Source organism: Astatotilapia calliptera, chromosome 7, assembly GCF_900246225.1.
Source record: "Astatotilapia calliptera chromosome 7, fAstCal1.2, whole genome shotgun sequence".
In the NCBI taxonomy this organism is placed as follows: domain Eukaryota; kingdom Metazoa; phylum Chordata; class Actinopteri; order Cichliformes; family Cichlidae; genus Astatotilapia; species Astatotilapia calliptera.
In genome coordinates this window covers 53484607-53619339 of record NC_039308.1, presented here as the reverse complement: position 1 = coordinate 53619339, position 134733 = coordinate 53484607, and the positions used below count along the sequence as shown (strand labels likewise).

At 39.5% G+C, this 134733-nt stretch overlaps 7 protein-coding genes across 10 annotated transcripts; 4 read left to right on the top strand and 3 right to left on the bottom strand.

Annotated features, from left to right (window-relative positions):
- Positions 1 to 1941: 1941 nt before the first annotated feature.
- On the bottom strand, positions 1942 to 30392 carry LOC113026597 (mucin-2-like). The gene is made up of 45 exons (XM_026175557.1): positions 30317 to 30392; positions 29771 to 30023; positions 29547 to 29661; positions 28711 to 28792; positions 28496 to 28629; positions 28166 to 28379; positions 27736 to 27861; positions 27527 to 27641; positions 27299 to 27449; positions 27087 to 27200; positions 26941 to 27013; positions 26726 to 26863; positions 26280 to 26444; positions 26047 to 26141; positions 25837 to 25963; positions 25466 to 25721; positions 25284 to 25336; positions 25095 to 25195; positions 24759 to 24910; positions 24487 to 24625; positions 24094 to 24204; positions 23769 to 23951; positions 21493 to 21726; positions 21248 to 21404; positions 16195 to 16326; positions 15902 to 15987; positions 10504 to 10624; positions 7741 to 8205; positions 7378 to 7542; positions 7046 to 7293; positions 6685 to 6868; positions 6401 to 6599; positions 6136 to 6320; positions 5906 to 5975; positions 5032 to 5132; positions 4863 to 4894; positions 4565 to 4742; positions 4351 to 4455; positions 3330 to 3370; positions 3120 to 3236; positions 2926 to 3024; positions 2685 to 2813; positions 2562 to 2601; positions 2365 to 2482; positions 1942 to 2272 (listed from the first exon to the last, which is right to left on the bottom strand). The coding sequence occupies exons 1-45, from the start codon at positions 30390 to 30392 to the stop codon at positions 2062 to 2064; spliced, it is 6390 nt and encodes a 2129-aa protein (XP_026031342.1). The 3' UTR covers positions 1942 to 2061.
- A 19829-nt stretch (positions 30393 to 50221) lies between these two features.
- On the bottom strand, positions 50222 to 70393 carry muc2.1 (mucin 2.1). Its single transcript, XM_026172259.1, has 43 exons — positions 70297 to 70393; positions 68981 to 69082; positions 68584 to 68839; positions 67972 to 68086; positions 67509 to 67599; positions 67288 to 67421; positions 66972 to 67188; positions 66616 to 66741; positions 66406 to 66520; positions 66165 to 66315; positions 65929 to 66042; positions 65779 to 65848; positions 65522 to 65659; positions 64737 to 64901; positions 64228 to 64322; positions 64018 to 64144; positions 63686 to 63910; positions 63467 to 63519; positions 62988 to 63139; positions 62709 to 62847; positions 62146 to 62256; positions 61850 to 62029; positions 61358 to 61597; positions 61113 to 61269; positions 60105 to 60233; positions 54795 to 60004; positions 54444 to 54618; positions 54116 to 54363; positions 53820 to 54003; positions 53522 to 53732; positions 53246 to 53421; positions 53055 to 53124; positions 52793 to 52893; positions 52675 to 52706; positions 52402 to 52582; positions 52210 to 52314; positions 51937 to 51977; positions 51726 to 51848; positions 51500 to 51598; positions 51242 to 51370; positions 51099 to 51138; positions 50538 to 50661; positions 50222 to 50437 (listed from the first exon to the last, which is right to left on the bottom strand). The coding sequence occupies exons 1-43, from the start codon at positions 70391 to 70393 to the stop codon at positions 50230 to 50232; spliced, it is 10956 nt and encodes a 3651-aa protein (XP_026028044.1). The 3' UTR covers positions 50222 to 50229.
- Positions 70394 to 77376: 6983 nt separating this feature from the next.
- saal1 (serum amyloid A-like 1) lies at positions 77377 to 85560 on the top strand. The gene is made up of 13 exons (XM_026175667.1): positions 77377 to 77514; positions 79476 to 79675; positions 79822 to 79923; positions 80546 to 80629; positions 80745 to 80824; positions 81112 to 81171; positions 81252 to 81367; positions 81534 to 81699; positions 81864 to 81946; positions 82061 to 82246; positions 84212 to 84369; positions 84478 to 84570; positions 85235 to 85560. The coding sequence occupies exons 1-13, from the start codon at positions 77511 to 77513 to the stop codon at positions 85310 to 85312; spliced, it is 1410 nt and encodes a 469-aa protein (XP_026031452.1). The 5' UTR covers positions 77377 to 77510; the 3' UTR covers positions 85313 to 85560.
- A 7147-nt stretch (positions 85561 to 92707) lies between these two features.
- tph1a (tryptophan hydroxylase 1 (tryptophan 5-monooxygenase) a) lies at positions 92708 to 97474 on the top strand. Of its 2 annotated transcripts, none has more exons than XM_026175663.1 (11): positions 92708 to 92906; positions 94678 to 94812; positions 94913 to 95096; positions 95183 to 95283; positions 95376 to 95443; positions 95525 to 95721; positions 95825 to 95960; positions 96045 to 96171; positions 96282 to 96377; positions 96599 to 96732; positions 96882 to 97474. In XM_026175663.1, the coding sequence occupies exons 1-11, from the start codon at positions 92817 to 92819 to the stop codon at positions 97054 to 97056; spliced, it is 1443 nt and encodes a 480-aa protein (XP_026031448.1). In that variant the 5' UTR covers positions 92708 to 92816; the 3' UTR covers positions 97057 to 97474. The 2 variants fall into 2 exon arrangements, with proteins under 2 accessions (XP_026031448.1, XP_026031449.1); XM_026175664.1 differs by lacking the exon at positions 92708 to 92906 and adding an exon at positions 93753 to 93935.
- A 2028-nt stretch (positions 97475 to 99502) lies between these two features.
- Positions 99503 to 110353, top strand: sergef (secretion regulating guanine nucleotide exchange factor). The gene is made up of 11 exons (XM_026175671.1): positions 99503 to 99576; positions 99853 to 99991; positions 100313 to 100465; positions 102986 to 103080; positions 103252 to 103312; positions 103712 to 103825; positions 103918 to 103980; positions 104212 to 104370; positions 104459 to 104625; positions 106799 to 106835; positions 109230 to 110353. Exons 1-11 carry the CDS (start codon positions 99535 to 99537, stop codon positions 109415 to 109417), a joined length of 1218 nt encoding a protein of 405 aa, XP_026031456.1. The 5' UTR covers positions 99503 to 99534; the 3' UTR covers positions 109418 to 110353.
- Positions 110354 to 122696, bottom strand: kcnc1b (potassium voltage-gated channel, Shaw-related subfamily, member 1b). Of its 3 annotated transcripts, XM_026175644.1 has the most exons (5): positions 122236 to 122693; positions 120830 to 122139; positions 116744 to 117659; positions 115924 to 116100; positions 112011 to 114807 (listed from the first exon to the last, which is right to left on the bottom strand). In XM_026175644.1, the coding sequence occupies exons 2-5, from the start codon at positions 121391 to 121393 to the stop codon at positions 114668 to 114670; spliced, it is 1797 nt and encodes a 598-aa protein (XP_026031429.1). In that variant the 5' UTR covers positions 121394 to 122139; positions 122236 to 122693; the 3' UTR covers positions 112011 to 114667. The 3 variants fall into 3 exon arrangements, with proteins under 3 accessions (XP_026031430.1, XP_026031429.1, XP_026031431.1); XM_026175645.1 differs by lacking the exon at positions 112011 to 114807 and adding an exon at positions 110354 to 112004 and having other exon boundaries at positions 120830 to 122693; XM_026175646.1 differs by lacking the exon at positions 115924 to 116100 and having other exon boundaries at positions 112011 to 114832; positions 116766 to 117659; positions 120830 to 122696.
- A 454-nt stretch (positions 122697 to 123150) lies between these two features.
- On the top strand, positions 123151 to 133892 carry LOC113026668 (CD81 antigen-like). The gene is made up of 8 exons (XM_026175701.1): positions 123151 to 123352; positions 124996 to 125110; positions 130000 to 130097; positions 130199 to 130273; positions 130414 to 130527; positions 130654 to 130755; positions 132684 to 132767; positions 132884 to 133892. The coding sequence occupies exons 1-8, from the start codon at positions 123287 to 123289 to the stop codon at positions 132947 to 132949; spliced, it is 720 nt and encodes a 239-aa protein (XP_026031486.1). The 5' UTR covers positions 123151 to 123286; the 3' UTR covers positions 132950 to 133892.
- Positions 133893 to 134733: the final 841 nt, after the last annotated feature.

Genomic DNA, 134733 nt, shown 5'->3' with positions numbered 1-134733 from the left:
CTGCCACTGCTTTCTGAGACAAACACCACTTCAGATGTCTCGCTGGCATCTTCTTCAGGAAGTTGATTCTGTTCATCTGGATATAGCGCTTTCAGTGTGAGAAATGTTTTGTCAAAAATCAATCCTTACCTGGCTGATTGAGCATGCATCAAGACATATTAAAATGGAAATAAAATTCAGATTTAATTTAAAGAAAAAAAAATGTTCTAACCATATTTATATTTTCTATTTATGCAGCTAAGACATTACATAGCATGAGCACATGCTTTTACCTGAATAAGATTGAGAAAGCAGAATTGGATAAGACTTTTGTCCAAAAAATCCCCTGTGAAGTGGCCATCATCCTGAAAAGTTTGAAATAAGTTCATCCAAAATTGTGCACTCTGTTTGCGTAGGGTAGCCCACCATCCCTCTATACGTTGGTTGGCCGTACCTCTTCCGTAAAGGAAGCGTTTCTCACCTGCAAAACTGTCTGTGTGGTTTCTCCGTAAAAACATCTGCATTTGTTCAACCCAACCATTTTCTGTACCTCGGTCAGCACGTAACCTCACTGGAGATCCATTGACGCATGAAACTGTTTTCAGAAAATAACTTGCAATCAATTTAGGGTCATTGTTTGTGGTATAAGCCTCCATCCATAAAACATAGCGGCTAAAACCATCTATGCAGCCACTGATAGCAATACCATATGGTTTCAACTTGACCTCCCTGAATGTTAGGGTCAAGATCAGACTATTGAACTCTATCGCCACTCCAACTGCACTATACACTGGTGAAACCTGGCGCTCAACAAATGCAATTACTCGATACCTGAATGTGCGTCAACAACACGGCCTTCGGTAAATCCTGAGAATTTCTTACTGAATAACCTACGAAGAGGTCTTACAAAGAGCAAGCAACCGCCCTTTAGCCGATGTTGTTGCAGAAAGGTGCTTTTGCTTCGTGGGCCATAATTTACGTCTACCTCCTTATCAACCGGCCAAGATTACATGGCTCCCAAGGCATGCGAAAGCAAGGCCGACCAAAAATCACATGGACCAAAGATCACATGGAATGTTTATGGATGATCTGAGAACAGTCGACATTGCCTGGGACGAAGCTGAAGCAGTCGCCGCTGTCAGCGTCCTACGCTCGGTGTAGGAGGAACTAAGTGCTAAGTGTGTAAATGTGATTATTGTCGAAAATATGGGCGGAAATGAGCCGAGAAAAAAAAGATTGTTTTGTGAAGGAAATGAAGAATGGATGAATAATATGCCTAGTGGGAGGAGAAATGGAGTATTAAAGGAGTCTGGGAGTCTGTGAGATAACATGTAGGCTGGCTCAGCCACTTGAGGTCTGTAAATAGATTTTTGTTTTGTTTTGAATTAAGTTATTTGTTTATTCTTTTTGTACATCATCCTTTATGCACCTGGGAGACTGGCAGAGTCTCAGAGTCTTGACCTCAACCTGACAGAACACCTTTGGGATGATTTAGATCAGAGACTGTGAGGCAGGCCTTCTTGTTCAACATCAATGTCTAACCTCACAAATACACTTCTGAAAGTATGATCAGAAATTTCCATAAACACATTCCTAAACCTTAAAGAAAGCCTTCTCAGAACAGTTGAAGCCGTTATAGATGCAAAAGATGGGCCAACATCTTATTAAATTCTATAGATTAAGAATGGGATGTTACTCAAGTTCATCTGTGTGAATGATCCAAATACTTTTAGCAATATAGTGTGGCTCTTCTTTGTTCTTCCTGACAGTTCATTTTTGTCCTTGGAGGGGCTCTCATCTACCTGCTTGATAAAATTTAAATTAACTTTGTAATTCCATTTGTGTGCATGTATTAGGTTTAAACATCACCAATGGCAAATAGTGTTTAAATACAGTCATACATGTTTAAGTAGCTCAAAGCAGACATTGAAAACAATGAGACTTGAACTGAGTTGCATGCTTTTTATTGAATCAATTTTCATAAATGCTCTCCTTATATTGGCATTTATTTTGTAGATATTTAATGATTGCTTTAATAATATTGGAGGACATATCTACATCCCTCACACACAGACTGGTTTATCACAGCAGTGTGAAGCTTCGCTTCCTGCGAATATGATGTCCAGCAGCTGTGGTGCACTCTGTGTTGGTACAACCACACTGCTGCACATACATGTATGTGAAGGAGGCACTGTGTCCATTTGGGCAGACCAGGTCTACAGTGCGATTGCTGTAGCTTGTCTCCTTACAGCAGGAGCAAGAATGCTGCATAGCTGCTGCTGCTTTAGAGTACCTAAATAAAGAAGAACATGAGTTAAATTAATACTTAAACTATATAACAGTATTTTTAAAAACTTTCCAGGGTAAATGTAATATTATCCTTACATGGTGTAAGTGTTGCAGGATCCTTGACAATACGGCATATCTACCTCCTGGGCAGACCAACAATTGTTGTGTGTAATATTGATTTTCATGAACATTAACTTGCATGGCTTCTCCAAACCTTTTCATAAAAAAAGCGCAGTTAGCCTATTTTAATTTAAGTATCTTAAACCCAAAACAAACTAACATGATATACTCACAAATTTTACAACAGCCATTTGCTGCAGTTTGAATTGTGCCCTAGGAAGGAAAATATACAACATTAACAAAAGTTGTTCAACTTCTGTTCACTCCGATAAAATATTAAAAACAGGGATACTTACAGGTTGGCAGTTGCTCTCATTGAATACTGAGCAGACTGTGTGTGAAGTGCTTATTGTTAAGATCTCACCATTCTTAACACATTTATATTCATCACACCTATTCTCAGATGGTGACCAGGTTTCTCCTTGCTGAAGATAAATGAGACAGATATATATACACACACATACACTTGTAAAACAAAGCAGGGAATCACTGGTTTAGACTAATAAACATAAGCATGTGGCCTTGCAGCCAACTTACAGACAAGAGTTGCTTGGCTCCGTTAATATTGACAACACAGTGTGTTTGCTCACACTTCCCGCAGCATTCATCTGAATCAGTTTTCACATATTCATATCCCTGATAGATAAAGAGAGGGGGCACATTTTGGTTGCCAAGTGCAATACAATAAGGCTTCATCTACAGTGCTTTTGTTTAAACTGGGGTTTCCTTACCATATCACAAGTTTTGTTACATTCCTGATCCTTACAAATTACTTTGAATACATTAGAATTTTGTTCAGCCACGCAGGTGCAATCCTGACATACAGACCCAGGAACTGAAGAACCAGGCTAGCAGATAAACAGAAAATAGTCGTACAGAATTATGTGAAGCAGAAATCCTTAAAGACTAAAAAGATAACAAATCACATGCTTCTTCTTTACCTGATATTCAGTCTCATTGTGAACACAAACCTTTTTAGGTACTGGGAAAAAGTAAAAAAGAATATTACGATAAGTGACAATGCTAATGTTACCATTAAAAATTTGACTAGCTGACTAGTCTAAAACTAAGAAACACTAAGATATCAACCCAAATTTGAGAACAATTGTGTCAAATGTCAAAACCTCATTAAACAAAGCATTTGAAACCACTAATCACATTCTTCATTAATGAATCATGTGCTTAACTGTGCAACACCTTACATCATGTGTTAACAACATTGCAGGTTATACTCTGGACAACGAAGAAGAAAAACAACTAAAATAAGCTGATGTTAAATAAGATGTAAAAACACTTTAAAACAAAATGTTCATCTATTATTAACATAAGACAAATTAACATCCAAAAAAACCTAATAAACTGCAACTTACAGTGTTGTGTATTGTGCTGTGCAATATGAACGATGTACGCTCTTCAAAAATTCATGACAATAAATGTCATTCATTTAAATAAAAGTTAAAATCTAAAATAACAAAATGATAACTCATCCATACATTTTCTTCTTATTATCTGAAATTGGGTCATGTAGGTGGTAGTTAAGCAGGGGAATGTCCAGAGCTGTCACCTCCTCCAGCTTATCTGAGATTAGTTGATCAGGCCAGCCAAGAGACAGCATTGTCCTGTGTTTATGCCAGGGCCTCCTTACAGTAGAAAATTCCTGGTTGCAACAACTCACCCAAGAGACACCCACCTCAACTGGCTTCTTTTACTATTTTGTGGAGGAGTGGGGGCTTTACTCTGAACCCCTCACAAATAATTGAACTCCCCACCCTATTGCTAAGGGAATGTCCATCAATCTTTGGAGAAAGCCTAGTTCCCTCCATTGTTGTAAACAAAAATTTAAAGGAATTGGGTTTCAATTAAAATGTAAAACAATTCCATTAAATGATTAGTATGTCTTGTACTGACTAGTGACAATAGCAATAGCAATTAGTCAGCTGGTCACACAGACTCCCTACTTACCACACGTCAGTTTTGAACAGCATTTTCCCTCAGGAACAGTAACAACTGGGGTTTCTCCAATTGAACAGGTCCTGTGTATGTTTTGGCAACTGCTAGGTTTACACTCTGTGAAGATGATTAAACAATTATTAAGAGCCACGTTCAAGAATTAACATCAACCAAAAATAACTAACAAATTAAACATAAATGTATGCCTTGATGCTACAAGTCTTACGGCAAACAGGGATAGAGCAGCATGGGTCTGATGGATCAGTTTGGTTGATGAGGAAAAATCCATCATCAGAGCATTCTGTAATTTTTGGTTTTGGGCACTGCTTAGGCTTGCAAGACACACTCTTTGTAGATTCTTCACACGTGCAGTACTGACATTTTAGCTCAAATCTTTCATTGAACTGAAAAAAAAAAACATATTACTGTGGTTTACTTTCTAAGGACATTTAATTTACTATTTGATGACTGTCTCTTGCGGTTAAAAAATACAGGTTAGGATTTTAACAGAAGACTTTGCTCACCTCACGTGAATTACCGTTAGTATCAAGACATCCTGTTAAAGCACAAGTATTTAAGTATAGCAATTTCTTATGTTTCAAGTTTTCCTCCACACCCCCACACAGATCAAAAGCATCAGAATATTGCACATTCACAAAAATGGTAAAACTTGGGCAATTATGCCACACTTACCACATGTTTTCACACATATGTTGGAGTGTTTGCTGAAAAGTATCATTCCTTCAGGACAAAAGCATCCCTCAGTAGTGAAGTTCATGGTGGGTTCATAAGGACTAAAATATTCAACCATCGAAAAAGAGCATTATGCCTTTTAAGTTGCTAAAATATTGCAGTTGTCGTGTTATTAATATTTCTTTTTACATATTTTTTGTGGTCCAGTAAAAAAAAACAGGGTCAGTAAACGTCTGATCTACTGGCCCTTGTTACCCAGTCAGTGCAAAATGTTACGTTAATGACTGTACCACAAGACAAATAATTCAGTAATAGTGGTAATATGAAATGCAAACAAGTAAGTGTGTCAAATAGAACAAAAGATACACTATTGGAAGACTAAACCTGGATGTCTGTTCGAAAACTGATGGACACTTTGAATTTAAACTACTTTAACAATGGATAAATGGGTAAATTAAAAAAAAAAACATGTGGTGGTAGAGTGCAGTTTTTGCTCAGTTGTGTGAGGAGAAGTGAGTTATTAAGAAAACATCACTAACTCCTTTAGTAATAACAATACTTGTAATAAGTGTATCCTGTTTGTAGTTTTGTAGTGGAGACCTGGAGACCTGGCTCTGCCCTGTGCACCTATGATCTACAAGCACTATGACAACAGTAATAAAGATATATTCATTAACCTTATCCAAATTGTTTTAAAGCTGTATAGGTTACAAAGTCGTGTTTGTTTTATTTACTGTTTAAATCTTTTCCCCTAAGAAACACATCTATAGGACACTCTATAATTGCTTCTTAAATAAATTTGTACTGCCTGCTATGACCATAGTCTAAGGAAATGCTTGGGTACTCAATTAAAGCCTTTTCCATTATAACTTACTTGTTTTCACAGGTTGGCTGATTTGCAGGACCACAATGTTTATAAACCTTTTCTGATGGGCAGGCACTGTCTGTCCATGAAATATAAAAAAAACCCCAATAAAAACATACATACATTTTATTGTATAACATGTATGGTAGTCTGTTTGTGTGCTAATTGCCATAAGATTAAAAAAAATATTACCTCCAACAATCCCAACATTTACAATGAAATAATGCAAACTTGCTTACCACACCACTTTTTTGTTTTGGTGTGGTTCCTCCAGTAAATGCAAATGCCAGCCTGAGCACAGGCTGATGCATAAGTCTGCAAACTCGTACATAGAACTTCTGTTTTGTTAAGATTGAGGCAATCAAAAATGCAACCTCTGTAAAAATTTTCTGGAGAGATAATAGGATGGCACTCTGCAAAGAGACTGTAAAAAAAAAGACAAAAATGAAGCTATTGTGTCTTAAATACAAACAGTATGGAAATAAACTGCTAAATAATGTCTACCTGCTCTTAAGCAGCTCACACATGGAGTCTTTCTTGCATGGAGTTGGAGTTGGAGGTGGAGGTGGAGGTGGAGGTGGTACAGTACAGTTGCGTCGGCCAATTTCTTTTGCAGTCCAGTGGTCAGCCATCACTGAACAATCTTTCACCAGCTGACCTCCAGGCAACATGCAGTCATCAGTCTTGTTATTGTTGCATGTTCCTGACAGTAATCATAAAAATGTAATATTTTTGTTTGCCTGAAACCACGGATTAAGCAATGTGGCTACTTAAGAAGGAGCTCTTACCACAATGACCTTGGGTGTTTTTGCCAAAATATTTATATGGAAGATTAATACTGAAACCAGTCCTTCCAAATGTAATGACCACTTCTAGTAAAGTGATCTCCAAAACTAAGTCCAAGCCTGAATTCATGATCCTAATGTCATCCTGAAAATAAGGTAGTTTCAGACGTACTTGATGCTCCAGTGCCTACAAAACAAAAAAGTGAAATGGTAATAAATTACAATATATACTCTAAAACAACATCTAGCTTTTCTATTTGGTTCCCTTATATCTTTGAATCCTTTAGAGAAATACAAATAAATGCTGTGTAAGAAAAGAAATATCAACGCAATAACTGTGAATCATTGGAGTGCCTTGTTTTACCTCCAAATCTGCTCTTCCACTTAGGTTATGGTTTGTCAAATTGAAAACATGGGATCCATAGGAAATAATTATAGATCGAGGACAGGAAACGTGTAAAGCAGGATCACACAACACGTTATCAATGTAAACCTTTAAGTGATGCTTTGCTACAATTTCTTCCATTAAAACATAAGTACAGCTTCCTTGATAACTGTAGTAAAAGCCATCAAAGGTAATGTAATGTGGATCTCCCCATCCTTGACATTCACCTGAAAAGATAGAAAAGGTTTAAAATCTAAAATGTACTTTTAATAAAGTGAATGGAAAAATATTTTAACCACAGTAAAACTTACAGTCACAAACGTAGTGTTGACAGCACTGGAACTCATCATAGATAAGAACTGGTTTTTTTTCATTGGTACAAGTTATATCCTTAATAGGTGGACATTTATTTGGGACTATTTCAAATTTATTGTAGCCTATGCATTTTGCCATATTGCAGTTCCCAAGATGATAAAGCCCTTTATCCTGGCATAGAGGGAGAAAAAGTCAAGTATCTTAGCTAGGTCTGGTTCAGAAGGGTATGCTATGTACATATTAGAAAACAATACAACAGAGATTCAAAAATTAAAGTACATGTTTGTATCACTTTAAGTTGGTATATACTCATACCGTTGGTGTACCGGGACAATATGGACGTTTGGTAGTTGGTGTTGATGTTGGGGTTGTAGTAGTTGGTGTTCCAGTTGTAGTTGTAGATTGAGTTGTTGTTGCAGATATTGGTGTTGTAGTAGTTGGTGTTTCAGTTGTAGTTGTAGACTGAGTTGGCGTGGTTGTAGATGTTGGTGTTGTAGTAGTTGGTGTTCCTGTTGTGGTTGTTGTAGATGTTGGGGTTGTAGTAGTTGCTGTTCCAGTTGTAGTTGTAGACTGAGTAGGCGTGGTTGTAGATGTTGGGGTTGTAGTAGTTGGTGTTCCTGTTGTGGTTGTTGTAGATGTTGGGGTTGTAGTAGTTGGTGTTTCAGTTGTAGTTGTAGACTGAGTAGGCGTGGTTGTAGATGTTGGGGTTGTAGTAGTTGGTGTTCCAGTTGTAGTTGTAGACTGAGTAGGCGTGGTTGTAGATGTTGGGGTTTTAGTAGTTGGTGTTCCTGTTGTGGTTGTTGTAGATGTTGGGGTTGTAGTAGTTGCTGTTCCAGTTGTAGTTGTAGACTGAGTAGGCGTGGTTGTAGATGTTGGGGTTGTAGTAGTTGGTGTTCCTGTTGTGGTTGTTGTAGATGTTGGGGTTGTAGTAGTTGCTGTTCCAGTTGTAGTTGTAGACTGAGTAGGCGTGGTTGTAGATGTTGGGGTTGTAGTAGTTGGTGTTCCTGTTGTGGCTGTTGTAGATGTTGGGGTTGTAGTAGTTGGTGTTTCAGTTGTAGTTGTAGACTGAGTAGGCGTGGTTGTAGATGTTGGGGTTGTAGTAGTTGGTGTTCCTGTTGTGGTTGTTGTAGATGTTGGGGTTGTAGTAGTTGCTGTTCCAGTTGTAGTTGTAGACTGAGTAGGCGTGGTTGTAGATGTTGGGGTTGTAGTAGTTGGTGTTCCTGTTGAGGTTGTTGTAGATGTTGGGGTTGTAGTAGTTGGGGTTGTAGTTGTAGACCGAGTTGTTGTTGTAGATGTTGGGGTTGTAGTAGTTGGTGTTCCAGTTGAAGTTGTAGATTGAGTAGGCATTGTTGTAGATGTTGGTGTTGTAGTAGTTGGTGTTTCAGTTGTAGTTGTAGACCAAGTTGTAGTTGTTATACATATCCTCTTGGGTCTACAACATTTTACCCTGATCTTGTAGTTAAAGCATTTTCCAGGATTCGTAGGCTGATCCTCTTTTTTACACATTAACCCATTTTTTAAATCACAGGTAACAACTGGCCTGTTTTTCTTCTTAATTGAGTTCAGATAGTCAGTTAAGTTCATTTCAGGATATTCAGTTGACCTACACTCTATCTCCGTGGGATTTTCACAAATTTCTTTACCACTGTCTTTGATGTTCTTGTATGATTCAATGTCATTTTCGTTGTTCTTTTCAGGGTTATCTTCATCATACCATGGTGACCAATAACAATATTCTGTCACGGTTGACTGGCACATTGTAGTAGTTGGTGTTCCAGTTGTAGTTGTAGACTGAGTTGTTGTTGTAGATGTTGTGGTTGTAGTAGTTGGTGTTCCTGTTGTGGTTGTAGACTGAGTTGGCGTGGTTGTAGATGTTGGTGTTGTAGAAGTTGGTGTTTCAGTTGTAGTTGTAGACTGAGTTGGCGTGATTGTAGATGTTGGGGTTGTAGTAGTTGGTGTTCCTGTTGTGGTTGTAGACTGAGTTGGCGTGGTTGTAGATGTTGGTGTTGTAGAAGTTGGTGTTTCGGTTGTAGTTGTAGACTGAGTTGGCGTGGTTGTAGATGTTGGTGTTGTAGTAGTTGGTGTTGCAGTTGTAGTTGTAGACTGAGTTGTTGTTGTAGATGTTGTGGTTGTAGTAGTTGGTGTTCCTGTTGTGGTTGTAGACTGAGTTGGCGTGGTTGTAGATGTTGGTGTTGTAGAAGTTGGTGTTTCGGTTGTAGTTGTAGACTGAGTTGGCGTGATTGTAGATGTTGGGGTTGTAGTAGTTGGTGTTCCTGTTGTGGTTGTAGACTGAGTTGGCGTGGTTGTAGATGTTGGTGTTGTAGAAGTTGGTGTTTCGGTTGTAGTTGTAGACTGAGTAGGCATTGTTGTAGATGTTGGGGTTGTAGTAGTTGGTGTTTCAGTTGTAGTTGTAGACCAAGTTGTAGTTGTTATACATATCCTCTTGGGTCTACAACATTTTACCCTGATCTTGTAGTTAAAGCATTTTCCAGGATTCGTAGGCTGATCCTCTTTTTTACACATTAACCCATTTTTTAAATCACAGGTAACAACTGGCCTGTTTTTCTTCTTAATTGAGTTCAGATAGTCAGTTAAGTTCATTTCAGGATATTCAGTTGACCTACACTCTATCTCCGTGGGATTTTCACAAATTTCTTTACCACTGTCTTTGATGTTCTTGTATGATTCAATGTCATTTTCGTTGTTCTTTTCAGGGTTATCTTCATCATACCATGGTGACCAATAACAATATTCTGTCACGGTTGACTGGCACATTGTAGTAGTTGGTGTTCCAGTTGTAGTTGTAGACTGAGTTGTTGTTGTAGATGTTGTGGTTGTAGTAGTTGGTGTTCCTGTTGTGGTTGTAGACTGAGTTGGCGTGGTTGTAGATGTTGGTGTTGTAGAAGTTGGTGTTTCGGTTGTAGTTGTAGACTGAGTTGGCGTGATTGTAGATGTTGGGGTTGTAGTAGTTGGTGTTCCTGTTGTGGTTGTAGACTGAGTTGGCGTGGTTGTAGATGTTGGTGTTGTAGAAGTTGGTGTTTCGGTTGTAGTTGTAGACTGAGTTGGCGTGATTGTAGATGTTGGGGTTGTAGTAGTTGGTGTTGCAGTTGTAGTTGTAGACTGAGTTGTTGTTGTAGATGTTGGGGTTGTAGTAGTTGCTGTTCCAGTTGTAGTTGTAGATTGTGTAGGCGTGGTTGTAGATGTTGGTGTTGTAGTAGTTGGTGTTGCAGTTGTAGTTGTAGACTGAGTTGTTGTTGTAGATGTTGGGGTTGTAGTAGTTGGTGTTTCAGTTGTAGTTGTAGACTGAGTAGGCGTTGTTGTAGATGTTGGGGTTGTAGTAGTTGGTGTTTCAGTTGTAGTTGTAGACCAAGTTGTAGTTGTTATACATATCCTCTTGGGTCTACAACATTTTACCCTGATCTTGTAGTTAAAGCATTTTCCAGGATTCGTAGGCTGATCCTCTTTTTTACACATTAACCCATTTTTTAAATCACAGGTAACAACTGGCCTGTTTTTCTTCTTAATTGAGTTCAGATAGTCAGTTAAGTTCATTTCAGGATATTCAGTTGACCTACACTCTATCTCCGTGGGATTTTCACAAATTTCTTTACCACTGTCTTTGATGTTCTTGTATGATTCAATGTCATTTTCGTTGTTCTTTTCAGGGTTATCTTCATCATACCATGGTGACCAATAACAATATTCTGTTACGGTTGACTGGCACATTGTAGTAGTTGGTGTTCCAGTTGTAGTTGTAGACTGAGTTGTTGTTGTAGATGTTGTGGTTGTAGTAGTTGGTGTTCCTGTTGTGGTTGTAGTAGTTGGTGTTGCAGTTGTAGTTGTAGACTGAGTTGTAGTTGTTATACATATCCTCTTGGGTCTACAACATTTTACCCTGATCTTGTAGTTAAAGCATTTTCCAGGATTCGTAGGCTGATCCTCTTTTTTACACATTAACCCATTGTTTAAATCACAAGTAACAACTGGCCTGTTTTTCTTCTTAATTGAGTTCAGATAGTCAGTTAAGTTCATTTCAGGATATTCAGTTGACCTACACTCTATCTCCGTGGGATTTTCACAAATTTCTTTACCACTGTCTTTGATGTTCTTGTATGATTCAATGTCATTTTCGTTGTTCTTTTCAGGGTTATCTTCATCATACCATGGTGACCAATAACAATATTCTGTCACGGTTGACTGGCACATTGTAGTAGTTGGTGTTCCAGTTGTAGTTGTAGACTGAGTTGTTGTTGTAGATGTTGGGGTTGTAGTAGTTGGTGTTCCTGTTGTGGTTGTAGATGTTGGGGTTGTAGTAGTTGGTGTTGCAGTTGTAGTTGTAGACTGAGTTGTTGTTGTAGATGTTGGGGTTGTAGTAGTTGGTGTTGCAGTTGTAGTTGTAGACTGAGTAGGCGTGGTTGTAGAGGTTGGGGTTGTAGTAGTTGGTGTTCCTGTTGTGGTTGTTGTAGATGTTGGGGTTGTAGTAGTTGCTGTTCCAGTTGTAGTTGTAGACTGAGTAGGCGTAGTTGTAGATGTTGGGGTTGTAGAAGTTGGTGTTTCGGTTGTAGTTGTAGACTGAGTTGGCGTGGTTGTAGATGTTGGGGTTGTAGAAGTTGGTGTTTCGGTTGTAGTTGTAGACTGAGTTGGCGTGATTGTAGATGTTGGGGTTGTAGTAGTTGGTGTTGCAGTTGTAGTTGTAGACTGAGTTGTTGTTGTAGATGTTGGGGTTGTAGTAGTTGCTGTTCCAGTTGTAGTTGTAGATTGTGTAGGCGTGGTTGTAGATGTTGGTGTTGTAGAAGTTGGTGTTTCGGTTGTAGTTGTAGACTGAGTCGTTGTTGTAGATGTTGGGGTTGTAGTAGTTGGTGTTTCAGTTGTAGTTGTAGACTGAGTAGGCGTTGTTGTAGATGTTGGGGTTGTAGTAGTTGGTGTTTCAGTTGTAGTTGTAGACCAAGTTGTAGTTGTTATACATATCCTCTTGGGTCTACAACATTTTACCCTGATCTTGTAGTTAAAGCATTTTCCAGGATTCGTAGGCTGATCCTCTTTTTTACACATTAACCCATTTTTTAAATCACAGGTAACAACTGGCCTGTTTTTCTTCTTAATTGAGTTCAGATAGTCAGTTAAGTTCATTTCAGGATATTCAGTTGACCTACACTCTATCTCCGTGGGATTTTCACAAATTTCTTTACCACTGTCTTTGATGTTCTTGTATGATTCAATGTCATTTTCGTTGTTCTTTTCAGGGTTATCTTCATCATACCATGGTGACCAATAACAATATTCTGTTACGGTTGACTGGCACATTGTAGTAGTTGGTGTTCCAGTTGTAGTTGTAGACTGAGTTGTTGTTGTAGATGTTGTGGTTGTAGTAGTTGGTGTTCCTGTTGTGGTTGTAGTAGTTGGTGTTGCAGTTGTAGTTGTAGACTGAGTTGTAGTTGTTATACATATCCTCTTGGGTCTACAACATTTTACCCTGATCTTGTAGTTAAAGCATTTTCCAGGATTCGTAGGCTGATCCTCTTTTTTACACATTAACCCATTGTTTAAATCACAAGTAACAACTGGCCTGTTTTTCTTCTTAATTGAGTTCAGATAGTCAGTTAAGTTCATTTCAGGATATTCAGTTGACCTACACTCTATCTCCGTGGGATTTTCACAAATTTCTTTACCACTGTCTTTGATGTTCTTGTATGATTCAATGTCATTTTCGTTGTTCTTTTCAGGGTTATCTTCATCATACCATGGTGACCAATAACAATATTCTGTCACGGTTGACTGGCACATTGTAGTAGTTGGTGTTCCAGTTGTAGTTGTAGACTGAGTTGTTGTTGTAGATGTTGGGGTTGTAGTAGTTGGTGTTCCTGTTGTGGTTGTAGATGTTGGGGTTGTAGTAGTTGGTGTTGCAGTTGTAGTTGTAGACTGAGTTGTTGTTGTAGATGTTGGGGTTGTAGTAGTTGGTGTTGCAGTTGTAGTTGTAGACTGAGTAGGCGTGGTTGTAGAGGTTGGGGTTGTAGTAGTTGGTGTTCCTGTTGTGGTTGTTGTAGATGTTGGGGTTGTAGTAGTTGCTGTTCCAGTTGTAGTTGTAGACTGAGTAGGCGTAGTTGTAGATGTTGGGGTTGTAGAAGTTGGTGTTTCGGTTGTAGTTGTAGACTGAGTTGGCGTGGTTGTAGATGTTGGGGTTGTAGAAGTTGGTGTTTCGGTTGTAGTTGTAGACTGAGTTGGCGTGATTGTAGATGTTGGGGTTGTAGTAGTTGGTGTTGCAGTTGTAGTTGTAGACTGAGTTGTTGTTGTAGATGTTGGGGTTGTAGTAGTTGCTGTTCCAGTTGTAGTTGTAGATTGTGTAGGCGTGGTTGTAGATGTTGGGGTTGTAGAAGTTGGTGTTTCGGTTGTAGTTGTAGACTGAGTCGTTGTTGTAGATGTTGGGGTTGTAGTAGTTGGTGTTTCAGTTGTAGTTGTAGACTGAGTAGGCGTTGTTGTAGATGTTGGGGTTGTAGTAGTTGGTGTTTCAGTTGTAGTTGTAGACCAAGTTGTAGTTGTTATACATATCCTCTTGGGTCTACAACATTTTACCCTGATCTTGTAGTTAAAGCATTTTCCAGGATTCGTAGGCTGATCCTCTTTTTTACACATTAACCCATTTTTTAAATCACAGGTAACAACTGGCCTGTTTTTCTTCTTAATTGAGTTCAGATAGTCAGTTAAGTTCATTTCAGGATATTCAGTTGACCTACACTCTATCTCCGTGGGATTTTCACAAATTTCTTTACCACTGTCTTTGATGTTCTTGTATGATTCAATGTCATTTTCGTTGTTCTTTTCAGGGTTATCTTCATCATACCATGGTGACCAATAACAATATTCTGTTACGGTTGACTGGCACATTGTAGTAGTTGGTGTTCCAGTTGTAGTTGTAGACTGAGTTGTTGTTGTAGATGTTGTGGTTGTAGTAGTTGGTGTTCCTGTTGTGGTTGTAGTAGTTGGTGTTGCAGTTGTAGTTGTAGACTGAGTTGTAGTTGTTATACATATCCTCTTGGGTCTACAACATTTTACCCTGATCTTGTAGTTAAAGCATTTTCCAGGATTCGTAGGCTGATCCTCTTTTTTACACATTAACCCATTGTTTAAATCACAGGTAACAACTGGCCTGTTTTTCTTCTTAATTGAGTTCAGATAGTCAGTTAAGTTCATTTCAGGATATTCAGTTGACCTACACTCTATCTCCGTGGGATTTTCACAAATTTCTTTACCACTGTCTTTGATGTTCTTGTATGATTCAATGTCATTTTCGTTGTTCTTTTCAGGGTTATCTTCATCATACCATGGTGACCAATAACAATATTCTGTCACGGTTGACTGGCACATTGTAGTAGTTGGTGTTCCAGTTGTAGTTGTAGACTGAGTTGTTGTTGTAGATGTTGGGGTTGTAGTAGTTGGTGTTCCTGTTGTGGTTGTAGATGTTGGGGTTGTAGTAGTTGGTGTTGCAGTTGTAGTTGTAGACTGAGTTGTTGTTGTAGATGTTGGGGTTGTAGTAGTTGGTGTTGCAGTTGTAGACTGAGTTGTTGTTGTAGATGTTGGGGTTGTAGTAGTTGGTGTTGCAGTTGTAGTTGTAGACTGAGTAGGCGTGGTTGTAGAGGTTGGGGTTGTAGTAGTTGGTGTTCCTGTTGTGGTTGTTGTAGATGTTGGGGTTGTAGTAGTTGCTGTTCCAGTTGTAGTTGTAGACTGAGTAGGCGTAGTTGTAGATGTTGGGGTTGTAGAAGTTGGTGTTTCGGTTGTAGTTGTAGACTGAGTTGGCGTGGTTGTAGATGTTGGGGTTGTAGAAGTTGGTGTTTCGGTTGTAGTTGTAGACTGAGTTGGCGTGATTGTAGATGTTGGGGTTGTAGTAGTTGGTGTTGCAGTTGTAGTTGTAGACTGAGTTGTTGTTGTAGATGTTGGGGTTGTAGTAGTTGCTGTTCCAGTTGTAGTTGTAGATTGTGTAGGCGTGGTTGTAGATGTTGGTGTTGTAGAAGTTGGTGTTTCGGTTGTAGTTGTAGACTGAGTCGTTGTTGTAGATGTTGGGGTTGTAGTAGTTGGTGTTGCAGTTGTAGTTGTAGACTGAGTTGTTGTTGTAGATGTTGGTGTTGTAGTAGTTGGTGTTGCAGTTGTAGACTGAGTTGTTGTTGTAGATGTTGGGGTTGTAGTAGTTGGTGTTGCAGTTGTAGTTGTAGACTGAGTAGGCGTGGTTGTAGAGGTTGGGGTTGTAGTAGTTGGTGTTCCTGTTGTGGTTGTTGTAGATGTTGGGGTTGTAGTAGTTGGTGTTGCAGTTGTAGTTGTAGACTGAGTTGTTGTTGTAGATGTTGGGGTTGTAGTAGTTGCTGTTCCAGTTGTAGTTGTAGACTGAGTAGGCGTGGTTGTAGATGTTGGGGTTGTAGTAGTTGGTGTTCCTGTTGTGATTGTTGTAGATGTTGGGGTTGTAGTAGTTGGTGTTTCAGTTGTAGTTGTAGACTGAGTTGTTGTTGTTGTAGTAGGTATGGTTGTAGTTACATTCCTAATCTGTTCACATCTGTTCACGCAGCTGTTTGTATTCTCATCAAATATGGGCTTTTCGTCTGGGCATTTAGGGTAACAACCTGAATAATTGACCATTTAAAACTGAGTTACAATAGGTTACAAAGTTAATTACATTTCTGCACTAATCTCAATTTGTTGTGAATTAAAAAAACAAAAACAAAATCAACTTTTATAGCACAGTTGATAATAAGTTTAATATAAGTTATTTTCTGGTAATAGTTTCTTACAGAAATGAATGACAGTAGAAATGTATCAGTTCTGCTTACCTTCTAGCTTGGATATAAATTTAATACAATTTCCTTCTGCATAATCACAGGACCTGCACAATATGGGCGGAGGGCAATATTCATAGTGCCATGTACATTCACCTGGTTTATTGTAGTAATCGCAAAACACAGCTAGGAAAAAAAACAAAGAAAAAGGTGTATGAATTTTATAATGACTGGCTTTTCTGAATAAAATTTAGCCTTTAAATAAAATTTCTCTTGCAACCTTTCAGGAAATGTTAATATACTATTTTTCTTACGTTTCAGTTAGGTCATTTCCTTTAATTCTTTTTATTAATATAATAATACATTTAATTTAAAAAGCAACTTTTAAGACACCAAGGACATTTAACAATAGAATAAAGCACATTATAGACAAAATGAAGAACAATAAAAACAAAAAGCACAAGATAAAATAAACAAACAAGAGGTTCACAGTGATTTGAACAGTTGGGTTTTGAGTTGAGATTTAAACTGGGGGAGAGAACCAATGTTTCTTATGTCTGGGGGCAGAGAATTCCCCAGCCTGGTAGTAGAATAGCTGAAAGCTATGCTTCCCGTGGTGCTGAGGAAAAAAGAAGGCACATTAAGTTGGATAAAAGAAGAAGAAGACCAAAGTGAGAGGGCAGAAGAGGTAGTGCTTAAAAGTTCAATCGGGAACAAGGTTATTAAGGTCCTTGAAGGTGAGCAGAAGAAGTTTGTATATTATTTGGAATTTTACAGGAAGCCAGTGAAGTTCATGCAGAACAGGGGTGATGTGCTGGTAGGAGGGGGTTCTGGTAATAATGTGAGCAGCAGAGTTTTGAACCAGTTGAAGCTTCTGGAGGGATTTTTGAGGGAGACCATGCAAGAGAGAATTACAATAGTCAATGCGGGAGGTAACAAGACTATAGACAATGGACGTAGACTGGGTGGTAAGAGAAGGACATAATCGGTTAATGTTGCATAGATGGAAATAGGCAGAATGGGTGAGATTATTGATTTGAAATTTATAGGGTAGTGAACTGTCTAGGATGACACCAAGGCTCTTAACCTGAGGTGAAGGGAAAACTCTGGAGTTATCAGTAGTGAGTGAGAAATGATTTGCCTTCAAAAGGTTGGATTTAGTTTTGTAATCAGCTTAAGAGAAACTTAAGAAAAGCTAAACCAGGATTTTAATTCAGATAGGCATTCTGTAAGGGAAGAAGGTGGGAGGACGGAATCAGGCGTACAGGATAGATATAAGTGGGTGACATCAGAAAAACAGTGAAAGTGAAGAAAATATTTGTGGAAAATGGTGCCAAGAGGGAGGATGTATATTATCAGGGGAAGAGGTCCTAAGACTGAACCTTGGGGTACACCAGAAGTGACTGGGAATAGATGAGAGCGGAATGATTTGAGTTGAATAAACTGAGAGTGGCCAAGTAGATATGATTGGAACCAGGCTAGGGGTGTGTCAGAGATGCCAAGAGAGCAAAGTCTGTTTAGAAGGATGGAGTGAGAGATAGTGTTGAAGGCTGAACTCAGATCCAAAAGGACGAGAATGTTAAGAAGACCAGGGTCAGCTCTGAGTAAAAAATCATTAGTAACTTTAAGTAAAGGGATTTTCCCCACGGGGACCAATAAAGTACACTTTCTTTCTTTCTTTCTTTCTAAAGCAGTTTCTGTACTGTGACATGAGCGAAAAACATATTGAAATCTCTAGTAAATATTCTGATTATTAACCAGGTGTGAATGAAGTTGAACTGCATCTGTTTTTTCGAGTATTTTCAAAATGAAGGGTAGATTAGAAATCAGATGGAGGTTGTTAAAGTTTTTAGGATCCAAGGAAGGTTTTTTCAGAATAGGAGTGACTGAAGCAGTCTTGAATAAGGACGGAACGATACCATTCGTGAGTGAAGAGTGACTGATAGCAGAGATGAGTGGGAATAAGGAAGAGAGGCAGGATTTCACAAGCTCTGTAGGCAGAAGATCAAGATGACATGTGGCAGGCTTTGATTTGTATATGAACTCAGAAATATCAGATATATCAGGAAGATGAAAGGTGAAAAGGTTTCAAATTGGAGAAAAGGTTCTGAAGAGGGGGTAGACACAAGATTCAAACTGAGTTTCTGGTGAATGCAAAGCAAGTACATTCTAACAAATAGGGTTAAACCTGTCTCTGTGGAAGGGTGAAGAAGACACAAATATATGGATCAAGTAGAAAAAGTAACTGAAGTATGCCTTTTAGCTTAGTTAAAATTAAAGTTTAACCAAAGGTGAGCACATCAAAAGAGACAGCCTGTAGTTAAATCATTTTCTACTATTTGTAGGTTGATTCTCCTTTTTTACACATACAGCATTATCAAGCATTATCATAGGTAAAAGCTGCCTTTTGTTTCTCTTTATAGTAAGGTTCACTATACAGTTATTTTCAGAATAGTCAGTTGAGCTACACCCAAGGGAAGGGCAGGAGTAGTTAGTGTGGATTTACAGTGTTGAGATACAATGGAACCCTGTGAAGGCCAGAGGACAATCACACAGCAACATGAGTGATCGCATGAAACTTTTCAGAGGAAAACACAGGACTTATGGGTAACGGATATCAAAAGAATGAGACACAAGAGGGAAGCACAGCTGGGACTACGCTAACAAAACAAGACAGGGAGGAAGCAAAACTGAATACATTAAACAAAGGACGTGGGACTATCAAAGTAAAAAAAGGAAGCAAGAGATGCACACAAAGACACAGAATGACACTTGCACCAGAAACAGACATGAAAACATACCAGCAGGGCTCTAGAGTACGACCAAATTTTTCAGTGGTGCGACTAAACAAAAATATTTGGTTGCACCTGTGTGACCAACTGTTCGGGTAGCAAAAAAAAAAAAAAAAAATCTGCAACCTTCCCTGTGGTCAACAACAGACACACATTATGCCCCTATCGTGGACTAAACCAATCAGAGATCGTATGGGGCGGGACCTTTCTGATTGGCCGTGGTCCAGTTGAAAGTGCAGGTGGAAGTGGGAGGTGAGTATCTTGAATAAAGCGATATCGATTCATTAAATCCTGAATCGACTTTTAAATATAACTGTGTTTTGCCAGAAATGCCAGATTCTCAGATTAAAGCTCACAAAACCATTTCAACAACAACCAAACAGCAAATGAGAGCAGGTACACGGATTCCACACAAAGACGTAAACACAGAACGGACCGACGCATCAGAATCAACTTTGTCTTTCTCGGCTTTCTCACCCGACGGCCCGTAGACGGACACGCCGTCGGAGCTTAGCCATTCTGATGCGTCCGGTCCGTGCTGTGATTACGTCTTTTTGCGCTGATTCTGAGCTGCAGGTTTTGTCTCTCTTTCAACCAAAATTTACCGAGCCAGCAGCAAAAGAAGCAGCAAACTGCGCTTCACATTTGATCAATGTCGTCATGAATTTTGCTGTTTTGAATCCACGACTATTAAAATCACACTTCATGCACAGCTAGCTCTCTCTCTATCTCTCTCTGTACTTCAAGAACAGTTTCCCGTCTCCAATCTCTGTTTTCTGTATTATTCATTCGCTTATTACCCACCAGTCTACCGTTGTTTACAGTGCTGTCGGCTGCTGTCTTTTTCTTTTCTTTTTTTCACTTAAATGACCTCGGACAAGAAAGTCTATTTTTTCTGTTGTTCAATACTGAAGTAATTTAAACTTTATATGCAGAACATTGTAGAATATTTTTAAGGTTATATGCTATAAAAAGCCAGACCAGGAAAATCTCCTTCATGTTTTTCTGTGTTTTATTCTCAGTTACTTTCACACAAAGGCATCTGCTGTGATGTTCACAATTCTGATGAAGTCAGTACTGATAAATGATCAGAATTATAATATTTCTGACTGTCTGAGGCTAAGTTGAATCGAATCGGGACTTTGAAAACCGGAATCGAATGGATTATAGAAATCAGTGATGATACCCAGCCCTAGTGAGCAGCCTAGGCACGACAGAAGTGGATGTAGGTGTAATAGGAAAAGAACTATTGCTAACTTTTCTGTTAAGTTAAGGCCTGATCCTTAGTATTAAATTAAAGTAGTAAATTCATAGCCAGTGCTCTGACACGGTGTCATCAATCTTTGAATGCTGGAAAAGCACAGTGTATCCAGAAAAACACATTATATTATATAAATTATTATAAAATTTGTGTGCACCTAACTTTTGTGCCGGTACGCCTAACTTTAAAAAGTTAGGCGTACCGGTACGCCCATGGCAAAAAGTTAGTCTAGAGCCCTGACCAGACTAAGGAGACACATGGAACACAGGGGAAGTTCAGAAAACAGAACCATGAATCACAATAAATCAACAACAATAAATTGGAACATTAGAACAACAACACAGTCTAACGAGCGTGGAAAGAAAACAGGAGGGATACTCCCACAAGGCTTAAATCTGGGATTCTCCACCATTTGACCCTAGAACTGAAGAAGCTTATCGGATGAGAGGTGAAACATCTTCAAGCAACTTAAAAAAGTCCAGACGCATTTCTTTCCAAGCTCCTTAGACTACGATGACCTGGATGACTGAGAACCTTCACAGATACAAACATACTTTGTGTAATTCATACGAGTAGCATGAAATAACAACATAATGTTGAAATGTTGCAGATGTACCTATTACTTGCATAGTTCCCATTTCTGTATAACTGTATATCTCAGATTTCTGTAAAGTTATTTATTTCATATTCTGTATAGTTTTTCATATTTATATCCTGTTCATATCCTGTACATAGCTTGTACTCACTACAGCCTGTACATACTTATAGTTATAGAATATTCACAATATACTTCATACCGTGTACATTATAACATACCATAATAGACCCATTTCTGTAATATACTTACATATCTATATTATTGCTAATATATATTGTAATATATCTATATCACTAAAGCACTTCTGGATGGATGCAAACTGCATTTCGTTGCCCTGTACCTGTGCAATGACAACAAAGTTGAATTCTATTCTATTCTATTCTAAAATGTAACCATGTCCAGAAAGGGATAAAAGCTTATTATAATCTAAGATTAAAGCGAAAACATTTTACTTACGACAGATCTCTGGAGTTCTCCATGCAACACAAACACCGGCCTCAGCACACGCCTGAGCATAATTTTTAACTGCTGTGCAAAAACATTCACAGTCTCCACCGATGTCGCAGCCACATGACTCTCTCACACAGTTTTCATAATATTTAAGGGGATCTATCTGTTCAATGATTAAAATGTGATAAACATTTATTAACAATATGTATTTTAGCACTTGAATTAACTTGGACAAATTACAAACAAATTACCTTTTTGTGGCACTCTTTGAATATTTCCTTTTTTATAATATCACACTTTTTTTCTGCCCAGGTTTGTCTGGTCGGTGTACAGGTGTCAAGATTATGTCTCACATCTGGGTATTTGCTGGATGTTTTCCAGCTGTTTGCAAATTCAAAAGGATTGCTCACTATCAGCTGACCCTGGGTGGTGAAGTCATTCTGTGCATTGCCATCAAAATCTCCACACTGGCCGCACACTTTACCCTGTACAAACAAAATGAATTAAAAATTCATTTTTTCACACATGAATTCTATGCTTTGGTAATTTGGTTTAGCTTTTAAAACAACATGTACTGCCTAATCTATTATGCTGCTTTTAATTTAAAGGCCAAGAATTAAGATGGCAAGACATATCTGATTTTCAGGAAAGCAACAGCATATTTTTAAGTTTCTGCCCAAAGAGTAGTAACTTTTTCCTTTAAAGAAAAGCCTTCAATTTGAAAAGAAAAACAAAAAATTCAAAAATGTCACAAGAGATTAGTTTTGCATGAAGTAACTAAACTACATGCAAGTAGGTAATCAATTTGAGTTCACGCGTGCCAAATCTCTGGATGGACCTCAGATTTCTAATGATTTTAATGAAATTGAATGTATCAAGTAAAATATACTAATCTATAACTTGTAATATTTAAACAGTAGACACAAACACAAATCTGCACGTGTAAAATTTCTCATATAATAAATTTAATTCAACATATAAACAGGTCCTGCTGCATGACATTTTCATATAAATAGTTTAGTCTTTTGTTAAACTTTGGCTTTCTGTCAGGGGCTGGGTCTGTGACCCAACATTTTGAGTTCATTTTGTTTTTTTCTTTTATTTCTTATATTACATTGAAATTATGCTTTGTTCTTGTGTTGCAGTCATTAGTTGGGATTAATTGGAGTTTGTTCTAATTCATTCTTCCATCATTCTTGTCTTCTGTGTCAATGTAACATGTGTTCTTTGTCTACGTGTTTTATGTTATCCAGCTTATGTGTCATGTTTAAGCCTCTCAGTGTTTTCTGTTTTTTTTTGGGAAGAGTCCTGTTTTTCTATTTTCAGTGTGTTTTAGTTTCACTTTCCCACTGTCGGCATTATTCTGATTTGTGTCAGCTGTTTCCCCCATGTGTTTCCACCTAACTCATTATCCTCCTGTGTGTATTTAGTCAGCATGTCTTCATTCAGTCTTTGTCACGTCGTCTATTTTTATTGTCCAGTCATAGTTTTTTTACAGTTTATGTTTAGTTCAATCTTGCCCTAAGTGATCACGCTTTGTATTTTTGCTTTTCATGTTTATCAGCCACAATAAACACCACCGTTATCGGAATCATCTCGGGCGGGGATGAGTCTGTCTACAGAAGGAAGGTTGAACGTCTGGTGTCCTGGTGCAGCTGCAACAACCTGGTGCTAAATGCACAGAAGACAGTGGAGATTATTGTGGACTTCAGGAAGCACACAGCCCCAATCCCCCCCATCATCCTAACTGACATCACCACTGTGACGTCATTCCACTTCCTGGGTACCATCATCACCCAGCACCCAAGTGGGAGCCCACAATCACCTCAGTCATATAGAAGGCCCAGCAGAGGATGTACTTCCTGAGGCAGCTGAAGAAATTCAACCTGCCAACACGGACGATGATGCAATTCTATACTGCAATCATTGAGTCCATCCTCACCTCCTCTGTCACCGTGTGGTATACTTGAGACACCATCAGGGACAGAAACCGCAGCGTGTTGTGTGCTCTGCTGAGAAGGTGATTGGTTGCAGACTCCCATCTTTACAGGACCTCTACACCTCCAGGACACTGGGGCGTGCAGCTTGGATCACAGCTGACCCTTCTCACCCTGAACACAGTCTGTTTGACCTGCTCCCCTCAGGCAGGAGGCTCCGGTCCATTCGGACCAGAACCTCTCGCCATAAGAACAGTTTCTTCCCTTCTGCTGTTGGACTCATGAACAATAATCATATGACTGCTCCCACCACTAACACATGACCCTACACTGTGTTCTCTATCTGTTCCTTTTTTGAACTAATCCCTTTGCACTGCGCACATGTATATAGTAATCTGCTTAGCATTTTTAATTTTAATTTTTATGTTTATTTAAACGTTGTCTTTCAGTATGTTTTGCACTAAGTACCGCAGCAATTTCCTAATGTTTTAAACCTGCTCAACATTTGGCAATAAAACCATTTCCGATTCTAAAAGGCTCGCTGTTTGTTTGCCACTCAGATCACCTTCAATGCCTGTTGTAAAACTTACACTGTGCTCCGGTTCCAGGTGGATTTCAAGATTAGTTTTTTGATCCCATATAACTGTCAGACCAATGCCCGATTCGATGAGCAGATAGAAACCAAGCCTTCTTTTGTTGTACTGGATCTCAGTACCATTTTGAAAAATGGTATCCTCTTCATATTTATCCTTTGATAGTGTGATTTCATTTCTCTATAATGGAAAGGGGGTTTGCATTTGCATCCTTTAAAAACACCTTTACAAAATGTTACCAATATGACAAAAAACTACTAATGTATTTTTTGTGTGCATGTTTATTTAATATATTATTAAAATTCTTGACTTCTGGCCTTACCCCCAACTGGATCTTGATCTTTCGGGAACATATGGTGTTTGAAGATTCACACATCTCATTTTCTGTGATAATTCTAAAGTTCTCTTCAGTTGTTTTATTGTCACAGTTATTCTTCAAAGGGAAAAAGAGAGATTTCATTAAATAAATATTCAGCTTGGCCTTTACTATTCTGAATTGAGAGTGCTGAGACTCCCTGAATTTTATGAATAAATATTGCTAAATAGATTGCTTATTTACAATTTTGAGAAAATATATATTGAAAAATATTGTGACAGGTTTTGAATTTTAATGTTAATTATGATTCTTATGATAAGAATGTTTTTCCCCAGAAAACCTAGGTAAGCACAACAAAATGAGCATCTAAATATTTGTGATAAAGTAGGGATACATTACCATGACAGCAACATAGGGACCCAGTCCTTTAAACTCATATGCTTTCTGATCAAATGTAATGTAGTGACCACTTCCAGTAATAAGGCAAGTTCCTGGACACTTATTGGCTGTGCACTCCCATATCCCACTTTTGCAGGTACTAAATGTTTCAGAAAAGATTGAAACTAAATATATTGTAAAATCAGAGTAAAACTAAAAAATAATATATTATCAGTTTCAATGATGCTACATCAATCAATCAATCAATCAATCAATCAATCAATCAATCATACCAGGTGTTGCATTTAACAGGAATTTTTTCTCCACTGGGATAAAGTTTCTCGCCATGCTGACATGGACATTCATTTTCTTTTACACAGGAACCTTTACCATTATCGACGAGGCCTCTGGGACAGAGGCAGCCAGATTTACAATCAGTGGCATCCTGGGAATAGAAAGGGTTAGAGGGGATAGAAATATCACAGTGATAGAAACAACACAAAAATAGAAAACAGATTATTGGTAAAACCAACATGACATTGATGCACACAAATGCACACTGTGTATCTACATTTTTAAAGTAGCTATTAGACCTAAAATTTGGGACTTGATCTACAAAAACAGCTTACACATTGATTTCCCAGATTTAAACAAGTTGGAGCACACTGCAGTCCAAAAGCTGTTGCGTTTGCAGTGGAGCAGTTGAAGTATTCTTTTGGAGAAGGGCATTCTGTAACAGAAGCAGGAACTACTTTAGTATTCTGTAAATTAACTACAATTAATTTCATAGCAGAAAAAGGATATCATTAAAAACTGACCTGAAGAGCCAGCTACCAGAGGATCACAATGAAGAACTCCGTCAGTGCACACACTAGAAAAAGACACCAAAAATATAGAATGTAACACAAACAGAATTTAAAATAGTTTGTGGAAATCTGACATACTGCTTACATTACAGTCATGCTTAATCCTTAGTTTCATTTGGAGTCCTTAAACTTACCAGTTGTTGTCTTTGATGCTGATGGTCTTCCCTGGTTCAATGGTTTCTTCATTATGGTAACAGGGACACTTTGCCATGGGGACACACATGTCTTTATCAACTAGGTAGTGATCCTCAGGGCAGGAACAGCCGTCCACGGGCAAGAAATCAGAGGTGCAGCTCTGCATCTTTGAGCTCAGTGATCTGCAAGTCAGCTGACATCTCTGATGTTTGTAAGAGAATATCTCAGATTCTGGGCAGTTCTTGGTGTATTTGTCTGTTTTACAGAAAATATGACAATGATTACCTCATAGTTTTGGACTAACTAATAAAAGCAAACATGCAATTTAAACTTCATTATCTTTTCACAACATAGTGAAAGATGAACTTACCACACAAATTTTTTCTCCAGCCTGTCAAGAACACTCCCTTTGATGCACAAGCTCTTGCGTAGGAGGAGAAAACAGCACACAGGCAGTCCTCGCTCTTCTCACAGTTACAGCTAGCATAAATACATCGCTGCAGAAGACAGTGAACACATTATTATTGTATTACAGTCCTAATGAATTCAATTAAAGACAAACGGAGAGGTTTAGTTGTACCTTGTAGTAAATCTCAGGATCCACCACAGTATGGCACTGTGCAAAGGTACTATTTGGCTGTCGTAGTAAGGGGCACCAGTGATTGGCATACTTTTCTATGAGTAGATGAACAGTTTTGAAGATTTTTACAATTTTTATATTTCTTCTGTGATCATTTATGTATATCACAGAAAATCTGATTTGAGCAAATAAAAAATGAAAAGAAATAGGCTTGTTGATAGTTAACAATTTACCATTTTCCATGCTAAGAGAACAAGGATCATCAAGTCGTCCTTCTGCATTTTTGCACGTATAGTCAGTCTTCCAAGAATTACCAAAAGTTACTTCTTTTCCCTCCACCATCCCCTGAGGAGTCTTCATGTCATCATACAGCATCATGTTGTAATTCCCACATAAACCTATAGTTTTAAAAAAGTTCAATAAGTACAAAGGCAGTAAAAACTATTGACTCCATTACACTTTTGGGCATTTATTTTTTAGTTGAAAGTGTCTTTTTCTTTTATTTTTCTTTGTTTGATTGGATTTGAATTACTGGCTGATCTTTTTGTTGGACAAACAAACACAGAAATGATAATAATTACAGTTACAGTCAACATCCATGATATATTGACATTTAATATATACTAGTTACTTGATAGTTGTACTTCTGATGATGGTTAATGGCTAATATAAAACATACCGCGTGTCTTTTCTTTGTAGCTCTGCTCCAGACTGACATAGACTTGCATCAGAGGCACATGCTGGATCTGAACTTGTAAACCAAAGCTTGTCTGGAGCATGATGTGAAAGGATGAAGCATGGAATATACTGATGTCTCCTGTGAGTCAACAGAAAAATAATAATCAGATCATATTTACGATAAAACACTAAACTACATCTTAGTTTCTGACATACCTGAGTCATAAGGCAAAGTGACCTCCTGTCCATTCTTCATCTTCACTCTGCCTTCAGAGGTGAAAATTATGGCCTGAATGAAAAAATAAATTGCGATCAGAGTGTGGCTCATTGTAAATTATTATAATTACTAGTTTTACACTCACATTGTTTTTGTTACTGTTCAGCTGAATTTTCAAGGTCTTGAGACAAGTGTCGTACTGGTGATCTGAACATTGTGTCAAATGGACCAGAATGGTAAACTTTGGGCTCAGATAATCCTGAAATATAGATACACTGTAAGCACACCTATATAAAATGCCACCTTAATATCAGAAGATTGCATATCTTTAACAGTTGGAGGTGTTGACTCATTCACCTTGCTTTCCACTTTAGCCAGAGTGTAGAAACAGTCTCCATGGAAGGTGAAGTCTTTCCCATCAAAGGTGGTTATGTGTGAACCCTCTTCAACTGAACATGTAGCATGCATTTGAAGACTCTCACAAGACCATTTACCTGCAAAGCATGTGCTGAACAAACAAAGATTTAAGGTAAAAAGCACACACTAATAATACTTTCTGAGTAACATGAGTAATGTGAAACATACCAGTTTTTTCCCTCCTCCTGGTAAACCTCATTGGACTCATAGATTTTGTCATGTTTGCACGGACATTCAGAAAGAGGAATACATCCCCTCATGGAAACATCATCAAGCACAGTTCCTGATGAAGACATGACATGAAAATGTTTTTACACTGCATATATTAGTGGCACTTAAACATTCAGGCATGATGAGTACAAAGAAACAGCACCAACCAGGAGGACAGAAGCAGCCGTCTATGTTGTGATCTTCACAAACTAAACTCGTGTCTGGGAATCTGCAGGTATCGATGCAAGGAGACCCATACTCATCATATACCATGGTGGGTGGACAATGTTTAGCTGTGAAGATTTGGTACAATTAGAATATGTGGAAGAGCAGTGGGATATGCTCTCAACTGTCCCCAGGGCGCCTCTGTCAGTGCGCCCCAGGGCGGCTGTGGCTACAATGTAGCTTGCCATCACCAGTGTGTGAATGTGTGTGTGAATGGGTGGATGACTGAACATGTAAAGCGCTTTGGGGTCCTTAGGGACTAAGTAAAGCGCTATACACATACAGGCCATTTACCATAATATTACTGATGTATTTTGCTGTTTTTAACAATATTTTCATCTGAGGAATTAATTTTAAGAAAAAAAAAATTACCACACAACTCAGGAGTCCTCCAGTTGGGAGGTTTTCCTCCAGCATGGGAGCACTGTCGAGAGAACTCTGAGTATGTGCTGCAGACACAGCTGTCATTTAAGTTGCTACAGCGGCACATATCCTTCACACAGGCCTGAATGTAAGGGTCAGGGTCAATCAGATCAGTGCAGAAGCTCCAGGATTCGTCTTCAAAGAAGTCTTTGCAAATGTTTTCCTTAAAGGGACAAAAGAAACAGGTAACAGAGTCATAATTAATCTGTGCAGAAGGTTTTATGCAAATACATATTTCTACATATGTATTGTTCAAGCTATCTGGATAATAAAACTCACAAACTCCTTGCACAACTCTGTCACATTCTCAGCCTCCAGTGATGTATCTGCCTTTTCATTGGGGTCCTCACAGTTATCATTTGGACGAGGGGTTCTCCATTTTTTGCCAAACTTAATGGGGCTCATTTGTTGACCTGTATATGATGACATTAATGGTTACATTCTAACTCCTGCATATTACAGATGAAACGGATTAATATGAAATGAATATACACCTTCATCAAGGAGGTCTGAATTGCCATTGAAATCTCCACAAAGTCCAGAAGTGCAATTAGCATATTCATCATCAATTTCCACCTGGAAAACACAGGCATAGGATCATAGGTTGATTTATGTTGTTGTAAACAATGAGAAGGAAGAATCATGTTGTTTCTTCTTTTTTAAAGAAAAAAAAGAAAGAAAAAAAGCCCTACAAAGTTAAATTTGATACAGTCCATTTCACCTACATCTCCAAAAGTTGATTCTGTTCATCCGGATGTAGCGTTTTCAAAATCAACTTCCAGATGAAAAGAATCAACTGCTGGAGATTTACTTACCTGGATGATTGAGTATGCATCAAGACATTTCACCTACAGCTGGAATCTGATACATCAGATACAATAGTATAGTTTACAACAGAGAGCATCTTATTTTACAGTATACATAGTTCTTGTGGTGTTTCCTTTTGGTTCACCCACATCCAGCTCTCTCTTGGGATTTACAGTTGTGTTTGTACTCGTTTCTTCATCCAAATATCAAAATTTTGCTTTTCTCTGTCAGACTGCATGCATTCAGTCTTTCAGTATGCTTTCTTTTCCTTTACAGTTATTTCCAATCTACTTTTCCACCATAATACAATGTAGGCTTTTTGTTTCTCAAAGATATTTAAAAAGTTACTTTGTAACCAATGCCTGGCATTTCTCGAGTGTAAAGCAATTCCAGTGACCATTTAAAACTTTTTGTAACAAGCATCAAAAATATGTTTGCAACCTGGAAAAATCTGTTTTAATATCATGTCTTGAGTAACATGAGTTTCAGCAGTGTTGAAAAACAATTATGTCTAAGTTATTACCATGACTGCTCCATCATTGTACCACATGACAGTGATGCCAATTTGGGAGTGAAGCTTGATGTAAAATTGTTTTTTTTCCAGTTGTACCCCGGCCTGGTAGTATGGCAGTTTGACACTGGGTGGGGGGGAAATGACAGCAAGTATAGTTAATTTGTTTTCATTTTAAATTTTGAAGACTTAAAGAGTTGCAGTTTGACTTGGCATTGTTTTGTTTTGTTGTTTACCTCTGCTCATTCAGAGTGACCAAATCCTTGCTAATGTTGTATAAATAACTATTAATTTTCACAACCACAAAACTTATTGTAGAGTTTTCATGATTCTCGTTCCTTTTTAGGTCCACTGAGAACGTCTGGGAATCCTGGGAATTTTTGTTGGCTGAGACCAGCTTGTACTCACACATACCGGGAAACCGGTAAACATCACCATCAAATGTCTTGAAGTGCTCTCTGCCCCATGTGCTACATGTACTCCTGTAAACTGGGGAGCAAAACAAAAAAAAAGAAAAAAGAAAAAAAGAAGAACAAGTTTACCAAAATTTTTCACCATGCACATAAATAATTTTGAAACATTTTAAAAAACACTACAGGTCTATCTTATTACAGACACTTTTCCAGCAATTGCATCCAGACATTTGCATATAACTGTAACAATTAACCGTTAATGAATATTAAAAGATTAATGTACATTATACATATAACATGCTTAACTGTCAAGCTGTTGCACCCTTACAAAAAGTGTTTAACCAAAAATCTAAAACATTCAGATCTTACCTGACTTGGCTTGGATATCGATAACATTGGCAACAGAAAAAGCAAGGAAACACAACCACACAACTCTCCACTTCATTTTTGCCACTGTGGGCTCGCTGTCACCAAGGAAGTTGGCAGTGAGACGGTGGCCAGTGGCCCTTTATATTGAGAGAGCTCATTTGTTTTTCTCCCACCCTCTTTGAGCACTTAAACAGTTTTTCCATGGAAACACAAAACACGTTTTGAATCATTTGCTATATCGTCCGTATCTTTTGAGCAAACAAGCAGTGGTGAGAGGCCTTTCCAGAGAATTTCGCTGAACGGATACACAATGATATATTTGTTTACAGTGTGTCTATCATCTTTCTTTTCCACAGTAATAGTTTTTTTAATTTAATTGAATTTCAATTGAGATTTGATACTTTGATAACTGCTGTTTATCCTATAATCATTAGTTAATCGTTGTGTTTACTGGACTATCAGCTATATCAAAATAAACACTGGAAAATAATTAACACTGGAAGCATTCAAAGTCATCACTAATTTACAATACACATTAATAAATACTGCAGTATTATAAAAGCTTAGCACTATCAGACAATTCATTTTAGTTTTCATATAGTGTTTCCCCTATTTAAAAGTAATACATTCATTTTCACAACATCCAATGTATTCAGAGCATAAGTGACTCAAATGTTGTGCTCAGATATCTTCATTAGAGAGGTAATTTGTGTGCGCACTATGCTTGGTCACTACACATGGAATACTTTGAGGAAAACTAGCACCTTGGATGGAAGTCATAACATTTCATGGTTATATCAAGAGGAATAGGGTTCTTAAAAGGGGAATGTTTTGACAAGTCTAAATTGGAGTCTGTTTTATACCAAATGCAGAATAAAATGTTTTAAGAAAGCAATTAAGTTCATGTTCCAAAAAATATGATTGTTTGCTTGCAGGACAACAGGAGAGATGAGTCCTCCGTCACAGATGGTGTGGTCAGTGAAGGTGGTCGCCTGCAGGTTCAAGCTCATTGCATCTCCAACCCACATCCACTGCCACTGTACTTAAGGGAAGTTAAAGACTTTCTTCTGCACTTACATTTGGATCACCTCGATCCATGACAGTAATTCAGGCAGTAATGCCTGGACTGGAAACAAGCCGTCCTTAAAACATTACAACATTCCAGCTCCTGTGTTGGAATGCAAAACAAATGTGTTGTTTAAATTAGAGACTGCACTTGTGACAGAACAACAAATATTTTATTTTGATTATATATGTAATGTAAGTACAAAACAAACTTGCGGTAGACCTAAACTTATTTTCAGGATAATTACATCTGCGACTTTGTTTCATTGTAAGATTATAACAGTGATGGCAATATAATTGTTTGTTGTTCAGCAGAACAGTGTCCAGTATGTTGGCTGTTATACTTTGTTGTGTTTGAAAATAAAAGTTGGTCTGATTTTAACATCATGACAAAAAGTGTTGTTAATTATTTTTAATCATATTCAGGTTACCACAAATTGTTTTTTCATTTAGTTGAACTTGAAATGTTTGTCAGTAAGTAAACAATTAGCACTGTACAGTCAGAAATATCAAGTTATTCTTAATACTGCAGACTTGCAATGTATAAGTTGTCCTAACAGTCATCTTAAGTAAGCTTTACTTAGTTTTTTTGAGGCAATGAGTTTCCTTAATTTTTTTGAGTTCTGGGAACTCACAAGGCTTTACAGTGTACTCAAAATGAGTAAGTTGCCCTAACTTGGTCATCTTATGTAAACCTGATCCAATTTTTTTGAGTTCTGGGAACAAATGAGCTTGTACAGAGTACTCAAAATAAATAAGTTGTCCTAATTTAGTCATTTTTATCTAAGCTTTACTCTATTTTTTTGAGGCAATGAGTTTCCTTAATTTTTTTGAGTTCTGGGAGCTAATTAGATTTTACAGTGTGGGGTCCAGGGTATAATTGGCCATTTTTGACTACTTTTGATTTTCCCTTCACATTTCACTTTTAAAAACTATTTACTTTGACTTCTTTGGTATCATTCTTTTCAGCACAACCTCATGTATTTGAATTTACAGTTATGTCTGTGAAGGTTCTCAGTCATCCAGGTCATCGTAGTCAAAGGAGCTTGCAAAGAAAAGCTGTACAGTGCAGCGAGGAATGCGCAGACCTCTACATTGGAGAGACCAAACAGCCACTTCACAAGCGCATGGCACAACACAGAAGAGCCACCTCCACAGGACAAGACTCAGCAGTCCATCTGCATCTTAAGGATAAAGGACACTGTTTTGAGGATGCCAATGTTCACATTTTGGAGAGGACAGATGGTTTGAAAGAGGAGTGAAAGAAGCCATCTATGTCCACTGTGAGCGACCATCTTTGAACAGAGGCGGGGGTTTACGACACCAACTCTCTGCCATCTATAATCCAGTTTTGAGTTCCCTTCCCAGACGCCTTAACGTCCACTCACATCCTGGGCCATCTGACCTCAGGAATTCGCATGACAAGGTGGGGCCAGGTTTCACAATGAACCCACCCGAAACTCTGGCTGATTGGGTCCCACACCCAATTTCACACCTTGGCTCAGGTGATTAGAGGATCATCAGGGGGTCCTTTTGTCCCTCTGTGGGGGTCACTCCCACTAGGTTTATATCTGGGACTCTCCACCATTTGACCTTAGAACTGAAGAAGCTTCTCGGATGAGAGGTGAAACGTCTTCAAGCAAGGCAAGGCAAGGCAAGGCAAGTTTATTTGTATAGCACAATTCAACAGCAAGGTGATTCAAAGTGCTTTACAGAGACATTAGAAACAAAAACAAATAAAAAGCATGATTTAAAATTGATTAAAACAAGCAAATAAACTAACTAACTAATTAACAAACAAACAAACAAACAAAACAGTATATAAAATCAAAACAGATAAAATCAGAACAATAGATAAAATCAGTAGTTAAATGTAAGTTTTGAAATTTAAGCTTAAAGTGTGGATTTGGTGCTTTATTCAAATGCAGCTGAGAACAGGTGAGTCTTCAACCTGGATTTAAATAAACTGAGTGTTTCAGCTGATCTGAGGCTTTCTGGGAGTTTGTTCCAGATATAAGGAGCATAAAAGCTGAATGCAGCTTCTCCGTGTCTGGTTCTGACTCTGGGAACTGATAAAAGACCAGATCCAGATGACCTGAGGGATCTGGATGGTTCATACTGGGTCAGGAGGTCATTGATGTATTTTGGTCCTAAACCATTCAGAGCTTTATAGACCAGCATCAGAACTTTAAAGTCTATCCTCTGACGGACAGGCAGCCAGTGTAAAGACCTCAGAGCTGGACTGATGTGGTCCACTTTTTTGGTCTTAGTGAGGACTCGAGCAGCAGAGTTCTGAATGAGCTGTAGTTGTCTGACTGATTTTTTTAGGTAGACCTGTAAAGATGCTGTTACAGTAATCAAGCCTACTAAAGATGAATGCATGGACTAGTTTTTCCAGGTCCTGTTGAGACATCAGATCTTTTATCCTTGAAATATTCTTGAGGTGATAGTAAGCTGACTTTGTTATTGTCTTAATGTGTTTTTCTAAGTTTAGGTCTGCATCCATCACTACACCCAAATTTCTCGCCTGGTTTGTGGTTTTTAGATGTATAGATTGAAGTTCTCTGGTGACCTGTAATCGTTTTTCTTTGGCGCCAAAGACTATTACCTCAGTTTTGTTTTTGTTTAGCTGGAGAAAATTGTGGCACAACCAGTCATTGATTTCCTCAATGCATTTACCAAGAGCCTGCACAGGGCCTTGGTCTCCTGGTGACATTGTGATATATATTTGTGTGTCATCTGCATAGCTGCATAGCAACTTAAAGAAGTCCAGACGCTTTTCTTTGCAAGCTCCTTTGACTAATTTACAGTTATGTTTTCATTTTGACATACTGTATTAACACAATTGATCTAAAATCAGACAAAAAACATAAAATCCGAGTAGAAAGTTATATTTTTTACTGTAACAACCACAAACATGTTTATTGAATCATATTTCATAACTTTAAATGCAAATATAAGTTGTCAATTTTAAAATCCTATGCACAAGTTTTGCAAACAAGAAAGTTATTTGCAGCCATTTACCGTTTACTCCTTTTTTAAATAACCACTTCAAACTTTTTACACAACAATCAGGTGTTCTGCATTCAATAAGATGCAACACAAATTATTTGTGCCACTCCAAAAAAATAATTTCTGTCCACTATAAAGGAGAACATCACACCCTGATACCTGCAGGTCTGACAGCAGCAGGTGTATCACTCGTTTTCTGCCTGGAGACAGCAGTCACTTCATTGTTCTGATTCGCATCACAAAACTATCAACAACACTACACACTAACTACACAAGACAACACATTAACTACACACTCCAAACACGCTAAATGTCACACATCTCTCACATCTCAAAACTCTCACTCTCTCTCTCTCTCTCTCTTGCCGTCATTCCTAAAACTTCCCCCTCTTCCTAAACATCCAAATGTCATGTTGCCATATCATTTTTGTTTGGTCAACATGATGCATTTTTCCACCAAAATGAACAGGCTGTTTTTTGTTTTGTTTTTTAATTTTTTGGTCATAAGCAGAGAGTGCTTACTAGTGCTGTCCTTAGACAGTAAACATGATGAAACTATTCAGGAAAAAACATCCGTATATATTGTTTATCATGACTCTGGTTTTACGTGGCCTATCAACACAATTTAAAAACTGGTATATATCACCTTGTTGCTTTGTCATCTTGAAGTGGTCATGTGATTGGCTTACCATGACTACTTTATTCTTCCTCAGCCAAACAGCTGCACTCATGCGATTGTTTTGCTGCCTTAGCTTCAGGTGTTGTGCCAAAAAGTGATCGTTTACCAGAAAGTGCTTGCCGTCCGGCGGAAGCGCCCAGCTGTTTAAAGCTGTAGTGCCCAGATTACTTACAGCTACTTCCGTACAACTGAAGACAGCTTCAACCGTCTGTTTGTTGAAAAATGGTAACGCGACCGTGCTGCATTTTTTGTTAGTAACGGTAACAGCGTTGTAACGATAGGAATAGTAATTTGTTAGATTACTTGTTACTGAAAAAAGTAACGCCGTTACTTGTGTCACGGGGTGGAAAGGGACAAGTTATCTAGGTTTTTTTACTATGCGTGTTTTGCTGTGTTTTACCTTTTTAATATTTTAATATTGTACGCTGGTTTATTTTTATGAGTTTTATTGCATGTTTTTATGGTATTTATTGGTGACTTGTCCTGGAAAGACTCCGCCCCTACCTGATTATGAACCTGATCACACCTGGGAGGTTCCAGAGGCCAATAAGAGGGCCTGGCAGACCACAGAGAAGGAGGCTTGAGGGGAGGCTTGAGAGACAGGCAACAGTGGCAGAGTGAATGGTGTCAGGCGGCGGCACCTGCAAGCCCGGAGGCCTGGTAAAGGTTGGCGTGGGCGGTGAACAAGGAGACGAGCAGGGATCGGAGCGAGCAGCCCGGCTGCTGGAGTTATTGGAGGCCAGATAATGCTTCTGTTCTACCTCCACGGTGAGACGGGCTGGTGCCGATTGGCGTGTTCAAGGAAGTGGTGGGCAGAGTTAAGAGCTCTGCCCACCCGGGCGCGCCGGAGCGGAGAATACGGACAGGAAGGCGAGGACGCCGCCGGGTTTCCCCCTTGCACACTGCTTGCCTGGATATTTATTTTTTAGTGACTTTTATATCGTTGCGGACGCCACTGGGTTTTAATATTGTGTTTTATTAATGTTTATTGTGTTGTTCCCTGGCCAGGTTTGTTTTAATCCATTTTACATTTTTAACTGTTTAAATATAATAAATTATATTTTAATTATACAGTTTTTATTTCAGTGCATTCCCTTGGCTGCTCCACTGCTCTATCCATTTTTGAGGAGGGTTTCCCTCCTTTAATAACATTTGTGCTAAAATTGCCTTCACTCTGTTACAAGACATTCCTGCAGTTTAACTAATTGGTGTGTGTTATCTGCCTTCATGGACAGAGTTGGGTGTCATCTGCATAGCAGTGAAAATGTATGCTATGTCTTCTAATGTTACTGCCTAAGGGAAGCATGTATAATGTTAGCTGAATTGGTCCTAGCACTGAGCCCTGCAGAACACCATAATTGACCTTAGTGTGTGAAGAGGACTCTCCATTTACATGTACAAATTGGAGTCTATTAGATAGATATGATACAAACCACTGCAGCGGAGTACCTGTAATACCTACAGCATGTTCTAATCGCTCTAATGGAATATTATGGTCAACAGTATCAAACGCTGGACTAAGCTAGCAGTACAAGCACAGAGATGAGTCCACTGTCAGAGGCCATAAGAAGATCATTTGTAACCTTCACTAAAGTTGTTTCTGTGCTGTGATGAGCTCTGAAACCTGACTGAAACTCTTCAAATAAGCCATTCCTCTGCAGATGATCTGTTAGCTGTTTGACAACTACTCTTTCAAAGTTTTTTGATATGAAAGTATCAGTATACTGGTACTCATGAAATTTCCCCTTGTGGGACTAATAAAGGTATATCAATTCAATCAATTCAATTCAATTCATCATACACGATACTCACATTTGATGATGGACCACAGGTTCTCAATGGGGTTCAGATCAGGTGAACAAGGAGGCCATGTCATTAATTTTTCTTCTTTTATACCCTTTCTTGCCAGCCACACTGTGGAGTACTTGGACGCGTGTGATGGAGCATTGTCCTGCATGAAAATCATGTTTTTCTTGAAGGATGCAGACTTCTTCCTGTACCACTGTATTTTAGCTAGGTATGTTGCAAAAAATGCTTTGTACATATTACAAAAAATACAATAAAAGTCCCAAAATGAAAGAGTACATGTTGTATCACTATAACCTGGGGTATACAGGGAGTGCAGAATTTTTAGGCAAGTTGTATTTTTGAGGAATAATTTTATTATTGAACAACAACCATGTTCTCAATGAACCCAAAAAACTCATTAATATCAAAGCTGAATGTTTGTGGAAGTAGTTTTTAGTTTGTTTTTAGTTTTAGCTATTTTAGGGGGATATCTGTGTGTGCAGGTGACTATTACTGTGCACAATTATTAGGCAACTTAACAAAAAACAAATATATACCCATTTCAATTATTTATTTTTATCAGTGAAACCAATATAACATCTCCACATTCACAAATATACATTTCTGACATGCAAAAACAAAACAAAAACAAATCAGCGACCAATATAGCCACCTTTCTTTGCAAGGACACTCAAAAGCCTGCCATCCATTGATTCTGTCAGTGTTTTGATCTGTTCACCATCAACATTGCGTGCAGCAGCAACCACAGCCTCCCAGACACTGTTCAGAGAGGTGTACTGTTTTCCCTCCTTGTAAATCTCACATTTGATGATGGAACACAGGTTCTCAATAGGGTTCAGATCAGGTGAACAAGGTGGCCATGTCATTAATTTTTCTTCTTTTATACCCTTTCTTGCCAGCCACGCTGTGGAGTACTTGGACGTGTGTGATGGAGCATTGTCCTGCATGAAAATCATGTTTTTCTTGAAGGATGCAGACTTCTTCCTGTACCACTGCTTGAAGAAGGTGTCTTCCAGAAACTGGCAGTAGGACTGGGAGTTGAGCTTGACTCCATCCTCAACCCGAAAGGGCCCCACAAGCTCATCTTTGATGATACCAGCCCAAACCAGTACTCCACTTCCACCTTGCTGGCGTCTGAGTCAGACTGGAGCTCTCTGCCCTTTACCAATCCAGCCACGGGCCCATCCATCTGGCCCATCAAGACTCACTCTCATTTCATCAGTCCATAAAACCTTAGAAAAACCAGTCTTGAGATATTTCTTGGCCCAGTCTTGACATTTCAGCTTGTGTGTCTTGTTCAGTGGTGGTCGTCTTTCAGCCTTTCTTACCTTGGCCATGTCTCTGAGTATTGCACACTTTGTGCTTTTGGGCACTCCAGTGATGTTGCAGCTCTGAAATATGGCCAAACTGGTGGCAAGTGGCATCTTGGCAGCTGCACGCTTGACTTTTCTCAGTTCATGGGCAGTTATTTTGCGTCTTGGTTTTTCCACATGCTTCTTGCGACCCTGTTGACTATTTTGAATGAAACGCTTGATTGTTCGATGATCACGCTTCAGAAGCTTTGCAATTTTGAGACTGCTGCATCCCTCTGCAAGATATCTCACTATTTTTTGACTTTTCTGAGCCTGTCAAGTCCTTCTTTTGACCCATTTTGCCAAAGGAAAGGCCGTTGCCTAATAATTATGCACACCTGATATAGGGTGTTGATGTCATTAGACCACACCCCTTCTCATTACAGCAATGCACATCACCTAATATGCTTAATTGGTAGTAGGCTTTCGAGCCTATACTGTCATGGTCCTGGGCCATGTGGGCCCAGTATTCTTAGTTTTCATGTCTTTTTGTATTTTGTTCTTTATTTAGGCCATGCTTCCTGGGTTGATCTGTTACGTTGTTCCTTATGTGTTTTCCCTTCGTGACTCTTACCCCCTGTGTGCCCCTCTGTGTATTTATGAGCCCTCGTCTCTCTTTGTGTTTTATTCTAGGTTTTCCCCAGCCCGTTATGTCTGCGTTCTCCCCGTGCTCTCTCTCCTCCTGTTTGAACCTCTGTGTACTTCCTGTTTTACTTTGCCCATCTCCCATCAGTGTTACGTTCAATCCTGCCGTGTCTTGTTATGATTATCAGTGTCACCTGTGTTCCCCGTGTGCATCCACTTCCCCTGATCATCCCTCATGTGTATTTAGTCTCTGTGTTTCATACAGTCTGTGTCGCGTCGTCTGTGTTCCCACCCCCTGTGTTCCGTATTTCCAGCCATAGCCTTTCCTTAGTTTGTCCAGTTTAGGTTTCTGTTGAGCTACTATTCATATGCTGCATTCACTCTGTTTTGTTCCTTTCATCAGCCATAATAAAAGGCTCGCTTTTTGTTTAAATCCACTCCTGCATCCTCGCTTGTGTTCGCACCTGGGTCCACCATACACATTCCCGCACGGTCTGCCTCCGCAGACCGTGACATATACAGCTTGGAGTAAGACAACATGCATGAAGAGGATGAAGTGGACAAAATACTCATTTGCCTAATAATTCTGCACTCCGTGTAGTCATACCGGTACACCATCGCAATAGGAAGGTGTGGTGAGTGTTTCACTTGTTGTTGATAGAGTTGTTATTAGTGATGATATTTTAGTTGTAGTTGAAGATTGCAGTGGTGTGGTTTTAGATGTTTGGGTTACTGTAGTTGGTGTTTCAGTTGTAGCTGTAGACTGAGTTATATTTGTAAATGTTGGTGTAGTAGTAGTTGGTGTCTCAGTTGTAGTTGTAGATTGAGTTGTTGTTGTAGTTGTTGGGGTTGTTGTTACAGTTGTAGTTGCAGACTGAGTTGTCGTTGTTGGAGTTGTTGTTACAGTTGTAGTTGTAGACTGAGTTGGTGTAGTTGTTGTGGTTGTTGTTTCAGTTGTAGGTGTAGACTGAGTTGGTGTTGTTGTAGATATCATATTTGTAGTAGTTGGTGTTTCAGTTGTAGATGAAGTTGTTGTAGATGTTGTAGTTGTAGTTGGTGTTGCAGTTGTAGTTGTAGATGGAGTTGGTGTTATTGTAGATGTTACGGTTGTAGTAGTTGTAGACTGAGTTGGTGTTCTAGATATTGTTGTTGCAGTAGCTGGTGTTTCAGTTGTAGTGGTTGATGAAGTTGGTGTTGTTGTAGATTTTGTATTTGTAGTTGGTGTTTCGGGTGTAGTTGTAGATTGAGTTGGTGTTGTTGGAGATACAGTGCTTGCAGTAGTTGGTGTTTCAGTCGTAGTTGTAGATTGAGTTGTTGTTGTAGGTTGTTGGGGTTGCTGTTACAGTTGTAGTTATAGACAGAGATGGTGTTGTTGGAGATACTGTAGTTGTAGTAGTTGGTATTTCAGTTGTAGTTGTAAATTGAGTTGTTGTTGTAGTTGTTGGGGTTGTTGGTACAGTTGTAGTTGTAAATGGAGTTGCTGTTGTTGTAGATGTTACAATTGTTGTAGTTGTAGACTGAGTTGGTTTTGTTGGAGGCATCGTACTTACAGTAGTTGCTGTTTCAGTTGTAGTTGTAGATTGAGTTGTTGTTGTAGTTGTTGGGGTTGTTGTTACAGTTGTAGTTATAGATTGAGTTGTTGTAGTTGTCGTGGTTGTTGTTTCAGTGGTAGTTGTAGACTGAGTTGTTGGGGTTGTTGTTTCAGTGGTAGTTGTAGACTGAGTTGTTGTAGTTGTTGGGGTTGTTGTTTCAGTTGTAGTTGTAGACTGAGTTGTTGTAGTTGTCGTGGTTGTTTTTTCAGTTGTAGGTGTATTACATTCCGAGACAATATGTTCAGTATTTTTTTAGAACAATATACCCTGATCATGTAGTCATAGCATTTACGTGGATTGATAGGCTGATCCTCTCTTTTACATATTAAACCAACCATAAGATCACACTTAACAACTTGTTTCACTCTGAGTGTGTTTTGATGCTCTTTTAAGCTCATGTCAGGTTCTTCAACTGACCTGCACTCAATATCTCTGATATCTTCACAAAATTCTTTACAATGTCTTCTTATTTTGTCCTAGGTTTCAATGTCACTTTTACTGCGTTCCTTGTAAGGGTTATCCACATTATACCACTTTGTCCAACTACAGTATTCTTGACTATTCTTGATTATAACCGAAGTGCATAAATGAGTTGTAGTTGTTGTTACAGTTGTAGTTGTAGATTGCAAATGTACTTATTAAAATGTAATCATGTCCAAAAAAGGATAAAAGATTATACTTTACAAATTGAATAGAGTAAACAGTAAAATAAAATATATAAAATATACAGAGGTTTGTAGTTGGATATTGTGCAAAACATGTGACATTGATGTACAGTATGGAGTGCATAATGTTGAAGTTCCAGTAGTGCAGGTGAGATGTCTATGAAGTGTTCAGCAGTCTGATGGCCTGGTGCAATAAGCTGTCTCTCAGTCTGCTTGTACGGGACTGGAAACTGCAGAACCTCTTTCCTGATGGAAGTTGTATGAACAGTTTTTGGCTGGGGTGACTGGAGTCCTTGATGATCCTCCCCGCTTTCCTCAGGCACCGCTTCCTGTAGATGTCCTGGAGGGAGGGAAGCTCACATTCAATTATCTGTTCAGAACACCGCACTACTCTCTGGAGAGCTTTGCGGCTGTAAGCAGTGCTGTTGTCATACCAGGTGGTGATGCATCCAGTGAGGATGCTCTCAATGGCACAGCGATAGAAGGTCCTGAGGATGCGGAGGCTCATGCCGAATCTTTTCAGTCCCCTGAAAAAGAAGAGGCACTGCTGCGCCTTCTTCACTGTTTTGTTTGTGTACTGACCACGTAAGATCCTCAGCCAGATGTACACCAAGGAAGCAGAAGCTGCTCACTCTCTCCACAGCAGTGCCGTTGATGGTGATGGGGGTATGTACTTCTCTGCACCTCCAGAAGTTCACTATTAACTTCTTTGTCTTTGCGACGTTGAGGGTGAGATGGTTGTCTTGACACCAGTGGGTCAGGGCGCTGACCTCCTCCCTGTAGCCGTCTCATCACCTTTGGTGATAAGACCCACCACTGTAGTGTCATCCGCAAACTTCACAATGATGTTGGAGTTGCTAGTGGCCGTGCAGTCGTAGGTGTAGAGTGAGTACAGGAGAGGGCTCAGTACACACCCCTGTGGAGCACCAGTGTTCAGTGTGATGGCGGATGAGGTGATGCTGCCCAGTCTGACCACTTGGCGTCTGTCAGACAGGAAGCTAAGGATCCAGCTGCAGAGGGAGCTGCTCAGTCCTAGATCCTGCAGTTTCCTGTCCAGCTTCGAGGAAACGATGGTATTGAATGCTGACCTGTAATCTACAAACAGCATTCTCACATATGTGTCTCTCTTCTCCAGGTTTGAGAGGGCAGTATGTAGTGTCAGGGCTATGGCATCATCAGTGGACCTGTTGTGGCGGTATGCAAATTGTAGAGGGTCCAGTGAGTCGGATAGTGCAGAGCAAACGAAGTCCCTGATCAGCTTCTCGAAGCATTTGCTCACGATGGGGTCAGGGCTACAGGTCGCCAGTCGTTCATTGAGGAGATGGTGGAGGACTGTGTTATGATAGTTTTATGGTTCTCTGTTCATAGCATAGCTTTCTAGTTTCCCCAGCTTTTTAGGTAGTGCTTAGAGTTTCTTGTTTTTTTTCACTATATTCATGTATTCTTCTTGGGGGAAAAGCTGCGAGCCCTGCATTTGGGTCCTTCATTCTGCCTGCCATACAGCAAACATCGTGACAGTGTGGGTTTTCTCCAAGTACTCCAGCTTCCTCCTGCATTCCAAAGACTTGGTGGGGTTAGGTTAGCTGATGTTTCTAAATTGCCCATAGGTGCGAATGATAGTCTGTCCTCTGTATTAGCCCTCTCTGGATACCTGTCCAGAGTGTACCCCACCTCTCACCCTATGGTAGCTAGGATCGGCTAAAGTACCCCCACAACCCTGAATTGAAGAAGTGGAAGAGGATGAATGGATAATTAGAATGTGTGGCCACTCCTGATTCAAACCCTGTACATGTTTTATGCTATGGTATATACATGCATATTCACACTGTTTTTTTTAAGTGAGATTCATTGTGAATTGTCAACACCGGTGTGGCCTGTGATGATGCATTAAATGTCTATGGGGGAAAAAACTGCAACAATTTAGCAAGAATTTAAACTGTGATTTCAAAGTGTTTGCATTTCCTCTCATCACCATCAAGTTTAATTACACATTGGCAGCCTAACACTAAATGCACGTTCTAACTTGTGTAAGTTAATTTGAATCATTTATGCTTATGAACACACCATCGCTAGAAAGTACAGGACTGGGCCTAAATGAATAAACAAGTCTTCATCTATACAATACTGGTTAAAAGTTTTAGAAGTTATTTATTAAGTTAAGTTATTTATTTCAGTTAAATTATTTGAATCGGTTCACTGCAAAAGCAGTTTGAATCAAATGAGTAGCTTGAAATGGTTCAAAGGTAATTGGTAAACTGCCAGAGGTTATAAAAAGGTGGGTTATCCAAAACTGAAAAAATAATGAACATTGCAGAATTGTACATATGGCCTTTTTCAGGAAACACAAAATGGGTTCCCTGAAAAAAAATTTTTTAGAGCTGTTCTGCATCAATAGAGGTTGATCAAGCCTTGAAAGCTGGTGTTACTAATTTCTACAAGTGTTTCAACTTTTCTGCATTACTTACAACCCCCTGTGTCTTTATGAAAGCAGTGTTGGAACCCACTGTGGTACCATCCCCTCGTCAGCATCAGTTCAACAGTATTGTACTGCAGAAAGTAGTGTGTTGGTCCAAAAAAGGGTGAGAAAAAGGCAATAAACAATGGAAGAGAGACAGACCACCATAACACTTAAAAAAATGTAGGTCTTTCCTATGGAGAAAATACAAAGAAAGTCATGGTGTCCGTGAGTACAATTTCCTGCACCATCAAAATGCAGTCAGAAACTGGGGCAAACTCTGACAGAAAGAGGTCTGGCAGACCCAAAGCCACAACTGAGTCAAAGGACAAGTTTCTGAGCATTAACAGCTTCCGTGATTGGCAGCTCACAGGACAACAGCTTCAAGCACAGCTTAATAGTGGTCGAAGTAAGCAAGTCTCAGATTTGACAGGACAAGTTGCAGTAAGATAGCCATTGCTAATATATCAGAATAAGACAAAGAAGCTATGGGCCATGAAACACCACCATTGTACAACTGAAGACTAAAAGAAAGTATTATGGACTGATGAATCAAAATCTGAAATCTTCGGTTCATCACGCAGGATCCTTGTACGCCGTCGAGTAAGCAAAAGGATGGTTCCACAGTGTGTGGCATCAACTGTCAAACCTGGAGGAGGAAGTATGATGGTCTGGGGCTGTTTTGCTGGATCCAGGGCTGGTGACTGGTACAGAGTGAGAGGCACCCTGAACCAAAACGGCTACCAAAGCATTCTACAGTGTCATGCAATACCCTCTGCGATGCATCTAGTTGGTCAGGGGTTCAACCTGCAGCAAGATAATGACCCAAAAACATAAGTCTGAACTATGCGAGAACTACCTCAGGAAAAAAAGAACATAATGGTATGCTTGAAAACATGGAGTGGCCAGCACTGTCTCCAGATTTAAACCCCATCAAGCTGGTTTGGGATGAACTGGACAAAATAGTGAAAGCAAAGCAACCGACAAGTGCAACACATTTATGGGAAACCTTTCTGAAGAATATTTGACTTCTATTGTAGAAAGAATGCCACGGGTGTGTTCACCTTGTATATCTGCCAAAGGTGGCTACTTTGATGAGTCAAAAGTTTAGTGTACATTTTTTTTTACTATGCATTCATTTCAGAGTCCAATGAGATATTAAACTTCATAATTTTCAACAAAAATGTTAAAATTGAGGCGTTCTAACACTTTTGACTGGTGGTGTATATTTATCATGCATACACATATTATGTTATAAATTCCTTTTTTTTAACTTAATCGGGTTGGTACAGTTGTTGCACTTCAAGTGTATGAGAGTTAAAAGCTACACTTTGGGTATTAAGAGTGGCTCATGGTAAAAGTAGCCATTGATTTTACCTGAATCCTTGAATCTCTTTCTTCCTAATTATCTTGGTTCTAACCACATTGCTTTCACCTTCCTCTCTCTTCCTCAATCTGTTGTCGAGACTGCTGTCCCTCCTCTTGCACTTTTCCACGGCTGGTGCTAGCAACAGCAACCTCCTGTGATTACAAGTGAGTGACTACAAGACTCTTGCATTTGTCATTGGTTGATTTACGAGTGAGAATGAAACCTAACAGGCAGGTTATATACAATAAGGTTGACAGCATGGAGACATTTACTCAGAAAAAGGAAAATAATGGCATGCCAAAGCCCGCTTACACCTCCAACACATCGTTTTTACTTGTAATCCCTGTGGTGCATTTATGTTGCAGATGCCCAAAGTTGTGTTTATAATAGATAATTCTACCTAGCTCTACAAAATAAGGTATGGAGGACATGGGAGAAAAAAAAATTAAGACAGACTTTTGCGAGATCTCGCAAAACAAACTCGGGATCTCGCAAAAGTTTTAGCCGCATTCTTCGGAGGCCGCCAGCTCAAAGCCGACCGGGAGGTCGAGGCAAGATGTGCCGGGAGAGCGGTGTTCCCCCCGGGTTTAGTAGGTCTTGACCTCCCATCAGCTTCGTGATGGTGGGCGTCAGACATCTCCGAAAACATCGGAGCACTTTTGCAAATATGTTATGTCTTGTAAACCGAGCAGATATTTGACGTTTACACAGCTACATTCACGCCTCAAAATATCTTAAAAGTTTATTTTGTGGCCCAGAAAGAGTAATATTACAACTAAGTAGCTGCCGCCATTGTTGGAATTCAACTTTTGCGAGATCCCGAGTTTATTTTGCGAGATCTCGCAAAAGTTCATCGTAATTTTTTTCTCCCATGTCCCTTGCAGGGCTCTGTAATAAGGCGAACATAATCAGACTAACATTTTTACCTTTTCAATCTCAGCAGCTCAGCAGATTTCACCAAACATAAACGTTTAACATTTAGATAAGTAAATGTAGCTACTGTGCCTCTATTGTGTAGAGACTGAAAACGTGAAAAATAACAATAAGGTCTGACACTGTCAGAGTAAGATTTAAGAAAGGCGGGACAAGACAGGAAGATTTTGTTTGTTTTTTTCAAAGATAACTGCACTGTAGGTGACATTTGATAAACTGGACAGAAATTTCCCTTAAGTCCTATTTATTTTTTTAATCAAATATTGGAACTGTATATTATATACTGCAGAGTTTTGTTTTTGTGAAACTTCCTGCAAAACAAACTGTAGTATAATAATAATTGTGTAATAAAAAGGTTGGGGTGCACATGGTTAGTATTAGGCTGCATTAAGGGTAGCATTCATGTATTTAAGAGGATGATGCTGATAACATTTACTTGCCAAATTTGACATTTTATACTAGCTTTATAACATGTAGGCATGAGACATCTGCTCATGTCATGTTGAATTCAGTTGGCCAAATCCACAAAGAGCAGCGTCACAGGTCAGCTGACCACAATTTGTACACATTTTAATATATAGTGGAGTTCACAACATATATTAATATGCAACTTATTTCAAAGGGATATTTTTCCCTCACATACACCTGCTATATTCTCCTTTAACCCCTACATGTAACCTTTTCATTTTCGGATTAAGAATATTTATTCATGACCCTAAACTAAACACCAATAATACGAGGTGTAATTTCTTTTTAATTGACACTAAGATTATCTGGATTTAGGTAAATCAGTTTAAATAATAAATATTATATCAAGATCATAGACTCACATTCAGAATAAGTCCTACATGATATATATTATTATACCTGATATCTTTTAGATTAAGAATAATCATAATAAATAATGACAATCTCTTGCCCATGTACTTTTTTCTAAAGGTCAGATACAATGAACTGCTTGTTTTACCAGAGCAAATGTTAATTGTGTCAACAAAACCTTTCCCAAAAAACATGTCAAAGTAGACAATGTTTGGTTTTCGTATGTTATAGCAGCACATGCACTGTTGTCTTTGCATGGTTTAATGATAACAGAAACTCTTAGTCTGACTCAAAGCAAATAGATCAGCTGGCTTTAACTCAGAAAATTTAGTCAAGCAGAAACGTCCACACGGAAGTACCAGAAACGCAGATCCTGGAAAGGCTGTTTGACATTGACTCCAAAGTGGAGAAACTAAATCCCACAGACTCCTATGGTGAAATGCCCACATTAACAATTAAAATGCACGTCTACAGCTTTTGAACAGTAACAACTATACGATGGGTGAATTCATTGATTTGGAAACTGTTCAAGCTTAAAGTTAGAGGCAAGGCTGCTTTGATTGCCAGGTGTAGCTGTAGCCAGTCTTGCGCACCAGGCCCCATCTCTACTAATTTCTTTCACTGAACTGGACCAGAGATGCTACAATGTGAAGATGTGGTACTGTTAGAAATCTGGGTTTAAATACTTGGGAGATTTGTGTAACAGCAAAGATGGTGAAAGGCCAAATAAAAAATAAAATAAAATAAATAAATAAATAATAATAATAATAATAATAATAATAATAATAATTTTAAAAGTTTCTTTTACTGGTTTTCATTAGATTTGACCAGTGACAGTTTAAATTAAAGCCAAATAACTTCCAAATAAGTAATAAATATATGTGCCTAAAATTATACAGTGATGAGAGACCGATAAAAAGAGATGGTTACATTTTCACATTGGTGATTTAAGAATTACATTTCTTTAAATCACAAAATCATTTAAAACTTGCATTATGCATTTAGCAAGGTTGCCTTTTGCTTTAGAGGTTAGGTTTTCTTTAAAGTACTGTAGTCAAAAACAGACACAGTAAAACATTTAAGTGCTAACACATCCCAACAGATTATCTGTTATTGATTTATTATTATTTAACATCGAGTATGAAACTCTACTGGGGGAACATTTAGGCATACATTTTACGGTATCTCGCACAGAGTTTTATCACATTACTGCTAAGTCTCTAATTTTAAACTTGTGCTGCAATCTGACACACTACCGTCTTAGTGACAGTTGAAAGCGCCAGACAGGTTTTAGAGGATGATAAAAGGTGTTGGAACTTAAATAGTAATATATCTTTGTGGATTAAGTGTGCAGTTGTCCTAGTGACCAAAACTGCTTCAGTGTAATCATTTGTCCTCCCTGAATAAACGCAGTGCGTGCTGCTTCTGAGAACTTAATCTTCCTTCCTTGTTCTTACTGCCAGCTCATATTTGTCCTTGGAGGAGCTCTCACCTCAGTATTTGTTTGACAACATTCAAATTACCTTGGCATTTTCAGTTTGCACTCCAGAACCCCAGATGAAGTACTGAGTAAACAGACTTTAGCAAATACAATTCATGCTTAGTGTGGTTGGATGAGAAACAGGTTACATGAGCATCCAAAGCAGCTAGAGCCTCCAAAAATCCCCAAAACATTTACTTAACTGAGTTCTCCATTTAAACACAGGTTTGTGTGTGTGTGTGTGTGTGTGTGTGTGTGTGTGTGTGTGTGTGTGTGTGTGTGTGTGTGTGTGTGTGTGTGTGTGTGTGTGTGTGTGTGTGAACACTATTTATTAACATATTTCAGCACTTAGTTGTGTGTTTATTTTAGCTTTTCATTTAGTTATTTATACTGCATTGTGTTTAGTAGCATACTGCATATACTGAGACTGAAATTAGTTATCATTACAAATAGCTGAATGACAATAAAGCTGAGTCTAAAAATTGGCTAACATCACTGTAGTTTCCACCCAGAGTACAAAGACATGTGACTGACTGGTGATGCTAAACTGACTGTAGTTGTGAGCGTGTGAGTGTGTAGTTGTCTATTTCTGTGTTTTAGACTGGTTATGGACTGGTGTACCCCTGGCTTTTACCCAGTTTTGGCTGGGAATGGTTTCCAGCCTTGTTGAACAAGCAGCAAAGAAAATGGACTGATGGAAGGAAAAAGAAATCTTATAGCATCTGACAGTTATTTGTGCCGTGTTCTTGTATACCCAGCAGAGGGTGTTCATTATGTACAAGTTGCTAAATGGACTGGCCTACTCTGCTGGCTCCTAATATATATGTGAAAAAAGAAAGCTGTAAAGTCTTTGCAATTGCTTCAGCTTATTCTAAAACCCCAAACAACCCTGAAGCTCCCAAACAGACACTAAACATAGGATGAACTATTCCGGACTTCAGTTTTTCTTAAGCATTCATCATCCTTATTTACACAATTTGCTTATGGATTATTAGGCTGCTGCCCCCGCGACCCGACCCCGGACAAAGCGGATGAAAATGGATGGATGGATGGATTATTAAGGTATTCTGGTTGTTTTAGCAACCTATTCAAAAGTTATACTAATTTGCATTGCAGAGGTGTGTTGCTATATTTGATTGATTTACAAATTAAAGCACAAATCTTAAAGTGCTTCTTCACTTATTTTATGTTTACTACCTATTAAATCATTGTAACTAGTCTACAGTTTATTCACTCATCTGCATGTAGTGAAGCCGTTAAATATAATAAGCTGAAAATATTGTGTCTTTATTCAGATAAAAATTGTATATAAATCTAGAATAATTTCATAATAATAATTTCAAATTGATCTGATGTGATCAATAAAGGACTGAAGTGATAGGATGTTTGTATCCAAAAAGCATTCATGTTTCCAACTACATAAGTGGACTGGCTGTGGTAAAATAGCAAAGTTAGCCATGTCTTTGGTATGTTGTCAAAGCAGAATTCAAAGTAATAGAAACTCTGGCTCTCACATAATTCTAGCGTCTTTTTTCATGCTGTATAATTGCTTTGAAATAAACATTATTGCTGAATTCTTTTCTGTTTCATTCTTATACTTACTAATGTTGTAACAGCTTGTTTCACCCCTACCACGTTTCAAATACTCCATGCGTTTAGTGATTTTGTATCTATATCTACAGTCCATAAGCACATCTCCACTCTTTCCTATTTTTATTTATTACTGCTTCACCAAGAACAGTCAAAATGCAGACTCTCCTGGTCTTTTTATTTCAAAATTTCACCCTGCCAACTTTATTGTATATTTAAAAAAACAGCTCGCTAAACTTTAATGTTTTTATGGAGAATAAGACGGTACATTTGGGGTTTGTGTGATGTAAATGTAAACACAAAATAAATGTTTAGATTTTATTTTACTAGAAAAAAAGAAGATGGAGGAGATGAGACATGAACTGAGTTGCAAGTTCTTTTTAATTTTGATCAGCAGATAAATACTCAAACTACAATACCAATTACTTTGTAAGATATATAATGATTTTTAAGAAAATATGGGAAGAAACATTTAAATGTCACATCTGTGAAGAGACGGACTGTTTCATCACAGCAGTGTGAAGCTTCTCTTCCTGCGAACATGATGTCGAGCTGTGGTGCAGTCCGTCTTGGTACACCCACACTGTTCCACATACATGTATGTGTAGGGGACCGTGTCTCCATTCAGGCAGACCAGGTCAACAGTGCGATTGCTGAAGTTTATCTCCTTACAGCATGAGCAGGAATGCTCCATAGCTGCTGCTGCTTCAGAGTACCTAAAGATAGCAGGGGACAGGATTATTAATATAGTCAAAGGGTAAAATAACACTTTTTGTAACTTTCCAGGGAACCATATAACATTAAGGTTATCCTTACATGGTGTAAGTGTTGCAGGATCCTTCACAATATGGCATATCTACCTCCTGGGAGGACTGACAACCGTTGAATGTAATATGGGTTGTCATGGACATTAACTTGCATCCCTTCTCCTTCTCCACACCTTTTACAAAAAAAGATGTTGAGTTAGTTTCTTTTATTTCTATTTAATGTAAATCCATCCATCCATACTGTTCCGCTTATCCAGATGTCATAGGCTGAAAGGCAGGTACATCCTGGACAGGTCGACACTCTGTCGACTCCGTCATAGGGCTAACACCGACAAACAGCAATTCACAGTTAAATTCACACCTATGTGGAATTTAGAATCAACAGTTAACCTAACTCCACTAAGTGCATGTCTCTGGACTATTGGAAGAAGACAGTACCCGGAGAGAACCCATGCAGGCATTAGGGGAACATGCAAACTCCACACAGAAAGACCCTGGCTAGCTGCTGGATTCAAAACAAGTCCCTTCCGGCTGTGAGGCAACAATGTTAACCACCACGCCACTGTGCTGCCTCTGATTAAAATATTATATATCAAAATGTTATACTCACAAATTTTGCAACAGCCGTTTGCTGCAGTTTGAATTGTTTCCTAACGAGGAAAATATACAACATTAACAAAATTTGTTTAGTTTCATTTCATTTCAGACAGATACAGTCAATCAATCAACATTATTTTTTAAAAGCATACTTACAGGTTGGCAGTTACTCTCTTGGAAGGGTGGGCAGACAGTCTGTGAACGACTTGCTGTTAAAGTCTCACCATTCTTAACACAGGTGTAATGTTCACACTTATTCTCCGATGGTGACCAGGTTTCTCCTTGCTAGAAAGCAGTGAGATAGATGTAGACACAAATCCACACAAACTTACTAGTATTTATTTAAACACACAAATAAGCACTTATTGGTGGTTGGCTTAGATGAATTAACACATGAAGTTACAACCAGCTTACAGTCAAAAGGTGTTTGGTTCCATTAATGTTGACAACACAGTGTTTCTGTACACACTTCCCGCAGCATTCATCTGAATCACTTTCCACATATCCATATCCCTGTGAGACACCGAGAGCGACGTTAGCTTGTGAAGCCCAATCTAGCAAGTGACACACTAAAGCCACCAAAGGAAAACAAACTGGGATGTATGGTGTAAGTGAAGATGACGGCTTTATTGTCTCTTACCAGTTCACAGTGTTCTTTGCATTGTTGAAACACACAAATTATTTTTAATAGACCAGATTTGGGGTCAATCTGATTGGCACAGGTACAATCCTGACATGCAATCACAGGAACTGAAGAACCAGGCTGACAAATAAAGAGAAGGTCATACATAATTATTCCATCATTAAAGGCAAAAAGGTGAGAAATGACAAGTCATCTGCTTCTTATTTACCTGATATTCAGTTTCTCTGTGTACACAAACTCTTTTAGGTTCTAGGAAAGAGTTGGACAAAGACGAGGTGAATTGCATGAAAGTACACACACACACACACACACACACACACACACACACACACACACACAGACAGACAGACAGACAGACAGACAGATAGATAGATAGATAGATAGATAGATAGATAGATAGATAGATAGATAGATAGATAGATAGATAGATAGATAGATAGATAGATAGATAGATAGATTCAAACTGTTTGAATGAGATTACCACATGTATGTTCTGCACAGCATTTTCCATCAGGGACACTGACAACTGGCTTATATCCAATTGGACAATTCATATTAGTGACTGGGCAGGTGTTAGGTTGACATTCTGCAGAGATGATGGCACAGTGAGATACTACCAAAATCAAATAACATTCTGGAAAATTTTAAAGTGCTTTGATACTATATGTCTTACGACAAACATAGGTAGAACAGCAGGGGTCTGATGGACTGGTCTGGTTGACAAGGACAAACCCAGGAGCAGAGCAGTCTGTAGTGGCTGACGGTGGAGGGCACACCTTAGGCTTGCAAGTCACAGTCTTCGTAGATTCTTCACAGATGCAGTCCTGGCATTTGTACTCAAATCTTTCATTGAACTGAAAGAATAAACCACAACTTATATTATTTTCTCCTGTAAGTAAACAATAAAGAATAGAATTTCTGAAAAAAAAAAGAGGAAGAAGATCACCTCACGAGGAATGCCCTCAGGATCAAGACATCCTGTTGGAAAATAAAAAAGTCACTAAAACTATATCATATACTTAGGTATGTAGTAGTAAACTGAAAATATTACAAAAAGTAATTACCACATTTTTCAACACATATTCCAGACTCCTGGTTGAAGAGTTTCATTCCATCAGGACAAAAGCATCCCTCAGTAGTGTAGTTCATAGTTGGTCCACTTGGACTGTAAAATAAGTTACGTTGGAACAGCAGTTAAATTCATTCAGTTAAGTTGATAAACAGTGTCACTTTTACTTATTGCCACTGTAACCATTTATATTTTGCCACATTTTGTTATTATCATAGTGCCTAGAAATGTTTTTGCATAGTTTTGCAGAAACTTACTCGTCTTGACAGGTTGGCTGTTCTGCAGGACCACAAGGCTTGTAAACTTTGCCTAATGGGCATTCACCAGCTGATGATGAAGAAAAGAACTTCATTGTTTTGTGCTTTGATTTTTATATACATGCTGGCAAAGTGTCACTTGTGATTCCAACCATTTCAAAACATTTACAAAATGATGAGGGGTTGCTTACTGCACAGTGTGGTGTGGTTCCTCCAGTAAATACAAACTCCAGCCTGAGCACAGGCTGCAGCATAAGTCTGTAAACTTGTGCACTCCACTGTTGGATTTGAAACGTGACAGCTATCAAAAACACAACCTCTGTAGAAATTTTCTGGAGAGACAAATGGATGGCACTCTGCAAAGAGACTGTTTTAACAAAAGACACAAAAATTAATGTATTTTGTTTTAAGTGCAAACTGTTAATAGTACAGGAATAAACTTTTGGGACAGATCAGATCATGCTTACCTAGTTTTAAGTAGGTCACACATGGAGTCTGGTTTGCATGGAGCTAAGGTAGGTGGTGGTTCAGGTGCACTGGTAGGTAGTGCGGGTGGTGTTGGGCAGTTGGGCTGGTAAAGGTCTTCAACAGGCCAATAGTCAGCCATCACTGCACAGCTTTCCACCAGCTTACCTCCAGGCAACATGCAGTCATCAGCCTGATTATTGTTGCATGTTCCTGACAATAGTAATTAAACAGTTAATAGTGCAGTACAACCTCAAAGTAAGGGTTAAGAAATATGGCCATTTTAGTGAACATTCTCACCACAATGTCCCTGTGTGTTTTTGCCAAAGTACTGGAATGGAAGGGTTACACTGAAGCCAGTTATTCCAAATGTAACAACCACTTTTAGACGAGGAATCTCTAAAATCAGGTTAATGCCTGAATTCATGATCTTAACACCTTGTTGAGAATAAGGTAGGTTCAAACTTTCTCCATTTTTCAGTGCCTACAAAAGAATAATTGCACCATATGTAAAAATATACTATGAAATAATCTATCTTGGTTATTTTGCAGAAAAATACAATAAAATATTGGCAATCATATATGCATAAATTTACCTCCAACTGTGCAGCTCCAATAAGATTATGATTAATGAGTGTGATGACTTGTGAAACATATGATACTGTTATCGATCGTGGACAAGAAACATCTTCAGTTGGATCACAAAAGACATTGTCAATATAAATCTCCAGGTTATGTATCGGTAAGATCTCTTTCATCAAAACATAAGTACAGTTTCCTTGATAACTGTAGTAAAGTCCATCAAATGTGATGTAATGTGGATCTCCCCACCCTTCACATACACCTTAAAAGAAAGAAAAAAAATTTAATGGAGGGGAAAAAACATGAATGGAACAAATGTTTTTTACTCACAAAATAACTTACAGTCGCAAGTATAATATTGACAGCAGTAGTACTCGTCATATACCAGAACTGGTTTCTTTCCATTCGTGCAAGTTATGTTTTGAAGAGGTGGACATTCATATGGAATAATTTCTATTGTGTTGTTCTCTATGCATCTGGCCATGGTGCAGTTGCACAAATAGAAGGTCTCATTTTGCTTGAAGAAAATAGCACAAATAAAAATAATAAAGGTACTTTAAGATGTTTTTTTGCCAAATACCTATGAGTTCATTAAGGTATAACCTATAAGTTAATTACTGGAAAAGTGAAAACAGTCAAAATCTCATTAAATACAAAGTTATTGAAAAATTTTTTATGTGTAATGGGTCTTACTGAGACACCCCAATCAGGGCAGTCTGGTGGAGGAGTTGTAGTAGGAGGTGTGGCTGTAGATGTTGTAGTAGGAGGTGTAGCTGTGGTAGTTGGAGGCGTTGGTGTCGTTGTAGTAGGAGGAGTGGTTGTTGTTGTAGGAGGTGTAGTCGTAGTTGTTGTAGTAGGAGGTGTTGGTGTAGTTGTAGTAGTAGGAGTGGTTGTAGTTGTAGGAGGTGTAGTTGTAGTAGGAGGAGTAGTTGTAGTTGTAGGAGGTGTAGTTGTAGTTGTTGCAGTAGGAGGTGTAGTTGTGGTAGTCGGAGGTGAGGTTGTAGTTGTCGTAGTAGGAGGTGTAGTTGTGGTAGTTGGAGGCGTTGGTGTAGTAGTAGTAGGAGGAGTGGTTGTTGTTGTAGGGGGTGTAGTCGTAGTTGTTGTAGTAGTTGGTGTAGTCGTAGTTGTTGTAGTAGGAGGTGTTGGTGTAGTTGTAGTAGTAGGAGTGGTTGTAGTTGTAGGAGGTGTAGTTGTAGTAGGAGGAGTAGTTGTAGTTGTAGGAGGTGTAGTCGTAGTTGTTGTAGTAGGAGGTGTTGGTGTAGTTGTAGTAGTAGGAGTGGTTGTAGTTGTAGGTGTAGTTGTAGTAGGAGGAGTAGTTGTAGTTGTAGGAGGTGTAGTCGTAGTTGTTGTAGTAGGAGGTGTAGTCGTAGTTGTTGTAGTAGGAGGTGTTGGTGTAGTTGTAGTAGTAGGAGTGGTTGTAGTTGTAGGAGGTGTAGTTGTAGTAGGAGGAGTAGTTGTAGTTGTAGGAGGTGTAGTCGTAGTTGTTGTAGTAGGAGGTGTTGGTGTAGTTGTAGTAGTAGGAGTGGTTGTAGTTGTAGGTGTAGTTGTAGTAGGAGGAGTAGTTGTAGTTGTAGGAGGTGTAGTCGTAGTTGTTGTAGTAGGAGGTGTTGGTGTAGTTGTAGTAGGAGGAGTGGTTGTTGTTGTAGGAGGTGTAGTCGTAGTTGTTGTAGTAGGAGGTGTTGGTGTAGTTGTAGTAGTAGGAGTGGTTGTAGTTGTAGTAGTAGGTGTGGTTGTAGTTGTAGGAGGTGTGGTTGTAGTAGTAGGAGGTGTAGTTGTAGTTGTAGGAGGTGTAGTTGTGGTAGTTGGAGGCGTGGTTGTAGTTGTAGGTGTAGTTGTTGTAGGAGGAGTGGTTGTTGTTGTAGGAGGTGTAGTCGTAGTTGTTGTAGTAGGAGGTGTTGGTGTAGTTGTAGTAGTAGGAGTGGTTGTAGTTGTAGGTGTAGTTGTAGTAGGAGGAGTAGTTGTAGTTGTAGGAGGTGTAGTCGTAGTTGTTGTAGTAGGAGGTGTTGGTGTAGTTGTAGTAGTAGGAGTGGTTGTAGTTGTAGGAGGTGTAGTTGTAGTAGGAGGAGTAGTTGTAGTTGTAGGAGGTGTAGTCGTAGTTGTTGTAGTAGGAGGTGTTGGTGTAGTTGTAGTAGTAGGAGTGGTTGTAGTTGTAGGTGTAGTTGTAGTAGGAGGAGTAGTTGTAGTTGTAGGAGGTGTAGTCGTAGTTGTTGTAGTAGGAGGTGTTGGTGTAGTTGTAGTAGTAGGAGTGGTTGTAGTTGTAGGAGGTGTAGTTGTAGTAGGAGGAGTAGTTGTAGTTGTAGGAGGTGTAGTCGTAGTTGTTGTAGTAGGAGGTGTTGGTGTAGTTGTAGTAGTAGGAGTGGTTGTAGTTGTAGGTGTAGTTGTAGTAGGAGGAGTAGTTGTAGTTGTAGGAGGTGTAGTCGTAGTTGTTGTAGTAGGAGGTGTTGGTGTAGTTGTAGTAGGAGGAGTGGTTGTTGTTGTAGGAGGTGTAGTCGTAGTTGTTGTAGTAGGAGGTGTTGGTGTAGTTGTAGTAGTAGGAGTGGTTGTAGTTGTAGTAGTAGGTGTGGTTGTAGTTGTAGGAGGTGTGGTTGTAGTAGTAGGAGGTGTAGTTGTAGTTGTAGGAGGTGTAGTTGTGGTAGTTGGAGGCGTGGTTGTAGTTGTAGGTGTAGTTGTTGTAGGAGGAGTGGTTGTTGTTGTAGGAGGTGTAGTCGTAGTTGTTGTAGTAGGAGGTGTTGGTGTAGTTGTAGTAGTAGGAGTGGTTGTAGTTGTAGTAGTAGGAGTGGTTGTAGTTGTAGGAGGTGTGGTTGTAGTAGTAGGAGTGGTTGTTGTTGTAGGAGGTGTAGTCGTAGTTGTTGTAGTAGGGGGTGTTGGTGTTGTTGTAGTAGTAGGAGTGGTTGTTGTTGTAGGAGGTGTAGTCGTAGTTGTTGTAGTAGGAGGTGTTGGTGTAGTTGTAGTAGTAGGAGTGGTTGTAGTTGTAGGAGGTGTAGTTGTAGTAGGAGGAGTAGTTGTAGTTGTAGGAGGTGTAGTTGTAGTTGTTGTAGTAGGAGAAGTAGTTGTAGTTGTAGGAGGTGTGGTTGTAGTTGTTGTAGTAGGAGGAGTGGTTGTTGTTGTAGGAGGAGTGGTTGTTGTTGTAGGAGGTGTAGTCGTAGTTGTTGTAGTAGGAGGTGTTGGTGTAGTAGTAGGAGTGGTTGTAGTTGTAGTAGTAGGAGTGGTTGTAGTTGTAGGAGGTGTGGTTGTAGTAGTAGGAGTGGTTGTTGTTGTAGGAGGTGTAGTCGTAGTTGTTGTAGTAGGGGGTGTTGGTGTTGTTGTAGTAGTAGGAGTGGTTGTTGTTGTAGGAGGTGTAGTCGTAGTTGTTGTAGTAGGAGGTGTTGGTGTAGTTGTAGTAGTAGGAGTGGTTGTAGTTGTAGGAGGTGTAGTTGTAGTAGGAGGAGTAGTTGTAGTTGTAGGAGGTGTAGTTGTAGTTGTTGTAGTAGGAGAAGTAGTCGTAGTTGTTGTAGTAGGGGGTGTTGGTGTTGTTGTAGTAGTAGGAGTGGTTGTTGTTGTAGGAGGTGTAGTCGTAGTTGTTGTAGTAGGAGGTGTTGGTGTAGTTGTAGTAGTAGGAGTGGTTGTAGTTGTAGGAGGTGTAGTTGTAGTAGGAGGAGTAGTTGTAGTTGTAGGAGGTGTAGTTGTAGTTGTTGTAGTAGGAGAAGTAGTTGTAGTTGTAGGAGGTGTGGTTGTAGTTGTTGTAGTAGGAGGAGTGGTTGTTGTTGTAGGAGGAGTGGTTGTTGTTGTAGGAGGTGTAGTCGTAGTTGTTGTAGTAGGGGGTGTTGGTGTTGTTGTAGTAGTAGGAGTGGTTGTTGTTGTAGGAGGTGTAGTCGTAGTTGTTGTAAAAGGAGGAGTGGTTGTAGTTGTAGTAGTAGGAGTGGTTGTAGTTGTAGGAGGTGTAGTTGTAGTAGGAGGAGTAGTTGTAGTTGTTGTAGTAGGAGGTGTTGGTGTTGTTGTAGGAGGAGTGGTTGTTGTTGTAGGAGGTGTAGTCGTAGTTGTTGTAGTAGGGGGTGTTGGTGTTGTTGTAGTAGTAGGAGTGGTTGTTGTTGTAGGAGGTGTAGTCGTAGTTGTTGTAAAAGGAGGAGTGGTTGTAGTTGTAGTAGTAGGAGTGGTTGTAGTTGTAGGAGGTGTAGTTGTTGTAGGAGGAGTAGTTGTAGTTGTAGGAGGTGTAGTCGTAGTTGTAGTAGGAAGTGTAGTTGTTGTAGTAGTAGGAGTGGTTGTTGTTGTAGGAGGTGTAGTTGTTGTAGTGGGAGGTGTAGTTGTGGTAGTCGGAGGTGTGGTTGTGGTTGTAGTAGGAAGAGTGGTTGTTGTAGAAGGTGTAGTCGTAGTTGTTGTAGTAGGAGGTGTAGTTGTGGTTGTTGGAGGTGTAGTTGTAGTTGTAGTGGGAGGTGTAGTTGTGGTAGTCGGAGGTGTTGATGTAGTCGTGGTACTAGGGGATGTGGTTGTTGAACATATCTTACAACAATATACCCTTATCTCATAGTCATAGCACTTTCTTGGAGGTCTGGTCTGATCCTCTACTCTACATATTAAACCAGTGTCCTGATCACAACTAACAACTTGGCCAGTTTCAGTCACAAAGTCATCAAAGGTTTTGTCCGGGTATAGTACCGCTCTACACTCAATGTCTTGAATATCTTCACATATTTGAAGACCGCTATCTGTGATGTTTTTGTATGTTTCCCAATCACTTTTGTCCGTTGGATCATCCACATCATACCAGTCTGACCACGCACATGTGGTACTTGGAATGCAAGTAGTCGATGAGATTGTGGTTGTACTTGTGGTTGTAGGGGGTGTAGGTGTAGTTGTAGTAGGAGGAGTAGTTGTAGTAGGTGTAGTCGTAGTTGTTGTAGTAGGAGGTGTTGGTGTAGTTGTAGTAGTAGGAGTGGTTGTAGTTGTAGGAGGTGTAGTTGTAGTAGGAGGAGTAGTTGTAGTTGTAGGAGGTGTAGTTGTAGTTGTAGGAGGTGTGGTTGTAGTTGTTGTAGTAGGAGGAGTGGTCGTTGTTGTAGGAGGAGTGGTTGTTGTTGTAGGAGGTGTAGTCGTAGTTGTTGTAGTAGGGGGTGTTGGTGTTGTTGTAGTAGTAGGAGTGGTTGTTGTTGTAGGAGGTGTAGTCGTAGTTGTTGTAAAAGGAGGAGTGGTTGTAGTTGTAGTAGTAGGAGTGGTTGTAGTTGTAGGAGGTGTAGTTGTAGTAGGAGGAGTAGTTGTAGTTGTTGTAGTAGGAGGTGTTGGTGTTGTTGTTGTAGGAGGAGTGGTTGTTGTGGTAGGAGGTGTTGGTGTCGTTGTTGTAGGAGGAGTGGTTGTTGTTGTAGGAGGAGTAGTTGTAGTTGTAGGAGGTGTAGTCGTAGTTGTTGTAGGAGGAGTGGTTGTTGTTGTAGGAGGTGTAGTCGTAGTTGTTGTAGTAGGAGGTGTTGGTGTAGTTGTAGTAGTAGGAGTGGTTGTAGTTGTAGGAGGTGTAGTTGTGGTAGTTGGAGGTGTGGGTGTAGTTGTAGTAGGAGGAGTGGTTGTAGTTGTAGGAGGTGTAGTCGTAGTTGTTGTAGTAGGGGGTGTTGGTGTTGTTGTAGTAGTAGGAGTGGTTGTTGTTGTAGGAGGTGTAGTCGTAGTTGTAGTAGGAGGTGTTGGTGTAGTTGTTGTAGGAGGAGTGGTTGTTGTTGTAGGAGGTGTAGTCGTAGTTGTTGTAGTAGGAGGTGTTGGTGTAGTTGTAGTAGTAGGAGTGGTTGTAGTTGTAGGAGGTGTAGTTGTAGTAGGTGTAGTCGTAGTTGTTGTAGTAGGTGTAGTTGTGGTAGTTGGAGGTATTGTCGTAGTTGGCTCACATACATCCACACATGTTTTGTTTTTCTCATCAAATATGGGCTTATCTTCTGGGCATACAGGGTAACAGCCTGTATAAAAGGATATCACATAATAACCTTAATTAATATTTCTGAATGGCACATTTATCTGATTCAAGGTAATACAAACTGACACGACTGAACCTCCTACCTTCCAGGGTGGGTATCGGATTCAAACATACACCTTCTGGATTCAAACAGGTCTTGTAGCATGGAGAGTGGCAAGGGTTATAGTGCCACGTGCATATAAATGGGTCGTTGTAGTAATCACAATAGACAGCTAGGAGAAAAAGATACAAATTATACCATTTACTTAGATGATTAAAATGTTGACTAAAATATATGAAATTTCAATTTATAATGTGAATGCAGTTCAAACTCCACTCTCACATTAAAATTTAATAAGGTTATTGAAAATATTTTGGAATTTCTGTCTGATTGCACTAAAATAAAAAGATTGCAATGAGATTATTTATTTGATTTTGGAAATAAGTAACCCTGACTATAATATACACTGAGTTTAAATTGAAGTGAATGTGTTACATATGCAAGTGTTATAAACTAAAGCAAATATTGTCTGCAGTATATTTGATGTTAGATTACATAAGTAATAAGTCTTTACTTATTACAGATGCAAAATTTGTTTCCTTTCACTTTTCCACATATTATTTTTGTTGTGATTATCGTTAATCACATTTGACCTACACTCAGTATTTAAGAATGATCCCACTACAATTGCATATCCTTTTCAATAGAGCCCAACATGTTATATTACAGGATTTTTTTAAGCTAACACAAACCAAACACCGACTCTGGAACAATCACTTTGCACATCCATTTTCTTTTGCATTTAACACTTAGAAATGTGTTGTCCGGAGAGGTTTAATTAATTGTCTGACTATTGTAAAAATGAGAAAATTCCGTTTCAGATGCTTTATAAGCTTGCAAAAGCACGTGTCCACTTTGGTCCCTATTGGTTATTGAGTGTAGCTTGATACAGAAAAGATCAAGTTTATTAATTAATAATAATAAAGTAAAAAATACGAAAAATGATGGGGTATGTTTACTGAGCAGATTGATATATAGATCTCTGTAGTTGCAAACACCAGGCTCACAAGAATTTAAAGCCTCAAAAAACAAAAAACAAACTGTTACTCACGACAGATCTCTGGAGTTCTCCATGCAATGCAAACATCATGCTCATTGCAAGCCTGAGCGTAAGCTGCAACTGCTGTGCAGAAACATTCACAGTCTCCTCCAGTGTCGCAGGCACATGAGTCTTTTACGCAGTTTTCATAAAATGGAAAAGGGCTAACCTGAACAGTGGTGCAAATTTGATGATGATTTTTTTAGAGCATTGTTTTAGATTTGCGTGAATGTGAACAAGTTACAAATTCTCATTACCTTTTTGCGGCATTCTTTAAATGTTTCTCCAATTATGATGCTACACATCAATTTTGCCCACTGATGTCGACCGGGTGTTACTGCGCACGGATCAATGTTCACCTCCGCATCTGGACAAGAGCTAGACACTTTCCAGCTGTTTGCAAACTCAAGTGGATTGCTCACCACCAGCTGACCCTGAGTGGTGTAGTCATTCTGTCCATCACCATCGAAATTACCACACAGGCCACACACCTCTCCCTGTGCAAATAAACAAAAGAGTCAATCGAGCAATGTGAGATCTTAATAAATATAATTTAGTGATTTACATTTATCATAATTTCATTAATATATTAGGCTCCTAGGAATTTTCTTTCTTTTTTAGAAATGATTCTGTTAATTTTTTCAATATGAGGTATTGAAAACCACAAGTATGTGGTCAGACAAAAAAGGGTACAATAAAATAGTAAAACTTTAATGCAAGAATTTAATGTAACAGTTACTGTGACTCACGTTGTGCGTTGGTTCAAGCAGGATCCGAACAGCTGTTTTGCGATCCCACATCACTGCCATCCCAATCTCAGATTCTACAACCACATACAAGCCAACATTCCTTATCTTGTACTTGATATCAGGTCCATGTCCCAGATCACCCTCTTCAACTCTTCCCCTTGATAGTTTAATTTCATTTTTCTGTAATGAAGGAAAGGAAATTTCTGTTGGTTCAATTGCAATGCTGAAAATATATTTACTTAGATTTACTATTGATGGCATAAGAAAGCTTTGATATTGTTTATAAGTGATCTTACCCCCAGTTGAATTCTGACTTTTTTAGAGCAGGTGGTGCCCGTAGAGCCACAAGGTACATTTTCAGTGATAACTCCAAAGCTGTTGTGCACCGTTTTATTGCCACAGTTGTTCTGTTAAAAAAAAAAAGGGAAAAAAAAGGTTAAACTTTGTGTTTTTTGGGGGCTAAAGTAGACGATAACAGGAACAAGATTATGCACTTAAATGTTATATATTGACTAACTGCCTTTGAATCTTTATGTAATGACTTTTGGAGACACAGTGTAGGTAATTCTTAACTGTCTCAAATCTTTGCACTTAGAAAAAATGATATTATTTACAATATAAGGCATTTGCTCCTTGCAATTTCACCTATGAGTTCTAAGTAAGTAATTGTATTTGGTAAACAAAATATACAGTGTGAATGGCATGTAACTTTTTTTTTACAAAGGAAATTAGAGTTGCATAACTGACTTTACTCCTAATTGTTCAGAGTTTATTTCTATGAGAAACTTTAGATCAGGACATGACAAGGTCAATTTAGGTGACAGCTGTGCTTTGGATGATTCTGGCATACATTATTTACCTTTACAGCAATATAGCCACACTGTCCTTGAAATGCATATGTTTTCTGATCAAATGTGGTGTAGTGACCACTTCCATAAATAATGCAAGTTCCTGGACATTTTTTCTCAGAGCATGTCCATTTTCCACTTTGGCAGGTACTAAATGTATCAACAAAAAAAAAAGTAAATACAGTACAATTTGAATACTGTGAGAAAAACATGTCATATATATCACATACTGTTTATTACTCTACAAGTATTAATTAGAAAATAACTAAAAAAATAAAATAAGATCCTACCAGGTGTTGCACTGATTAGGTATTTGTGTCCCGGAGACATAGAGATGGCCATCATGTTTGCATGGACAGTCACTTTCTTTCACACAGAAACCTTTACCATCATCAAGGAGGCCACTGGGACACCGACAACCAGATTCACACTCTGTGGCATCCTGGGAGGATAGAAAGACCACATTGATAAAAAATAAATAAATAAATAAATAAATAAATAAATAAATAAATAAATAATATTTATCAGATATTGTTTTTTCAGACTTGGAGGTGCATCAAAAACAACTCACACAATCATCATTGTCCAGATTTAAACAAGTTCGAGCACACTGCACTCCAACAACTCCTGCGCTTGCAGTGGAGCAGTTGAAGTATTCTTTTGGAGAAGGACAAGCTGTAGAAACTGTAGGAAAAAAAGTACAAATTCCTTTAATATACTATATATTGTCTTAAAAAAACTCTCTCATTGAAGAAGAAAAAAAACTGACTTGACATGCGGGTTCTCCCAGAATGGCAATGAAGAACTCCGTTGGTGCATATGCTAGAAAAAGTCACCAGAATTATAAAGATACAACACAAAAAGCCAAGTCTGTGTAAATCCATCATACTACATGTATTACGGTCCTGTTTAATCCTTAGTTTAGGATGTTTCATTTGAAATCCTGAAGTGACTCACCAGCGCTCGTTGTTGGTGCTGATGGACTTGCCTGACTTTACGTAGACTTCATTATGGTAACAGGGACACTTTGCCACTGGGACACAGATGCCGTTGTCATCTAGGTAGTGACCCTCAGCGCAGGAACAGCCATCCACAGGCAAGAAATCAGAGGTGCAGCTCTGCTGCTTTAAGCTCAATGAGCTGCAAGTCAGCTGGCATCTCTGATTTTTGTAAGAGAAGGTCTGAGATGCTGGGCAGTTCTTGGTGTATTTTTCTGTTTTACAGAAAATATGCTAATGATTACCTCATAGTTTTGGACTAACTAATAAAAAAGAACACGCTCATCAAACTTCATTACTGAGCTGTTTCAGATACACTTACCGCACACATTCTCTCTCCAGTCTGTCAAGAACACTCCCTTTGATGCACAAGCTCTTGTGTAGGAGGAGAATACAGCACACAGGCAGTCCTCGCTCTTCTCACAGTTACAGCTAGCATAAGTACATCGCTGTAGAAAACAGTGAACACATTTTTATTGTATTACAGTCCCACTGTATTTAGTTAAAGAAACACAGATAGATTGTGTTGTACCTTGTAGTAAATCTCAGGATCCACTACAGAATGGCACTCTGCAAAGGTGCTATTTGGCTGTCGTAGCAAGGCGCACCAGTGATTGGCATACTTTTCTATAAGTAGATGAGTAAAAATGTCATTTCTTGCTTATATTTCTTGCTTGTTTATATATGCTGCAATTAGTGCCTGGAAAGTAAGTTTCAAGAAAATGATAGCAATTAAAGAAATAAACTTCCTTCCATCCATCCATCCATTCTCTTCCACTTATCCTTGTCAGGGTCGCGGGGTGGGTGGGAGGTAGGGTACACCCTGGACACACCGTGGACACGTTGCCAGTGTGTCACAGGGCTAACACATAGAGGATAGACAACCATTCACACTCACATCCACACCTATGACCAATTTATAGTTACTAATTAATCCAAACCCACTAAACAAATAGGTGGAGTTCAGAAAAAACATAAACGTGGACAATAAAATAAGGAATAAGAAATAAACTTGATGGACAAAAACACTTTCCAGTTTACCATTTTCCACGCTGAAAGAACAAGGGTCATCGAGTCTGTCTTCTCTGTCTTGGCATATATGGCTAGCCTTCCAGGAGTTACTGAAAGCTGCTGCACTTCCCTCCACAATGCCCTGACGAGTGTTCATGTCATCAGACAGGACCATGTTGTAGTTCCCACATAAACCTAAAAATTACAGATTCTTAATGAAGAAATTATCATGAAATGCAAATAAGAATGCTAAAGAAAAAAGTATATCAAAATAAATTATTTTCAATGACTTGCTAGTTGGGTGGTATTCAGAGTGGGACAATCCTGAGATCATCCCTGGTCACATACAACACAATTTCTCTATTATGTTCTTTGGCTACCTCAGTGTCTACTTTTCACTGAACCTTCAAGATAGCCTTTTTATTTTGGCATACCAGTTAGCTGCCCACACCATCTTAACTGGTTCCTTTTCATCTGAAGAAGCTAACAGTCTATTACGAGCGCCTTCATTATTTTTTAAATTTCTCGCCGTAGCTCTAAGAGTGGGCGAGGCCATTTATTACAACCTTTTGGCCAAAAGGTTGTAATAAGGTTGCTGGCAGTGTTTAATTAAAAAAAAAATATGAATCACTGAAGTCAACATAATCTGCTGTTGTTTCATTTGTTTAAGCTGCAAATGGCAACGTTTGTTTCGAAATGCACAGATATAACCATCTTCAACAGACAGCATTCTTTAAGTCTTGCAATAAATAGTTACTTAATAAATGCATACTAGCCCTCGTGATATAATGCTTTAAGACTAATGTAAAACTTACCACGTGTCTTTTCTCTGTAGCTCTGCTCCAGGCTGACATAGACTTGCATGAGAGGCACATGTTGGATCTGAATTTGCAAACCAAAACTGGTCTGGAGGATGATGTGAAAGGACGAAGCGTGGAATATACTGATATCCCCTGTGAATGAAGAGATACACAAAAATCAGTGGTATCAGTGGCTCAGTGGCTAAGTTCTTACATCTCAGCATAAATGAAAGTAACATCTTAAATCGAAAGTTCCTTATTTTCCGACCAACCTGAGAAGTACGGCAAACTGATACTCTGCATATTCTGCTTTACTGCGCCATCAGCAGTGAATGTTAACACCTGAATAAAAACAGAATCGATCATTAAAATGTTGCAGCTGTCAGTATCTATTTAAAGCACGAGCCCGGTATTAAACTCACATTGTGTCTGTCATTGTTCAGCAGGATTTTGATGGTCTTCAGACAGGTGTCATACTCTTGGTGTGCACATGGTACCAGTTTGACCAGAATGGTAAACGCAGGGCTTGCATCATCCTGAAATACACATAATGTAAGCAAAAGAAAAAAAATGTAGCCTAATCCAATATATTTTTACTTACATGTGCCCAACACAGTATTGTCTAAAATTTGACTGTACTGTACTAAGGCTCATTTACCTTTCTTTCCACCTTTGCCAGGGTGTAGTAACAGTCTCCATGGAAGGTGAAGTCTTTCCCATCAAAGGTGGTTACATGTGAACCTTCTTCAACCGCACACGTAGAAGGTGTTGAAAGACTTTCACAAGCCCATCTACCTTCAAAACACGTGCTGAAAAAAAAAAAACCCAAATTCATTAAGAAAACAAAATATGCAGATACATTGTTAAAAATTACATTCTGATTGCATTATGAACATTACCATTCCTCTCGCTCCTGTCTGTAAACTTCACCAGATTCATAGATTTTTCCATGCTTGCACTGGCATTCAGACTGAGCAATACACCCCCTCATGGAAATGTCATCGAACACGGTTCCTGAAATGGAAGGTTGGCATTTGAAGGTAACATCCCATGAAAAGAGAAGCTTTAACAGGTGTGTAGAAAGAAACTTATTTGACAAGCGCGCTAACCAGGAGGACAGAAGCAGCCGTCCATTTTGTGGTCCTCACAGAATGAGCTTGTGTCTTGATGCGTGCAGGTATCCACACAAGGGGATCCACTCTCTTCATAAACCATGTTGAATGGGCACTGTTTGGCTGTGAAGGAAGTGGGAATTTACGCAAAGTGTCTAAACATCAACTTGTTGAAGTTTTTCACTTGAGTGTAAAAACAGCAGATTTTTTTGTGCACTTATTTTACTTCTGACATTTGCCAAATTTCACCATATACTTGGCTCAGGTGATTTCAGTGTTTTGGTACTCTCTCTACCGCTTAATATATAAAATACAAAAAGAAAAAGAAAAAGAAAGAAAAAACAAAACTTTACCACAGAACTCAGAAGTCCTCCAGTTGGGAGGCTCCCCTCCTGCATGGGAACACTGTCGAGAGAACTCAGAGAGTGTGCTGCAGACACAAAAGTCATCTGAATGGTTGGTGCAGCCACACATGTCCTGCACACAGGCCTGAATGTAAGGCTCGGGGTCAATCAGTTTGGTACAGGAGCTCCAGGTTTCTGCATGCAGCATCTCTTCACAGGTGTTTTGCTAAACGACAGTAAACACATGCACAATTATTTAATGCAAACAAAAAAAAACATCAGATCTCTTTCGTTAAACCTGGCTAAAGTAGGTAACAAAACTCACAAACTCTTTGCATGACTCTGGCACATTCATAGCTTCCTGTGAGACATCTTCCTCTTCATATGGGTCCTCACAATCATCATTTGGACGATGGACTTTATGTATGTTGCCAAACTCAATGGGGCTGATTTTCCGACCTTTTGCATACAATTACATTAGTAGGGACACGCAATAGCCAGCATATTGAAGATTTAAAAAATTAATGAATGATGAACAGCTTTTACCATCAAGGAGGAACTCGTTGTAAACTGGAACACCGTTAAAATCTCCACAAAGTCCACAAGTGCGGTTAGTGTAATCATTATCAATTTCCACCTTAAATATGGAGTAAAGGGTTAGAAAAAGTTTTAGAAACCAGACATGACATGTTTAAGATATTAATACAGTATATATATATAATATATAATATATATAATAATAACAAAATAAAATGAAACGAATGCATCAAAGTTGCCACATTTAAGGACTTTACATGTATGCAAGGACAATAGTAACCACTGTAACTATTGTTGTAGTGAACCAGGTAATCAGCAATTCAACTCGAGGACAATGTGTTTATTTAAATGCCACACAGACCAAAATATAAAAGTATGGCTAAGTATTTCTGGAGGTTGGGCTGTTAGTCATTAATAAAAGAAATGTGTTTAAAATAATGTCCTATTGGATCTGTCTATTTTAAGGATTTACCATGACTGCATCATCAAGGTTCCACATGACAATGATGCCAACTTTGGACTGGAGCTTGATGTAGACTGCATTTCTTTCCACTTGTACTCCGGCCTCGTAGTGTGGCAGTTTGACACTGAGAAGAAAGATAATATCTTTTTGACAATTATAATTCATTTATATCTATAATTAACATTATATAAGAAGCATCTCTGTAATGAATAAAGTCTTTTGCATTAGTAAATCACTCTGTGAACTTCAGCTGTGCTTTTTATGAGTGTATACAAGTGCTGAGGGGAAGTGTGCGTAATGATGAACATGGTCAATCAATCAATCAATCAATCAAAGATTAATAAGCATGTGGATATTTCTTCCTACTCCATTTCAGACTTGATGATGATTTAGTGGTTAATTCATGTCATTAGGATTGTGTGTATGTATTGTTTATATATATATATATATATATATATATGTATATATATATATGTATATATATATATATATATATATATATATATATATATATATATATATATATATATATATATATATATATATATATATCTGAGATAAAAGATTATCATTGTCATCATAATTCTATCAGAGTTGCTTTTTTTTTTTTTTTAAACTTACGGCAGGTCGTTTACAGTGACCACATCCTTGCTGAGGTGAAATGCAAAATCGATGATGGTGACCACCACATAACTGACTGTCGGGTTTCCATTGTTTTCATTCCTCTTCATGTGCACAGAGAACTCTGGGAAGGTGTCATGGCAGTCGGAGACCAGGTTGTATTCACACATGCCAGGAAACTGGTACACATCACCATCGAACGTCTTGAAGTGCTCCCTGCCCCATGTGCTACAGATGCTGCTCACATGGTTGCGGACTGGAGAAACATTCACGTAAATAAAAGATGAATATTGGTGGAAGTATTATAAATGTTGTGTTCATATATGCATCAATGAAGAAGATACATTTATTTAAATAATTGAGGTTTAAAAGCAGACCAAAATTATTTGAGTCTTACCCAATCTGGCTTGGATCTCAGTGACATGGGCTATAGTCAAAGCAAGGAAGCACAACCCCACCGAACTCCCCCTCATTGTTGCCACTGTGGACTTGATGTTCCCTGAGTGGGTAATGTAGAGAGTGGTTCTTGACTACCTTTTATATTGAGATCAGACTTTTTTTTTCTCACAGCTTCTTCCTGTGTAAGACGTGAAGATTTATTGCTAGTCGTGGCAAACATGTGCTGGATGGCTGTCCAACACCCTTCACAAATCCCATATAACTTATTATTACATCCTTCCTCTTGATTGAACAAGTATGTTTGCACTTGAATATATCTTCATTTCAAGACAACAGAGGCAGCAATAAAATGCTCCTCTGTTCTAAATCTATTGTTTCATAAGGATCCAATAATTATAATTTATTAAAAACAGAAATGAAAAGGGGAAAATGAGACACTGGGATGTCAAATTTCTTACAAACCTGCCAAGGAAGTAAAGATCTCATGAGTGACTATGACCATGCAGGTATCACCTAACATAATATGAAATCTACGTGACATGCTTTAAGCAAAGCTTATGCCAACTTGTCTACCATCTGCTTTACATTTGATAAGATCATTGACAAACATCCTGCAATACTCGGGAGCTTGCTCATGTATTCATGTTCTACTCAAAAGCCATTAAGCAGCAGAGTTTGATTCCTTCAGCTTTATCTCTAGCAGCTCATTCTTGGGAATGTTGCAAATTCACAAACAGAAAGGAACTTTAAACCGAGGAAAGAAAAGTCTCAATTTGATCGGGGGTGTTTTACACATTACATACACAATTGACCAATGTATGTCTTTAACTAATTTTCATCAGTTTACTCATATATCCCTGTAGGGCTGCATTCTCAGCCCCCTACTGTATGCCCTATATATTTATGACTGAACACCAACCCAACCAATGTCATCGTTAAGTAGACCAATGTCACCACCGCTATTGGGCTCATCTCTGATGAGACAGCGTACAGGGCAGAGGTTGAGAATTGATAACCTGAAACTGAACCTCCCTCATACAAAAGAACTCAGATATTAGTACTTTAAGTTTGGGACCCATCAGAAGGCCCATCAGCGGCCACACTTCCTCTGCATCCAGAGGAAGAACAAACTCGACCTGAAGCTGCTACTGGCCTACTACCGCCCCTCAGTGGAGAGCGGGTTCTCCTACTGCCTGGATGTTTTCTATTCAGGGACCACGAAAAATCATTCACTGTACTTTTCCACCACTGATGGGCATCGCCAGATCGTTCTGTCTCAGGAAAATCAGACCTATCACAGGTGACCCCTTGCACCCTGCCTGCTTGACCCGCTGTCCTCTGGTCGGCGCCTCAGGTCAATCAGGTCCCACACCTCCAAACGCATAAACTTCTTCCCCTGAGCCAGTGTCATGGTCCTGGGTCGTGTGACCCAGTGCTTTGAGTTTCCATGTATTTTGATATTGATTGTGTATGTTTAGTTCTTTTGGTAGTAGCTTCCAGGTTACTTAGTTTACTTCTTTGTTTATTAGATCCCTTTATGTCATCACCCCTGTGTTAAGTATTCCCTGCTGGTTTGTGTCATGTCTATGTCTCTCCATATTTCCTGTTTTATGTTGAAATGTCTTGTGTTTCTTTGTACAATGTGTTTAGTTTTACTCTCCCCTGTGATGTCATTATGTTTCTTTCTAGTCAGCTGTTTCCTCATGTGTCTCCACTTTCTCTGATCATCTCATGTGTGTATTTAGTCTTTGTGTTGTCAATCAATCTTTGTCAGGATGTCTATTTTCCTCCATGCTCGTCACAGCATTCATAATGTCAGAGCTTTCATATTGTCTCATAGCTTCACAGTTCTGTCATAGTTATCTTGTTTTAATTTTCCTAGTTTAGATTACAAGGTTAGTTGTCATTCCTCTTTCGCCCTTGCTTTTATTTTTTACCCCTGTCATCAGCCCTAATAAAGTCTCGCCTTTTGTTTGAATTCAACTCCGTTCTCCTGTATCTGCATTTTGGGTCCATAAGATACCGGCTGCTGACTTTTGGACTGTCAACAAACACTATCCCCCCACACCCCATCCCTGTCCACCCACCCACCAATCTAAGCCATGATCTGAGGAACCCTTATCACTCAGGCCACTCACACATGGACTATACTCAGACCAAGTCCAATGCACTACTTTCAAGCAATTTGCAACCTATCCTCTATTATGCATTTTCCTCTTATTTGTTTATAATCCTCTTGTTTGATATTTATTCTTGCTGCAATACTATTTATAGCTTTAGTCCATGTACAGATGGTGTGGAACACCCACAATTTTATTGTGCATGTGCAATAACAATAAAAATCTATTTTGTTTTATTTTGTTCTATATGTCTAAACATTACAATGTTTGAAATTCCCCTCCGCGAATCACTACCTTGTCATGGTGGAGTGGTTTGTGTGTCCCAGGGATCCCAGGGGCTATGTTGTCTGGGGGCTTTTGCCCCCTGGTAGGGTCTCCCATGGCAAACTGGTTCTGGGTGAGGGACCAGACAAAGGGCGATTCAGAAGACCCTTATGAGAATATCACAGAGGGAACAGATTTTTCGTAATATTTGAAATATATAAATTCAACCAAAACAATAAATGCTACCATAAAATCAAGACATTGTCATTTGACAATAAAATATATTTTAAAACATATCATAAAATTATATTACTTACGCAAAGTTAATATTTGGTAGTGCAGTAAGAGTGCGTAAGGCGCTGTCTAAATTGCTACTGGCTCATGAATTGCACAGGATGTGCAAATAAACTCACAGGTCTAGATCCTTGGTGACTATCATTGCCGACCTGCAGCGTCATGTTTACATGCATTAGGTCTGGTGGCATGTTAGGCTTCAAATTTTTTAACTCTCACACATAGTTTGGACAGTAGTTTTGATTTTTACTTTTAGAACATATTGAACGACTTTCATCACCTTCTACAAAATTCTACCAAACACCTGTATTTTGGTCACAGCTTACTAAATATTTGTATAGGATAAATCATCAACACCTTAGTGAGAGGAAAACTAAACATCAAATGCAGCTTTAAAGGTGCTTCTTCAAAACAGATTTTAAGAAATGTACATTTCAAACTGCTTTAAATGTACAAATATGGCTCCATGTTGAGTCAATGTGAAAGTCAGAGTTCAGATTTTTGCATTTTTGTGTCACAAGTACTATATAAGACAGATAAGTTAAACCTTAATTAGTCCCACACATGAGACATTTTTTGGTTACGGCAGAAAGTGGACAGTACAAGTTAAGAGAATTAAACGTTAATAGAATTGAGTAAGATAAAATAGAATAAGATAAAATTGAATAATATACTATACGAAAATAGAATAAAATACTTTGCTATATCAGGGATATTGCATCTATCTATCTATAGATACAGATATAGATATATTAATTAGGGGTTTTTTTTTTGCTTTTTTTCCCTTTTTGCCTCTCCTTTCTGGTACAGTAGCAATCAAAATTACCCCCTCCCTGGACCCAGCTTCCCTGCTGATGCCAGTGGGCACCCCCGTTTTCCATAATCAACCAAGAGCAGGGGCCCTAGGCCCATCCAGACTGGGTCCCAGCAGCAGCACTGCCAAGACCCACAGAGCACGGGGCAGCCCACCTGACCACACCACACCAGCAAAACTACACCCACCCCAACATGTGGTGGCTCAGGTGGTAGAGCAGATCAGCTACTGATCGGAAGGTTGGTGGTTCGAACCTTGGCTTTCCCAGTCTGCATGTCAAATATCCTTTGGCAAGATACTAACCCCAAGTTGCCCTCCAATGTGTTCATCAGAGTGTGAATGTAGTTTAGCTTGCACTTGAGTTTAGAAGTGCTTCGAATGGGTGGGTGTGAATGGGTGAATGAGGCATGTTGTGTAGTACTCCGGGAGAGTAGAAAAGCACTATATAAAAATCAGTCCATTTACCAACAATCAGTCAACTCCTAGAATGTTGTCTAGGAAATAGCAGCTCAATGTGGTGGGTTTGTTCCATACAGTACATTCAACATATGACAGGTCTTAGAGAAAGCAGATCTGTCAGTGATAAACCAAGTTTGATCCTGTCAAATCAAAGTGCCCCCAAATTTATTAAGACGTGAAGACAAGATGATTTTTTTAATTAATAGACTAATTGGTGGGGTCTCTGTCCTTCTTAGGAAGAAGACAAACATGGGCATCATACACACAATCAGAAAAGAGCACCATGCAATGGAGCAGTTCACCATCCTGAGTAAAATTGGAGCAATTATATCAACATGGGCTTTACAAATGTCACAGTTCTGTGTCTGTGGGCTCCATGTTTTTCTGTTTGCATCAGTTATCTTTGATTTCATGATGCGTCTTTCCTAGTCTCTTGGTTTTTGATTTCTCTCTCTAGTATTCCCAGCTTAGCATTTCTTGTGTTCTAGTTCTGAGGTTGTGATTCTGTGCTCCTTCTATTTAGTGAACAGTCATCCCTACCGCTTTGTTCCCTTTGTTCTCTGTCAGCTGTATCCCTTAGTCAAGTCTGTGTCTGTTATGTGTTCTGTTTTACTTTGAAAGTCATTATTGAAATAAAATTTAATTTAATTTAATTCTTTCAAATAGATGCAAGTAAAACACATCAAAAAAACAAATAAAATCAAAGATTCAGCGCCACTAATTCCTGTTGCTCATAAATATATTTTCACCTGTTTAAAAATGTGAACACTGGCATCCTTGAAAGAGTGACCTTTGTTCTTTAGATGCAGATGGACAGCCGAGTCTTGTCCCGTGGAGGTGGCCATAGAATGGCCACCTCCACGACGTAATCATGATCAACTGAGTCCAAGGATGCAAGCTAAAATGAAAGCATTTGGCAGTCTCACTGGAAAGACACCATGGTCTAGGAAGCCTTTCACCTGTATCTGCCCAACTGCTTGCCATTCAGCATTACAAAAGGCTGGCCTCAGCCTTGGAACTCGTTCAGTTTCACCTTCACACTGTTCCAAAAATCGCTCCCAAAATGCAGTGTAAACCTCCCTTGACACTCCAGCATCATCAAAAGCATTTTCATTTACAAAGTTCATCTTTAAAGTCACATTCGTTTTGTTACTGTCCATAAATACAGCCAAAAGATCATCAACAACCTTTGTCCTGTGAATTGACACACGGGGCTCTGTGGACTTCCTGAAGTCGATGGGGAAAGATGGTTGCTTTAATCAAAAGGCAAACCTTGTGCGATGAAATTCAGTACATGGTCCTGGGTACAAGACAAAACATGCACATTCCATAAGAAATAATAATCTTCCAGGTGTGTCAGAGTAGTACGGAAAAAAATGGGGGAAAAAAAAAATAAGATGAACTTTTGCGAGATCTCTCAAAAGATCCCGCTACTTTTTGAAAACTAGAAACTCGATTTCATTAATAGCATCTTTGTGTTTTCTTGTTGTTTCTGTTCCATGAGTAGGTTTCCTCCCGGAGCTCCAAAAGCATGCATGGTAAATAAATGGTAATTGTAAATTGGTCATGGAATCTTTCCAAATGTACACTGGGACAGAGTCCAGCCCTGCATAATGCTGAATTCAACACTTGCTGTCATGGCAGGGTGTGTTTTACTACAGGACCCAGAAGAGGTACTGCGGTTTTCTGCAAAAAAAACCCCCCAAAAAAACAAACGAGCCATTATTCTCATATACTCAACACAATGACAAGAACACACCAGACTCTTTCAAAATAAACCGGAAACATGGAGACATAGACATGACAAAGCAAGCTTGACAGACCTAAAACACATGACGGACTAGACAAGAAACCAAAACACATAAACCAAGGAAACAGATGAGAAATAATGAAAAACCTAAACTCAAATAAACCCTAAAACATGAACTTATAACCAAAAACCTAACATAAGAGACTCAAAAATACAAAATAAAACTCAAAACAGGTACAGAGACCCAGCCTGTGACACTTGGTTAAAAAATGGCTGGATGGACGCCCATTAGGCCTTCAAACACAACTCCCTCTCTGAGAGCTTAATCTTTAACTTTCCCTGTTTATAACATATTCATCTAATAATAAGAATGCTAATAAAAAAAGAATTTGAGATTAATTTAATAAATTGTGCTGTAGTTCAGTGAAATGAGCTGTTAACAATGCAGTATAACATACAGGCTAGAGCTTACTTAGAACGAGCCCCAGACAGAGTTATTGCTTCCTTGGTCTTGCATGTTATATTTGAATGATCATATATTTGAATGATCATATTATAACTTTTAAATGTATTTCAAGTCTTCTGTTGTACTTTATTTCAATCCAACATGGAAAAGAAAAAAATAAAGTGAATAAAACAAAAATAAAAAAATCATCTCTGCAAAGCAAATTGTGGGACAGTGATCATATCTTGATATCCAGAATTGCGAATGAAATTATAATATGTTCAATCACACAGCTCCAGTGAAGATTTTTTGTTTTCGCAATATTTAAAATATCTAAATCCAACTAAAATCCTACAAAACAATAAATGCTACCATAAAATCAAGACATTCTCATTTGACAATAAAATAGATTTTAAAACATATCATAAAATTATATTACTTACTTAAAGTTAATATTTGGTAGTGCAGTAAGAGTGTGTAAGGCACTATCTAAATTGCTTGTGGCTCATGAATTGCACAGGATGTGCAAATAAACTGACTGGTCTACATCCTTGGTGACCACCATTGCCGACGTGTTGTATCACGTTTGCATGATACTGTATGAGGTCTGGTGGCCTCTTAAGCTGCAAATTTTTCAACTCTCACACACAGTCTGGACAGTAGGTTTGTGTTTGCTTTTAGAACACATTCGGCTACGTTTAACACCTTCTACCAAATTCTACCAAACATCTGGCTTTTGGGCCCAGCTTACCAAATAATTGTATGGGATAAAAGATCAGTAACTTGGTGAGAGAAAAACTAAAGATGGGCAGCTTCAGAGATGCCCAAAGAATGATTATGATGATTTATGTTCACTATTAAATTTCTACTGTCCAAAAATCACAGATGTCCTGTGATGTATTTTGTTTCTTCTTAACAACAAATTTCAAGAAATGTGCATTTTTACAAACTGCTTTAAATTTACAAATTTGCCTACATGCAAAAGTCAAAGAGTTTTTGAGCATTGTGCGTCACAAGTACAAGTATAAGCAGTTGTATAGTCATCAATTACTGAAGCTGGTGCAGTCATTCCTCTGGTGAGCAGGGATGTAACCAAGCTATCTGTGATTAGATGTATCTACAGATAAACACATGTTTAATCAAATGTTATTTTGCACGCAAAGCTCTTCTTAGTGCAAACAGGGCTTTGAACCACTCCCAAGTGAGGACAGCTGCATGATGAGAAGTCTTTTGCTATTCCTGTCTATGAGTATACATTGTGTTGATTCAGGGAGGACAGTACATGCATCAAATTATTCCAAGACAATTTTGATTAGAGGTGGGTCCCTGTTTACATAATACTATTTAACATTAGATACTTGTTTCAACACTGCTTAAACCAATAAAATAAAGTCCTTAAGCAACTTAAGCATGCTCTTAAGATATGAATCAAATTTTGTAATATATTTGAGATTATAAAGATAAATTTATAGATTAAAACATTTTTAATCTATAAATTATACATTTGTATTGCTTATATAGTTTGGTGTACTATGGAAAAAAATAAAAAATATAGTATTAAAAACATTTTTTTTAAGTTTCCATTGTAATGCATGTGGAGCATCATGATATTCTGAACCTTTCTTTGAGGAAACTTTCTCTGACTGGACTTAAATTTTAATAGAATTTCCCTGGTTTATGTATTCTAATATTATTTGGAGATTTTACATCAAATCAGCATTAAATTAATAAGCAGCCTTGGTTAATACAACAGAAACTTGTTTTATGTTTTCAGCAAGTAAATTGATATTCCAATAACCTAGATACTACTGTGTACAGTGAGTTCAAGCCCTCATGTTTGCAGAAACATTCTGATAAATGATCAGAATTTTAATATTTCTGACTGTCTGGGTCAAAATTGAATCGAATGAAATCAGTGAGATCAGTGAAATCAGTGAAACCCAGCCCTTTATGTAACTTCATGGACAGAGAAGCTGTTTAGCGGAAGGTGCCTTACAGAAGGAGAAAGAGACATGCTACAAGCCTCTCTGTGCGTTTTGTTTGTTTGTTTGGTTTTTTTTTTTTTTTTTGCTGTAAGTGCAACAGTTTTCAGAATCAACTTATAATTTTTAAAATATGACACTATCTTGCAGATTCAATCCACTACCAGCTTCGCTTCTCTCACATGTGGACACGTAGTTCCGTCTGCGCACTGCAGATGGCGTTATTTATTTGCGGGTGGCAGGAAGCTTGGTCCTGGTTTCACGCATGCGCAGATACCCACTAGTACTAAATGGAGGCTGTTTGAAACAACCGAGCGGCTTGCTGTGGTGGAAAAGTTAAAAGCATCCGATGATATTGCCTTTAATTGCCTGCTAATAACGGTAGTCAAGAGCGGTCAGTATGGGTGAGTTAAAAAGTGTGCGTCTGCCTGCGAAAGTTAGATAGAAATCCACCATTAATAACTAATTATAGCTGTTAGCTTAACCAATGAACGTGAAATGGACAACATTTAGTATTTATAAGCACCTCCTTTACCTTTTACTGGGTGTGCCTTTGTTGTTTCTTGATATTTAGCGTTTCAATATTTAGCATGACACTGAAATGATACAACAAGATTTACTGTAATCTGTTTAAGCTTTGTGTGGTGAACTATAAACTGTATTCAAACCCTGCCACGGTACATTTAACGTTACGTTAACGACAAAGTGCCAGGAGGGCTGGCTGCCTTTTCCTTGTCCGGATAAATACCTGTAAAATTAAGGTATGCCGTCATTCTAATGCTCCGAGCATGTCAAGCGCAGTGGCTGTCGCGTATATGGCACACTTTAAAACAACAACAACTCATAAAAACAAGTTCAAGTTAAAATGCGATTCATTGCAAACGTCTAATGTAAAAGGCAAACGTAAACAAAAGCACGACTATAACGAAAAGGAAAGGTAAAGTAAACAAGTGAAATAAAAACCTAACAAACTTAAAAGAGTAAATAAGAAAAACCTTGACTGTGGACTTGGGGGGGAGTCAAGCCTCATAGACAACAGTCAAGCAGGCTATAACAGAGAAATCCCAGCCACTTTGGGTTTTTAGGTGTGGTTTGGGAGCTGAATATGAGGACATATGTGGAGATAATCGATCTCTAATCTATCATGCAGCTGATCCTTAAAGGGCTCTCAAAAATTATTAAAATGTATTGGTTACCAAATTCTTGAGCCATCCTGGCCATATTTTGCTTCCAAGGAGAAAGGGTTTAGTCCAGTCTTTGTACCGGACTATTTTCTGAGAAATATTTTTCCTTGTTTGTTTTTTTGTTTGTTAAGCCACTTAACACTTGACCTATCAATCACCCAAACAACAACAACAAAAAAGATAACTGACTCAAAATCCAGCAATGGCCTGAAACAGACCTGAGAGATGCGGCTATTACAACTTACATCTATAAATATATTGTTTCATGCATTGTTCAAAACACTAGACTTAAGGAGCACGACGCCCAGCCGAAAACACTTCAAACAAGTTGAGTTGTTGCTTTCACATTATGAGTGTTGGGCCGAAGTTTTGGAGGAAATCTGCAATGTAGCATGCTGCACTGCAACGACAAGCCGAACAACGCATCTCTGTATGAGCTTAATGGCACACTTGATCCGAGACTGGACACTCTGTAGTCAATATTTGCAGACAAGCTAGTTTTCTAACAATCATACAGGAGCAGTAATGATAGCTGAGGAAGCTCTTGCGTGACTGGGGTCAGCTAATGTGTGTCACAACGGGATAATGCCATGTAAGGCCCATATTTAATTCATTTTTAATTATTTAATTTAAATGTAAAAATATAAATAGTAGTTTCGATGTGGTGATAATATAAACTATTCCCTCATTTTTACGGAAAATGCACTATATTGTTATATCCATTGCTAATGATTTGTAACAGGATTTTTAACATTTTGTTTGTGTCACACAGTCTTATTGACAATCAAAAATGACTGGAATTGGATTAACGTGTGTACAGGGAATTATAGTATTTTATATAAGAGGTAATACAAGCAGGGATAATTATTTGTACGTTTTTTGTAGTTGGTAAATGCAAGGAAGTAGCTATTAAAACTCCAAGCTTTTTAACTACAGTTGTACATATGTGGATAGAGGTTCAAGTGCTTTTGTTAGGGTATTAACAGAAGTAAGGGGTAAAATGACTTAGATTTTGCTGCCACTTATTGATGTTAAATTTTTCAATCTGAAGAGATCTGAATAATCACTGAGCCTTTACATCAAGTGCTACGGAGAAGTTTGTAGAAATCAGAAACACCAAAATATTGGCTGATAATCTCCTTCATCATTTCTGTAATGCGTTCCTTGGTTTATTTCCTCAGATGGTGGCGCTGACGGTGCTGGGCAAGTGGAGAAAGAGAGCTCATCCCCTCCAGCTGAAACACAGTCTCCTATCATGGACCGTAACCCATCACCACCCCCAGACGCAGCAGATGGAGCGGAGGACGAAGATGTGGATGCCATTGGAGACACTGTTTACAGCAAGCACTGGCTTTTTAGCACCCTGACTCATCTCATCCATGTAGGCTGGCTGCTGATGTAAACTGAAGTGATAAATATTGCACGTTTCATTCAGCACTTAAGTCATGCATCGGTTTGCTGGTTTGGTAGGTGAAAGTGTGCAGTGTTACAGCAGCATTTGCTAATGTCTGTAAAATTGTCTTGCAGATGGTCACAGAGCATTCAGAAGAGCGCTGTGAAGGTCCAATGCAGCTATCTGATGATGAGGAGGAAGACTTGTGCAGAGTGTGGGATATGGCAATGGATAAGGTAGACTTTCTCTTCTGTGTTCCAAAGACCACACACTGTTTGTTTTCCTTGTTAAAGGAGAATAGTTTCATTTGAACAAGTGGCATCGAGGTAAGTATACTGCCCAGAACAGAGAAATCAATTACTCGTTAAAGAAAAATTGAAAAATAACAATAGAATTTGCATTTCTGCAGGTAAACTTTCCAAATACCAAATGATGTTAAAGCTTAAAATATTGCTCTGTCACACATGATGCATACAGCTTGTGTCCTGTTTAATGGCGATCGTGGCTCAAGAGTTGGCAGTTTGCCTTGTAATCGGAAGGTTGCCGGTTCGAGCCCCGGCTCCAACAGTCTCAGTCGTTGTGTCCTTGGGCAAGACAATTCACCTGTTGCCTATTTTTTTACTGCAAGTAGTTTTGTCAACAAACTCAAGTTGGTTTTATCACACCTTGTTTTGGTATGAGTTATTACAACAGAGTTTATAATAGCTATCTTTTTTGCATTTAAATAATTTAATTACAAAGCAGTGCAAATAAAGCTGGTTTCTACCTGCCTGGCTTTCACATGGTCTGCAGTTAAAAGTGATTAATTAAATGTTTATATATTTACTAACTGACTATTTATTTACCACCTGTTTGTAGGATGTGGCTGGTTTTCTGCAGGAATTTAAAGCTGCAGATATTCTTCTAGGAGTGATTTCCAAATCACGTTGTCCACGACTTACAGTGAGTGAAATCCTTTTTTTACGCATACTTTCTCTACCAGAATAAATCCTGTACAATTAATTTATTTTATACCGGTAATACATTTCTGATACAGTGCTTTCTTTTTTTCCTCTAGGAAATTAGTGTGGGAATCCTTGGGAATATTTCGTGTTTTCCTGAAACTTGTATGACTTTGAGCCAAAATGAGGACTTGGGGTGGGTAAAAAAAAAAGTTCTTTGATAGATGTTGTGCATCAGGGGTGGGGAACTCCAGGCCTCAAGGGCCAGTGTCCTTCAAGTTTTAGGTGTGTCTTTTATCCAACACAGCGGATTCAAATGTTTAAATTATCTCCTCAACAAGTTCTCCAGATGTCTGGTAATGACCTAATGGTTTGTTGACCCAGGGTGATATCCAAAACCTGCAGGACACTGGCCCTTGAGGCCCAGAGCTCCCCACCCCTGTTGTACATAAATGGGTTTCAATCTACTCTTTGTGTCCACAGGTCTGTGGTGCTGCTGCTTCTGGGAGATACCGATCCTCCAACACTGCTGGAAACAAGCAGGTGCGATTTGCATTTTATGTAGACGTGTGAAATAGAGAAACGGAACGAGAAATATTCATATTTCCTCATGATGTTTGCAGATTGCTGCTGACCTGTCTTTCTCAGAAAGATGTCTGTTCACTGTGGCTTCAGCGAATACGACAGCACACATCTGTGCGCTCCAATCTCTGTTTCATCATGTGCAGCTCCACCAATAGTATTTATTTTTATTCTGTTTAATTCCAGTTTTAGTCCATTTCTCCAGTAATAACCTGGTTACTTGTATTGTTTGACACTGCAAGTCCCTGTGACGCTTATAATTATTGTTGACATGAGTGTGTTGTAAACTTACCATTATAAGTATATACTGAATGTGTTTACAGCGGATCTGCTTGAGAAGGTGGGAGAACTAGTTGACAAATTGTTTGACCTTGATGAAGAGTTAATGAAGAGTTGGATCACAGCTCAGCCTGATGAGGAGCAGGGGGATGATGGTGAAAGCCATCTGGAGATGACCTCATGTCTTCTTGAAGCAGCCAAGCAGCTCAGGTGGGAATCTGAATCTGTTTTATGAAGTATTTGTATTACTGTTTTTGATGACGCATATCATTTAATCAGGCTCTTACTGCAGAGTTAAACTAAATACAATGTACTTGTGAAATTAAAGGTGAGGTTGATTGTCAAGAATCCACAGTATTAAATTGTTTTCACAGATCAGAGAGTCCGAATGGCCTAGAGGTTTACCTTCATATCCTCCAGTTACTTACAACTATAGATGAGGGGATTCAGGTTTTTGGTGAGACATTTCAGTACTAAAAGGTCTTTATTGAAATCTTGTTCTTAAACCATTATCAGATAACAATAGAGAAGCGGTTGCCTTTTAAAATTAGACTTTGTGTATTTCTTCTAGCTGCTTCTGATGGACCGGGGAAATCTGTGTGGGAGTTTGTCTGTGACGTCGTGTGTGAGGACCTCTGCCAACCAAATGATCTTCCAGTTGTACTGCATGAACAGAAAAGCATTCTGGTCCAAGCACTTGCTGTGCTGCAGGCTCTTTATAAATGTCACGATGAGTGGTGCAGCAAAAGTGACAGAAGTAAGTTTTCATAAAGCTACACTGATGTTTAGCTGCACAGAGAATGTTGCCGATAATAATAAGTCCTCTTGATAGCCATACAGGAAGTGAAGAAAGCAGATTTTGTGGTCACCCCATTGTTTGAATAATTAGTTTAAATGAATGTTGCTGTATATCACGGTATGATTTTCAGTGCCATCCTAAAATTAGACTTGTCTGTCTGTTAAGCTGTTGTCATATTGAAGCCTAAAACACCACCAGAGGTCACCAGTGTTCACAAACATTCAGCTGAGCTCATTAGGCTGTGAGCAGGGGTCCGTTCTTCGTACCTCGCTTAAAACATCCAAGATCAAATCATCGCGCCAACTTTGAGCTCGCTATTCCGGTTCTCCAAACACACCTGTTGTTGACGATTAGTATAGCTGGATGAAGTAATGTGAGATCACTGGGTGGCTTAACAGGGGCTACGCATCGATAGTAGAAACATTGATCGGCAACCCTTTGATTGGTCGGCGAAAATGTCGAAGGAGCGCGCTCAGTATTTTTCGGCAGCAGAGCAAGAACTCTTGAGTGAGGGATTTCAGGAGTTTCAGAGTTTAATTAAAATGCAAGGGAACACTGCAAAGGCTGCAAAAGCAAGGAGAGAGGGCTGGCAGAAAGTTGCTGACAAATCAAACTCGTAAGTAATTTAATAATAATACTAATGGATTGGATTTATATAGCGCTTTTCAAGGCACCCAAAGCGCTTTACAATGCCACTATTCATTCACTCTCACATTCACACACTGGTGGAGGCAAGCTACAGTTGTAGCCACAGCTGCCCTGGGGCAGACTGACAGAAGCCAGGCTGCCATATCGCGCCATCGGCCCCTCTGGCCAACACCAGCAGGCGGTAGGGTAAATTTATTATATTATATTACATTATATCCTCTTTCACATTAGAGCCACAACAGGACCCACTAGAACATGGGAACAAGTAAAAGTGAAATATAAGAATATTCTACAGAATTTGTAATAGTTATCACTTATATTGCTTTTAGTCTCTTGAAAAGAGACCCTGAAATAATCTGTTTGTTTGTTTATCACAGCAACCAAGAAAAGGGCAGAGCAAAAAAAGACAGGTGGTGGTCCTGCACCCCCTCGTCAACAAGTTGGTTAAGTAAATAATACCCTCACGGGAAAATCGATATCTCTCTATGAGCACACTGTCGCGCTGAGCTAAAGGATCCTGTCTATCCCGCAATATACGCTGAATTCTGAGGACTCTCCTTATCAATCTTGCACCTTCCGCAATGGGTTGGTCGCGTATACGGACAGGACATGGCTCCGACAGACTTCCCAAATCCACCTTCGCTTTTATAGCCGTGGTCTCTCATCTTGATTACACGAAGTAATTTACTATTACTACTCTAAAATATGAATTACATCTGAAATAATCAAATACATGAAATAGAATGATTAATAGTACATTTCCCTTTTTTTAGGAAATGACCTGTATGTATCTGTATGAAATCAATAAAAGAATCAAGTACTGCATTATCTTTAGTTACATTGATAATATTTATTTATGGTAAAACAGTGGTAAAATGTCACTGTTGCTTTCGTATAAATGAAGCGGACATACCTGAGTGGCTGCGATCTAATCCTGTTTACATAAAGTAAGCCTGCTCCCGAGCAGGTTTACGCTTACGGATCTGTTGCTATGACAGCAAGTCCTGGATTAGCTTCGGAGAACCGAACGATCCAAGATCACGCGAAATCGTCAACAATCAAATCCAGCTAACTTACTTAGCGAGGTATGAAGAACGGACCCCAGGACTGCAAACAGTAAACAAAGATTAAACTGTGTGGAAGTGTTTGGGCTTTAGTCTCTTTGAAAAGGATGACCCATCTGTGCAGTTTCAGTTTTTTGGGTGATGAATGAATATACGGTAAACATTATTTTGTTTTTTTTAATTTGCTGCGTTTTTGGTTGAATACCTCTAGGTTTGCCTCTCATTGGGAGCATCTTGCGGGTATGCCAGTACCAAAATGAGTGCAAAGACGGCAGTGCAAACAAAGAAGATGAAAAAGATGAGCACCTCGAGACTGTTGCAGAGATCACAGCAGAGTTTTTGGCTGACCTCTTCATTCACATTCAAAAGGTAATATTTAGGGATTTATTTTGCTCACTTTTGTGGGCCAGATCATTTTAATCAGCAGCCAGTAAAAACCAAGGTTTAAATATGGATTTTTTTTACCCCCCATTTTAGGACACAGTTGCAGATTTGGTGAAGAAAGTTTACCTCACAGAGAAAACCTGCCTCGCAGCTGCTGCCACTTTACTTCCCAAGTTTAAGAATTCAGTAAGTACTCCTTCTAAATGGTTAATTTACAATGAGACACGTACATGTGAATAGATACCGTTCAAAGGGGTTTAGGCCGTTTTAAGTTAACTGAGGTTTCATTTGCACAAACACAACCAACTGTTGTTTTGTCAGAAATAACGGGACAACTTGTCAAATATTTTAACACAGACTTATTGCTTTTACTTGAGAAGGATGAACTCATGTTACAGAGTTACAGTCAGATTTTAAGACCTGGAGTCCTTGTAGGTATGTTACAGTGAGTCACAGTTCATCATGAAATCCTAAAACCTTCTGATTAAAATTCAAATTTATATTATTTTGAAAAGATATTTTGAGAAAAAAGATTTATTCATAGCAAAATGAACAATGACATTCTTCACTGGGTATAAAAAGCAAATGCTCAGAATTTCTAATACTTTAATACCTTTGGTGGGTTTTCAAGATACAATACTACTATACTATTTAAAAAACATCACATAATACTTGTCCAGATGTAAACTGTAGGCAGAAATTGTTGACCTGTAATGCTATTAATACAGCAAAAGACTTATTTTAGAGCTCGTGTCAGATCAGGATGTGTGATGGACTGCTGCCATACTCCCACAGCTCCTGTGGAAAATAAACATTATGTTTCCACCCTGCCCTTCCTCCTCTTGTGCAGTTTCAGCACCTGCAGACCGTGTTGTCAGAGGCTGATCCCCAGTTGGCAGATGTGATAAGGACACAGTGTCCCGTCTGAAGCACCCTGCAGATCAGTGTTCAGCACTCATTCAGACTCTCACCTCTGCTTTTTATAGCAGCCAGTATTTCCTCCCCAAAGATCCTGCTTCAAAACGAGCTATTTGCATTTCCACTGGAAGGACAACATCACGAATGGCAAACTGTCATGTATTTGAATATTGTAAGCTACTTTTAAGTTAAGTCTGGAAAATTAAAGTTTGGGGTTGTTGTTTTTTTAAGCCTTTTTTAAGAATACTATTTTTGTATTTAATTACAGACAGTGTTTAATTAAAAGTAATTTGTCTTTAAGCCTTTTTTAGTGTTTTTTCATGTAGAAATTGCAAAAAAACAGCTGAATAATCTGCAATGAGGAATTCAAGTCATTATTAATACTACGTTCTGATTCCAGACTCTTTAGGAATAAAGTATTTTTCTTAACATTCAGCTTCAGTCAACACAATTTAGAGATTTTAAGACAGCCAACTGGCACTAAAATTTAATAATGTCAAACCACAATTTTAAGTGTTTTTTTATATAAGGTAGTAGTTATATATTTGGTTATAAGTAAATGAACTCACTTTGGTTATTTAAATGCTTCTGACTGTTTCTTTTTTCTTTCCTTGTGTCTGTCAGGAACATACACAGGAGAAAATATCTTCTCACAGGCTGAGAAAAGAAATTTCTAACCAAACATTAACAAACCTGTATGCTTACTTCTAAAATACTTCGAAATGCACTGTTAAATATTCTAAATGTATGTATATTTGATTAATTCTAGATTTTTATCTAATTAAATTTAAAAAATATAAATATTTATTTAAGATAAAACTGAGATAAGTGTATGGGCTCACCTTTTTAAGCATATGAGTAATGATGCTAATGCTGATGACAACATCAAGTGTTTACCAGAGGGTGACAGTCACTCTTGTAAGGACAATAAAATTAGATGAAAGGCTTGAGCCTGGCAACAATGAACTCATTTGGTTTCCAAATACCCCATTTCGCCCACTCATGGAGAAGAGCAAGAGAACCTGCGCATTTCCAGCAAAGCTCAGGAAGGCTCTGTGAATATAGCAGCTTTTTAATTAAAGCTTGGATTGATGTGAACGCTCTTTCTAATGGAAATCCCGAGTGTACGTGAGACAGATCGCCCTATGTGGGGGGAGAAAACACAGAACAAAACACGTGTTTGAGCGTCAGCTACACCCATGATCCACGTAGGTTGAGGTAACCAGTGTCTTGATCTAGACGTCATGACCTGTTTGTGCTGTAAATGGCTAGAGTGTAATCACGCTTGGCCTGTCAAGCTTGCTTGTAGCCAGTGACTTGCACTGTGCTCGCTACTCTGTCTCGGAGCCTCGCTTCCAGGCGTGTCATGTCACTGAGATCAGGGTGAAGCCCAGATGTTTCCTGCTGCCCTGCCAAACCTTATTGTCGGTCTGCCATTCTTCATGTAGAGTTGATATGATCCGACTCTGTGAACACAACACAGCAGGCTGTTCGCTGCGTGGATGGCGTATTATACACATCACTGGCACTGAGGCATGTCAGATCTGTCTGAGCCTGATGTTGGATGTCAGTGATTTCTTTGTTTTTTGCCCACAAATGTGTTGGTCTTTTAAATGACATAACATTTTCCCTCACACTGAATTTTGGATTAACCTTAAGGTCACGTCCTGTGAAAGGGCTTTTATAAAGCACTGACATAAAACACTGACATGGAAATGTTCTCTTTGAGAGACTGAGGAGTTAATAAAAGTCTCTTCTACACCAAGAAACAGTCATTAAACATTAAATTGAGGGACCGCATCAATGAAATTAGAAGACTATTTAAGATTAAAAGGAATTTGTCAAAATCAGCAGACGTTTAATTTTTATGATTTTGTGACTTGATCTTTCAATGTGCTTTAAGTGCATTTTCTAAAGCCAGGGTTATCATAATTGAGCTGTCACAAGTGTGCAGAATGGCCCCAACACTGTTCTAGCGGTTGTTGCTGGGGGTGGATGAGCGATAATGAAGGGATGAAGAATGCGTGTGCAGCGTCACGTCCCCATCCTTTGATTCCAAGGCCCGTCCTATTCAGATCCGCCTGGTTAAGGCGTGTTAATAAAGACGCGTGATGCAGTGGGTGCAATCAAAGCCCCCTTCAGTTCATTTCCTGAGTTCCCTGGCTTTCTATCTCTTGTCAACAGATTGACAATGAAAATGTTCCCCTCACGTTATCCCTGGATATCAAAGCCTCTGACCTTTGCTGCTCGCAAAAAAGTGATGTGGCTACGACGATATTTGCGTTTGCCTTAACCGCCTTTTGTGCTTCTTTAATAAAGTTATCAAGGAAGGATATTGTAATGATAAAATACACAGCGTGGGCGCTACTTAGCAGCTCAATCTCTTTTATAGAGAGGTGGAAAGGTTTTGAATCCCCAAATAAATGAATTCAAATATAATGATATAATAATTATAAATTAAGAATGAATTAATCTGTGTTTCATATTTGTTAGACATCAGCCTATGAGAGTTATATTTGCTTGCCTTGATCTGGACGTCATCATTAGAGTGTAAAAGGCTTATATGAAGGCAAATGATTTCATAAAATAAATTAGTATCACATAAGTAAATTAATTAATATATTTTTGTTTTTTCAAGAAGTGCTGTGTTAAAAAACATCCTTTATATTTTTCCTTGAATTATGTTTTAAGCTGCTTGTATTGGTGAATCTGTTACATTTAGGGATGCAATACTGCCATTGCCATCACTTTAACTAATTGTGTTTTTTACATGATCTGATATGACACCAGAATAAACAGAACATGCGGAACATGTTCAGTGATGCTCTATCATTTTTTTGCATCACGTCCAACGCGTCTGTTTTGAATGCAGCAGGTGTTTATGGGTGCAGCTCTAGCCGGTTCTTGTGTACACTGACGCCTGTCACCAAGTGGCATATGTTGCTGTTTGTTCTGCATTGAAAGAAATGGAGCTAATTAAAGAGAAGCAGCCCTGTCACAGGAAGTGTATGCAAGCTTACCATTCATTGCTCTGATTAGTTAGTTGTTGAAACAGAGCTCAGGATTAGGTGAAAGACTGGAATTCTATTGATGAAGTGCTATTAGAAGACCTTGGATATTTGGAAATTCAAACACTGGTCTTATAATCAGCTGCTGGGAAGGGAGCACAGATATCCCACCCCACTGGTAACGTTCATCTTCCTACAATATGAAAAGAAACATTCGCTCAAATTATTTAATTTATACCCACTCGTGTATCTGAACTTTCCTATGAAATGCAAGTCCTCACTATTGATATACCATTAAAAGAAATTTGGTGTGGCTGAGTTTGTTCAATAAAACACATTAAACGAATTCCAATAATGTCTTTATTAATAACTTTTATTATTTAGGAAGAATAATCAGTACTTTACTTGAACTGAAGCCTGTCAAATTACAAAATTGTATATCAAATAAAATACAAATTACTCGATTCATTAATAAATAAAGTTACTATAAAATCACACAATTAACTAATCAAATTACTGTGATATTAAATAAAGCCTTAATTGTAAGGGTAAATTGCCTTTCTTTTTTTCTAACTCTACAAAATCTGTACGTGTCCAGTGTGAATGGTTACATATGTATTTATAATTACATCGTATATAACAGCGGTCCCTAACCCCCGGGCCTCGGACCGGTACCGGTCCGTGAATCGTTTGGTATGATTTTCAGGGTTTTTATCGGTTTTCAGTGTTATTTTGTTATCGTTTTGATCGTTAACTCGGTTTTCCTGGGTCTTTTCACGTGTGTTATGAATAAATCTTCTTTTTTCCAGTACCGGTACTAGTTTTTGTTGTATTTATCCACGACACATTAAAGGCCGGTCCGTGAAAATATTGTCGGGCATAAACCAGTCCGTGGCGCAAAAAAGGTTGGAGACCGCTGGTATATAACACAGCACAGCATAGCAGGCAGTTGTAGTTAATCTTTATATCAGCATATAAATGCTAGCACATAATAGCACACCAAAATAGTTACATTCAGTCTGTATTTAAGCTCCTCGTTAGATCTTGATTAATCATGATCTTTTATGATAAATAAGTGTTTCTTATCTCCAAAAGTTTATTCTGTTCATCTGGACGTAGCGTTATGAGACAAAACGTTTCTCCCACAAAACGCTACATCCAGATGAACAGAATCAACTTTTGGAGATTTACTTTCCTGGATGATTGAGAATGCATCAAGAAGTGTTTCTTATCTTTCTTATTGCATCCCAAACAAACAGGCATGTTTGATCATGTTTTTTTCCAGCATTTACTTCTTTATTGTGTAGTTTTTGCTGTGCTGCGTATGTGTAGCTGTTGTTGGTGTATACTGATCATGTGAGTGCAAATGTAAACCTTGTATTTCTAAACTAGGGAAGGACTCAGTGCATCAAAAGGTGGCATCTGCCCTGCTGAAGTATCATTAAGCAAAACCTCCTGCACTGTGACCCCTGACCTCTCTTTGGAGAGTGCACCATGAATGCTCATTGTTATTGTAGTGAGTTAGTGTTGTTCTTTTTCCAAACACTCTGTGAGATATAGTAAGTTCTAATACACATAATGTGCGTGTTAGCCATAGCCATGGGTGAGATTAGCCAGAGAGATCTCTTGCAGCTTGATGCTCAGACACTGTGAATAAATCCCTCTGATTAAAGGGAACAGAACTGGGACAGACTGGCTACCATGCAGCTTTAACGCGCTCAGTCACGTCTGTCACAAACCACAGGAATAAGAGTGTGTACAGTGACTTATGTGCTGCGTTTTCCTTTGAAACTTAAAAAACAACTGTGCTTGCACAATGAGCCTAGCAGGCCTATTAGAGAATCCCATGGCTGGTTTCTTCTAAAGTAGGTTATGTTTCTGTAATCGGATGTGTTAATGTGTTGAGTAGTCTCATTATCTTACTCTAGAAGAGCATGAAAAGCCTCATCAAAAGCTGGAAGAAATCTGTTTTGAGTCTAAGAGTATTTGAGTTCAAGAAAAAAAAGAGTATAAGTAGATGTATTTCTGTAACTATACCAAAAATTGCACATTTAACTTGAAACTTTAGAAGGTTTGTGTGATGAGTGTGTTCACAAAAGAGGTTTTGCATAATTTTCATGATATAATTTCCAATAATATAATTATTATACTTCAGCTGGACAACAGGGTTTCAGATTGATGTTTATTATTAGCTATATTGTTGCACTGTAGCATTTCATCTTAATTATCAAGAGACTACTGTTCACATAAGAGAGGTGAGTCATCAGGAGAACGAACTAGAATGAGCCATCTTATTCATGCTGCACTCTCTGACCCTTGTTGGCTTAAAGCATCTCAGTGCATCTTGAGTCAATTCCCCTCTGAGTGGTGAAGCAGAAACGGCACGAGCCACTAGTCATTGTTAATAAGAGTTTAGATTTTTGTTTAAACGTGATTTAAAAGAAAATTATATTCCCAACATAAGACAGGAGGGGACAGATAAACCGATGGTTTTTAAACTGGATCCAACATGAACTCTAATAGCCTCTGACACTCATTAAACAAAGGGGAGCTGGTCCTGGAGCTGTCAAGATGCAAGGACATCAAAGACATAGACAGGGCCTGTGCAGCATAAAAGTCAGATCTGTGGAAATTATATTATGAGGGAATTTGGATGTGCTCGGTGCTCTGTGTGCAACACCGTCTTACTTGATTCTTGAAAGGTACCGTTCGTTAGAGAGCCCTGAACGATACTGACACACTGTTCAAACCCTGTTAGGCTGCTTTCCTCTCCTCGTGCTCAAGAGGCAAGACACAATACTTTGCAGAGGAAAAAAATGTTCCATCTATTAACATTTCTCTAGTGGCCACAATACCTGCCAGAGCACTCTTTATTGCTTTACACAGCAGCAGTCTTCTTAATAACCTTCAACATATTGTGGTGTAAATAAAGAGCCTCTGGATTACAAAGACTTTTATCAGAGGTCTAAATTGCATCATATGGAGATTGATTTATTCTTAAAAAATGATCTGCGCTGATTCCTTCATATTTTATGACATGTTGAATCAGTTTAGTTTTTTTCTAGCAGTGCACCAAATTGACAAACACAGACATATACAAATATATATATAGTGTATTTTTTTTAGGTTTTGTTTTTTCTTCCTATTGCTAATAAATACTATTATTATGTTCTTAAAATTAGGATTGAGGAAATTGGGAAATTTAACTTCTAACTTATTACAAATCCTTAGGTTTAAAAAGGTATCTGAACTTAAACGGTTAACTGACATTTTTATTTCATCTCCCTAAATAAACAACAGAGTTCCTGTTTCAGTGCTTCTTACCATAATGTAACTTAATAAAATTCTGATTTGTTTATGTTCAGCCTGTGTTTTGTTACCCAGGGTGTGCATATTGTGTTTGCACAGTGAAGCAGAAATGTTCACCTTCTACATGGAAGCAATAAGGAGCTTAAGCTAACAGTAAGGTAAACATGTTTACGCGTTCTTTGCTACAAACTTTATGGCCACATCACATCAGTGCGAGTCTTAAGAGGCTGTCAGGTGAACACTTCTAGCTCTATCTTACACAACATCTGAGGAGGAAGTTCCCTTCATTGCCCGCTTGGGTTGTGTAAAGCATCTGTCCGTGTCACGAGTGACACAGCCCAGGACCACCTGAGACAAACAGCATGTGCATTAGCCACATGTATCATCACATTAGATCAGCGAGCAGCTAAAAGAGCTTGCTAAGAGCCAGAGACATGTCACCCGTCCTATGTGTAAGGTGACTAAAGCTTAAGAGTAAACAGTGGTGTTATCTGTTTAAAGTAATGAGGTCTCTCACGTCCAGCGCCGCTTCACCTTGATTCTGTCTGTAGAGGCCTCTGAAGCTCTCTCTGCTTTCTGTCTTGATCTCATTTAAAAAGGTGCATTGTGTTAAAGAATGGAAAGCATGCAGATTATGGCTGTTATGTGCAAGAACTTAGAGGAGCTTATGGTGCGGGATTTCGAAGTGGGGGGGAGCATGTTTGGATCACTGGATGGAAGGCTGGTGGGCTACTTAAATCTTAAACCTCAATCTTTTCTTTGTCTCAGGGTGTCAGCAAGCAATAAGAATGACCTCTGTGTACCAATCTAACATGAGTTCACATTTAACATATTTAGTAATAGCTAAACAATTCAAACATTAAAAGAGAGAGAGAGAGAGCAAAGCTTCCTAATAGGCGTGAAACGTGATTGGTATTCTCCTGGTAAAATCTGATTTCGTGACTGATCGGGCCTTTAGGTGAATTAAAAAGACACCCCTTTCCCCCTAATGATGTGGGCGGTGCTGCTGCTCCTTTTCCATTTGCTGCTTTGGGTGAGCTTATTGCCCCCTCCCTATTTCTCAGTGCGGTTAAATAGCACGGCGCGCCACTCCACTGGGTAGACACCCCACTTTGCAAAGAGGAAAGCCAACTAAATAAAAAGGCCTGAAAGGGGAAAAACAAAAAACAAAAAAAACAAGAACAGCAGCACTTTAACATGTACTCAAACAAAATCGAAGGACCACGTAGAGGAAGATCTTTTGACTCTATGAACCTCGGCTTTGAAGAAAAACTGCTGAACAATGAGGTAAGAACTTCACAGAAAGAGAAGAAGGAGGAAGGTTTTATTATTCTATCTTAAAGAAACCCCTTTATCTTCGATCAAATCAATAGAAACAAACAAGATGAAGAACTTTTGCTTTGTTTTGTTTTTAAGTGACTTTTTTGGACAGTGGTGGGGAGATCTGTGCGGGTCATCTTATCGAATAAGCTTTCACTTTGTCGTCAGCGCAGATTAATTTAAGCCGTTTTGTTATACCGTAATTTACGTCAAAGAGTTAAGAGGGTTAAAGAAAGAGAGACATCTGAATTTGGTATGATAAAAGACACTTCAGCGCTCATGCTGAGCACCATTCGCAGACAGAGGAGATAAAAGATAAACCGATCAACCTGCAGTATGTGATGTCTCCAAGCACATGCAAGGGGAAAATAGAAAACGCTGACAGGTACTCCAGGACAATATCGCAGCTGCTTTAGACATGGAGATAAAACGAAAAACACACATGTTTAAACTGGAGTAAAAGAAATCAACGACGTTTAAGGCAGATTTTACAGCGGAACACGTTACTAAATCCTATTAAAGTAAAAGCTGGACAAATTATACCCCCATGCATGCAAATGTGATCACACCTGTTTTAAAAAAAATCTAACATTTTTTATGTTTCTCGTTTATACCCCTGGATTTAAAAAAAAATCGTATTTATTTCACAACTATAAAAAGTAAAGTATTTGATGAGGGGAAGCGATGTTCTCCCACTTAACGGCCTAAAAAACGTGCGCGCTGTAGTGATTAAGCGCTTCCCTAACGTGTGGCGAGATTTCAGAGTGGAGGGGAGCTAATAATAGGCTTCCCCGCTCTCCAAATGAGATTGCTGTAAGGCGATTCTTTGAGACAGAGACAAGTTCATCTTCGTTAAACCGAGACGCAAAACGTTGACCTCGGGCAGCGTCCTGATCCAGACTCCATGCACTAATGCTTTCAGGGATACTACCGGCAAGGGCTCACCGAAAACTGGTGTGCCGCGCGGTCTACACCATGTACGAAGGGCGAAATGTGGTAGGAAATAATTTAACTGAATTTAATTGTCTCACGTGAGGGGCGTGATCCTTTTAATCCAGTCTAAACGTTGGACTTTGGCATTATGTACCTATTGTTTGATGACAAATTCGAAAGTTTTTGGGGGGGAGCGCGGGTTAATTTTTTTAAAAAATACCTCAATAAGCAGTATACAGGTAGAGTAAAGGAGAAGACTTTGGAGTCCATCAAAACAGATTAGTTATTCTGTGCTGTTGGCATCTTAACAGCCTCGCTGCTAAAATCTGAGGCAGGATTAAAATAATTTTCCCCTGGCGTGTGCAGCGCGCACAGGCAAGCGTCAACGTGAGAGCGCTATCCGAGGTGCTGAACTGGACAAAGAAGTTGGTCAGCCTTAATCTGAGCCCTGCCTGTGCGCATGCACTGCACTTCCATTACTCATTTTTTACACCAGCGATGTCAAGAAAAAGCCAATGATTCCCTTTAGAGTAACAAATATACCTGCCAGTGTATGTTTTAAAGACTGACTGACTGTCTGCAACTCTTTATATTTATAGGATTATTATTGTTGTTATTTAGGATGGTTTTATAGTCTTAAGTAATTAGAAGCTCTGCATCAAGTCTGTGGATAAGTGCAATATGTAGACTTAATTATTATTTTAAAGCCAGTTTAGATTGGCTAGCAAAAGTTCATTTGCTCCACTGTTTTTTTTCTCCCTATTATACACAACTGAATCTCTCTGTCTTTGTTGATCATTTTCAGATAAACAAGTCAACCTTCACCAAAATTGAAGAAAACAACGAAAAGAAGAATTCATCAGAGAAAGGGAGAGCGACAATCATCTTTTCCTTGAAGAATGAAGTTGGGGGACTTGTAAAGGCACTCAAACTCTTCCAGGTACATCCCCCAAACCCTGCTCCTTTTTACAGAATGACTTGATTGCGACACATTGTTAGCTTTGAAATGAATAAAGAATTCTTTTGTTTTATTCTCGCAGGAAAACCACGTGAACCTTGTACACATTGAGTCCAGGAAATCCAAAAGACGCAACTCTGAGTTTGAAATTTTTGTGGACTGTGACAGCAACCACGAGCAACTGAATGAAATCATCCAGCTGCTGCGGAAGCATGTGAATGTGGTGGATATGGAGCCTCCAGATAACTCCTGTCTACGCGAGGAAGGTGAGAAAGTAGTGAGTGAATACACTCCAGATGCTGAATTAAAGGTACAACATTAAATTTGAGCACCTTTTTTCTTCTGTTCTCAGATATGTATGAAGTACCCTGGTTCCCAAAGAAGATTTCAGACTTGGATAAGTGTGCTAACCGAGTCCTGATGTATGGATCTGAACTGGATGCTGACCATCCGGTACATTATCAACCCGCTGCCTCACTTCAGCAAACAAAACCAAACTCTCTTAAAATGAAGCATTCTTATATTTTTACATTTCTCTTTATCAGGGTTTCAAGGACAATGTCTATCGGAAAAGGCGAAAGTATTTTGCAGATCTTGCCATGGCCTACAAACAGTAAGTTTTGATCTATTTAAATGTCTATTGTATTTTTAAAAAAATCATGATTCTTATGGAGTTTTTTCTGTCTTTTTCCAGTGGAGATCCCATTCCTCGTATTGAGTTCACACAGGAGGAAGTGAAGACTTGGGGTGTTGTGTACAGGGAGCTCAACAAGCTGTACCCTACCCACGCCTGCCGGGAATACTTGAAGAACTTGCCACTGCTGTCCAAATATTGTGAATGTCGGGAGGACAACATCCCTCAGCTGGAAGATGTGTCACGCTTCCTCAGGGGTAAATTATCAATTTTGATTAAAATATTCCTTTGATTTAAATCATTTTGTTCACTTTTAGCGGTGCAATCACTCAATGCAATATATTTTCACTATCTTTCTAGAACGTACTGGATTTACCATCAGGCCTGTGGCAGGTTACCTGTCCCCCCGTGACTTTCTTGCTGGTTTGGCATTCCGCGTTTTCCACTGCACCCAGTATGTGCGGCACAGCTCCGACCCCTTGTACACCCCTGAACCGTGAGTACTAGCCAACACTATATCTAAATATGTAATCTAAATGTTAATTTTGGTTTTAATATTTGGTTTTCTTTTATTATTAAGGGACACATGCCATGAGCTGCTGGGCCACGTCCCGCTGCTGGCAGAGCCCAGCTTTGCTCAGTTTTCTCAGGAGATTGGTCTCGCTTCACTTGGAGCCTCCGATGATTCAGTTCAAAAACTGGCCACTGTAAGAGTCACTGCTGCAATCTTCTTTTCAAACAATATTTATGAAGATATTTCTTTTTTAAAATCCAACAAGGTCGTCCTAATTGCTTGTGTTCTTCTTCTGGGTTGCAGTGCTATTTCTTCACTGTGGAGTTTGGTCTATGCAAACAAGAGGGGCAGCTGCGAGCTTATGGAGCTGGACTTCTGTCATCTATCAGTGAGCTCAAGGTAAAGACATCCAAACAGGATGGTAGGATGGTACAGTGGGCACCTTTACCCAAAGAGCTTTAAAAACACAGACAGAATAGTCTTTTTACGTTACAAACTTGATCATATTCCACCTTAGGACACACAATAAATAATCTTTTTTTGTTGAGAAAATATAGATGCACATTTATTAAATGATCAACTTGTGTTTTCAACATCTCCACTGTGTCTCTCTCTGACAGCATGCGCTCTCTGGTAATGCAAGGATAATGCCTTTCGACCCCAAAATGACATCAAAGCAGGAATGCATCATCACAACGTTTCAGGATGTCTACTTTGTGTCAGACAGCTTTGAGGAGGCCAAAGTCAAAATGAGGTGAGCTTAATTGTAAAGACTGTGTTGTAAAGACTACAACACTCAGCATTTAACTTATACATTATAATATATAGGTAGACCCAGCAAGAATAGCTGTAAGCTTTTTAAGCTAAACTGCTGATAGCATATTATTTAATATTGTGTTTCAGGGAGTTTGCCAAGACCATCAAGCGTCCCTTCACGGTTCGATACAACCCCTACACCCAGAGTGTGGACGTGCTAAAAGACACTCCCAGCATCAACAGTGTGGTGGAGGAGCTGCGACACGAGCTTGACATCGTCGGTGACGCACTCAGCCGGCTGAACAAACACCTGGGTGTCTGACTGTGCACAGTTCACATGGAGTTACACTGACAGTCTGTCATCCCCGGCACTGCTGTAGAGACGTTGCTTGTGTGTTGTCCTTTGCCAGTAACATGAATGTGCGTCGTTTTTTTTTTGCAAAAATGTTCTGTCGTCTCCACTGCATGGTTTATATAGCTTACACAATTTACAGGTGCACTAGGTATGTTTAGACGCTAACTTTAAGATATTTGACAAACCCAAAGAGCTGCTTAATCTGAGGTACTATTTGGCTTCTATATTCCAAACAGTTTATGTGCTTTGATGGTACTTCAGTTCACTTTTGAAACACTTCCAGCTGTTACAGACACCTCCAATTGTTATTTCTGCTTTTGTATATGATTGTGTGAGTTTTCTTTTCTTTTTTTTGTAAATCATTTCATTCTTCTTCTTCATGTTTAATACTCCTCTCTTCAGTGAAATGTTTAAAATGTACCTTCTTTGTATTTGTCTTTTGGTGTGTGTGTGTGTAATATTCCTTTTTTGTGTGCTGTTGAGGGAAATTATGAAAGTGACACCTTTAACTAGCTGTTCTTATAAGAATGCTCTTGTGATTGATTATGATCGATTTGACCCATGTCAGCGATTACTTTACAGTGATGATTTTTAATACTTCCTCTTGAATTGAATTCAGTTGTAGAACTCCAGAAATCAAGACATTATTTTTCTACTGTAAAGAAATATAGAAATTAGAACTTGGTTATGAATCAAACAAGAAAAAAAAAGAAAAAAAAAGTCATTTGTGTGTTTATAGCATGCCAAAACAGTTGTTTAATTGTTGATTTATTACTTTTATTAGTTTTTGTGGATGTAACTTTGTTATTGAACCCTGAGGATGCTGCTGCTGTTGATGATAGACATGCAAGATGATGGCAGCGAAGACTCTGAAAGTGATTATAACAATTATTTTGAGGCTGGAGTTTGCAAAATCTCAATAAAGTGTTGCAGAAAAAAATATGCCTTTGATTTGAGAGCCAGGACGCTTATTACCTAATGAAAAAGTCCAACTGGGAACAGAACTTTCCAAGATAGGTAGCAGAAAAATCAATAATGACTCTTAAACGCATTTCGTGGACACGTAAATGGCGTCATACAATTTCATTTTTATTATGTTGTTATTATTATATTATATTTATATTATTTATTTATACTTTGAGGATCTGATGAATGAAGAAAATGAGAAAGAGAGTTAGTGAATCTGGAAGTACAAAGGATTATTAAGGAGAAAGAGGATGAAGACTGGAAAGGTGCTAGGTCCAGATGATAAACGTGGAGATAAAGCACATGCCAGGGTGCAAATAGTGGAACCGCACCAGAGAAATATGTGAGGGTGGCGCAGGACATCTATGAGGACAGCAAGACAGTGGTGGGGGTGGGATAACATCAGAGACTAGCCCTTGTTGTTTTCAGTGGTTGGTGGACAGACTGACAGAGGTCAGGCAGGAGTCTCTGTGGACAATGATGTTTGCAGACAGCAGTATGATTTGTAGTGAGAGTAGAGCAGGTGGAAGACAGCCTGGAGAGATAGAGGTATGCTCTGGGGAGAAGAGGAATTAAAGTCACTAGAAGGAAGACAGAATAAATATGTGTGAACAGTGAAGATGACAGGAGGAGAGGCAGCAAAGGACAGAGCAGACAGACAGAGCAGAAAACTTACTTTACTGCCCAGCTTAAGAAATTGGTCTGATTTAACACATCAAAACTATAGTTTCAAGAAATGACACACATAATGGTAGCTTATATTTAAAGGTGAATAAAATTAAAACTTAGGCAGCAGCATAATAGTGCTGCCCAGATTATTCTAAATTTGTCACCTGAAGAATTTGATCATTTAGCATTGAAGTTGTTTTTTTGTGAAGCTGTAGTCTCTTCTGCAGTGGCGTTACAATCGATACTGAAATATCGATTCCTCCGATACCAGACATTTATGATCTAGAATTGATTCTCATATTAAAATATCAACATTTTAGTGATTTGAGGTAAATTTGTAGTTTATGATTAACAAGAACACATTGGAGCGTAACTGTATTATTGACAAAACAAATTTCCCACGTGTGGGACTAATAAAGGTTATCTTATCTTATCTTATCTTATCTTATCTTATCTTATGTGTGTTTACTCTCTCAATCAGTGATAATGGGTGATAGTAAGGCAAGTCACGTGTGGAGCTATTTCAGCTCCACAAACAGCCGAAACGTGGTTTGGCAAAACCACAAACCTTGTCGAACACAAACAAGTTAATCATAACACAGAATATGATGATGAGTTTATGTTGAGGTGAATAAAAAAATCCACCCATTATTTTACCAGATATTATGTATCTGTATGTTAGATATTGTTAGATATTACATTTCTACAAAGTCATAACTTAGTTTGTAACTTTTGCCACTCATATATCCGTTTTAAGCGCCTTCGCGACAGTGTCGCAAAGCATACTTGAGTGTTTAGCCCAGATACTCCATGGAAACACACGCACGGTTGGAGTTTTGTTTACATTCTTGGGTAAGTTTGTTATATTGAACAGTACACTGTAAAAGTCGCGTATATCTGGTTGTGTAATTCCTTTATTTAAATGCAAGGAACAAAGTGACTCTTCAATTGGAAACGCAGAAGACGTAGCACTTTTGCTAACGTTAGCTTAACTAGCGTCCAAACTTACTGTCTTTACAGGTGAGGCGACAAAAAACAGATGTTAACATCTGGTTCACGGTCACCTGAGCACTGATAGTAGTTTTCGGTCTGTCATATACTTTTATTAAGCTGTGCTGTTATTGTCAGGGAGCCAACAGTTACGGGCAACTGAGCCAGGGACATGTAGAGGACCAGGCTTTGCCCCGGCTCTCTAACATTGCTGCCCTACAAAACAGGCCAGTCCGGGCTGTCAGCGGCGGTGGGGGACACTCCGTAGTTATTACCGGTACGTATCCTTTCGTCCTATATTAAACACAAACTTCAGCCCACCAGCGAATGATGTTTGTAGTCTGTTGTGGTATTGTGAGCAAGACCTTCATAAGTCATGTGGCGCCTCCTTCTGGCCAGTGAAATTAATTGTTTGTTTTTATGTTGCTAATCTGTTAATGCAAAAATTATGAATGATCTAACAGCAAACGGTAGAAGCAAACTTCCACTCAGTTCAGTCTCGTTTGTTTAAGTAAATGTCTAGAGTGAGTGTACAGGTGTAACTGTCCCAAAAATAACACATCTAAGTAAAATCTTTGATTGTTTCCATGCTGGACAGAGAGTGGCCAGGTGTTTGTGTGTGGACAGAATAACAGAGGCCAGCTGGGACTTGGCCACAGTGGAGACATCGCAACTCTTCAGCACTGCCCCATCCTGAATCAGAGAGTCACAGACATCGCCTGTGGTTGGGATTTTACCCTTCTTCTCACTGGTGAGCAGTCAGCACCGTTTCCTACCAGGAATTTATCCTCATTTCTAGTTGTACTTGGTTTAAGGGTGATATTGCTAGCCAAACCACAGGTGTTTCTTTGGGGCAGGGATAATAGATCTTTTATGGCAATGTTAGTTTTTATTCTAATATAACATTTTATTATATTTGAATAATACAATAGATGAATTGTATATAAAACAAAATAATATAGCTGTGTTATATTAGAAATTTCATTATATTAGATTAATTTTTCTGAAAGTGCAGATAGAGTGGCTTGCAAAAGTATTCGGCCCCCTTGAACTTCTCCACATATTGTCACATTACAGCCACAAACATGAATCAATTTTATTGGAATTCCACGTGAGACCAATACAAAGTGGTGTACACTTAAGTGGAACGAAAATCATACATGATTCCAAACATTTTTTACAAATAACTGAAAAGTGGGGTGTGCGTTATTATTCAGCCCCGTTTGGTCTGAGTGCTGTTAGTTGCCCATAGACATTGCCTGATGAGTGCTAATGACTAAATAGAGTGCACCTGTGTGTAATCTAATGTCAGTACAAATACAGCTGCTCTGTGACGGCCTCAGAGGTTGTCTAAGAGAATATTGGGAGCAACAACACCATGAAGTCCAAAGGACACACCCCACTTTGCAGTTTTTTTACAAATAAATAACTGCAAAGTGGGGTGTGTGTAATTATTCAGTCCATACTTTGTAGAACCACCTTTTGCTGCAATAACAGCTGCCAGTCTTTTAGGGTATGTCTCTACCAGCTTTGCACATCTACAGACTGAAATCTTTGCCCATTCTTCTTTGAAAAACAGCTCCAGCTCAGTCAGATTAGATGGACAGCAGTTTTCAGATCTTGCCACAGATTCTCGATTGGTTTTAGATCTGGACTTTGACTGGGCCATTCTAACACATGGATATGTTTTGTTTTAAACCATGCCATTGTTGCCCTGGCTTTGTTTAGGGTAGTTGTCCTGCTGGAAGGTGAACCTTCGCCTCAGTCTCAAGTCTTTTGCAGACTCCAAGAGGTTTTCTTCCAAGATTACCCTGTATTTGGCTTCATCCATCTTCCCATCAACTATGACCAGCTTCCCTGTCCCTGCTGAAGATAAGCACCACCAGAGCATGATGCTGCCACCACCATATTTGACAGTGGGGATGGCGTTCAGAGTGATGTGCAGTGTTAGTTTTCCGCCACACATAGCGTTTTGCATTTTGGTCTCATCTGACCAGAGCACTTTCTTCCACATGTTTGCTGTGTTCCCCCACATGGCTTGTGGCAAACTGCAAACGGGACTTCTTATGGTTTTCTGTTAACAATGGCTTTCTTCTTGCCACTCTTCCATAAAGGCCAACTTTGTGCAGTGCACGACTAATAGTTGTCCTGTGGACAGATTCCCCCACCTGAGCTGTAGATCTCTGCAGCTCGTCCAGAGTCACCATGGGCCTCTTGGCTGCATTTCTGATCAGCGCTCTTCTTGTTTGGCCTGTGAGTTTAGGTCAGGGGTGCCCAATCCCGGTCCTCGAGAGCTACCGTCCTGCAGCTTTTAGATGCATCCTTGTTCCCACACACCTGAATCAAATGAATGGCTTGTTATCAGGCCTTTGCCAAACATGATGGCATGCTGAAGAGATCAAACCATTTGATTCAGCTGTGTTGGAGTAGGGATGCATCTAAAAGCTGCAGGATAGTAGCTCTTGAGGACCGGGATTGGGCACCCCTGGTTTAGGTGGACGGCCTTGTCTTGGTAGGTTTACAGTTGTGCCATACTCCTTCCATTTCTGAATGATCGCTTGAACAATGCTCCGTGGGATGTTCAAGGCTTGGGAAATCTTTTTGTAGCCTAAGCCTGCTTTAAATTTCTCAATAACTTTATCCCTGACCTGTCTGGTGTGTTCTTTGGACTTCATGGTGTTGTTGCTCCCAATATTCTCTTAGACAACCTCTGAGGCCGTCACAGAGCAGCTGTATTTGTACTGACATTAGATTACACACAGGTGCACTCTGTTTAGTCATTAGCACTCATCAGGCAATGTCTATGGGTAACTGACTGCACTCAGACCAAAGGGGGCTGAATAATAACGCACACCCCACTTTTCAGTTATTTATTTGTAAAAAGAAATGTTTGGAATCATGTATGATTTCTGTTCCACTTCTCACGTGTACACCACTTTGTATTGGTCTTTCAGGTGGAATTCCAATAAAATTGATTCATGTTTGTGGCTGTAATGTGACAAAATGTGGGAAAGTTCAAGGGGGCCGAATACTTTTGCAAGCCACTGTATATTATCCTTAGACCATTATGATACATGTGTTTCTAGAAAAAGGGTGGAAAAAAAACTAACTCACATTCATTGCTATATTGTCAAAAAAAAAAACCCTACATATTTAACAGAATGGGAATAACGGAGGACACCTTAACTACTTTCCACTCATCCAAAAGCGTAATTTTTCAGTGTGTCTTAGTTAAAGGCATATTTCTTTTCTTGTTATGGCACACTCTCAGACGGTGGGCAACTATTAGCATGTGGTTCCAATGCATTTGGGCAACTGGGTGTTGGAGAGACTGTGACACACTCAGCAGTTCTACTGGTTGTTGAGGTGAGAACACGTTGGGGGTGCAGTTTTTATAAAGTAAAGTTTTTAATTTATTTTTTTAAAATATCCATTCAATACATCTTGAGTGATCTACATTAGTATAAATGATCTTTACTTACCTGTCATCTTAATCACTTTCATTAAGGCAGATGTCATTGTGCTGTTTGTTGACAGAATCTGAAGGAGCCACTAGTTAGTGTAGCAGCAGGACTCCGACACTCACTTGCTGTTACTGGTAAGGTAGCATTGTGAACGGCCCTCGTTTTTTTTTAACATCTGCCAAAGTGGTTACATGATTGGTTTTTTGCCTGTCTTTTTGTTTCTTTGTCTTTATGTTTCTTAGCTGTATTTATAATATATATATATATATATATATATATATATATATATATACACACACAAACAGCCAAACCACGTTTCGGCTGTTTGTGGAGCTGAAATAGCCTTTTATCAAATTTAAACTTTGGCTTGATGTTCTCAAGAAAATACCATAAACCAGTCTGCAACCAGATATCTTTCATCTCATAGGACTTAGTGCATGCAGGGAATTTTCAGTCTTGGTGGAGGTATGCACTCTGACTGCTCCTGTTTTTCATGTGAAGCTATAAATCCTGTAATTCTGTTTGACTTTCAGGCTCAGGCTGTGTTTATCAGTGGGGAACTGGTCTTTTCAGTTATGCTAAGAGAGCATTCAGTCCACATGCTGTCCCATCTCACTTTAACTCTAAGGTGCCCTGTCTGGTACCAGGTAACGTAAGTTGTACTGAACATAAATAATTAATAATTTATTCTATTATTGGTGATTTGTAGATGTGACAGATATTTATGACCTTGTTGCAGGTCTGGATCAAAGAATATCACACCGGGTAACTGCAGGGTCAGCACACTGTGTGTGCCTTACAGGTAGGATGGTAGTGAGTTGCTTCAATATGTTCTGCAATAATAAGCTATGTATTTTGCACTGCTCATTCATAGGGACAATTTACACACATAAGCACACTTCTTTATCATACATCAAGTCTGCCCTCTCTGATGTCCTGTAATTAGTTCACCAGAGCATCTCAATTGCTGTTCTGCTTTTTTGCTGCTGCTTGTGCTGAATGAAGAGTAATGCTGTCGCTGTCATGTGTGCAGGAGATGGCGATTTGTTTCTGTGGGGAAGCAACAAGCATGGTCAGCTGACCACCACAGAGCCCTTCCTGTCTTCTCCCACTCTTCTGAAGCGATCTCTGCTGGATGGAGAAAAAGTGATAAATGTGTGGAGCGGCTGGACTCATAATGTTGCTCAGACAGGTACTCGGGTCTGTGATGTTCAGTAGTTTTTACAGGATTTAGAGGACAGTTGCCCAAACTGAAAAAGCAATCCCATTATCTGTTTCAGAGAGCGGGAGAGTGTTCACATGGGGAAGGGGAAATTATGGACAGCTGGGCCGTCAAATATCAGCCAGTGAGGACACAGAGCAGCAGCCAGCTGGCCCTGCGGCACAAGGTGGCACCCAGAAGGTTGGACTCCCTGCAGAGGTTGAAAACCTTTGTGGAGCAACACAGGTAGGAGTGTTTAGCACTTCGCCAGATGGCAGAACCTATAGCTGTGCTGCAATCAGTAACAATTAAATGTTTTCTTGACTTGTGTTTGGATTGTTGGTCTTGAGGATAGTGCTTTGTTGAAAATGCCAGTAGACGTCCAGCAGGAGGCAGCAGACAGTTACAGTTAAAGTAGCTGTTGATTGTTTAGTATAAGGCGAAGCATGTTTCCCCTGAACAGAAGGTTCTTAATGATTTGGATAATTATCTCTTATGTACAAAGCATACTCGCACTGTCATTATAGTTCAGCAGGGGGAAAAAAACGACTTGTGTTTATCAGTGAAGGCAGTTTTCTCTACTCCCGTAAGGACAATTACATGTGAATGGGATTGTAGCAACTAACCTGTAGTCTAAATAGTGACAATATGGTCATTGCCAATGAAGCAAATGTCAGGGACAAACAAGGACAAGCGCTCCTTTCATCTTTCCACTGCGCACAGATCATTGCAACAACACACAAGGTGTCAAAGCTTTGTCACCTTGTGTGTTGAGCGTGAAGTAAGATGAATTGGCTGAGTGGGATATGAATCACTCAGGCCACACTACTTTGTTAAAGCACTGTACATATACACTGACTGGCCACTTTTTAGGTACATCTACCAACAGCCAATCACATGACACCAACTGATGTATGAAGACGTGGTCAGGACGATGTGCTAAGGTTCAAACTGAACATCTGAATGTGAAAGAAAGGTCATGTAAGTGACTTTGAATGTGACATGGCTGTTAGTGCCAGGAGGGAGCCATGTGAGCATTACTGATGGACAAATTTCAACCCGTCAGTGGTTCATGATCAGTGGGTCAGTTTCAGTTAATCACTTGTTTTCTTTGTCAAATAAAGTGCTACATGCAAAATTCTATATTTTGCTACAAAAATGGGAATTCTGTACACTTATTTATTGGTTAAAGTGCAAACATACATGTAAATACAGTGAATAAGGAAAAAACTGCGTTTGCACCTTTCTAACGAAGCTTAAAGTTGATATTTGTTATGGCTGCCTTTATTCTTTAACACTGCCTGAACTCTCTTAGGGAAGCTTTGTTGTAATTTCTGCAAGTAGTCTTCAGGAACAGTTCTCCAGGACCTTTGAAGGACCTTCAGACTAACTGTCATTCTGTTCTGTTCCCACACTGCTTCAATAATGTTGAGGTCTGGGCAGAGGGGAGGCCAATCCATGACCGATGGTGTCCCTGTACATGAGCTCAGTTAATCACATGCCCATCTCTTGCATGTTTTTCTATCCATCTATGCTTTTATTGTTTTCAGGATCGTTGTCATTGTGAAAACTAAAGCTGTTGCTAATTAGATGCGTTCCAGATAGTTCTGCATGACAAATCAAAATTTGACAGTACTTTCCATCAATTTTGACAAGAGCCACTGGCTAATGTGCACACCCAAGCCATGACACAACCTCCACTTTTCTTTTCTTTTTTTTACAGATGGCTGCAAACACTCACTGTTGTACCTCTATCCTGACCTCCTCCGTGCAAATTGACAGTTATTTGAACTTTGAAAGACCTTCAAAAAACCTGGAGAACTATTGCTCAAGACTGCTTGCAAGACAGATTGCAAGAAAGTCTGGCTCTTTGGAAACAAAATATAAAGAAATGAGGGGTGGCTCAAGACAGTACTTTAATTGCATTTAACAGCCATGCAGTGGACTGTGTCTCATATGCAGGATTCAATTAGCATTTAAGCATGTCCACTCAATTCTTGTCATACTTGTGAAGGGGGAAGCAGGAGAAAAGGCCATTAAAATCTAAAAGGTTTCAGTCAGCAAAGGGCAAGACTGTATAAGCATCCTCAAATGGCTGCATTAACTCCTCCAGCAAGCCCAGCAGTGGCTTTTAAGAGTTATGAATCAGTTGGGTCTCTGCTATAGTTTCAATTTATATTATGCGCTAAAGGGAATCGTATGCTGGAGTACCAAACGTATGTAAAGATGTGAAAAAAAATCATTATTAAATTATCAAATTTTAAAATTAAATCTAAGTGGCTTTATCTTGTCATTTTATTTAATTTGTAAGGGAGAATGCGATTAATTCAATTGTCAGTATCATATGTCATTGAATATTAGAGTCTTAAAATTGCACATTTGCTTTTCAACATGTATTTAAAAGTTATTTTCTCCACAGATTTGCTGTGGATCAGAACATAACCTTGCTACTGTAGGTGAGTGTGTTCTCTCAAAAATGTCCTTGCAGTTTCTTCACTTTTCTCCTAACTTATTATTCACATAATGCACAAGTGCACTCAACATTTCCATAGGAAACAAAAGCCTTTTATGAAAAATTAAAAGCAAAGTTTGAACTTACTGGGTTCTTTAAATTCTCATGGCTGAAATGAGAGACATCCTCAATGGCCTGAGGTGACTCTGGCTGTGTTTGCGTGAAGTAATGTAGAAGACACATCGGTGAGGCTAAACTATTTCAAGCTGCCCTCACCCCTACTAAAAAGTTAGTAAGGGAGCTGTCTAATGCATTACAGTGTTAACAATTAATCCTTGTAAAGCTGCAGAGCATTTCTGAGGTCAGCTCATTGCTCAGTGGCTATTGCATGAGGATGTAATTACAGTGTGGATAGATGGATATCATTGACAGAAGCAATTACCCGAACAGGCCTGTAAAGGGGATGAATTAACCAGATGCCCATTTACAGGCAAGTTTTTCCAGTCATATGTTTGTAGAACGATCTCCCTTTGTCTGCTTAACCGCTGAACAGACTCCGCACACTCACATGCATCCCTCAAAGAGAACTGAACAAAGATAGACATGTCTGACTGCTTGTTTGCGATCGCTCATTAGATTAAATGTGCTTTTATTCTTGCCAGGCCTGCCAAAAGTCTCCTGCTTTTCTATAGTAACCAGCTAGGCATGTAAAAGGGTTTTTGGAAGTAAAATCTATCACATTAATTTTTGAACACTGACCCAGTTTTTTTTACATGAGCACGAATATAAATATCACAGATTATCACTGAAATACAGGCGCATGCTTCCATAAGAGAGGAAACTGTGAACATCGGTGGTGTTTCTGCAAGCATCCATGCCATTCATTGGTGTTAATCTCACTAATTGATAGCGATAATGAATGTGCGATTCTAATTTGAATATGTGGAAATTGTCCATCATCCATAGTTCGCAAGAAGCACTTTGAAAAAGTTGAGTTATGGGCCGTGAAGGCAGAACTAGCAAATAGAGGTCTCATCTGAACCTCCAGCATCTCAATCTTCTGCCACGCTCACCTCTCTTCCTCCTCCTGTCTGACGTGTGGTGGCAGGAGCAATGAAATAGCAAAACAGGATTGGAAGCGCAGACCTGAGTGCTGCTATTTCGGGTGCTGAAGTAGGTCAGGCGGAAAGGAACGGAGAGCATTGCATGCTGCTTATGATATCTGTTGCCTGCTCATCCTTTGCTCATTAGAACCTGAGCAAGTTCTCCTGGTGTGTGAAAATCATCAGCGGTGGTCAGAGGTAGGGAGATGGGTCAAAGACTCTGTGGCCACAGCTCATCCAATCTGAGGAAAGATTTTTGGTTCATGTGAACATTTTTCCACTTAATGGGATTGTAGAAGCACGAACACCTTAAATTAGAGCTGTATCTGTAGAATGATGCAAGTCACACTAAAAAAAAAGGCAACCTCCGCAGACTGTGTCACTGTGGCGTTGTTATTTGGGTGTGAAATTTTAAACTGACAAATTTCAAAAACAAATAACAGCATTTGTTTGCATGCACAAATGGCCTTTTGGTTTGAGATTCCTTATTTTTTTTTATTATCCTTTTGTCGTGCAGAATATTATGCAGACACTTTGTTGCCATGGAAACACTGATGTGCTATACTCCAGTCAGTGAGCCCATGAATTAAGCACAGCACCAAAATAAAGATTTTTTTCTTCCCAATGAACCAAATGTTTCAACACATTTAGTCCAATAATACTTTCTGAACACTAAATCAAAGAAAAGGTGTCAGTCCAGTCGTAAATACATGCACTGTCTTTAAGACGGGCACTACATGCATGTTTGTAACGCATAAGCGGTTTCTGGCAAACTGTCACATTGGCATGAGCTGCTTGGCATGGCATCGAGGTCTGTGAACTGGTGAAAACATATGCGTCTTTCTGGCAAGCGCTGCGGCTTTTCGGGGACGAGCTGAAAACGCAGACAAAGACAAAGACAACCTCGCGATGAAACAAATGAAAAGATGACACGAAAGGCACACGACTGCAGTACGGGGAGAGCTTGAAGATGTGTTACCCTTGAGAAAGCAAGCTCGCTTCTGTTGTCATGGCAATGGAGCCTGTTAGGTAACTGTGTTGCCATGGCACGTGTCTCCTCGGTGATGCAGACCTGACCACACCCACCGATAGGCTCTCCAGCTGTGAAGAGCAGCGAGGCTTTGTTATTGACCAAGTGTCAGGGTGGGGAACAGGAGCTGTGTGTGTTTTCTTTTGCACCCTGTTTTTTTGTAATCCAGGATGCTGATTTTAGCCTACATTGTACACACTGTACTACAGCTCCCTCATTCTTTCTCCTGTCAGTTACACTGACCCATGATCCTTCTCCCTTTCAGGGGGAAGTCTCTTCTCGTGGGGCTGGAATGAACATGGAATGTGCGGAGACGGCTCGCAGGCCAACGTCTTTCATCCACAGCTCGTTCCTGGTCTAAGACCTGTTCTCATTGGCTGCGGAGCCGGACACTCCATGGCAGTTTGCGCTGCAACGACCGGCACAGAAAAAAATTCTGCACCACTCGAGTAACGCTGGAGCAGGGACATTTATTCTGCATGACAATCAGAGGCTATAAAAAGCGAATGCTTTGGGGAGTTAACACATTTGTGTTTTAGTGGTTTATCGGTGCCCTGTGAAACCCACGTGCGATCATTTTAAGTGCCCTTGACTCAACACTAACTTTCACATGTTAAAAGGCTACCTGAGCTACTTGAAGCGGTCACACTTTAATCTGCAGTTTGTCATAAATATCCTTGCATGGTTCTGTGATTTATGTTTCATGTGGCCATAATTTGTCTATGATGGACACGATGGGGTCAATGGCTTTGCAGGGTATGGCCACGCCTGTAGCTGCAACTCCACCTGACGTGTTTGCCTTCCTCAATGAAGCTGTTACAGGTCATATGAGGGATGGGCTAGACTAGTGTTACAGCTCCATCTTCTCATGTCAGGGGTTTTATTGCTGTGATCTTGAATGTCAGGAGGCAGTCAATCTCAGCAATCCATGGTGAAAAATTCTCTGTCATGTGATGTACCACTCGCACATACACACAACAGCATTTTATTTTCCATTTTTCTACTGGTCTATCAATTATTTATGCCTTTGCCCATCTGTGTCATATTCTTTGATTTTCTGTTTGTCTGATTTGCACCACTTTCATACTTCATTAATCTTGGAAGAAACTCATCCACTGGACATGACCCAACCTACATATTTATAAGGAGTAGACCTCCGCAGTGCAGCACCTGGATACCAACTGCAGTTGTTAAGGCAGTGCCTTTGAGAAAGGCAGTGAAGGTACTCAGAAAAGCTGATGCCGACTTTTCCGTGACTTTCTTTTATATGAAAATTTTTACTTTAAATGTTCATATAAGTTAAATGTGGAAACATTAAAAAATGTTAAAGTGCTTTTACCAGGATTATGTTCGGGATGGGAAAATAAATGGACACTCGCTGAAAAGTGATAATTTCTGTGGTTCTTTTTTATTTATCACTATTGTACAAGTCTGAACTGTATTGGTCAAAAAAGACACAAAAATCCCTAAACAACAAACCAATCAGAACGACCACTGAACACCTTATTGAGATAACTAACCACAAAATGCACGGTGTTCAAAACACACACTCTGAAATCGCACCAAATGCCACAAATTAGTTGCCTCTAAGTTGTGTAATTGATTCTGTTTCATGATAATAGCTTTCTTTCTTGCTTTCTGTCTTACATGTATTATAACTTGACCAGCACACAGTCCCCCCAGCTCTATTGACATATTCAGATCTGCTGTACCAGACTGCACTCAGATCTCAGCAAGTGGTTGGCAGTGTGTTTGCAGTTGTTTGGTAAAAAGTTGGTCCCTTCTCACTAACTTTGTCTACACAAACAGTGGATCAGGACTCTGTATCTTTAACTAGGTTATGCTCGTTGCTTGCCTTTAGAAGCTGATCAGCACTGGGGTCGATGCTGCGTACACGTGCTTTCAAGTACTGAGCTGATGCTTGTTTTCAATGTGCTGGTGACTGATGGTTAATTTAAAAGAAAATGCATATTGTTTCATCGTCGTGTTGGTTAAGCTGTAATCCTGAATGGTAAGAAGAATTTACATAACAGAGGCACTTGTCCAGTATGATGAGGATAATGGTTTGGTATTAGTTAGTATTACATACCAATGTAGCAATTTGGATGTGTCCAAAAAAAATGATGAAGAGGTATAATCCAATTATACGTGATTGTCAATTAAACAATTATTTAAATGCCTGTGCTTTGATACGAGAATGCATGTTATATAGGAGCCGTCTTTGATAATCAAAGTACAACTGCATACCATCATTCAGTAAATAAAAATCTGTCATTTCGTTCCTACCTACCCTGCAAAACCAAGATTTGCATCACAAACTATTATTATTGTAACAGCACAACTTGCCATTTTAATGCCTCTTTAATACAAGGTAAGAGTGGTGTGTTTTTTAGTTTTTTTAAAGTTTTTTTTAAAGCATGACATTATTATTACTATATTGTTGTGGACATTATCTTTGATGCATGAAAACATATCGAAGGAATGTTAAAGGTTCACTGGTGCAAAACAGTGCAAAAGTCTACAAAGGTGTGACGATGACAGTGCAAAGTTAATGACTTGTTTTCAACGGTTTAGTCTGGCTGACGTGACGCGTGACAGGTTTTTGCTGAAGGGGGTTTGCGGTTTAAAATCGGAGCAACATTTCTTTTTGTTCACTTTTGGACAGAAGAAGCACACAAATATTTGATGATCACTCAAAAAACATTGGTACACACAACTTCAGCACACAAAAAGCATATTTACAGCACTGGCACACACCAAAAATAGGCACACAAATTACAGCACATTAACCAGTCACAGATACTGAGCTACATAAGGCTTGACAACAAAACGTCCTCTGTGCTACATCTATGCTGAGTTTTGTGATGTACAGGTTGTCACTGTCACACCCATTTAAAAATACTAATACACACAACAATGCTACAGCACTATCAGGTGGGTGATGGGCCGTTATGGGTCATACACATAGTGGTTGGTACACCATGGTTCATAACACAAACTGACTCTGTTGGTTGTCTGCTCCGGTGCTGTCGTTGGGTTTCTATAAACATATAAAAAAACAACAATAACAAAAATAAATTATTACACAAATTATGTATAATGGTGGAAATGATGGCGATGATGGCTACCTCTGCAGGTGCAGGGAGAGGTGAAATGACACTGGCTTGGAGAGTAAAGAAAATGTGCTCCGTTAGTTCTTCATGGTAAACATGGGTTTACCATGTTTTGGGTTTTTGTTCCCCATGCTTAGCGGAAGGCGTCAGACACCAATGTACTGTCTGTGTGCAGAGGTTAGACTCTGAGTCGGTTAATAAACATGCCCAATCATGCTGCGTTTGACAGGTTTATGTACAGTAGTTCAGTCATTGTCATGCGTTTTTTTATACTTTGCGTCATGCTCTCACAGTCACCTCTTTTTTTTCTTCTCTTTTTTTTTAAAGCTCTCTTTGACCTGGACAGGGTCAAACAGCAGTTGGTAACACTAGCCGGACGCTAGTAGGAAAGGAAAGATGTATGTAGATGCATGTGCTGTTGAATAAAAACGGAGTCTAAACACTCATTGTGTATAAAATTTATTTCATGCAAGGACTTATATTTACATATTTTTATTTGAATACTTTTCTTTTGCATAAATGTAAAATACATGCATTTACCTTTCCCCAAGTAAACCCACAGCCCATGCTATGTCTCACTGTACTTTTTTTTTCCTTCCCACCCCTCCACTTGAATTGCATGAGCATATAATTCACCTGCATCTCTTCACATCAAATCTTAACAAGTTGTTGTTGTTGTTTTTTTGTTTTTTAAATATATAACATCACTTAAATACCACAAGAGACATGACTCAAAAAATGTAAAACTCTGCTCATTCAGAATAAAAACAAAAACTAGTTGCTATAATTTGCCTATCTTCTTCTAGAAATGAACATTTCTGATTGGTCAACAAAACAAAAAATAAAGAGGAAAAGAAAAGAAGAAGAAATTTGTTAAAGTGCCCTGAAAAATTTGTGCATAATTATTGGGACAGTATCAATACATGTAACCGTAACAGTATTGATGTTTTAAATCAATAGACATACATACTGCACGAGTCATCGTGACATCTCCAACTGATCCTAACTCAATATATTTTTGCTCTGTGGAGTTGCCTTGTCCCCTTTACTTATATTTTGTGCTTTATTATACAAAAGACGTGGGGACTAATAAGTGATTTTTTAAGGTTTTCTTTTTTAGTGCTTCTTTTTTTTCTTTTTTTTTTGCTTGGTGCTATGTATCCCTACTAAAGGTTCAGTCCTAGTATGTGTTCAGTGGTGTAACAACAATATCCAAGAGGGCTATTTTTTTTAAAACTGTGATTAAGGGAACGAGGGTTTTGCAAAAGGTACAAGGTTCACCTACAAGGTTATAAATAAAGCTTTTGTTACACTGTTATGAGCATGGAATAAAGTGTAATGATGCTACACTGGGAGCACTTATGTTAATATCATGTCAATTTATTACTCGTTTTTACTTTGCCTCTCCAAGTATGAAGGCACCGTTGTTTCGTAATTCATGAGTCCTGCCTTAATTTAGCAGCACAGCGGTATAGACGTGGTGGCAGTCTACTGATACCCTTTAAAAACTTGTGACTACCAGTAAATATATTTGTATAAAAACTATTTATGCTCATAACAGCATTAGTTGGCTTTATGACAGATTGTTCAAGTTAAATCACGCTATTTTTTTTTTTCTGTTGGAGGCCCCAGTCAAATAAATACAAGAAAATAAATATATGAATTTGGGGAAAGGCAAAGAATGGTGGCTACATAAAAACCTCTGCTATGACTGAGTCTCTTGTAAAGCTGTTTCAAAATGCATAAAAATGACAAAGCTTATGAAGCTTTTGAAAGAAAACCTTTTTTTTTTCTCCTTACAGGTAATTGCAATACAGTTAGCTTCTTGTTGAACATAATTTCTCATGCAGTTCATGCAAATGAACAGTTTTAGTTCTGTTGACATTAGATGTATTCATCACTGGCATCATAGGAATTGTCATCATCTCCATATTGCATCGGACATCATGAACTGTATGTTCATTTTTTCTTTTCTAATGGCCACTCGGGTAACATTATCTGGACTGCACTTTCAGAATGACGTCTCTACTTTGCAACGTACAAAGCACTTAAGAGAAGTTCCCTTAACAGCTTTTGGATATGTTTTAAAAGCCTTGTATAATTAATGTCCAGCATATTATTGGCAGGGGTTACATCTTATGAAAATTTATTTCACAAAAAAAGTTGTTGAAAAACAAAAAACCAAAACCAAAAAAGCAAATGAGATAAGTTATTGGCAGAAGAGAATGAGAGATCAAAAGCAACAGAGCAACAGGCAATGATGTAAACACAAGGAAAAGAGTGTGGTTAGCCTGTGATAAGAAGTAGAACGGTGCTTTGTCTGCAACTGAGGTGACCCATGCAGAGTGGCATGTGCCAATGTTTTCTAGTCTATGATATGATGACACACCCAAGGAGAACACTTGGGAAGCTTAAGTATAAGCACAGTTAAGATACAATTTTCCAGAAAAATAAACATAAAATAATAATAATTTTAAAAGAAAAAGAAACAAAAGCAGGTGTGAAGGCAAGTGTGAAAGCAAAATCTGACAGGAAATATAAGAAGTGTGGACTGGCCTTCCAATGGCATTGTATCTGCTACTCAACCATGCTACATAATGGATGGGATGGGAGAATGTGAGTGCTGCATTAGACAGGGTGGGCTGCAGGGCAGGGCGGACACTGAGGACACTCCAGAGGCATCCCCGCTCATGCCAGACATGCTGTTAAGGCTCCAAGGCTTTTCATAACCTTCAGTTGAAAAACAGAGAACGTTCTGAGTACACTGCAGCACTGAATCCACGACAAAGTGTTTTGGTGTTCCTCACTGGTTATACTACACCTGTTGCTTTCTTGTTTTTGACTCCAAAGAAACAGGTCAACACAGACGTGAGACACATTATTATTCTCCATGCATTGAGTGCATTAGGAGTACAACAGCATGCACCGGGTGGTACTGGAATGGTTTGGAGTATAACACTTAAAAAGTCAAGAAAGCTAGGCACCTCAGGCAGGGAATGTTTCGTCAGCTACAGGTAGAATATCACACTGTATGCCGTTTTCTGCACACAGCTGGAGACTTACAGGACGTTCTTAGAGGAATGTTTTGATTTATCATTAATAGAAAATTTAAAAGCAAAACAAAAACAAAGGGGCGATCCCCATTATTAAAGTATAGAAATCTGTAAATTTCAATTTTGTCTTGTCTTCTTAATAATAACATCTGATATTAGCTGTCATCCATCTGTGTTGTGCTCCTTCACCATACTGATAGCACCCATCAGCAAGACACTTCATGCACCGTTATGATCAAGAGCAATGTTCTCAAAAGTCAGGATTCCGCATGGTATTTATCATTAAAACACATATACATACATGGTACACGCGTAACACGTAAATACTTTCTTAGGCAGATAAGACAACACATTCTAGATCATATAAATCTCGAAAATAGTTTTCTTACTTGTAAATAAATAGGGGTATTACATTATGCACGTATCAAAAAATATAGTATGTAGATGTGGACAATTACTCTGGACATTTGTGGTGATTGTGCTTGATCTTAACATGTTTTAGTGAATCGGAATATATACAAATCCCAGCAGGATGACTGAGGAGAAGCAGCTGCTGTGAACGTGTATGATAGCTGTAATAAAGAGGTTTGTTGTTGTGTGCATGTGTGTGTGTAACTGTGCCTGTGTCTCTGTGAGTGTGTGTGTGTATGTGTGTGTGTGAGAGAGAGAGCCTGTGTAAAAACTGAGGTGTAACTCTCAGCAAAGAGGCAAAAAAGGGGGCTTGTCCTGCCTATATGGTCTACAGGGTGTCAGTGTCTCAGGGGGGCCTGTGATTGGCTGTTACTGTACGTACCCCTCCTCACTCTGCCCCCTGTGTGGTTGGGGCGTTCAGTAGTAGTGGTGACCAGGAAGCAGGGTCGCTCTCTCTCGCTGGGGCTGAAGATTTCCTCCGGAGATATGGCCTGGTCTATATGAGGGCAATCTTCATTGGCCAGAGCTGCGTTAGCTGCCTCACCGTTCAGTTTAGAATCTTAAAAGAAACCAAAAATTAAAACGAACAAACAAACAATCAGATTTTTCTGTACAGGCTGTTTATTTAATTCAAGCACTACATATTTGAATATGTAGTTTGTTTTTATGTTCTGCTACCTTAATTCACACTGGGATAAACTCGTTCAATAATGCTGTCTGCATAACTGCTGTTTACCTTCCACTCCTTTGCGGAAGCTCTGTTTGAAGCTTTGTTATTGAAGCTTGGAGATTTATGAGCGCAAACTGAATCAAAGGTCAACATATCTTCGCTGTAACGACACCAAGGGTGGGGTGGGGGACATCAAACTACTTACACTTTTCTTAATCTTACAAATACATGCATCCGGTTAGTTTTAAGAGAGAGGAGGAGTGAATCACTGCATTAAGGAGTGCAAAATCAATAGCAAGATTACTCACAGTCTGCTGAATCTCTCTATTCGCCTATCCAGTCAAATATGCTTTTCATTACATATTTTATTGATTTGTTATGAGCGGAGAACTCGTTTTGTTTAATCTCGTGCCTGAATCATAAGCTGATTGAAGTGTGGGAACAGACGAACAGTGAAACAGCACAATAGAAATAGGATGAATAGAAATGAGACAACTCATTTATCAGAAAGTATGTCACGCTTGTTTCTTACCTTGAAACTTTATCTCGAAAACATCGTCATTGGCAATGGGGCTCTGATGCTGGGAGCTGATGCTTGTTTTGCAGAAGTTAGGAGAGCCTGGTTGGGGTGCCCGAGGGATATGCCTGTTTTTTTTCTTTGGTAGTTTCTGTTTTGCCATCGCCAGCGAGTAATACATTCCAAAGTTGTTGACAATCACGGGGACGGGCATGGCGATGGTCAGCACACCTGCCAAGGCGCACAGAGCTCCAACCAGCATACCGGAGGTCGTCTGAGGGTACATGTCTCCATAGCCGAGGGTCGTCATGGTCACTACAGCCCACCAGAATCCAATCGGGATGTTCTTGAAGTGCGTGTGCTCGCTGGCTCTTGGGTCGTTGGGATTAGCTCCAATCCGTTCAGCGTAGTAGATCATAGTGGCGAAGATGAGGACACCGAGAGCGAGGAAGATGATGAGGAGCAGGAACTCATTGGTGCTGGCTCTCAGCGTGTGGCCCAGCACCCTCAGCCCAACAAAGTGACGGGTCAGCTTGAAGATACGCAGGATCCGCACAAAGCGGACCACTCTCAGGAAACCCAGCACATCCTTAGCTGCTTTGGAGGAGAGGCCGCTTAGGCCCACCTCCAGGTAGAAGGGAAGGATGGCCACAAAGTCGATGATGTTCAGCGCATTTCGAATGAAGTCAAATTTGTTTGGGCAGAAAGTTATTCGCATTAGAAATTCAAACGTGAACCACACCACACAGACACCTTCGATGTAGGTGAGATAGATGGCGGTCTCAGTCTCCTGGTAGGTGTTCATCACTGTCTCATTGTCCACCACGTCCCATTCTGTGCGGTTGATGATGGGATTGAAGGCTTCGTGGGTCTCCAAACAGAAGGTGGTGATGGACACCAGAATAAAGAACAGCGAAGCCAGAGCCACCCACTGAGCAGGAAATATTTAGGGGGCAGAAAAAGAAAGGAAAGAAGGAAGAGGAGAAGGACAGAAAGGAGAATGAGCACACTAATACATGCAGTGTAATCAAGCTTGACGGCCTAGCAGCCATTCTTAGTAAGACACAATGCAATTTAATCTTCTATCGCAGACAGTGGCATCTAGTTTGACAGTGGCAATAACACCCCAGCTGCACTCCTCTCTGATGTGTGTCTTGAATCTGAAGCGCCGCTGCAACAGGGACAATTAATGCAAGCTTGCTGTTCTTCCTTCTCATCCATCTGCTGTATATCAAGGTTGTGGCATTTTCAAGGGTATGGTACATATATAATTATTAAGCGCCTGTAGCAGCAGTAGCAGCAGACAGGACACTAGTGTCAACCCACTGGACTAAATTTAGCTGGGGTTCTTCCCTTTAGCTCCATCACCACAGCAGGTCTTCCCTTACACAAGGTCATACTGTCCACATCATAAAGCTCTTGGGAATGACGGTGAGCTGAGAGGCTCACTGAGCTGAGGACAGACTTTTATGTGAAGCCATAATTTCCCTTAATGGGAAAAAAAAAGTACTTCACCCCCTAGTATTGATTAGCTGATCAAATTTCTTTACATTTAGGTTCTGTTATTCTTCCATACTACATGGGTGTAACAGATACAGTGCTGTCCCCTGGGTATTGATCCCAGCCCTGTCCTCATGCACTACTGGTTTACAGCATGTGTTATTGTTCATGCTCTTTACTGTAGGGGGGAAAAACAACAACAGTAAACAGTAATCTAAGTTCAATCGGAGGAAAAAAGATGGACAGAGAAGTGCACAGGAAGAGCAAATATCTGCTTAATGATCCTATGAATTGCAAATGTTGGATCAATAGCAATCGACTCATGCATAAAACCTTCCTTAAATGAGGCCCTGCTGTACCTTTCAAACTAATGCACAGTCTTGTTAAGTAGCAGGGAGGAATAATGAATGACTAAGTTGGAAAAGGGCCGGTCTGGGCATGAAGTCCTCTGAGAGAGGGGAATGATCTGTACTTGTCAGTCGGTCTCATTCAAAGTGGGCCACTAAGACAGGCGATGCAGCACAATATAATAATAAGAAGAAGATGGAAAACAGGCCTTCATCATCATGTCTCATCAGTGGCAATTCATTGCCCCGTGCTGAGGAAATCACTGCTCCTTATGAATGCCTGCCTTCCTTCCATCTTAGCATGATGGTCCAGAGGGAAGCTGTGTTGACTGCAGAAGCACCAACTCCTGTCAGCAGAGCTGTCCTCTTTGTTCAGAGAGACAACATCCCAGTTCACAATGTGGATCTACACGCTGTTATGTAACACAAATTTGGCGTAAAATGTTTAGCATTTACGCATTCAAAAGGAACGTGGAGCACTTAGCATTCGCAGGCAATCGAATAGTGAGGCGACTTTAATAAACACGCAGTGGTCGAGATAATAACGTTCAGCTTTTGCAGATATGATGTAAGAGGAGTTTTTTGCCAAGTTTCAAGGCGTTAATAAGTGGTGGTGTTTTTATCAAATTGCATAATGTTGTTGTTTTTGTCCACCCCCTCTCCACTATGTGCTGCACGAAAAAAGAAACAAGTACTCCTTAGACAGTAATAGAGCACAGTACCACCACGCTGCAAAACAATGACTTCAACCAACTGCACACGTTGGAGTCATAATCGACACCTGCTGGCTTGCTGTGTTTTAGGCGACTGTAATCTAAATGTCATTGTGATTTGAATTTTTGGGAGTTGCACTAACCATATTTTTTTTCTCTACTTTGACACAGAAAATTAAAAACAATTATGAAAACAATCCTTATTTGAGGCAAGTCACCACTGCTGCCACTACCATACAAACTCCAGTGCGATAAAGCCTCATAATTTGAGCTGCTTTGCCCCTGATTCCTCCTAACAAGCAGGCTCGCTCAACCCTCTGAACATCCCACCCTTCGAACTGTTAAACAAACGCTGTGTCTCATCAGACTGCCTCCTAAATTATGTGTCTGTGTGACAGTTAGGAACAGTGTGGCCTGGAGGAAGGGCAACAAGTGACGATTGTTTGCTCCTTATTGGCTAATTCTCACTGTTGCCAGAAAACCATGGGTCTACTGTGCTGTGCAGTGGCAAGGGTTTTTCCACTGATGTATCTACTGTGAATAGAGTCAGTAATTAACTCTGAGGCTCACTTCTAATTAATCTTTCTGCCTGCCTTTGTGGAGTCGATCCCTGCTCTGCTTTTGTCATGCTTGTTGTTAAATGTAGGACACAGCTGAGCTTCTGCTGGGGGAATCTTTCCTGTGTGAAGAAAATCAAATTTGGAAGTGTGTATGGGGTGGGGGGTGGCACTGATTCCATAATGCTTTCTGGAAGAGTGAGAACAAGTCAATGCAGTTTACTCTGTCTGGATTGGTGCCTGATAACTAATTACTACAGCTACAACAGCAGCTGTTAAAGCAGCATGCAGCACAGCAGTTGTTTTAGGGGCTCATGGTCCAAAAAAAATTACAAATATATTTTAAAAAAAAGTGTAAAGTTGTCCTTGTCACCAATGGCAAGTATTACACCCTGATGGAAAAGTGCCCATGACAAAGACTAAAAATGTCACCCCTAACAGCAACCTAATTTTGTCTGGAGGTCTGCCACAGAAAGAAAATGTGGTGATGCCAAAGATCTGGTTTCCTAATGTGCAGCTGACCTATTTAACCAAAAAAGCCAGCCTGCCCTGGGATCCCCGTGTTGTGGAAATATCTATCTAAAGACCTGTGAGATTCAAAATGAGTTTCTTCATCTTCTCCAGCAAGATAAGAGGAGGACAGAAGTGATGATTTTCATGCAAATGGGTCTTCTACATGAAGTTGGTTCATTTCCCCCCTCTCCTCCTCTTTCTCCCACATGCACTCTCATCGACCTGCTGTGGGGACCCTCAGAAGAGCAATTTCAAGGTCATCAAAAGCCCTTTCTACAAAAGCCCACCACCAAACGCCTTTGTTTCACCATCAAGGAGCAGAAGAGGACCAATTAACAAGTGTATTACTTTTAATGCATCATGACAACAACACCAGAACATTTTTAGCATTTTTGCATAACATACATAATATATACTTTAATTTAATTTAAGAAAAACAATGACACAAGGACATTTTTAAAAGTGACTCACCCTTGCATATTTAGAGGAGTAAGGGTCCTCAAACAGAGCCCAAACCCGTTTCTGCCACCGACTCCACAGGCTCCCATTCCTGGTATCAGGAGAGTCTCCCTGAGCCAGCCTTCTCGTCATTTCATCCACATCATCCTCAGCATGCTCCTGGTCTGGCTCCTGATCATCATTCCCCAGGTCTAACAGGCCCCCCCCGCTGAAACTATCAAGGGCCTCTTCTGCCTCCCGGTGCTGGCGATAGGTCATCCAGCAGCATGGCTCCACGTCTGTTTCATCAATCCCCCAGAAGGCCAGTTCCTCCTCATAGAGCGGCCCGCAGACATCGGCAGGGCAGTGCAGTTTACCTGTCCTGTAGTAATTAAGGATATGTGCAAAAACGCCAGGGTGGCGGTCGAAGAAAAATTCCTCGATCTTGGCATCATAGTCAAAGTGGTTGGGCGCATCAGGCTCGGCCAGCCAGGACAAGCGAGTGCCAGGTAGAGTGCGCAGGGTGCTGCGGTATGTCTGATGTCTGATCCCTCCCACGTTTATCACAATGCGATCCTTGTCGTCGCTCAGGCCCATCGCGTCCCCTAGGCATTTCTCCAATAAGTTCCCTTCATCGCAAAGGTAAGTCTAGGCGCACAGTGCAGACCATGCACAGGAGTGATCAGGGTGACGGAAACAATTACATAAGGAAAGCAGCTCACAAAGCAACCAGTCCTTTTCTCAGCAGCTGTGAAAGAAATCGGGGCAGTCTGACACGCATCCCCCTCTAAACCCTGAATTTTCTGCAAGCATCCATTCATTCATTCATTCAGCTGGAGGATCAAAAACGCTCAGGGCTGCTAAGCTCGCTGGAAGGTAGAGAAACCGAATCCAAAACCCAATGTAGCCAATGGCATCACATTAAGAATGGACGTCACATCATCGATAAATCCAAGATGTCGAAAGAGATATATAAAGAGAGGGAAAACGCCGACAGAATAAATCCAGCTCTTTAAACTCACTAGTATGCGACAGTTGATAGATCAGCCCTGAGGAAGGTTTATGACTTTCACAGCAAGGTGACTGCGGTGATGATGATGGTAGTGGTGCTGGGTGGAAAGCTCCTGATGGAGCTGCTCAGTCCTTCTGTTGCTGCCTACAGACTCACCTCCTTCACACTCCCGCTCCCTTCCTGAATTTAACGACACGCCGCCACTAAGCAGCAGGTCTTTGTCTCAGCGCTGAGATGCTTCCTCGCTCACAGACTTCACTGCCGTTCATGCATCGCTGAGAAGAACACATCCATCGCTCTTTTTGATGGGAGGACCACCCCGTTCCCTGCACTGCTGATAAAGAAAATCAAAGATGAGAGGGCGACAAACCTCCCCCAAGAAGAAGAAAAAAGAAGAAAAAACGCCCAAACGGCCAGTTATTCTCACCGAGCACAGCTCTTCTCTCAGCACAGATGGAGCATGCCCAGTGGAGAGCCCTGCGTTTATTAAAAACACGCTGTCAAATCCCCCAATTACTGTAAGGATGCTCAAATAATCATCCTTGCTCAGTTTTACTTGTCCTCCTCCTCCTGCTCGCTGAACGTCGTCGCCCAGAGGGTAAATGCAGGGTTAGCGCCTCTAACAGTCCGGATGCTGCCAGGGAAGGTCTTCATCATCTTCACGCACAGCTGGCTGGAGAAGGTGTGACCCTGAAGCCATGAACGCGCACATCTGCTCGTAGCATAAAAACACTATTAGAAGACGGTAAAGCTTCGTGGTTTGCAGACAAGTTCAGACAAGAGCTGAGAGCTCAGATATGAACACAAAGACCGGAGAAGATTCAAGATTTGCGCAAGTCTGCGTGCTGCACAGCGCGCCTAAATAATTAGTCGATGAGGATCGTGTTTAATTCGCCAGCAGAGGGCGCGACTGCTCAAAGCAAGGAAATTTTATGGTCCGAATCATTTCAAACATTAAAAAACATAATAATTAAAGTTGGCAGAATTGCTCCATAATCTAACTAAAAAAGTAAGTAACAAAACAAAAACAAACAATGAGATATTTCTAAAAATGCCAGTTTTATAGCTTTATAGTGTTTTTAAAGCTGTTTTGAATATGTGATTTAGTTGATTTAAGTTGCTTTAAAAAATTGTCCTTTCGTTCGTTCGTTCGTTCTTTCTTAAATCTGGAATACTCCCTAGTGTGTTCACATTTTATGAAATCATTGGTTTTTTACTTGCTCACTCGGGTAGATGGGCAACTTGTTATTCACTCGGCCACCTCCTGTCCAGTTCACTTGGTGGGCAGTCCTCCCGTCTCGGTTTTCACTCTTGATTATAAAGGAGGAGTTTGCTGTATGAGTCCTTCCAGCCCAGCTGGCCGAACAAACTGAGCCCCCCCCCCCGGCAGTGACTGTGTGATCCTGGGAAGTAGACTCCTCTCACTCTCACAACTTGTTTGATTTGGGCGTAAGGACGAGCTGACAAGACCTGGAAACATGGCTGTTACGGGCTGTACGAAATGCATTAAATATATGTTATTCTTCTTTAATTTTATTTTCTGGGTGAGTCGACCATATTTTTGTTCTCCGACGTTAGTTCTAAATTTATTTGAGTAACGTAGACTTCCTCTGCTTCTTCTTCTTTTGTTTCTCTCGTTTTCTGTTTAACTGATTTAACAGCTGCAATTTTACACATCTGTGAAGACCATAGCTTAAAATAATTTCAAAAAGATAAGCACAGAGGAGTTTCCCTCCTGAACTGCTCTACAAATTAAGCTGCTCCCTCTTAGTGAGAAGGGCAGCATCCATCCATCCACACAGGCACAGCGCACAAACTCTTGGCAGGAGCTAAAAATGCTCTCCCAACCTTCATCAACTTCTTTTCAGCCTGACTGAGCAAACGGGGAAAAGTGAGTGAAAGAGCCGGGAGGTAAAAGCCCTCCAGGCTGGCTGGTGTCTCTTTCCCCCCCCTCCCAGTCTTTTTTACCGGGATTGTACTCTCTGCCTGTCACTCATCATCTGTACTTCAGGTCCACCGTTGATTTAACCAGTGCTCACCTTAACTGTGAACTCCAGACAAAAAAAAAAAAAAGATTTCAGTTTAAAAAAAGACTGAAAGACATTTAGGTGACGGGAATAGGTGTTTCCCTCCGACTGTTTCCTTTTCCTAGAGTAATTCCCAAATTCCTTAATTCCTAAACATCGTGCTCAGACTGCACTGTGTGAAATTTCACATCATTTTAGTACATTCACCCTGTAAACTGAGCTCTTCTCAAGGCAGTCCCTTTTTTCCTTGCTTCAGTAATATGGGACAAGCCACAGTAGTTAAACAGCCTAATCTGGGTACATCAGTACATCACTGCAAACTATAGATATCCATTTTAAGTGCAGAATTGACCATTTGCATGGGGTGTTTTTAGATTTCCATTTGGTTTGCCTGTTTAGAGTGTGTTTTTGTTTTTAGGACGAACAGAATGCCCATATCCTGGACATGCTGCACTTGATTGAGTGTTTCCTCTGCTGGCCTCACTGCTGTGCCTGTCATTGTAAAAGCGCTAAGCCCCTTCTTCCTCATTTTGCTATTTTCACGCTGAGGATTCCGTTTCCTGTTTGCTGAGAACAATGGATTTCAGCCATGGCCAAAAAACACAAAAAAGAAACGAAAAGAAAAGTGCAGATATAAACACGGGCATGTGAACAATAACAGGAGCTACGTGCACTTTAGCTGTTCTATGATGACACTTGTCAATATATTTTTGCTTCATCAGATACATAATTTAGAAGAGAGATCAGGGAGTTGAAGTTGAGTCGATTTTAAACAATGCTGCGTGGACATGTCTGTGTCGTGGGTCACTGAGGTGTCAGGATGTCCTTTCTTTTCTTAAATGACAGGGGGACAGGTCACACACACACGCACACACACAGATATTAGCAGAAAGGCTTTGGTGTGGATTTGATCTCCCGAAAGTCAGCTTTCATGTTGTCTTAGATGTCACGGTGCTGTCACATGTAAAACATGCTGATGGGTCTTTTCTAAAAAGTCTTTAAAATTTAAAAACTACAGGATGATTTTAATATTCATGCTTCCTTTTCACTTTCATTTCAGACACTTAGGTGGGTCTGATCCTCATAAAGGATTCATCAAAGTGACCAAAAAATATGAAACAAAACAATTAAAAACCTTTTTTTGTTTCTTTCTGGGACAGCTGGCCGGAGGTGTGATCTTAGGAGTGGCTCTGTGGCTACGCCACGACAGTCAGACCAGCAACCTCCTCATTCTTCAGTTTGATGATCAGCAGGCACCGGGCACCTTCTATATCAGTGAGTATACACCAATAATTTGAATAATAGTGAACTGGTCCTCAGGACTGTGTGTAGTGAGGCAAGGAGGGCTGCTAGAGGAGAGGTGTGGACAACCAGGAGAAAATGTGGAAAAAAAAAAGAAAAGTATGTGTAATTATGTTTTTAAAGGGGAAGAAATAAAAAAAAAAGTGAACTTTATTGTTAAGGAGTATTTAAAAAATTGGGCAGGTGTTGGGGATTAATTCTTTTTGGGTGGGACCAGAAAACATTTGCGAGCCACCAACTGTCCTGAAATACACCCCTCCCTAACACACACAGAGCTCATGGAAACCATAGTTTTGAGTTGGTCTTCAAAACTTTTACCACAAGTAGATTATTCTTAGACCAGTTTTGAGGTGGCTTTAACACCACAGGGAGATTGTGCCCAGATTTAATGTTGGGAAAGCTGTTAATATTTTATGTTTCAAAGCTAAATATTCACAGAGTGAAGTGGCCTCATTTTGGCATCTACGGATTCTTACATTATAGCTCATACCACCCTCTCATTCAGAGTCAGGTTTCTATTTTAAGGATACTTTACTTCATATAAGGAAACTGCTCTGCCCTCGTTTTTCAACCTTATCATGATGGAAAGTTTACATTTAACAAAGTGATCAAATTTAACTCACGTGCTTCATGGTGAGCTGTGAGTGACATCCAGATATTTTGGAAATAGTAGGCGTGACACGACCTCTAAGAAGACCAGGAAACAGGACTTGCGTACATCCGCAGCATGAATTAAAAGCGGCAGGGCCAGGAGCTACACCTCAGTCCACATGCTGTAAGGCACATGCAGGAGAACATCTCTGATTCAGTTTATGGAAAAAGTCCCAGCCTTGATGTTCTTTCAAGAGAGAGGCCAGATGCTTCAGACAGATGTTTAAACACATGCTGGCTTTGAGAAAGTGGTCTAAGAGCGCAGCTGAAGCGATCATGAGCCTTCTGTTGTTCACACTTTAAAGTATTTTATCCTCAGGAAAATTCAGGAGTTCTGCACTACTGAACCGCAGCTCCATCTCTGTAACTGCACATGTTTTGCATTTTTTAACCTTTGTGTTGTGTCATGCCCACGACATGAACTAAGGTTATGGGTTGCAAGCACGTCTCCTTCACTGCCCTCAGAAGTCCTAAGGTTGGCCATGAAACCTACAATACATGATACAATTTAAAAATGTCAGCAGTCCGTGATCTTGGTTTGTTGTGGTGGTGAACTCTAGTGAGCCCATTAATTTACATTTGGGCCCCTGCTGCGCTCCCATACTTACTCCTCAGTAAGTATACGGAGCAAAGGCGGGCCGTGCTTTTTATAGAGGCGAGACACACTCGTGATTTTAAAGGCAGGGCGGCAAGTGGGGCCCACCCAGGCAAGATCAAGAGACTGCTTCTTCTTTTTTCCTCCCCTGTCCCTTAGACATACGCCCTTACATAATTCAAAAAAACCTTGTACATCTGCACATTATCCCTCAAATTAGAGTTTGGAATGGATGTTTTTAGCATGCTGGCACACCAAAGTGGTATTTATGTAAGACTGAAAATACACACCATCCTGCCTCTTCACCAGAGCTTGAACCCATTACTTGTGGCAGCTGACAGTAGTCTGGTCTGGGTAGTGTTACAACTCCTCGTACTGTACATTTCTACAAAACATGCTTAATGAGGCTCTTAGAGGCAGATAAGAATTAATTCCCCCTCTCATGTCTGTATGTAAATATGAGATTACAGCCAGGACTGGAAAACAAGGGATAAAAGCTTATAAGGCAAGCCAAGAGCTGACTAAACCCAGAAGGTTTACACAATGTTGTGAACTCTAAAAGTGCCAGTTGTCTTTATACATGCCCCCATGTTCGGCTTCATGATAAATCACCATATTTGACAGTACAATCACAATGAGAGAGGAGCCAACCAATTAGACCACTATTTTCAGTGGCAGGAAGTAGATACATTTCCTTGTATTTTTAACTGCACTATTCTCACCTCTGTAGCCCAGTGAGTCAAACCCCCAAACTGCCCCTGATATATCAGCATGTGTGTAAAGCTCTTTGGGTGGTCCACTTTTTTATTTTAAATTGGATCTGTTATGTTCATTTGCAACTCCCCCTTTTCTTGGAATTTTTCGAGTAGCTTGCGTGATTTCAATGTTCATAATAATCCTTATTTATCTTACACTTAGGTCCTGATGCAGGCTTTCGGTTCAACCTCTGATTCAAACAAGCCGCTTCGGTCAGAAAAATGGAAAAAGTCCTTGTGTGTCTCTTTTGTCTGCCCTTTTTGTTTTAAAGTCTTTGAAATAACAAGAGAAAAGCCAAATAGATCTTTTTTTTAAACAACTAACCCTCCTCACATAATTTCTCCACTGACATGCTGTATAACAGGCTTCGTCTCCGTTGTCTTGCTCCTGACTTTTCCCTTTTTAAATACTGGATGAGACGAGCAAGTGGGGCTTTTAGCTGGCGCCCACCCCACCACCACCACTTGGGGAGATTACACTCTGAGACAAGAAATAAATGAACTACCCCGGGGGTTTAAAATCGCCTGTCTCCCTTAAAGTCTCAATAGCCTTCAAGCTTCAAAAGGTGTTGTCATAGTAATGGAAGGCAGTGGAAATAATGCCTGCTTTGCCGCGTTGCCGGGTTACTGGCCCTGGTAGCCGTTTCACAGCGCGACAAAAGAGAACGAAAAAGGAGGGGTAGTGAGTCGACACACAGAGAGCGCAGATCTAAGGATGGGAGATAGTTCTGCGTGATAAATGAGGTACAGTGTGAGGTATTGGAGACCTGCAGATGCAACAGAGTCAGAGTCACTTACTGTCTGTCCCCTTTTTAGACTGCTCTGTCAGGCCACATTAGAGGATCGGTGTGCTTTGTTTTTTTATGCACACAAGAATAGAAAAGCCAGAAACAGACTGTTCCCGAACCATTTCCCACTAAAAGCACCGCTAGAAGACCCCCTTCACATCTTATGTAAAAGTAGCGGTACACTGCACGCTGCTAGTTTAGTCCAGCAGCTCTAACTTTAGCAGCTGCCCTCTGAAGTTTGTAAATGTAGGATAGAAAGGGCTGTGACTGATTTTCATATTCCTAGTTTGAATTTTTTCCCTTTATATGGAGTCTTTTATGCTTTGTGAATTACATAGTTGAAGATATCGTTTCACTCCCCTCTAACATGGTTCAGGAGTCTAGTCTTTGGACATCATCTCGTAATATGAGATCTTCTGTACTCTTGGGGATTTAAAAGGTGAGATTACTTTGGGTACTTTGGGAAGTACTGGTCTAATATTAGGTGGTGCGGTGGTTAGTTCTGCCACCTTACAGCAAGAAAGTCATGGGAGTGAATCTAGGCTGGAACTTTTCTGCATGTGTCTTCCCACAGTCCAAACACATGCCTGTCTCTGTGTTAACACTGCAACATACTGGCAACCTGCCCAGGGCCTAACCCCACCGCTCACCCTGTGAGAGCTGGGATAGGCTCCCTGAATAAAATAAGTGAAAGAAAATGAATGAATGGTTTAGTATCATGAGAATTTCTTGCTTATTGTGCCTATCATGTTGTGTTATCCAATATCATGTTCTGAAATCTAAACCTGAGCTACAGAAGAAATAAGAAAACTGTAAAATAGCAGAAAATCTCTAAAAGGATTCTTAAAGTTATAGCTCGTTGGATGGATATCATGAGATTATTATCAAACAAATTGCAGTTTGTCAGGAATGTTATATCTTCTAGATTTTTATTCATGCTGATAATTTGTTTTCATTAAGATTTTTTGTGTGTGTTTGAGCGGTGTCCACCCGCACCCTTCTCGTGATGCCTCTGGAGAAAACTGATTGCAGTTATTCTTTTTTTGTATGTGTGTTTCTTTTGCGTGGGCAAATTTCCTGGTGTAACACAAATATGCTGCCATTTAATAGGAGATCTCCACAAAAGTGGTAGAAAGCGAGTACGCACAGTGCTTACAGCACAGCTTTCATGCTGGGTGTAGTTGAATGCAACGCCTGCTAGGAGACAATTCCACATGACTGATGCTGCATATGAAATTTTTTCCTACAACGCAAATGCTGAATCTATAAAACACAGTCAATTTCCTTTAGAGACTAACAGTAAATAAAGCAATTACACTTGGCTTCATGTGAGGCAACCGACGTCAAATTACTGGTTTCATGTTATCACCAATAAGTAAAGCAACTCATGTATACACGAGAAGAGATTAGAGGGCACAGTAATTCTGAAGGAGACTTTATTGCATTTCAAGTAAATTTACTTTTTATATAATCCTACACCGATAATGCAAAACAGATTTTTAGCACCCACACAGTGTTTTTTCCTTTAAGCTGCAGAAAACACAAACTGGGCCTCTGCTGTAACTGGAGCTTTATTACCATCCATTGACTTTCTGCTAGTGTGGAGTGCCTCCATTATGGCTATGTGCCATTTACATTTAAAATATATATTTTTTAAACATAATGCCAGTTTAAATTGCAAATAAAAAAAAATGTGTGTACATTTGTGGGTGGGTGTCAGTGAGTGTCTGTCCTTCTGTTTCCTGGGGAAGTATAATGGTCCAGGTCAGAGGTCAGTACAGAGGGGGGTTGAGGGTGTCTCAAGGGAATTTCCTCCCCTAAGGGAAGCACGCAGTCATCTCTGCCTCTCTTAGTCAGGATCTGGAATCTTACCTTCAGGATGTCAACAGTTTCATTCTACAGAGTCATCAGGAAGTCAAAACCCAAACAATGAGCAGTGGACTAGCGAGCAGTGGGAACTTGCAGGTCTAACACTGCTGCCCTCTAGTGGTGCTGATGATGCGCTGTCGCTATGATAAATCAAATGTCTTTAAGCCGTTGATGGACAGTTTCCTGCTCACTGTGCGTTTACAGGTGTGTACATACTGATAGCTGTGGGAGCTGTTATGATGCTTGTGGGCTTCCTTGGATGTTATGGTGCCATTCAGGAATCTCAGTGCCTTCTGGGCACAGTGAGTATACCGTTTTATCCACAAGTGACACTTTTTTTTCCAAATAAAGTATTTTAATCTTTGGAGTCACTGAAGTTAAAATAAATATCTTTGATTTGTAGTTCTTCTTCTTTTTGGTGATCCTATTTGCCTGTGAAGTGGCTGCAGCAATCTGGGGTTTCATGAACAGGGACACTGTAAGCACACACACACACAGTCACGGTTCACAGCATATTTGATGTCTGCGTTGATGTTCCTTCTCTGCACCTCTAGTGAATCGTCTCTGTTTGTTGCTGTGTCTGTTAAACACCCCATCCCCACTCCTGATTATTCACAGATCTCCAAAGAACTGATCAATTTCTACGACTCTGCGTACATCAAGGCTATGGATGTGTCTGGGTCTGCCAGTAAAGACAGCGCCATCAAGGTGTTGGATGTCTTCCACAAAACGGTACGAAATGATGGGGGAAAAAATTATCACATTCTTTTTTTTTTTGGCCCTGCTGCTTTGTTTTTGAAATGACAGGGTACAGAAATATTGTTGACTTCATGTTCCTGTGTTTTCTTTCTTGTTCAGCTCGACTGCTGCGGTAAAGGAGACGACACGGCTCTCTTTTTACAACTTGCCACCACCTTATGTCCTACAAAGTCTCCAGAGGATTTTCAGTTGAGATCTCAGGTATGCACAAATCTTTTGTTGTCTTCCCACTCCTTTTCAATATGTAACTAAAAACAGGTGAAACAATATTGAAATGTATTAGCTTTATTTTGTAAAGCATTTTTTTTCTTTTCTTTGCTTAATGAACTTTGTATATTGTTTCCATGATCGAAATAAATTAACACACAAACAAGTATTAGTAGTAATAATACTACTAACAACATTAATACTAATGTAAGCTTGTTTATTATATTTTTGTAATATTAAAAAAAAATCACTGTAAAGTATTACTAAGGAACTGGGTTGCTACATGTCCCAAATGTAATATGTTCAAGTACATTTAAAATACATTTAGTCCCGTGAAGGCCACAGCAAATGAATCACATGTGTGCTCACATCATTCAGTAATTCCTTACTCATCATGGACTGTCACTCTGGAGAGACCACTCCCTTTAGGATTTGTCTTAATTTGCAGTGATATCTCCCTAAGGGACAGCTGGACTGAAACCAAGCAAGTGTTGCAGAGCTGATTAGCTCTCATTACTATGTAGGATTCACGTTTTTTTTCCTGTAGTTTTGTAGATTTGTAGGTATTTTGTTGGTTTTTCAGTGACTGCAGTGCGGTCACGTTAGACAGAAAATGTTAATGTTAAGAAATTTCAGGTATAACAAGTTTGCAATATTCTTAAGACACCTCTCAGGCTCAAGGAACAAATCAGTGTTATTGCTACACATAACAGACAACTTAGCAAAGAATCAATATTGAATTGCCTCTTTAGCCACTGTTGCTGTCAGTCTATCATAAAAACACAAAGTTGTTCCCATTTCTTTCGTTAAATTTACAAAAAACACAGTTTGACAGGCATAAAGTTGCACTTTTGCACCAACATGGTGACTTAAAAAAAATGTTTGTTAAAAACTTAGCATATTTCAGCACTGTGTGCTGTGTGTGTCCTTAAAGATTTGAGGAGAGTGAACAATTGGAGAACAAAAGAAGTGACAGGCCTAGAAAAAGCTGTTTATATATAGCAGATAAACAGTATCTGAGCCACGACCTTAAGAAACAGGAAAAAACATTCAGCAAAGACTAGATGCATCTGGCTCTTCAGTTGACCCATGCACTGTTCCCTGAATCGTCATCAGAGATGGTCTGAGTGGAAGGATAGCTGTCAAGAGGCCATTCTTAGCCAATTCTTCCTGTTTTGCCTAAGGAAGTGAAAGAGCGAGCAAAGGCTGAGGTATGCGAAAATACACACAAACTGGACTGGAAATCAGTGGCAACAGGTCAAATGAAGTGATGAATGAAAACATTTGAAACTTTGGGTTAAAATCAGCGTCAGTGAGTGTCTACAAACAATCGATAAAACACAGTGGAGGCATCATTTCAGTTAGTTGTGTTGGAAATCTTGAATTGCTGAAATTCCGAACACAGAAAAGTAGAATCAGACTTTAATATCGTATGAAAAACGTCTGATTGGCAAGGGCTTCATTTTTCAGCATGGCAATGATCCCATACACAGTGCCGGTGCAGTGAAAGCATACACAGATGCACGAATAGAAAAACACAGTAAAATAAGGCTAAAATGTCAGATTTTTATTCTTTGACAATTACTTGTCATCGTGATTTTAAAAAGAGTTTGGAGATTCTGACATGACACATGCAAGGATACACCTCATCATATTTAGTAAATGACCAAACTTGGTGATACCATTAACAATGACTTGTATCCTCTTATAACTGTTAATATGAACATTGCTATCAGAAATCATTTAATTCACCATTCAGAAAACTGATCAGAACAAGCGGATATTCTCCACCTTGTTTTGACTGCAGGCTCTGCTCTCAGTTATTAGTGAGCCGTAACAGTATGTGTGCAGAGTGAAGAGCATTCTCATTCATTACTGTGGCGTGGTCAGCATTCCTTATTTTCCCTCTTTCTCCCTGTCAGAGCTGTCATTATAAACTGAACGAGCTCTTCTCTGAGAAGCTCTACGTCATCGGTCTGGCCGCCTTGGTCGTTGCTGTCATCATGGTGGGTATTAGATTGAAAATGCATTTGTCTAAATCTCTGCTTTCATCAGCTGTGATAACATTGCAGGTACTGGAATACTCCCTTTGAATTAAACTGCTTTCATCTTTCACATTTAGATCTTTGAGATGATCTTCACCATGGTGCTCTGCTGCGGGATCCGCAATAGCCCCGGAGTATACTAGCAGTGCAACAGGCAGCAAGAGCCGCACCATCCTGTATTGGAATCATTTTGTTGTGTGTTTCTGTGCATCGGCTCCACTTCTTCATGCTTAAGTCACAAGATGGATATTTCTGCATTTGTTTTATTTTCTAGAGAATTGAAAGCTGTTTTTAAGATCTGTCTTCACTAACTATTTAGACAGTATCGTAGTTTCTAGCAGTGAGATTTTCCTTATTTATCATGGAAAATGTCTTCATTATAAATCTTTTATACATGCAATTTGTTGTGAAATATTTATCTGTCAGTCATTAATTCTGTTTTTACAGATGTATAAATTGTACATATACTTCTCATATGTTCATGACAGGAGTTAGTGTATTCCCTGATTGATTGTTGCATCTTGCTTCAGTGTGATAGTAATTTAAGTGGCAGGCTTTCAATAGTTGAAGGAAATATTCTGTTTTGCTCAAATAGCAAAAGAAGAATCAACGAGCATGTTTTCAGTCCGCTGTGTGTTTCTTCCTACTTGAACTTGCTAAACACCTTTCTTTAAAAAAAAAAATAGGATAAAACATCAATATCTTCGCTCATAACCGGTTTTAATAACTGTAATAAATTATGCTAACTCTCTTGTACCATTGATTCGTCTTCATCTTTGTCTTTTTTTCTTTTCTTTTTTTGTTTTTGACTACTCCCTTTAGGTGTTGTCACAGAGGATTAACTTTCTTATTCACATATTTGACTTGGCAAAGATTTATGGCTTACCTGACGCGATCCTCCTCACTTACCCAGGCTCGGGCTGGCAGTGGGAGTGCACTGGCTTTTGGCCCTCAGGGGCTTGCTTTCTTGCATCGTTGCTTGTGATCTATAGGTTGAAGTGCTTTCTTATGTCTTAGGGATTTTGTCACATTGCTTCCCATTAGTTAAATTAAAAACAAAAATAACAACATTTAACAAAAGAGAAACACATCTGTCGTTTCTGTCTTTTGTTCTATTTCCCTCCCGTCACGCCCAACCGGTCATGGCAGATAGCTGCCACTCCGTGTGACTGGTTGTGCTAATCTCAGTGATAGCACGCACTTCCAAAATAGTTTGTATGAGCAAGTCTCATAAAAGATGTAGTATTTAAGTCACTTTAGCCTCTGGAAGCCACTTGGCAACCCAGCTCCTCCTTACTATATTGTGTCTGAATCCTTGTCGAGCTCTCCCTGACTAAGGATTTGCTAATGCTTGTGGAATAAGGAGCAAGGTCCCAGAGCAGAGCCACACTTCCAAATTTAAATCACAGCAGGTCAAAAACCATCTTCTTTTAACTAAAGTTAATCTTATTACTCTCATTTGGTAATATCTCAGTTCTTATTTCCTACCCAGCAGCCACTACATTCATCACTGCTGCATCACTGTTGGCTTCCTGTTGAATTTAGAGTACATTTTAAGATCCTGGTCTTGACATTCAGAGGCTTGCATGGACTGGCACCACCCTACATCTCCGATCTGCTACAGCCCTATGTCCCTAGCAAGTCCCTGAGGTCATCTGATCAGGGCTCACTTGCTATAAAACAGACTAAGATGAGAACTAAGGTTGACAGAGCTTTTGCCGCTGTGGCCCTGAGACTCTGGAACTCTCTCCCTCATAAATTAAGAACCGTGGACTCTGTAGTTGTTTTTAAAAGACAACTCAAAACTCACCTTTTTAAAACTGTTTTTGGTTAATTTTTGCCTGTTTTATATTGTCTGTTTTACCTTTTTATTATTTGTTATCTTATGTGCAGCACTTTCTGAGTTCGTCTCGAAAGATGCTATATA

What these genes read in the sequence shown, in the direction of transcription:
- LOC113026597 (XM_026175557.1), bottom strand. Translation starts at nt 30,392, where the DNA reads ATGAAGTGGAGAGTTGTGTGGTTGTGTTTCCTTGCTTTTTCTGTTGCC. An exon ending in CCTGTTAAATGCAACACCTG is followed by an intron (nt 24,626 to 24,758) that starts GTATGATTGATT and finishes TGAAACATTTAG; the next exon opens with TACCTGCAAAAGTGGGATAT. An exon ending in GTCCCTATGTTGCTGTCATG is followed by an intron (nt 24,205 to 24,486) that starts GTAATGTATCCC and finishes TTCCCTTTGAAG; the next exon opens with AATAACTGTGACAATAAAAC.
- muc2.1 (XM_026172259.1), bottom strand. Translation starts at nt 70,393, where the DNA reads ATGACACTGGCTCAGGGGAAGAAGTTTATGCGTTTGGAGGTGTGGGAC. An exon ending in AATATGTGTTGAAAAATGTG is followed by an intron (nt 52,707 to 52,792) that starts GTAATTACTTTT and finishes ATTTTCCAACAG; the next exon opens with GATGTCTTGATCCTGAGGGC. An exon ending in AAGAGAGTAACTGCCAACCT is followed by an intron (nt 51,139 to 51,241) that starts GTAAGTATGCTT and finishes TTTCCTCGTTAG; the next exon opens with GAAACAATTCAAACTGCAGC.
- saal1 (XM_026175667.1), top strand. An exon ending in CATGTGCAGCTCCACCAATA is followed by an intron (nt 81,368 to 81,533) that starts GTATTTATTTTT and finishes ATGTGTTTACAG; the next exon opens with CGGATCTGCTTGAGAAGGTG. An exon ending in TCTTCATTCACATTCAAAAG is followed by an intron (nt 84,370 to 84,477) that starts GTAATATTTAGG and finishes CCCCCATTTTAG; the next exon opens with GACACAGTTGCAGATTTGGT.
- tph1a (XM_026175663.1), top strand. Translation starts at nt 92,817, where the DNA reads ATGTACTCAAACAAAATCGAAGGACCACGTAGAGGAAGATCTTTTGAC. An exon ending in CCCTTGTACACCCCTGAACC is followed by an intron (nt 95,961 to 96,044) that starts GTGAGTACTAGC and finishes TTTATTATTAAG; the next exon opens with GGACACATGCCATGAGCTGC. An exon ending in CAGTTCAAAAACTGGCCACT is followed by an intron (nt 96,172 to 96,281) that starts GTAAGAGTCACT and finishes TCTGGGTTGCAG; the next exon opens with TGCTATTTCTTCACTGTGGA.
- sergef (XM_026175671.1), top strand. Translation starts at nt 99,535, where the DNA reads ATGGAAACACACGCACGGTTGGAGTTTTGTTTACATTCTTGG. An exon ending in CAGTTCTACTGGTTGTTGAG is followed by an intron (nt 103,081 to 103,251) that starts GTGAGAACACGT and finishes GTTTGTTGACAG; the next exon opens with AATCTGAAGGAGCCACTAGT. An exon ending in ACACTCACTTGCTGTTACTG is followed by an intron (nt 103,313 to 103,711) that starts GTAAGGTAGCAT and finishes TTTGACTTTCAG; the next exon opens with GCTCAGGCTGTGTTTATCAG.
- kcnc1b (XM_026175644.1), bottom strand. Translation starts at nt 121,393, where the DNA reads ATGGGCCTGAGCGACGACAAGGATCGCATTGTGATAAACGTGGGAGGG. An exon ending in TTTCGAGATAAAGTTTCAAG is followed by an intron (nt 116,101 to 116,743) that starts GTAAGAAACAAG and finishes GTTTCTTTTAAG; the next exon opens with ATTCTAAACTGAACGGTGAG. An exon ending in AGGGGGCAGAGTGAGGAGGG is followed by an intron (nt 114,808 to 115,923) that starts GTACGTACAGTA and finishes TTTCAACTGAAG; the next exon opens with GTTATGAAAAGCCTTGGAGC.
- LOC113026668 (XM_026175701.1), top strand. Translation starts at nt 123,287, where the DNA reads ATGGCTGTTACGGGCTGTACGAAATGCATTAAATATATGTTATTCTTC. An exon ending in GTTTCATGAACAGGGACACT is followed by an intron (nt 130,274 to 130,413) that starts GTAAGCACACAC and finishes GATTATTCACAG; the next exon opens with ATCTCCAAAGAACTGATCAA. An exon ending in TGGATGTCTTCCACAAAACG is followed by an intron (nt 130,528 to 130,653) that starts GTACGAAATGAT and finishes TTTCTTGTTCAG; the next exon opens with CTCGACTGCTGCGGTAAAGG.